Source organism: Indicator indicator, chromosome 16 (assembly GCF_027791375.1).
Source record: "Indicator indicator isolate 239-I01 chromosome 16, UM_Iind_1.1, whole genome shotgun sequence".
Classification (NCBI taxonomy): domain Eukaryota; kingdom Metazoa; phylum Chordata; class Aves; order Piciformes; family Indicatoridae; genus Indicator; species Indicator indicator.
In genome coordinates this window covers 10,163,719-10,265,776 of record NC_072025.1, presented here as the reverse complement: position 1 = coordinate 10,265,776, position 102,058 = coordinate 10,163,719, and the positions used below count along the sequence as shown (strand labels likewise).

Here is a 102,058-nt window from a genome sequence, read left to right as displayed (position 1 = left end):
CCTGAACTTTGGGAAGATCATCTCGGGATTTAGGTGCAGATTTGTCCCTGAACTTTGTGTCTCTCAGCCATCCCAAACATGTCGTTAAAACTCACCAGTAATCTCTGATCTTTCAGGGTTAGTGATCAGATGCAACTTTGCATGCCTCAGCCTTTCCCAACACACTTGGTTCACAAGTTCAGAGGCTTCAAAGATTAGCCCTTTCTCAGGAGAGTGTTAGCTGAAGCAATGGGGAGGTTTGCATTTGGCAGGCATTTTGCTATTGGGGGGTGATCCCATGACCCTGCACATCCACAGCAACCCCTGTGCTTTAAGGAGTTCAGGCAGCCTGTCCCACTTTGGTCTCTCCATGCTCCTACAGCACTGTGAAAATCAGCAGCAGGCATAAATCCATGGCTGCTATGTTGGGCTGTATGGGGTTAGGGGGTGTTTAGTGTGTTTCAGTTCAAATGAGATCAAAACAAATCACTTATTACAGTACTTCTGCAGAACACTGCTCTCCTCACCTGCAGCTACTCACCCCTAACTTTAACCATCATGTTGTGAACCATTTGGACACAGGTGGAAGGTGTTCTGCCTTGATCAGCCCAGAACTGAAGCCTGGGAGGAAGCAGGCAAGGGGCAGCTCTGCAATCTCCACCCCAGGCTGTGAGGCTATGACCATATTCACCCCACTCATACTGCTTTGCACCATCCTGCTGCCACTGCATGCAGGTCACAGTATGAACCAGGACAAGGACAACCCCTGTTCTCCCTCGGATTCTTTTGTCCATCCCTCCTCCCAGGCACAGCAAATATTTCACAAATTACTTCAGTTTCACAAGCTATTAGGATATTACCTGGCATCAACACATAAGCAGATCAACACTAATGGGATGGAAGAGGTGTTTGAGTGAAAACTCATTTGTAAAAGGGAGACATTTGAAAATTGTGTCTTCTTTAGCAGAAGGCATTTCCTTCCTAATTCTCTAGTATGTTCTTTAAGTTGCACAATTAAAGAGTTTTAAGTATTAATCTTTTGAAAGCCATACTTGACCTGGCATCATGCTCATCCTGTTACCTCCTCAGTAGATTGAGATTTTGCTATAGATCTAAATAAGGTCTCTGGTAAGACCCCACTTGTAGTATTGCATCCAGCTCTGGAGCCATCAGTACAAGAAGGGCATGAAGCAGATCCAGAGGAAGCCAAAAAAAAATGATCAGGGAGCTGCAACCCCTCAGCCTTGAGGACAGGCTGAGAGAGTGGGGGGTGTTCAGCCTGGAGAAGGCTCCAGGGAGACCTTCTTGTGACCTTTCAGTATTTAAGGGGCACTTGTAGGAAAGATGGGGACAGACTTTTTAGCAGGGCCTTCAGTTACATACAGGTTAAGGGTTGATACTTTTAAACTAAAAGAAGGGAGTTTTATAATGGAAATAAGGAAGATTTTTTTTTTTTTTTTTTTTTTTTTTTTTTACACTGAGGGTGGTGAAACACTGGCACAGGTTGCCCAGGGAGGTGATAGATGCTTCATTCCTGGAAACATTCCAGGTCAGGTTGACAGGGCTCTGAACAACCTGATCTAGTTGAAGATGTCCCTGCTCACTGCAGGGAGATTGGACTAGATGACCTTTAAAGGGCCTTGCCAACCTAAAGCATTTGATGACCTTTAGCATGGAGAATCTGCTTGTATAAATGGAGATTGCTGTATTTAAACGTCCTTACCTTCTTACTCTTCTTCTCAGGCCTTTCCTACAGTCTATGGTGTCCTACCACCACAGTATGTCACTTCTTGGTCAGCCTTTCCCAGCTTTTAACGTTCTCTTTCAAAACACAGGCGCTGAGCCTGGCTGTGGGGGCGGCGGCAGGAGCCCAGGAGAGCTGTGACAGCCAACAGTGACACCGCCCGGGCACCAGCGACATGTCTGCTGTGCACCACCTCAAGGCCCCAAGCTGCTGGAGAGGGGTACTGACAGACCTCCAGCCTGCACAGCCCTCTTCAGGCACAGCTGGCTGTAAAGCTTAGATAGTGTCGGGTTTATAGAGATATAAAACTACATGTGCAAACTGAATACATATATGCATTAGTGGTGATCTGGAGGAGGAGATCCAGGGCATGCTCAGTAAGTTTATAGATGACACCAAATTCAGGATGTATATCATCCTTTTTGAAGGTCAGGAGCCTCCACAGAGAAATCTAGGACAGGTTGGATAGATGGGCCAAGTTCAATGGGATGAGGTTCAATAAGGCCAAGAACCATGTCCTGCACTTGGATCATATCAACCCCCTGTAATGCTAGAAGCTTGGGACAGAGTGCCTGGAAAGGCAAAAGACCTGGGGTGCTCATTGACAGCCAGCAAGTGCCCAGGTGGCCAAGAAGGCTAACAGCATTCTGGCTTGTGGCAAGAAATAGTGTGGCCAGCAGGACTAGGGAAATGATCATGCCCCTGTACTCAGCACTGCTAAGGCCCCATCACTGAGTATTGTGATCAGGTTTGGGCCCCTCACTAAAAGATGCTGGAGTGTCTGCAAAGAAGGGGAATGGAGCTGGTGAAGGATCTAGAGCACAAGCTTGTAAGGAGTGGCTCAGGGAACTGGGGTTGTTTAGCCTGGAGAAAAGGAGACTCAGTGAAGACCTTACTGCTTTCTATGAGTACCTGAAAAGTGATTGTAGTATGGTGAGGGTCCATCTCTTCTTCCAATTAACAAGTAATAGGACAAGAGTAAACAGCCTCAGGCCTGGACAGCTTTAGGTTGGACAGCAGGAAAAATTTCTTCCCCCAAAGGATTGCCAAGCCGTGGAACAGGCTGCCCAGGGAAGTGGTGGAGTCACCATCCCTGCAGGTGTTTAAAAGTTGTGTAGATGTGGTGCTGAGGGACACAGTTCAGTGGTTACCTGCAGTGCTGTGTTAACAATTGGACTTGATGATCTCAAATGCATCTTCCAACCCAAACAATTCTCTGTTTATATCTATCTGTCTGCCTATATCTTATACACATAGGTATGTGCATATATATATATATATACACACACATATATGTACATGTGTATGTATATGCTATATATGTACACATATGTATATAATTTTTATATACACATGTATATGTATGTGATTACACACAGAGATATGCCTCGATATGCATATACATGTATAGAATTTATATACGTACATATATATATGTATATATTTTTATATATATGTATATATATACATATATTTATATATATATATATGTATATATATACATATATATGTATATATATGTATATATGTACATATATATATGTATACATTTATATACGTACATATATATATATATATATATATATATATATATATATATATACACACCCACACGGATCACACCTGTTCCTCCGTGCAGCTCGGGCTATTTCCCAGCAGAAGCAGGCTGTGGAGCCGGCTCCTGCCACCGCCCTGCGCCGGGACCCTGCAAGTCGCCCGAGCGGCCGCGGGGCGGCGCCTGCGTCCCGAGAAGGAACGAACCGAGGGCGGAGGGAAGGAGGAGGTGGAGGGAGGGTAATGGAGAGGTGGGGGAGCCGGGGCAGAGGGATGGGCGGTGGTGTGCGGGGAGTTGTGCTGCTGTAGAGCCTGATCCGCGGAAGGATGGATCCGGCTCACGCCGGGGCTGCTCTGCCGACACCGCTGTGTTCAAATCCTGACAATGCCCTCGCCCGGCTGCAGTTTCGGCTGCTGTGTAGGACCAAATGAAACACTCTCCTCGTTTAGCTGTTCTCCGGTGTCACCGAGAAGCGAGCTGTCACAGGTGACAGGTAGGAATGGAAGAATGAGCCTCCAGGATTAGCCCTGACGGATGCAGAACCACTGAGTGTCTGGGCAGTGTTGGTTTGCTCTTCCTGGTGTGGTGTATGTGATTTGCATCAGTCAGCGCTGCTGGCTCTGGCAGCAGGGTGAAGCCTGGCCCTGCTGTGACCAGCGCCCCAGAAAGCTTTCTGCTGTGGCTTGCAAACTCACTGGGCTCTGTTCTGCAGAACAAACCAAGAGCACCAGCTGTGTCACACCTGCACAGATAGTGCCAAGGCTCCCAGGCCAGACACCTAAAGGTCTGTGGAAAAATAACTCCCTGCAAGTGGATAAGAAGATCTTTGAAACTGCAAAAAAGAAAAGGTGTAAAACTAAGAATTTTGGAGGGGGTGGGACTACCCCAGCCTCAGCCCAACACCATGACCTGCGCTGGAGTGAAGCTGGACATCCACCTGGAGGTCTTGTGCTTTAAAGTTCATCTTCCCTTCACCTGTCATGAGAACACACATACTTTGAAGTAGAAAGTGCAGCAGAACATCAAGACTAGCCATTAGTAACCACATTTCCTACAGCCAGCCTCCAGTAATATCAGGTTTCAGCCCTTATCTCCTTCCTGTGGAGAAAGCCTAAGGACATCCCTGTGAAGCACGTCGCTTATTTTAGAAGCAGAATATCCCTGTACCCCATGTAAAATACTCATGTCCCACAGTTACCCTGTAGAACTTAAAAAAGTTGAGATCATCTGCACACCACCAAACTTTAAGAGAGTTATGGGAGGACATCTTTTCCTTACATTTTGCTTTTGGCATTGCCAAACCAGTTTCAGGATTTTCAGTCACTTGATTACTGGTGCAACTTGCACCGTATGATCACAGCGCATGACACAGCATTTGAAAGTGGGGAGCTGTGGCCCCATGTTTCCGCAGTGCTGATGGCCCGGCTTTGGCCTTTGACACAGACACTGTGCCACAGCGGTGGTGGTGGTGGGATTGCTCTGGGTAACTGCCTCTGCAGGACACTGTGGGCACAGGCAGAGCATGGATGTAACTTGGGGCTGCAGTTTGCGCATTTTACTTGGGCTTTCCTCTGCCCAGCACCAACTTGCTGCCCAGCTGCCCACAAAGCCCCTCACCCAGGAGGACTCCTGACACTGGAAAGGGCTGAGTTCTGACTTGGCTCACAGCCAAAAACATGTGGCAAGTTCTAGTGAAAGACATCTGCAATGCTACCCCATCCCAGCCACACAGCAGCACATAAAAGTGGTCTGTTGCGGGAACTGATGCTGGTAAACCATGCACTGCCTCCAGCTGGTGTCCTCCACACAGCCTCCAGGACTTGTAATAATTATTAATCATACTACTTCAAGCAGCAGGTTTGCTCCTAGGAAATACCCAGAGCCTCCCAGAGTGTCTGTCTGTTGTTTGCACTTATCCACACCATTGTCCTGTTGCAGACAGGGGCTGAGACAGAAGGATCTATCAGGCCACATGAAGCTCTTGGGATGGAAGGAGCTATCGAGACAAAACAGGAGCTGGCAGTGGGGAGATGATAGTGGGTGCCCTGCTCGCCCTGCCCCAGAGGGACAGGGTGACCCAGAAGAGGTACTGCCTGCCCAATGGGCCAGGGAGTGCAGAAGTTGTGTTGGGTTTACAGCCAGCTCCAGCCATGCCTCTGCTCAGCAAACTGGCAGTAGCCTTGGACTCTTTACTCAGGAGCAGCCCAACACAGGCTCCTTGACATCCTCAGCTTTACTGCTATCCATTCACATACGGAAGGGCTGTATCAGCCCTCAGCAGAAAGCTGTCTCAAGGCCAAGACAAGGCTGCTAAGGCAGCAAGTAGCCTGGCTGCAGTGGTCATCAAATACTTTCACAGTCCAAAGCCAAGGAGTCTGCAATGAAAAAAATAAATCCCAAAGCAGCAAATGAAGCATTGCTAAGCAATGACCAAGTGCCCCACAGGAGCTGAGCAGACCGGACATGCTGGAGACATTGTGCAGAGCTGTGCTGGTTTTGCTCTGATCAGATGAGGATGAGGCTGGTTTTGCAACTTGTGATAACAGCACTTTGCAAGCATGACGAAAATGTGTGGTAAACCCCAGGCAAACTGGAGCAGCCTGTGCACACAAACCATGCAACACAGGCTTTTAGCCTCTGGCGCTGGCGCCTGCGTTCCAGCAGTGCTGCCTCAGAGGTGACCTGCAATGCATACATCCCTGGTCTGTCAGGGGCACGGCTGCTACTCAGCAGAGGGCAACAAGCCCCAGGGGAGCATGGGGCTGAGCACAGCAAAGAGAAGAGCACCTCACTAGCTGGAGAAGGACCTTGCATGCAGCTGCCTAAAGCCTTGCAGTGGGTGAGCAACACAGTAGAAAAAAACATCCAGTAGCTTTGGCAGAGTGTCCTTACTGGCAGTGAACTGGTTTGTTGTAATAAAATCATTACAGCAGGGTATCAAACTCCTAATTTGTTACATTAGCTCGTTTTGCTCAGAAGAACGTTCAAGTATCCTTCACAGAATTATAGAATTAAAGGATCATTTTGGTTGGAAGAGACCTTTAAGAGCAGTACTGCCACTAAACCACGTCCCTCAACACCTCCACCCCTGCCCTAGGCAGCCCATTACAGGGTTTGGCAACCCTTTGGTGGATGACATTTTTCCTCCTGTCAAACCTAAACACACCCTGGTGCAGCCCAAGGCTGTTTCCTCTTGTCCACTTGTTACTTGCTACTTTCCATTTACTGCTTGGAAGAAAAGGTGGACCCTCACGTTGCTGCAGCCTCCTTTCAGGGAGTTGTGGAGAGTGATAAGGTCTCCCAAGTCTCCTTTTCTCCAGGCTAAACAAACCCAGTTCCACCTGCCACTCCTCACAAACCATGTGTGCTCTAGATCCTTCACCAGCTCCATTCCCCTTCTTTGCAGACACTCTAGCACCTCAATGTCCTTCTTGTAGTGAGGGGCCCAAAATCTAACACAGTACTCACGGTGTGACCTTACCACTGCCGAGTACAGAGGGACAATCACTTCCCTAGTCTTGCCAGCCACACTATTTCTGACATAAGCCAAGATGTTGTTGGCCCTCTTGGCCACCTGACCACCTGCTAGCTCATATTTAACTCTCTATCAACAATTTGTCCCAAGGTCCTCTTCCACTGGGCAACTTTCCAGCCACTCTGTCCCAAGTCTGTCACAATTGCCTGGGGCTGTTGTGACTCAGCTGCAGGGACCTGGCACTTGACCTTGTTGAAGCTCATCTCATTGACCTTGGCCCATTGATCCAACCTGTCTACAGATTCCTCTGTAAAGCCTCCCTGCCTTCAAGCAGGTTGACATACCTGCCTACCTCAATGTCATCTGCAAACTTACTAAGAATGACTTCAGTGCCCTCATCCAAGTCATTGATAAAGAAAACAGACCCCAATACCAAGCTCGGAGGAACACCACTTATGACCAGCCACCAACAGGACCCTTCGTATCTACTTACTTCACTCTTCAATTACACATTGTGCCTGGACTAGCTGAGGACATCCACACTTGCACAGGGAGCACCTGTGTGTCCTGCCCTTTCTCCAGCTGCTGATGGACTCATCTGAAAGAAAACTAAGACGCCAGTATTTTAAAAGAGTAAACAGGACAATGCTGTGACAAGTCACCATGACCTGAAACCTGCTCTGACCCCTCACTCCCACTGGCCAAGCCTACCAGCCGACCTTTTTATTGCAATCTGCCTGTGAAATGCTGTAGGGATGGTGTGGTTTCTTCACCTTTTGTCCCAGGCTTGGGAGCCATATCTAGCCATCAGCTGTCTTGCACCCCAGCAGGGTTAAGGCCAGGTGTATCCAGTGGAGATTTCATGTCCCCAACACAACTGACACAAACCCTGCATGTCTCCTCCATGACCCTTTTGCTTTGCAAAATCCTGAAATAGCTGCTCATCAGTGGGCTGGTGAACAAGCCCAGTTCTCTGCCTGAAAGGAACCATCTCCTACAGAGGAGCTGCTATTCCTGGCATCCCTCTTTATTTTCATCACTGCCACTCCAACCCATGCCACACACCTGGCACCACCAAGGCAAAAAAGGAAAAGGAAGATAAATTCCTGTGCCCACACAACATCTTTTTATAGCCAAAGGGATGAGGTTTTTCACTGTCTTCCCATTTTCCACTTAGGGAGTAAACAGGAAACCCAACCTGCCCTAGTAGCTAATTTGGGAGCATACAGTGTCTCTTCTCCCTGTGATGGTTTCCACTTTCTCCTGCCATGCCAAGGGTCATGGGATGGCACTGGGCCCAGTGCCCAAATACCCCAACCACACATGTCCCCAAAGTGTCCCTTGGAGGAGCTGACAGCCCTTGGCTGCTGTCAAATAGGGATGGAGACCTCACCCAGGCTGTCACAGATTGCAACCTGAGCCAGCACTATGCATGTGGGGCCAGTCAGCACCTGTACCAACAGCAGGCAAAGTGAAGGGCAAGAGCCCTCCATGTCCATATGCATCCATTCACATAACAGGAATTCCCTTAACCAGGAGGCAGGCTGAAGGCATGCTTGCAAGCAGTCTCATTCTGAAAGAGTACCTTTCTGGATGGCAAGCACTGTGTGAGGGAGGTAATGCTTTTTGTTACCTTCCTATCTCTATAGTCAAGAAAACGATCCCAAGGACAAATACAGTACGACTGAACTAACCCTCAGCCAGCACAGAGATCTAGGTTAGTTCCTGCTGGTGGTCTTGCTGTTGTTATCTTCCACATTTGCTGAGAGTTTTTGTGACTTATATCCATGTTGCTGGAGGTTGGTAAAAGAAGCAGGAGACAGTATAAAGTACTTGGCTGGACTTCTGAACTCAATGTATTCTAAAATGTAGTTGAGTACTGCTTTGTCACATGTTATAATGGTGTGCTGGTGGCTCATCACCACCATGGCTCATCAGCACTGCACCACAGCCACTTGCAGGGTGAATATTTTCACCTTACTTTGCTACTATGAATATTTTCTCACACTGTTACTGTAGGGCAGCATACCCTGACTTGCTGAGACATTGCTGCAGCCCCTGGGAAGGGCTGTGGACATCAGGCTTGGGTAGCAGAAGGACACAGGCTTAGTTCAATGTACACAGCTCCCTCATCTCAGCACATTCAAAGCATCTCTACAGCTCCTGCCACAGGCGCTGGGAGCCAGCACCTCTGAGAAGCTGAGGATGGCCTTACACCTCTGTGCACAGGCATGAATGGGTTTGTGTGCACTATCATCCATGTTGTCCAAACTCATCCTGTGCCTGTGGACCTTCACCTGGGTTCATATTTGTGTTGGTGCATAATAACTTCCCACAAAGAGGATCACAGGCTACCCCAGGAGCCAGAGCACAGCACCACCATACATTATCCTTTGTTGACTCACTTGGCTACTTGTTTGGCTACATGGCAGCCAACATCTGCTCCCCACACACCATCATCAACCAACTCCGAAATTCATAAAATCATTTTGGTTGGAAGAGGTCTTTAAGATCATCAAGGCCAGCCATTAACCCAGCACTACCACGTCACCACTAAACCATGTCCCTCAGCACTACATCTACATGTCTTTTAAATACCACCAGGGATGGTGACTCCACCCCCACCCTGAACAGCCTTTTTCAGTGCTTGACAACCCTTTCAGTGATTTTTTTCCCCTAATACTAATGTAAACCTTCCCCTGAATCCATCATCATGGAACAAAGCGAAAGGAACCTCCTACCCACACACCAGTGTTCCCATCTCCTGCCTCACACCACCCCCTCCCTTGCTACATCAGCTCCCCTGTTGCTATGCCTCAGCACTCACCACTCCAGGGGGCTCACAGATGCATGGCCCCAGGAGGGTGACTACCATAACCAAGCAATTGCTCTTACAGCAGAGCATTGCTCCTTGATGACACTGCACGAGAACATATCTTTGCCTTTAGCAAGGGAAAGGTATTGTCAGCTCCAGAGAGGAAAAGAAAAAACAAACAAAAAAAACCAGTAGTGGAGGCAATAAGTGGAACCCAACTTGTGATGAGTCTTCAGGCCCTAAAAGATGTAGCAGGTCTCTGGTGGGCTCAGGGAGACAGCTAGTGTGAAAGCAGTGAGCCCAGCAGAAGGAGCCTTTGGAGTAACACAATGACTTTAGTCATAGTCACAAGGCTCAGACAGCCAGGAGAGGGAAGTTTTCTCAACTATCAAATAGGAAAGTTGCATAACTGCTGCCCAGACCCTTCAAACATGGCCTGATTTCCCCCTCCAACATCAGGATGACTTCCCCTTACATCAGTTTCCAGCTGCATCTGTGGCACAAAGCAAACCGGGCGACTGCGGTCTCCATCCACAGAGAGGGTTGGGTAGTTGCGGAAGGAAAGTGCCGACAGCAGCACAGCCTACTGCCTCCAGAGAGTCCCACATTCTAACCAGGGTGCAAAACCAACTCAAAAACATGCAAGGCTAATCACAGCAGACAGCTGGGAAGCTCCTTCATTGAGAGATCCCACCCTGGGAACCAAAGGGCTGAGCCTGGGGGATGCAAGCACTCTGCCCAGACATCTCCTGACATGAGCCTGGGCAAAGTGCTGTGCCATACCCTCTGCCAGGCCTCTGCCCTTGGGCCACCTGGGACAGCAGCAGGAAAGTTTCAAGAGGCTTTGTCAACACGACTACAATAAGGCTTTAGGTTCGGAGGTTTTTTTGATCCTTTTCCAAAACAGAGAGTGAAAGTAAGGCAAACAGAACTCAGGGGCAGGTGCAAGAGCTTGCTGCCTACAAATTGGTGTTTGTCCAGTGCAAGGACATCAATGAGAGCAGCACTGGTACCCCAGGGAGTGGGAAACAGGCTCGACACTGGTATTAAAAGGCCACCTCGGTCAGCGTTGCTCATTGCCAGGCAGTGTTGGTGTGCATGAATCACCATCCTTCCCTTTGAGTCATTAATCACTGCAAAATCAATAAAGGCCACATACGTTTTTCATGTATCAGCCATTAGTCTGACCTTGTGTCTATCTCTGTAGAGGGGAGGAAGTAAAAGCATTTCAGATCAAAGCAATCAGCACTAAATTTACCCAGCACTAGCACCCGGCGGAGCCTGCTGATTTACAGCCTCTGAGCTCATACTGAAGTTGTTTTGGTTCCTGAGAACCCTGGGCACACACCAAGCCCTCATTGTCCTCTAAGAACATGAACAGGCAGGAGGGGGCTGCTCCAAAAGGATAGTCTTAGGTATTTGTTCATTTCCTCAAATACTGGGACTGCTTTCTTGCCCAGGAGTGTCTACAGACGCTAGGGATGAGAAGATTCATCTCCTTCCTCAGGCACTCACACATGGAGCTATCACACTCAGAGCTGCTGTGTCCTCTCACAGCACCTGCCCTGGCTGCCTTCCCCTACTCAAGCCTTCCACGCTCTGCTGCAGCAGAACAAACACCATGCACAGTGAAACATACTACAAACACATCATCACCTGTAAAAGGAGACCAGAGGAACCAAAAACATTCACCAGGGATAGGGCACAGTCAACTCAGTCCTCTGCAGCCCTTGAACTGCAGGCTGAAGCCTCCTCCAGCCAGTGCCCCAGCCACAGGAGCCAGACTGCCTATATTTTTTTTCTAAATGCATTTATTTCTTTTAGGACAAAGATTCCAAGAGTCAGTAAGTGCTGTTGACCAATTACCATCACTATTGATCACTCCTGCATCCAGCTTTCTGGGTCAGGCCTGCTCTAATTTTGCTAGGGGCACGAAAAGGTCCAGTGAACCAGGAAACCATAGTGCTCAGAGGTGGCCCTGGGACACAGGTCAGTCAGGTCCAGAAGCGCCAAACTCCCTCCAAATGCCCACAGGCCAGAGGCAGGTATGCTGCAATCCTGCATGAACTACTGTTGACAGCCCAACAACCAACTCAGCAGCAAATCACAGTGCTCATAATGATCTCTGGCTAATGCTGCTGTGGAAATATTTGCCTAAGGAAAGATAGTTTGCTTTTCTGAATTAAAAAACAAACAAACAACAAAACAAAAAACAAACCCACAACAAACCACAGTCTTTGTAGTAAGTGAGATGGGAGGGTGGGTTAGGACACTGCAAAGTGAAGCTCATGCATTAGCAAGAGACATACAACTTGGACCTAAGCAGTTTCAAGACTTCTCAAAACCTAAAATCAGAAATAGCCCTGCTTACTAGAGACAGCTCTTCATTACAGATTGCTTTGGTTTCGATCTTAAATCATCTCCTGTTCATGTTTCCCCAGCTTTGAGCCTAGGAACCGTATCAGGTCCCAGTCTATCCAAAACCTCTCTTATTAATGTCACAATCCCAGCAAAGATGCAGAGGCAAGCTGGGCCTCATGGGCTAGATTTCATCCACTTCTCACTGCAGATTCATTGCTCAGCCATCCTCCCCACAGCATCCTAACACAGTCAAAACACCATTCAGCACATCGAAGGCACACAGCAGACAACCTCCCTTCGTGCCCTCCCTGTCAGGTGGGGGATCTTTTCACTGTGCCCCTTTGTCCCATCTCCCTGCCTCCCCTTGGCATCACCATGTGTTTTGACTGCAACATTCCAGTGCTCAGTACCTCTCAGCAGCAAAACCACGGTGGCCAGGCTGAACCAGGCACGCTGCACTTGCAGGCAGTGCATTCATAGCTGGGTTTGTACTGCCTGCCTCCCTTCAGTGTGACATCCACTCCTTTATCTTCCTCCTCACGCTTATGTCCAGGGCAGCTACGCAGGTCCATCCGGTGTCAATCTGATACACAATGCCACACATGCCCTTTGGCCTTGCCTGGAACATCTCCTGTCCCATCATACATTTTGGAGCCAGGGGCACAGGTGGGTTCTAGCCACATATGACCCTGCAAACCTGCAGCTCCCTCCCAGGACAGGCAGAGCTGGGAGACCAGCAAGCTTTAGCCTGGAAGGCATAAGGCTCACACACTTCCTTCCCAAAAGAGCACAGATTTTCTGAACACTGCTGGAGCTCAGCCTCCACAGACCAGCCAGCTCTGCATGCACCAGCAGCCCCAGGACAGAGCACTTTGCAGCACTTGTCGATGCTGTCACCATCCTGAAATATTCTGGGGCCTTTTGGTTTCAAAGGAAACCACAAGTGTCTTTCTGCTTTGACCTCTATTCTCACTTGCTCAGCTGTAGTGGACAGAGCCCTTGTCATTCCAAGCTCCCCTGTCGCCACCCCAAGCCTGGGCATGAAGGAACCCATCAGTGCACAGCACTGCAGAATACCAGCACTGCACACACCGGCTCAACAGTACTGGAGGTGAAGTACTGAGTAACTGGGGGATGATGCCACTGTGGTCATCCCACAGAAGATGCCCAGCCTCAGCTCTTCCCAAAAGTCTGAGTGCCTGGCAGACATGAAACCAGGAGGATCTTACGGTGATGGAATTTCAGAAAGTGTGGCCACGACCTGCTGCATTTTCCAGCTCCCTGTAGTTGCTGCCGGCCATGAGCAGACACTGTGGATCTTAGCCTGCCATTCCCAGAGTAATGCCACAGCACAGGCAGTGCACAGGTTTGCTGCATGTATGCAAACCATGGGCAGCAACCTCCTCACTCAAATTTGATAGTCAATGGTACACACCTCTCTGGCTCAGAAAATAAACAACCCTGCCCTATTGCTTTGCCTTGGTCTCTCTCCAGCATGAACTCCTACGCCACAACAAAACCTTCAGAAGTCTGAACACTCATTTTCCAACAGTCTCTGTGTGAGCACCATAATGGGTTTCTGTGGTTTTTAGGTGCTTGATTGGCATCAGCTCACAGAAGTAAACATACTCAAGCTGCACTAGCAAAATTCCCCAAAGATGATAGGGGGGATTTTGTTCAAGGATGATTCTGGTTTCGTGTTGCAGGTGGGCTTACTACAAAACCTTTGGACTAGAGTGCATCTCAGAAACCTCCTCCTGCCCAACTGATTACATTTGGATATTATTATATTTAAAAATGCTACTTTGACATTTCTAATCAAACATCAAGTTTTGAAGGATGGCATAGGGCCAGTGTTGGGCAGGTGGAGGTAGGGAGGACAAGCTGCTCCCTGCCCATGCCAGTGAGGTCACCCTGGGACCGGGAGCCACTGCCCACCCACCGTTGCCAGCACACAGCTGTGCTCACACTGGAGAAAAGAAGGATGCAACACACCAGCAACCATAGATTGTAGAATCACAGAATCATTTAGACTGGAAAAGACCTGTAAGATCATTAAATCCATGACCATTGCTCTGTCCATGCCAATGCTCTCCCCATCATGGCTGCAGCAGACACGTGCAGCCCAGCACACTGGAGTCAGTCTCCTGCCCTGTCCCAGCAGGGAGTGCAGCTCTTTGAGCAACACTAACCAAAAGAGGCAAAGGGGCTTTTTTTCCCCCCCTCCCTATGCTGCTCTTTGCTCTTTTCCTCTGCCTTTTAAAATTCCAGATGAGAAAAATAAATATTGGAAGGTTATCCTCTGTATCTCATGATCAGATCACAAGTTAGCATGTGACTTGGGAGGGAGAAATAACTCTTTCCAGCAGATGTCAACGCAGCAACCGAGCTCCGCCAACTCTGTACCTTGATGTCTGCTGCCAAAGACAATTCTTGGTGCATCCTTGAGGTGAAGAACCTCATGATTCATCAGGATCTTATTCTAATTAAAGAAAACTCAGATGACTTTCATTTTGGCTTTGCATGTTTAGCAACTCTGAATGCAATATGTATGTAAGGATAAACAGCAGCCCTCAGCCACTGTTTTGTAAACAGGCTTCAGCTCAGGAAGGGCAGGTTTGGAGGCACCCTGTAAGTCCTGTGGCTCAGGGGACTCAGCAAAAACCTCCCACTGAGCCAAGAACCGATCAAACAGCAGCCCAGGTAGCCACCCCACTGGCCAAGAGCCTGCAAAATAGCCTGTAATGTCCTTTGAAGGTTGGGGCAAACATTGGCAAGTGCAGCCATGCCACCCCAGGGAGAAGGGAAGCATCTCTCCATAGAAGAGCAGGACTGGTGGGAAAGAAGCTTGCTGCCTTCCCTTATTAAATTACATCAGCATTGCCCTTTCCCAGAGGGTGGGTGTCCAGGCAATGCCCATAGATGCCAGGAGGCCCTTCCCCACCTGAGTGCCATGTCTTGGCACAGCTCCACAAGCCAGTGGTGTGGCATCCCACTGCAGCAGTCCCACCGTGGCTCCTGTCACATGATGGGTCAGCAGCTCGTGGGAAGTCACAGCCTGAAAGCTTTAAAAAAAAAAAAAAAATTAGTTTAGCCAGCTCCTTCCCCACAGGAAATAAAAATTGGAGCTGAGCTTTAGCAATTTGGGTTTGACCAGACTTATCTTGCTTGGGGCCTGGGGTGGGTTTGTCTCGACAAGCTCCTGACCAAACTCCCAGCCACAAAACTCAGCAGGGAAAGGGCTTGGAAAAGGGCAGGAGCAGGGCAGGAGCGGGGACAAAGAAGGTTGTTGTAGCTCTCCGGGAACCCGGGCAACTCAGGACAATTCTGCATGGAGAAGTCTCTCCCAGACATTCCCAACCCCATAATGCTGGTGGGAAAAGCCAGCACAGCAAATATTCCCACAGCTGCCAACCTCGTGCCCCAGCTCAACTGGTGGCACTGATCCTGGTGCACGGTGGAAGAGGCTTTTGCCCTTCCTTTACCCGGGTTCCAGGGACAATCAGGCAACTATTTTTAAACTGGCTCTTTTCCCCTGCAGAGGCACTTGAATGGCTTTCCCCTTGCACACGGAAGCACCGGGAACGCAGACGACGTCTCTCATTGTGATGGGAAAGGTTATCGGGTACAAAACAAAAGTGAAATCATCCGCTGGCATTCCTGGGACCGAAATAGCTGCCTGCTTTCCAGCGCTGACGTTATTGCAGGGGAAGGAAGGCTCCGGATACAGGCAGCCCTGCTCCAGGGCTCACGTACCGACCCTGCAGCAAGCCAGCACCCAGGCTTGCTGTGAGCAAAAGGCACTGCTGCCATGACAGATTAAAGACAACTTGGTGGGTGACGTCCCAAAATTGCCATGGCTCCCAGGCAGCCACAGAACCTTGCATAACCATCACTCCAGTGACAGCCCAGTAAAAAAGCTCATCTGTCCCATGTTAATGTTCAGAGCTAGAGATCTCCAGGGACAGCAGGGGAGTAGGGAGAGTGGTGGCAGATGGACACTCCTAACAGGGATTCTCTTGGCAGCTTGGGGATTGTGGTGCTCAGCCTGCCCAGTCCTGGTTCCCCAGCAGCACAGATGGGGCTGCAAGAGGACATGGTGAACTGCAAAAGCAGAGCTTGTCTGTCAGCTCCATCCCCATAAGACTGAAGCTGTACGTTGCCTTGTGCCTTCGCAGCCACTCCCATCATACCCTCTGCAAGAAATGCCAGAGAAGCAGCCAGCTCCAGGGGATCCCTGCTGCTGACTGCTTCCCAGGCATCTCCCACACCTCCTGCTGTGGGAAATATGACCACTGGCCATGTTTCGATTTCTTGTCTCAAGGCAGGACTACGCCTGTGTAAATGGGAGCCCCAAGCTAGTCACCCGGGGTGGTCCCCACAGAACTTGCAGTCTCCAAAGAGAGGAGCTGGAGAGGAGGATCGCAGGAAGACTCCAGCATGCCAGACTAGTTGCTGCTTGCAGTCCTGTTTGCTATCTGCAACAGAGCCAAAAACCTGGGTAAGGGCTGCAGGGCCAGGCCAGGAGGGTTGTGGGTGCTTTGCAGATGGAGAAGGCAGACACTCAAGAGATTCCATGGAGTTTGGTGGACACGGAGCATCTGGCAGTTGGCACGCTGAGCTACAGCATCAGCCAGAATGTGGGGAGAGCACGATTTGGGGAACCCTTCAGTTCCCTCAGCACTTCCCAGCATGGAAGAATAGCTCATACACCGGGTATGTAGGCTGAAGAGGTAAACCTGCAAAGCACAGAGACTTCGTTGCCAACATACCTGACCCCCCAGATGACTGCTGGGGCGAGGGGTGACTCATGGCAGTGCTGAATCTGCAAACCAAGGAACATGAAAACTAGGGGTAAAGTTTACTTCCCCTGAACACACAGTAAAACCTTCACCAAAATTGTCCAAGGCATTTTCAAAATAAGCCAAGTGCTCCACTGTCTGCCAAACCCAGATTCTTTTCAGAGACTGAAGACTCTTCTTCATCTGAATTGCAGTAATGAACTAATACTGAATTCCTCCAGCTGCCAGCAGCTGGCTCAGACTTAATTGCACCCAGGAGCGTTTCCCAGGAGCTGCAGAGCTGCCATGTGCCCAGCGCAGCCCAGGCCTTGCAGCAGCAGCAGCCCACGGGCACTGCAAATGTGGGTTCCTGCAAACCCAAGGAGACTGGGGAAGGCAGGTCGGCGCTGTCCGTGCGGGCTCCGGCGGGGCCGCACAGCCGCCAGCGCGGGCTCCGGCTCCGGCCCGGGGGCGGCTTTCCTGGCTTTGTTGATGAGTGCGGCTTTATCGCTGTTAAAACACCGCTAGTTGCTGTGACTTTTTCCCCCCTTCTTAAATGTCACCTTGAAAAGAAAAATTCGGGAAAGGTCACTTACCAGAGGGACTGGAACAACTCCAGTCACTTGGATAAACATGTGCGGGGTCAGCTGCTGCAAGAGAGGATTTTAAACCAGTTATTTACCTGGCTGAACAAGTGCTGTGGTTCTGCAGGAGGGTGAGACTTTATGTACCTTGTGGGAAGCAACCAACCTCCTGACCACCCACTCATCATCTACTGGGATCATTAACCCTTCAGGACACCCAGATGAAGATGCTTCATTCAGGATGCCAAATTCTGTATTCTAAGGGGGCAGAAGCACCCACCAAGACCCCAGGCTTACTTCAACACCACTGGTCCAATGGTATGGAGAAGTGCTCATCAGCAGCCCTGTCAGACCCTTTCCCCAGCCACCATGTGGAGCTGCACTGCAGCCCTGTAGACCACAAGTCCCTAATAATTGCTGGAAGCAACAGGCAGAGACCTTGTAGGGAACAGTGGTGTGCCTACATAGATGTATGCAGAGCAGATCAAGAGTCAGCCACACTGGGTCCTGCTCTTCCTGGCAGCATGAGTGGAGACCTGCTGCACTCCTCAGCTCCTCTCAGCTGCAATAAACAAGATAACTAGGACATCCCATCGATAAACCCACCCAAAGGAATGGGATGGGGTTTTCACTACCCCTGTAAAGGTAGGGAATTGGAAGGTGAGCACTACACACTGCAACAGACATAGTGAGCTGAGCTTTGCCTTACTGCCTTCCCAAGCACGCTTCAGCATCCAGCAACCACCACACAAAAACCACCCAGCACAGAAGCCCTTCCTCTGCTGCCTCTTGGCTCCCAGTCGGTGCCTGGCCACCTTCAGCAGGTGTCTGAGCATGCCTAGCACTCCCAGCCCTCCTGCCTATGCAAGCTGGAGGCAAGTCACCCCTTGATTTGCAGGTAATCATCAAACCTGGTAACTTGTCCCTACTACTATAGACAACTCCTGCAGAACAGGGCAGGAGTTTGCCTGCTGACCCAGGGAGCAGGCAGGATTTGGAAGCTTCAAGCACAGCTGCTAGCCTTTTTGGGGCACCTGGGCAGCTTAGGTGGGGAGAAACACTGGGTTTTTTGAAGGCCTCACCAGACACCATGATATGGCACCCACCTGCCTGGCAACAGAGCTGTGGGCACCTCCAGCAGCTCAAGCTTCTCCTCTTGGTCTGACAACTACCTCAGTGTCCACAAAGCACACTTGGGAGCCTTGGCAACTACTGCTCCTTCAGCAAAATCCCCAGGCCCCAGGCACTGGTGGCAAGGAGCTGCTTGCACCAGGAGGTCAGCAGGTGCCTTGATAAGGAACAGCCCCTACAGACACAGCCTCATGATGCCCTTTAGCTCAAGCTGCTGTTGCTGCGCTTGATCTAGACAGGTCTGTTTGTCTCTCACCTGGTCTGTTTCCACTCTGCTGCTGAACGTGCTGGCTGCAGCCAAGTCAAGCATTTGACTAAAATAATAAACCTTTTTTCTCCATTTTTCTTCCACATCCCAGCCTTCATCCCCATGGCTTCTCAGCAAGGGGAACTTCAGGCTTCTGCTAAACAAAACCCACTGATTTTTGCTATTATTTATAAGTCAGCATGCTGATTTAGGACTTCCACAGAGTGTTCTATAGCTCAGTAGCATCCAAACTAGCACAGGGACCACAGACAAATCTGCTGCAAGATAGGCCTTCAAACCACCACCACCATCTGAACCTGTTTGGTTGATCAAGGTCCCCAGCCATGCACCACTCTCCATTCCTACAGCATCTTCTTAACACCTGGTGCACATCTTGCACACAATAGTACTGCAGGGGCCTGGATGAGACCATGGCCACCACAAGTGGGGAAAGCTGGAGTTACACTGCAGGGCAGTCAGGGAATGGCTTTGCAGGCTCTGTGCTTTGTGGTTATCCAGTGAATCACGTGCTGAGAGATTTCCCAGTGGCTGCCTCAGTTTCAGTGGGGAGCAGAGCACAGGTCTGCTCGTCCCTCAGCAGCCCCAGCTTAGTCTGTGGAGAGATCAAGCCAAAGTGCACGCTGAGCCAGACCAACCTATTTTGATGTCAGCACTCTTCCCACATCCAAAAGGGCACTGCCTGTGCTTAGGTTTAGCTGTGCTTGCTCCTAAGCAAGAGTGGAACACACAGTCTTGTTTGGGACTACTCAGATGCAGGAACCTGAAGGCTTATGATAACCCTGTAAGAAAACCAGTGCCAGCCAGGGACGCCTGACAGCCCCATCCAAAACAGCCAACACCACTTGAGCCTAACAACTCACATTATTGCATGCAACAGATCTCTGTGGCCTCCAACAGCCATGTGAAGAGTACCACAGTGGTGCAAGGTCAAAGGCATTAAGGTCTCTGCACAGTGGAAAACCACCACCATGAGCCTCTCAGAAGTTAAGCTCTACAGAAGGGTTGTCAGCAGCAGGGAAGAGGGCAGCTGCTGGCCCTGCCAGTAAAAACAGAAAAGAAGAAATTAGCCCACGACCACTTCCGATCGGATGTGACAATGCTGTCTGAGGGCCTCAGCAAACCCAGCCTGTGTTGCAAGTGCAGCAGGAGCCAGGAGCTCCCAAGCAAGGGGAAGTGGAGAGTCTCAGCTCCAGGGGTGCAGGATGGGGAGTCACAGAAAGCAGCCCCCACTTCTGCTCTTCCCCACAGTCAACACCAGGCCTCAAGAAGGAACCCAGGTCCCAGTTTATATATGTTGCCATGACCCCGTTAATGCTGGTGTCACATCCTGGCAGTTTTCCCAAGCAGGGGCTGGATTTCTGTAAGAAAACCAGAAAGACATCACTTCCTACAGCTAGGGAAATGGAGAGCCTCTCGCCCCTCTGTGCTGGCCAGGGGAAACAGCTTAAGGCAGCCTGCTCCCAAACACAGCAAAGCGTTCCCAAACACAGCAAAGCGTTCCCAAACACAGCAAAGCGTTCCCACACGCCCCTCAGAACAATTCATTTTTTTGTGGAATTCAGTCACTTACAAAAAAACAACTACAGAAAACCCTTCCATGGGCTTATAGCAATATTTTGCCTGTAAATAATCTAGTGAACAAGGTCACATTCCCAAGTGAAAGTGGAGCTGTGCCTGTGACCCCTTGTCCTGTCACTGGGCACCACTGAAATGACACTGGCCCCATCCCACTCTTTAGATATTGATAAGCTTTGAGAACATCCCCTTTTATTCTTCTCCAGACTAAACAGCACCAGGTCTCTCAACCTTTCCTTGTCAGAGAGATGCTCTAGTCTTTTAATTGTCTTTGTACTCTTCTGTTGGACTGTCTCCAGTAGTTCACTCTCTCCTGAACTGTGGAGCCCAGTACTCCAGATGTGGCCTCACTAGGGCAGGGTTCTCACTAGGAGAATCTCCTTTGACCTGCTAGTCACATTCTTCTCAATGCACCACAGGATACTATTGGCCTTCTTGGTCCCAAGAGCACACTGCTGGCTCATGCTGAACTTGTTGTCCACCAGGACTTCCAGGTCTTTCTCTGCAGAGCTCCTTCCTAGCAGGTCAACCCCTAACCTGTACTGTTGCATGGGGTTATTCCTCCCCAGGTGCAGGACTCTACACTTGACTTCATTGAACTTTACTAGGTTCCCCTCCACCCAACTCTCCAGGTGTCAGAGGGAAGGGTGCATTGCTGCAAAGATGGAAATACTGAGAACTCCCAGGGGAGCAGCTCCCACCCAAGCTCTTCCCATGGGCATGGCGCAAGGTGTGCTGACCCTGGCACCCTCCAATGCTCACTCTGTCCAAGCAAAAGGTGTTGAAGGCCATGCTTTTCTGGATTGCTGCTGGAGCAGGCTCTCAGTGGCAGCTCCAGCACAGCCCTGCACTGCCTGCAGCTGATAGCCAGGCTCTGGCACACATCTTCACCAAGCCAAAGGACAACTTCTCTGGGAGAGACACAAACATCATCCAGCTCTGCAGTGCCAGCTCATAGAACCATATAATTCTTCGGGTCAGAAGGAGCCTTTAAAGGTCATCTAGCCTAATTCCCCCTGCAGTAAGCATGTACATCTTCAACCAGATCAGGTTGCTCAAGAGCCCCACCCAACCTGACCTGGAACATTTCCAGGGATGAGGTATCTATCACCTCTCTGGGTAATAAGGTCTCCCTGGTGCCTTCTCTTCTCCAGGCTGAACAACTCCAATTCTCCCAGCCTGTCCTCACAACAAAGGTGTTCCAGGCTTCTGATAATTTTTGCAGCCTCCTCTGGACCTGCTCCAACAAGTTCATGTCCTTCTTGTACTGAGGGCTCCAAAGATGGACACAGCTTGGGGAGTTCACAGCCTCCCACCAGGCAGGCGACAGCAAGGGGAGTGAGAGCGCTATGGGAAACCACCCACAGTCCTGGATCGAATGCAGAGCAGATGGCAGAACAAACAGCACCAGGATTTCTGTTTCACATTATCTTTTGCCTTACTCACTCCAGAGTTTAACCTTTTCCTCCCATGGAGTAAACCTTCACTTGGAAAAAGTGACCAGGAACACTGGAAGTGTTTCAGAGCAGCAGGTGGTGTTCAGCTCTAAACATCACCACAAGACCCCAGAGGATTATTCTTGTTCTTTTTTAAAACTCAGGCTAGTTTGTGCCCTTCTTGGAAAACTTTATGTTAAATTACTGTTTTCTTTCTAGACCAGGGGAAGTGTAATGCTACTGTGACAGAGAGTTGCCCACACAAAGAGCTTTTAAGGATGAATGGTCATCCACACTATGGCTGTGAGTGTGACCTGTGCTGAGCAGCAGCTCTCCACAGGAGGGGTGCTCCTGCTGGGACTATCAGTAGGACTACTGCAGCTATACCTTCTTCAGGGCATGGGAGGGGTAGGGGAAAAAGAAAAGAAAAAGTAAGTAAAAAGATCTGAGCCCCACAAGGATTTTACAGACCTCCCACATGCTGGAAAGCTCAGGTGTTTCTGTGGAGTTCTGGGGCAAAAACCACTGACTGGCTGGGCTGTGCAGGGCCAAGTTTCACCCACAGGGCAGCACCTGTGCCACAGCCCCACACCCCCCTCATAGGGGACACTGTCTCCCAGCCCATATGGGGCTGCCTGAGGAGACAGGGTTCAGCACAGCCCAGGCAGGAATCCCATACCTCCTCAACAGAGCTCGTACCTCCTGGACCACAGCCCACATTCTGCTTGGAAATGTTACCATCCAGCCTGTGCACAAAATGCTCAAGGAAGCAGGCCACTTGCAGGCTCCCCATGTAACAAGGTTCAACGTTCAGAGCACTTCTCTGTATCAAAGCACTCACTGTGCACATGCCAGATATCAGGAAACAAGTGTTTGCCCTGTGTGTTAAGCATCATCATCTCTCAGCTGCCACTGGTCTTGTCACTGCTGTCTTACAAGGTTATTTTACACCTGACTGGTGGAATTTGTTCTTGCTCACGCATTATAATCATTAGAAAGTCATCTAACCACCACCCACCCAGTGCAGCATCAATATGACCACTCCTTCACAGCTTTGTGCTTGCACCAAAAGGCAGCATGGCCATGCTGTCAGGGGCAGGACAATACTGGGTGCATCCCAGCGTGGCCACACTTCCAGGCAGGCTGTTGGGACTTCTAGGAGTGAAAGCTCCATCTCAGGAGAAGTGCCCTCACCTCCCTGGCTGGTGAGGGCACAAAGCAGCTATGTCCAGGTAGAGGAGCAAGAGCATCCAGCCTACATGACAGAAGGTCAGGCCCTGAGTGAACTTCTGCTGGGAACTCCTATAGTGACAAGAGTTAACACTGACTCCTCACCACAGCCACATGGCTCTGTACTTTACAATGAGCCTGTTGGAAACTTGCAAAGCTTCACAATTAATGCTTAGAAATTAATTACAACACTCTAGGATTCTTGTAACAACACTAATAGTTACAAGGAAGAGGCCAAGCAGCCTGTTAGCACACTAGACAGTGCTTTGTCTCTAGTACTTTGATGAAGCTGAACACTTTTGCACTTCTATTGTTCTGTATTGCAAATCAAAAGTGCCAGCAAGAGCTCCTGGCTTTGGTGTCAGGCTGCAGAACAGGCTGCCCACAGCAGAGCTCCAGACCCAACATCTGATCCTCCCCAAAGTGCAGTGCAGCACAGACAGCTTCCTCACAGTTAAGAGTGCACCCAGCCATCACTCCCAACAGACCTTGCTGGGTATAAATCACATTTTATGAGGGGGACAAAAAAAGAGAGAGACAGTATCCAAAAGCTGTAAGCAGGGTGAGGGACTCCTGCTGTTACTCACCATGTGCTGAAACAAACAAAAGAGCAGGTTGGGTCAAACACAGGGACTCCCTCAAGTGAACTGTTGCCACAGGTCAGAATCATTAAAGGGATTAAATCCAGAGAGCACAAACTTTATGCAGTGCCTACACTGACCCTCTGCATACAAGCTCTCCTAATTTCCTGAAGCGCAGTGCCTCTTACTACATGACATGATGGATTTTAGTCACCTGGAAAACTTGCATGGTCCCCCACTGAATAAAACCAGACATTTTAATAGGTTTAATTCTTCACTATCAGAAACATGCAACACAGGCCAGCTCTGACACAAAATGGGTGAACATGCAGAAACCATGAGGTCGCCAGTTGGTATGTAACAGTTTCAGGCTGTAGTGCTAGAAACTTATCACAGGCTGGGCAGAAACAAATGTCCTGTTTGGAAGGAGTCCTGTTTGACAAAGAAAGCCAGGTCCTCTCCCTTGTCTCATTTGAATAAAACAAATAGACCAAGCCCAGGCAAAGAAAAAAATCCAACAAAATGATCTTGTTAATTCAGTACAGAGTTGATTTTTAGCCTCCTTATATTTCAATTCAAGTAAATCAGGATTTTACTTTTACTTTTGTTCTCGTTTAAGAATTTCAGCTTATGACAGGTTAACTGTTAAAAGTTTAAAGGAAACATCTTTAAGCACTCCCAAACCCAGCAGTATGTTATGAAGGAATTAATGCCTCTTTTTAAACCTGAAAGCAAGTAATTTCCCAGCTGTGCTGGCTTTCCCCACACTGCATCTTGTCATTGCAAGGACAGCACAGCTTGAATGTGGTACAGAAAGCATCCAGAGAAACAGAAGTGAAACTCGAAGTTTGCTTTCATTGTTGAAACCAGAAGTTAAATTAGGTGAATAAATGCCACACATTTGATCTCTTTTCCTTTTAGTGATTCTCAGGTGCGTGGAAGAGGAGGCTTGGATGCCCAATTAAGTCATTTGTAACAGGGCTCTCCTGTCCTAGATAGGCTTGGGTGCCACCCTACAGGTCAGACTCATATTGCACCCCCTCACAATGGCAGTACGCACGGGCAGAAAAGGATGCAGGGCCAGCACCAATTCCTTCAGCAAGATGTGCCAGACCAGACTTTTTGCATACCACAGCAAAGCAGCTCACAAACTGTCATGTAGCACCATTCTGCAACTCACGTTTTTGAGCTGTAAGAGCGTGTCATTTTTTCCAAGTCAAAAAGAAACCCACTGGCCAATTCAACACTCTTAAAAAGCCTAATGAATAGACTGCTTTTTCCCTTCATGAAGAGGCAGCTGGTCTCCTGCAAGAGCTCTGCAGCCTTTGCCCGTGGTTACAACAGATGCCCCTTCAGAAGGGAACTGCATATAGAGCAGGTGCAGCACCAGCAGATAACACTAACTGCTCCACTAAGACCACTGTAAGCTAGGAATACTGCTGTCTGCACCACTCAGCTCTGCAAAGGTCTCCATACACAGCAGAGCAGGAAAGACTCAAAGCTGATAGGAGCAGCCCGGGAATGGATACAGTTCAGCCAGCACCTTCACTCCTCTCCTCTCCTCTCGAACTCAAGACCCTGCCCAGCACCTCAAAAGCTCCCCATGATCGATGGCTTCTGCAAGCATAGGTACATTGGGGCCTCAGCAGAACTTACAGCAGTTACTGTGTATTAATTGTTAGATGGGACGAGGTCTGCTGCATCTGCCACCTGCCTGGGAAGTACACCAGCGCTGAAGATCTGAAAGCTGCTAGGAGGATTAGACACAGACTTGGACTTGAACACCACCTACCCTCCTTCTGCGTTTAAAGAAAGGAACAGCAACGTCTTGCTTTCATTTTCTGAGGCAGAAAAGAGGATGAGCAGTAGTTTTCAACTGAGATAGAGAACTCCATTGAGACAAGCTGCCAGGCTGAAACTGAAAAAAAAAAAATTGGAAAAAAATAATCAGAAGAGTCAAGCAAACATTGACTATATAAACTGCCTTTAAATTAATAGAGCTTCAGTGATTTAAGCCTTGATCTTCAATCCCACATCACCACAGCACCCATGGCAGCAGGGAGCAGCTAGAGGAACACAGCTCCAGCTGGGACAGGCAGATTACCCTGTGTGCCAGGCTCCAACAGCCCAGGCTGCGCCCAGAGCTTTCAGGGTGGCTGAGCGGAGCACCCTCACGCAGAGGCTCCCTGCAGAGACCCAAGGGGCCTGGCTCCTGGAAGCTACAGGCAGCATTCTCCTATGCTACTGAGCTGTGCTGCAGCCTCCTGACTCAGCCTTAGTCCTCCTGTATTACCCTCTGTACTTCATGGCTCTTAGGAAGCCTACCACCAGCTTCTCCCAGGCCAAGGAAAAGCAGCAGATGCTCTCCAAGCTGTACCTTGTAAAGGGTCAGGCTTACACCAAAAGCTGATGTCACTTCATTCAAGGATATTTCCAGACCATTTTCTTCTCTTTTCCAGAGCACACTGAAAAAAAACAGTGTAACATCCTCCCTGCTACTGCCTTTGTGAGGCCTGCCAGATCAGGTTACACTGGAAATCAAGATACTTGTATTTTTATCTTTGTTCTGTTTGATATTAGGACAGACATTGAGATCTACAGCAGGATTACTTCCATGCAATACTTGACCTCTGCTGAGAGCATTTCTTGCCCTGTCATTTACCATGCTTTTCAGCACACATCCCCCTAAGCATTGCACATTTTAGAAGCCACCTTTACCCCCCAGTACCAGCCAGCTCACTTCCACTGTAGCCTGAGTTTCAGGCACCACATCCTCCTCCTGGCCATCCAGGAGGACTTGAGACAGACTCCCAAGAGCATCCAGCTGCTGCAGGAGCAGGCACCATCCCTGAGTGAACTTGAGAGAGGAACCAAGCATGACAGTCCCACACCACAGGCTCTTAATCCTTTTGTCAAGAGGAGCCAAGCTGGAGTTTAGGGAACTGGAAGTCAGAGAACAAGCACACATTTGTTCAGAGCAGGCAGCATGAGGGGGAGGACTGCTAGCTCCTTCCTGCCTCTGCGGGACTTACCACTCCTGAATGTCCCTTTTTGTCCCTCACCCTGCATCTGCAGCCACCCAGCACAACAATGGTCTGTCCAGCACAGGGCTGTAGCTCCCACCACACGCCTCCCCCAGGATCCAGTGGCCTGCAGAAGAAGAAGCAGTGATGCCAGTCCAGCTGATCTTTCCCAAGGGGAAGTTCTGCCACCTGCCAGGTGCTCTTCCCAAGAAGGGACAGACAGTTGTGGGCCAACAGGTGGCCAGTGAGGGAGGCTGAACAACAGGCTTGCACCATTTAACAAGCATCAGAGCCACCGGTGCCACATAAACATCTGACTTGAGAGAGGAGCAAAAGACCTTTTTTCAGAAGGGTTAAGTCAAATACCCACAACAATCACAGTTGCTTGGTATTACTAATCCAAGAAGGCTGGACTCCAACACCTATTGCTCACTTGACATCATAAATCGTACCAGAAACTCCAGTTTCAGTGAAAAAGCATGCATGTGTGAAAGAGAGGCAGCAGCATGTCTTGGCAGAGCAGAAACAAGAGCTCTGCTGCTCTCTACAAGCAGGAACAGCTCTCAGAGGAGCCTGTCTGCAACCAGCTGTGCTGTAAACTTTGGCAAGTTTTGGCCTACAAAACCACCAGGTTATTTCCAATTGCAGCAATGAAGATGGGCCTTTTGGACAGGACTTTCCCCTTAGGCAATCTCAGCCCTTGTTCTGACTGCAGGACTCCTCTACAACAAAGACTGGTATCACGCTGCTGCACAACTCCTCATTCCAGGTCAAAGCACCAGGAAGGCAAAAACAAATCAATGCACCCAGATAATCACCGAAACACTCCTTGAGCGCCAATGGCACACACCCGAGCAAATAAGCAAAAAGCTAAGTTTTCTTTTAAAATAAAAATACTTAACATTTATTCACCTTTGAAGTCACCATAGTAAAATTGTACACGCTATGAGTAACCCAGGAACGTTATTAAAAGTTACCAGAAACATAAGGCAATTTGTACAACCACTGAAAGAAATACACAGCATGTTGAAAACAGAGTGAAACATTACTCAAACAAGACAACGCTTGATACGCACTAGAGTAACAAGAACCAGCGTTAAGTTTTAAACAAAAATAAAGATGTCATGGCTACAAGTATTATACAGTGATAAATACTTCAAAAATATATTAAGATATATGGAAATTCTCGTTTTGTCACGGAAATCCAGAGAAATTCCAGCCTCCACTGGATTTCAATATACCAATTAAGGTTTAATATTTAAATTCCTTTCCTTTCAGTAAGGAGAACCAGTACTGCAGCCATTACTCTCCTGTATCAATACTTCTTGTAGTGTAATTAAATCAGCCTTATGTTATATTAGGCCCTAATGTTTCTTGCATCACAGGCGTTAATTGCTCTAAATCAACCAATGAGTTGCCTTTCAGTAACAAGTGCTGTGTGCTGCACCTGAAGCCATAAACCATGTGAAATCATGGCCAACGTTTGCCCTTTACAGTGTTAAGGGAAGGGGGGCTCAAAGACTTGCCTCCATGTAAATTAGACACCTTGACCCCAGGGTTTAGTAGCAAGCCCACTGTAACATTTTCCTAGCATAACATCGAGCACTCAGAAGTTACAGTACATGAACCATGCTAAAGTTTAAGGTTACACCTTCAAAAAGAAAGTCCAGAGGATGTTTGGAAACAACGGATTTTGAACATGCACAAGTGGTGGTTTAGTACACATCTGTGCTGTTACTGGGTAGCAAGTGAAGCAGTTGATAGCCAAGGATTTGGTGAGACAGTTTTCCGAGCCAGTTTAAAAATATAAACTTCTTCTTAGAGGGTCTGTTCTATAGAAAATAGAGTGGAATCTGGTACATTGTCAGTTTTGAGAGTACTTTCCCATCAGCCTATCGCACCGCCAAGAGAAATGCCAATCCTGCTATTCCAAACCCCGCTGCTGCCATGATTGCATTGCTTATAGTACTGCTCTGCTCAGCCGACTGGGAGTCGTGTCTGCCGAAGAAGCGACAGAAGCCATCCTAGAAAAGCAAGAGAGAGGACGTTGAGTTGATTAGCTTACAATTAACTGGGTTTCTTTTAACAACATTTTTGAGTACAGTTTGGTTCACCCTCCCAGCATGGCAACTGTCAGCTGCGTAAGACTACGTTTTAATCATGAAAGTCTAAGCCTGCTGCCTTGGACACACAAAAACGCTTTGTGAGAGCCCCTGCACAAGGCAACTGAAAGCAGTAGCTATGAATGTTCGCTCACAAGACAATGGCAAACTTCCTATTGAGATGTTCAGCATGTCATTATGCTATTTTTGCCCTTTTTTACAAGTTTCTGATGGGAACTGCCAGCATTGTTCTCCCTCATTCAAGTTTCAGAAAGCATATGAAACGCAGGATATGGAAATTTCCACTTGAAAGACAGGAGTTCGAAGCTGGTCCCATCTTGGTGGACCTGGGACTGATTACACACTCTCTTGGAATAGACAAGCGGACACTGCTCAGAACTGACCTATGACAGAGCAAAGCTGGCAGCTGCTCTCCCAGATCCTTATTTGTGATAATCAGAAGTGGCAGCAATACAACTCCAGATGGTCATGTTTGAACTCTGCTCCGCAGATGTCTATGTAAACAAGTTATACTCTTAATTTCTTCCGGAACTTTGTTCTTTACACTCTAATTTGTGCGAACAGGCAATGCTGTTTTGCCAAGTGCATCCAACCACTACACTGTTGTGAGCAGTCAGATGGACCAGTGACCACTGGAAAACCAAGTTCATTTTGGTCTCTGGAAAAGTCAACGAGAAACCAGTGGCTGCTTCCCCCCTTTTCTATTTTTAATACTTATTTGTATTGGCATCAAATATTCCACCAGGACTGAAAATGGGAAATGTGCTGCTCTGCGGGACAGCTGACATTTTGCTCAGAAACGCAGGCAGAGCTGTGTGGACGCCTGAGAAGCTGCACTGGCAACCGGCACCTAAAGCAGCAGCAAACAGCAGCAGCCATCGCTTCTCATCACAGCGCACACGAAATCTATTGCCCACACCTTCCCGATCTGACCAGCTGCAGGACAAGCAGGAACCAGAACAGCACGTCTTGGCTGACGGGTGGCTTTGAATACATTGATGTTTTGCATTCACGTTTGGGTGAAGACCCATGTCAGCCTGGTCTCCAAAAACCCAAGACTGTGGACCAGAGGAGCGAACAAACCTTGCGTCCCCCTCACCAGCACCATTATTCCCACGCTTAGGAGGCAACAGGCTGACAAAGTGCGCCGGCAGCCCCCTCAGAGAACCAGCCTAAGCCACATCCTAGGACAGCCCTCGGTCCCCTCAACACCCAGCGCGTACCTGCCGTGTCGCTGTGAATTACCCAGAGCTCGCAGGCGGCCCGCAGCGAGACCCTCTGCGGTGGGCACAGCACCCCGTCCTTGCGACAGCATCCCCAAGGCACGGCGCCGGAGGACTGCCCTGCTCCACTGAGCGGGGAGAAGAGACAGGCCGCCCGGTACCCATCCCGGGCCGGGCTCCCACTTCCCCACCATCGGACTCCCTGGGTAGGCGCATCTGCCCCGCGCCCGTCCCCCACCCTTCCCACCCGCTGCCGCACCTTCCCCGCTCACCCATCCGCCGTGCTCCTCCAGCCACTCGCCCCGCTCCTCAGCCAGGTAGGCGGCCAGCTCGGCGGCGAGGCAGGCTGGCCCATCGCCGCAACCCCTCTCGGCCAGCGCGGCGGCCAGCGTGCCGGCGAAGACCACCAACGCCAGCAGCCGGCCCCAGTTGAGGCCGCCGTCGGCCTCCAGCTGCTCCGCCACCCGCCTCAGCAGCGCGGCCGCCTCCCGCGGCTCGGCCCGCGCCAGCGGCGCGCAGGAACGGAAGAAGGGCCGCTCTCGCCGCTCCAGCTCGGCCGCCGCCCGCCGCAGCGCCGCCGCCGTGGGGCTGGGGGGCAGCGCGGAGCCGCCGCTGCGATGCTGGAAGTAATCATCCAGCAGCAGCGCCGTCTCCTCCTTCAGCAAGCCGGGCATGGCGGCGGCCCACGGCTGCTGCGACCCCGCAGCACCAGCTGCCGCCGACTAAGAGGCGGGGCGGCCCCTCCACCCGGCCCGGCCCAGCCCAGCCCGCCCCGGGGCGGTGGGGAGCGCTCCCCTCCTCCGGGGCGGGGCCCACCGCTCTGCGAAACCCAAGCCGGAGTGGGGGGAAAAAGTCGCCGCGGGCTGGCACGTCAGCCATGGCTGCTGGGGGGCGAGTGCTGCTTCCCTGGAGGGTCCGGTCGCGTCACTGGGGAAGGCACCTATGACACAAGGCCACGGGTTGCCCTGCGCAGCCAAGTGAGACGTGGACCTACCGGGTGCCGCCTGTGAGCCATCTGGGGTCGTCTTCTGCAGTAGTAGTCCGAAGCTGTACTGTGTGCACTAGAGATTTGGCAGGTTTCCTAGGGCTATAGGACTTGTGTGTTTGCGTGGCAAATGCAGTGACATTCGCTTTTTGGTAGACACGTGGACAAAATTAGGATTAAGACCTGCATTGTGCAAAGGTTAGGCCCCGTACGCATTAAGGAGAGTGTGAGCAGCAGCTCTGGGGAGGTTCGTTCTCCCCATCTGCTATGCTCTAGTAAGGCCATGTCTGAGTAGTGCAGGTTGTTCTGGGATCCACAGTTCAATACAGAGGGTAATACTGGAGTCCAACAGAGTGCTACAAAGATGAAAAAAGGACTGCAGCATCTGTCTTACAAGGAAAGTCTGTAAGACCTGATGCTGTTTAACCTGGAGATGAGTGAGAGGAGATCTTATCAATATCTAAAGAGCAGAATTCAAGAAGACAGGGCCAGTCTCTTTTCTGGCGCCCAGTGACAAGATACAATAGCCACAAACTAGAACCCAGGAAATTCTACCTTTGTAGGTGCCAGAGCATAGAAAGAGGCTGCCTGAAGAGGAATCTCTTCTGGAGAGAGTCAAAACCTGCTTACATGTATTCCTGTACAATCTGCTTGAGAGAACCCTCTCTTGAACGTGTAAATTACATTGTGATCATGATGATTACATTAAGAACTGAGAAGTGTCTCAACAAAGATATCCTCCTGATGTGTCATCTCTGCCCACAGAGACAGCAACTGCTCAGGGGATATGGTGGACAGTGGACAGCAACGAGGGGCACTGACCCCTGCAAGCACACAGGAAAGACCCCCTGGAATATGACAAGGGTGTGGGCCAGGAAGAGCTAAAATGAATGAACCAGGAACATAAAAGCCCTGGGCTATGCCAGCTTACTGGGGGAAAACATCACTGGGGACCTCTCAGGCTGGAGGCAGCATTACAGGACGTCTCTCCTTTCCCCCCACCACCAAAGAAGGACCATGAGGTAGTAGCTATCGCTCCTGCTCTCCTTTTCTCCCTTCTCTCCCTTTCTCCCTTTTCTTTCTCTGTTTTGTTTGCTCCGTTCTCTCTCTCTAATAAATAGTCTTGTCTTGGTATACGACCTCATTTGTGTCTTAATTTCACTCAGAGGAATATTCAAAAAGAAACGCATCTCCTTCCCAACTTCCAGACCGAGACACTGCTCTAGCAGTGGTGTTGGACTAGAAGATCCCCAGAGGTCTCTTCTAACCCCTAAGAGTCTGTGATTCTGTGATTCACTACTGCTGGTGTAAACCAAAATAGCCGAGGACACCACCGTCTGAGTGGTGTCACTTGCAGAGCACCATGGACACATCTCAAATAGGCACGACTCCTGCATTCCTGCTGTACTCTTCGAGATGTTAGTACCATCAATTGCTGAACACATCATCAAAACTCCCACAAAAACCACACAGGCCCAGCACAGGTCCACCCAGCTTGTGCTTCCTCCTCAGTGATGGTTTGAAGGTGAGGTTCAGGTGGTGGCCTGGTGCAAAGCATGGCTGTGACTACGCTGTCACCAGGCAGCTCCATGCCAGCACTACTGCAGCTGCTTGGGACTGGGTCACACTCTCACCTCTCAACACACAACTGGTTCAAGATGCCCAATATGCCAGCATGGGACTGCTTGGCTTTGCTCCACCTATCTTGAGTTACATCTTTCTGTCTTCATTTTACATCCATTAGAAAATCTAAAAATAGATGTTTGGAATCAGTCCTCTTGGAATTTCTCAGATTGCTATCAAGAATTGGCCTGATGTCTTAGAGTCGTTCCTAAAGCAAACTCTTGCTTTTACATCCCCATATTTGGCTTTTGTTTTGTTTTGAAGCAGAGAAATCTAGTCTGTGTTTATGTGCTAGAGAGTAGCTGGAACAGTATCTTTACTTTTCACCAGTGCTTTCCACACATGCTTTTTTAACTAGAGTTTTCCTTGTGATTGTTAATCCTGGAGCAGGAATTTCCTATTGCATTCCTCACGGCAGGAGAGCAAGAGGGAGAGGCTGCTCTTTAGCAATATCCTTTTCCACCCTTCCTGTTTATACAGCATTTTTGTTTAACAGGACAGAGCCTTCTGACAGTGACTTTGCTCTAGTTATAGCTCCCTTGCTGTCCATATGTTTAACCTGGTTATATATAGCCTGCTTGCAGAGCCTTTCAGGACTTCATTTCCATCACCTCCTTGCCTGAGCTGTGGAGCAGGTCAGGAGGGCAGGGCCAGTGCCAGGGCTCTAATGTGACACGGCTGCTACCCTGCTGCACCCTGAACTGCATGGCTGCTCTCCAAGGCTGGGATATGCTGGGGAAGGGACAAGACAGGTTAAAACCTCTCCCTCTGGAAAGGAATAGAGGTATTTTCTGAGCCAGAAGTAGCTTGTCAGACCAAAGAGGAGATCTGGAAATGATGGGTTTTACAAAGTTTCCCTGGTCAAACTTTAGTGAGTAAGAAATACAGTGGATACTTCAGTGCTCTGTTCCTCTATCTTCATTTATCTGACAGGACATTGAGTCCATCTTGGTTCATGGATTTCACCATTACCTCAGGAACAAAGAGGTGATTTTCACAGGTGCCAAGTCCATCAAGCTCAATTTATGAGTCCACAGCCCTGAAGTGCAAGAACCATGGGATTTCTCCCTGCAAGAACAGAATTGCAAGACAGAGTCAGCCTAATTCTCACTGAAGCCAGTGACAGTTTGGACACTGATGTTGCTCAGAACAGGCTGGCTCAGCACTTTCCTCAGCCCCTTGGAAGAAAGGAAACAAAACAATGTACCTAAATTTTCTGCAGTGTCTAAACTGAGCACTTCCACCAACCACCTTCATGCTGACCACAAAAACTACACAGAAGTGGAAAGGACAACTAACCCCCAGCATGGTTCTAGTTCTCCTTTACTGACAAGACAGTAAAAGCTGAACTGCTCCACCTCAAGGTTATCTACAAATAGTGATAGCCCAAGCCCTCAACAGTTGTTTGGTGCCCAGCTTTCACTGGCATTCCACTGCAATGTAATGAAAAATCCTGCACATACCCTGCATTTTCCAGTACAGTAATGTAAGTAAAGCTGCACCTACATCCTAGGTACGGAGATGAAGATCTGGAAAAAAAGTATCATGTTAGCTGTGATCTTTCTGAGTAGGAAAACACAACATGAATTCTCAGTTCCTGAATGCAGAAGGAACTCAGATGGAATTTCAGGTACTTCCATGGACAGCTGGCTGTCAATTGCTGTGGCTCACTTTGGGAATTTCCAGAAGATATTCCAGAAGTAATTTTCTGGTAGATCTGGATTTTACCCTAGATTTTTGCAGGACAAATTATCTAAAAAATTCAATGATGGAAAAAGTAAATGTGAAGAAGCCAGAAAAAATAGCTACCACTGCAGGTACCTAACTGATGGGAAATAATGACTATATACATGTTCTTAATATGTAAAATACAATTTATTGTATTGAAGCCATTCATAAGTATCAACACAATGTTGTATGTTTGAAACAAACATCTTACTCATAAATACTATCTAGACATTAATTTTTGAACCAAATGTGTACAGTGTATTGACTCGATATTGCACAGTGAGCTCCAATGACTTTTCCATAGTGCATTCAGTCCATTACAGGGACAGTTTGCCACAAATATTGCAAAGCATAAGAGTGGACTTTTCCAAAAGAAAATAGATGAACTATTTCATTAAGGATGGGGGGCTGATACAGGTGTCACTGTCCTAGGTTTACTGCTTATGGATTCATGGAACCTAACGTTTTCATGAATGAGGAGGTTTTGGTTTAATACAGTTTTCCAAGAATTGTAAAGAAAAAAAAAATTCCCCACTTTCAAATAGAAAGAAAATATCAAACTTACAAGAACAGCCAACTCCAGTGACCAGGCTCACTCCAGTGAGCCTGTTTTCTCATTTCAATCCAAGTATAAATCATCTATTTGATCTTTTGAGAGATGCATCTCACCACTTTCATTTCAAAGGTCAGACCGTGCAAGCCCCAGCATTACTCCAGCACTTTGCTCCCAGAGTGCCTCTGCTCAGATTAGACTCAGTACCTGTCAGTACTCAGCAGAGTCTGACCCACTCCCTTCTCAATCGCTTTCAACATGTAAGAACAGATATAATTTCCTGAAGTTCTATAATGTAGCTGCACTTCAGCTATATCTGATTAAATCTTAATTCTGTCCACACCAGTGGAAGATTGCTGATAGAGTAAGAACTGTATGATTTGGCTGAACTTAAGACTGCTCTGATGTTGCAGAAGGACCTTAAAATGGGCATATACTCTCAATACACATTTAAGCTACACTGTCCAGCCAAAGTGGCATGAACTGATCAATATGCAAATAAGAATCATGATCATAGAATGACAATGACTGGCTTGGAAAAGATCTGACCATCAGTACAGCCAGTGCTTAGTGCTTAGCATGTAGTATCCCTTAGTGCTTAGCATGTAGTATTCTTTTAAGTAAAAGAAAATTCACTCACCAAGTGATACAATTAAAAATTTCTAAGAAACTACTGGTTAAGTATTACCTCATGATTATGTAAATCATGTTTATATCCCTCTTTGCAGCTTATCAGTGTGTAAATATTTAGATTCTTTCAGTTCAGGTAACAGAGATGAAAGACTTATTTCTATCTAAAAAGACAGTAGGAAAAAACAGGGATTGAAAGGATTCCTTTTCTGTACAAAAAATACATTTTTATGACAATAGCCAGTACCTTCACAGTAGCTCCTTTGCTCCTCTACTTACTACCAAGGTTCAGTCATCCATAATACTATCACAGAATACCAGTATTGTTTTTTTTTCTTCTCTTCATCACCAAAATTCAATTCACTACCACGGAATGTTTCCAAAGTCTTATGCTACATCCTGATAAAATCAGGATTTTTAATTTTTTTTTTTTTACTTTAAAAAGGAATTCAATTCATGCAAATAAATACATAATGTGCACTGATATACTCAATTCTATGATACAGGTGACTTTAGATAATTATAAAGGGACTTTTCTCTGAACTAGTTCTAATAAAAGAAGATAGTTTCAAAACAGAATTAGACACATTCCATTTTACTACTAGTTGATGTTTGCTATGTGTTCAAGCAGATCACACTACCTAGTTGTGTTAACTTGTGGGTTCAGTGTCACTCTTTTGCAGTGTAGTGAATAGTTGATTTTGAGGGGTAGCTTTTTAATGCAGTTTTTTAGTCCAGAGTGTCAGTCTTCATATGGTTCTGCATACAGAACTTCAGGTTAAGCCCAGATCTGTGGAGAGAAAGTTGAGCAATTGTTTATGATACTGACCATTTTATCAAATGTTTAATTTAAATTCGGCAATGCAGTCAGATTAGTGGTACTGAGCATCAGCAGCAGTGATATTATTTAACCCATAAATTCAAAACATAACAGTTCTGGCTAGCACTGTGCCCATGGGGACGCTTTTATTTGGATTTTATGTTCATAGGAGTTTATGTCCTCATTAGTCCCTCTAGTCACTTTTCCTGTAACAACCATCCTCCCTCACACCACCCTCTTTTTAAACAATCAAGCAAACAATGAACCACCCCAAGTGGGTGCTTCCAGTACTTACTCTCAGAGTGTGGTCCCAGGAGCCCGAGCAGAAGGCGGTCCCATCGGGAGAGACCCGCAAAGTGCTGACACGATTTTCATGTCCAAACAGAATGGACACACGGGACCCTTTCAGCACATCCCAGACATTTATGGTGTAATCGTTATAGCCTGCAAACAGCAGGCGACCTACAAAGAGAATGAGATTTTTCACAGTGAGGTCTTGAGTAGATAACACATCTTGCCTGTAGCAAAGGCCTTCTGCAGGACACACATCACCCAGGGGACCACAGCCCGGCTTTCCAGTGCCACCCTCCACAAAGCAAGCCCTGACTAGTTGTGCTCCTGTCAGATGCCCCTGCTCCATTGCTGAGCCATCCACACTAAACGCTGAACCAATTAAAACTAATGAGTTGAAAATACAGTTAAAATACAGTTAATTACATAGCATCTCTTCAGTCATCAGGGATGGGAGATGACTCTCAATCACAACAGGCTGGAAAAGCACTTCAGCAGCTAATGCACTTTGCACAGACTATACACAAGAAGTTGAATACAAATGGTTGAATGATTAGTGGGCAATTTGGTAAGTGATTCATTGCCCCCAATAGGACAGGCTGCGGTGCTTGTGACTCTGACAGAGACATTTGTCCCAGGCTGAGGGCAGTTCACCACCCACTTATCCCCAGGCAGGGTGACTGAAAGAGCTCTGCATTGGTGCAGAGGCAGGAGAGAGAAAAGTCAAGCTCCAGATCTGTAATGAAAAACGGTAGTACCCCTGTCTTCATACTGCTCTGACATACTTTTACTGTCTATTAATCATTTATTATCCTTTTAAAAACTATTTATGTAAGTGCACTTAATAGCCTAGTTACATTTCATGTTTCCTTTGAAATGTTTTTAATCATTATATTGTGAAATTCTACTCCAGCTGTAGTTAGTGGCAAGACATTTCCTGCCTTTAGTAGGGTCAGGAAAATATTTTTCATTGCTACAAGAAAGCAATAGCCAGATAGGTTATTTAGAGACTAATTATTTTTACAGAGGCAAAAAAGGCTTCCATGCATTAAAAGTTTCTTTTGGTACTTAGCATTACTTTTAGTAACAAATACTTTATCAAATTCAACTGGCAAAATTTGAGTTCCCTTTGAATCCCAACAGTAAGATAACCTCCAAAGTTCAGGTCTCACCGCTGAGAGAGAAGTCCACACTGGATGCTCCAAAAATGATGCTCTCTTTGGAATAAATTGCTACTTCTCTGTCTGCACGGAGGTCATATAAACGACACTAGGATTTAAAAAAACAACACACAGGCCTCAGCAAAGGCTGGAGTCAGTGGCTACTGCATTTCATTGAATAAAAATGGGAGTGGGAAACCACAGCCCAAGGGACATCCTGGGAAACAGCTGCTTGCTTGCCTTTTTTCTTTCTGCTATCTCTATCTGCTGTAACTGGGACTCCTCTGGAGTCTAAGAGGGGTCTAAGCAACACAAGGCTGTTTTGTATAAATTGAGTGAAGAACTTGCTTTTCCAAGCCACTTCTCTAAGCCTCCTGCCTGTCCTGCTATAGAGATGAATGGCAGGCTTCAGACTGTGGCTGCCCACTGAAAGTCCCCCCATCCTCTGGCTTCCCCACTGTAGTTTCCTACATATTAGGGCCTCCTGCTGCTTGGGGGGCTTGGGGGTGTGCTTGGAGAGACAGTATCTAAAGACAACAGTTTAGCCACAGGTGGAATCTAAGTGAGAGAGGAGTAAATCTCTTGCCCTCTTTGAGGACACAGACCACATGGCATAGAGAGTCACTTGGCACAGGGAAACCTTGATGGTCTGAGTAACACAGGATAACAAATAGCCTTCCATGAGGCCTCTCTGTATGAAAAACCTATATGAAAACAACTCAAATGAAATAATATATTTTTATACAGATCTTTGATTTTCATTTCTAATGGAAAATCCCCAATCATCTCCACAACCTGCACTTCCTGGCTTTTAACATTTGCCTGCATATTTAGGCTTGTTTAACATGGAAGTAATATATAGTCTGAGCAGACTTCATTGCCATGAAGAACAGCAGCCAGTTAGCCCTGAAATAAAAATGCATTTTTTAAACTATTTGAACTGAAAACCTTCCCCAGTAAGTTAAGTTTAAGCAAACACTGGCCAGGTAAGTCTTAGTATTAGCAAACCTTACTATTGAAAAATGGTAGGTATTCAAGCCTGCACATAAAGGAGTGTCTGTTTCATTTGCAGGATGGTGTGGAGCTGCCAGGCATGTAAATTCCAGGTCTCCCAGTGCTCCACACTGATGAATAATTCCATCAGGCTGTCCTGATAGGGAGTTTGGGTCACCATAGGTGACAATACTGCCATGTGAGCACACTTTTATGGCTTCTTTCCATACAGTCAGGATTATCTGTTCCTCAGAATCCCTAAGTATACAAATCAAGTCAAGGATACCGGTCAGTGTATCTGTCCCTAACACTGAAAACACCAAGAATGAAGCAGATGGAAACTGCTAAAAGCTCTGTCAGAAGTATGGAGACAGAATTTCCCATTCTCCTGCTCAAGTCAGGAGTGTCAGTAATAGTTAAGAGAGAAAAACCCCATCAAATAAATTAGTAAGCACAAGAGCCCAGAGCCTGTGGTATCTGGCATAAAAAGAGAGTGCTCTCATTGGAATTTAATGATGGACTATTTCTCTACCTCACTCCCTCAGCATCTCAAGTGCTCACAGTACTGCATTCGAACGTGCAGAGAGTCACTGGGCTCACCACAGAGTTGGAAGTATTAATTTATAATTGCAGCTTTGAAGACCTAAAGGCAATGTACATTCTCTCCAGAAAAGCCTTGGAAGGTCCAGTGAAGACAAAGGGAATCTTTCTGTTGAGTTTAGCTGGTACTGCAGCAGACTCAAAACACGCTCTGAGAGCGGAGTACTTTAGGAAGAGTCATGTGACAATATGTGATGTTTGAATAAACAGGAGAAACAAGGTGCCAGGTGCTTCCCAAACATCTGTTCTTGAGTTACACTTAACTGCCAGCTCGGTCCCCGCAGGGCTGTCCTACAAGCACAGCCTGGTCCCCATGGGGATCCACCAGCTGCAGCAAAATTCACCAGCCCTGCACTTCACCCAGGAGCTTGAAGACACGATGAGGTAAGTGGTATTTTGCATACAATGTGCTGACTAAAATTACCTGTTAATACATAAACTGCCCCTCTTAGCAGCTTGTTCCCAGGTAAGTAAGCTGCAGTAAGAGTTATTGTATCATCTAGAATGACTTGGATGTGGTGACTCATCTGAGTAAGTGACTCATATCTGAGTAAGTCAGGCTGACAGGGAGATGTACTTGGCCAAGGCTACCCTGGGGCTGTGCTCCAGGATGCACAGGGCTGTGGAGGCCAGCTCAGCAGGTCTGCCCACAGCTCCACGCTGAGCCCACAGCCCCTCTGCTTGCTGGGATGTGTGCATTCGTATGTGGGTTCCCCCATGCCCTTGCACTGTGCTGTTCCTTCTGACACAAGCTGCACCATTTAATACGGTTCCTCCCATGCTGTGACCAAGAACTATACAAAGCCAGATCTCTTCTACTACAACAGTTTTGATCATGAAACTTCAAAGCATAAAAAATCTGAAATTAGTATTTGGACAGTATCTCATGTAGAACAGTTTGCAGAGGTGACCTACAAAGCATTACTAGATTCTTCCTTATACCATTTTATATATATATTTAGAGAGAGAGAGAGAGAGTATAATAGAGTATATATCATATTATAACATTTTTATTTCTGCAACTTTGGTGTCACAGGCTCAGTTTAGTCACCTAAAAGCCCTCTCTGGATGTGGCCTAGTCTTTTAGGAAAATCTGACTTAGGAAGTAACAGAACTTCCCTAAATTAGGTTGTGGAATTAACATACCGTGGCATCATCTGATCCAGAGGCAAAAGCATCACCACTTGGGTAATATCTGTGCACGAGTGAAAAAAAGACCAGAACACATTACATGCTTGGATGAAGTCAGTCTTCAAAAATAGAACCAACGCATTGCTCAGGATCACAAATGTGTCCTCTCCCAGAAACATACTGACCTGACACTGTTGATATCTGAATCGTGGGTTTCAAATGACTGGATGCACTGACCGGACCGCATATCCCAGACCATGGCTTTCTTGTCACATCCCTAGGAAGACAAAAAAACAAAACAAAACAAAAACAAAAACCCAGAAACAAACAAAAACTACAGTTATGCAAATGGAGACATTCACCTCTCAGTGACTGAAACATGTCATGAAGCCCAGCAACGCTCTGAACATCACACCTCCAAGCCTGATCACTGTCTGTACTGGTATCCCCAAGCCTGCTGCAGTTGCGGTCAGGAGCAGAGTGTGCCAGGAAGACTGGGGCCTCAGCTGAGCAGCACAGAGGTGAGGCAGGCCTGGGGGTTTGTGCAGGTTCCATACTAACCAGCACTCACAGCCCTGCTGCCATACCTGTGTCTGCAGTCCCAGTGTGCCACAGAGCTGCAAAACTGACTCATTCCCTTACCACTTAACATCCCCAATGTAAAATATTAATACCCAGCATTTAAAGTTTTATAACTAATCCTTTTCATACACTGAAATAGAAAATTAAATGTGTATCAGGATGGTCTCTTGCCCAGCCTCCTACCAGAGTTAACCCCTGCCTTGCTCTGTACCCACATGCTCAATGGCATGGTTGGGATGAGAAAAAAAGCATAGTAAGCAGCATTTCATCTCATGGTTAGGCTCTAATCTGCCCTTCCAAGCTGTGCTCTGAAAAGGTCATTTAACACCTGGTGCTTGCTGTGAGGCGCTCAGCACCCTGAATCCTTTGGGCTAGGGGCTTTGCCCAAGTAGTCTGCAACATCCTCAGGGCAGGAACTATCTCCTACCTGTAGAGCCATGATAGTAATTGTGGTGACATAACAAGAACGTAGACTTTTCTTCTAAGTCTGACTTTAATAAACATGAGCCTGTTGAGGAGCAGGCCATAGGTAGGCTCAGCTCCCAGGGGCTCAGCCTCCCTGAGTCTGTGTGGGAAGCACAGGACAGGGCTGCTGCTTATGCCCATCTAGCACGTCCTGCCCAGCAGACCATGCCATGTACCTTATTTACTTCTAAGCATATATGATTACTAAATGATTACTAAATGAACAGTCTCTTCACAATTCACATCTTTCTCATTCACTTGTTAACATGAAATCCCATTTTCTTCTCACTAATGATGTCATTATTTAAAAGAGGTAATGTTTCTTTGTACCAACTTATGTTTTCTGTGCAGGGGAAACCAAACAGGACAGACAACATTTGGGATTCAGCGTATTTCCCTCTCAAGTCCCACCACAGCCCAAGTCCCAGCCTTCAATACTGTTTCCATGTGCACTGTTCTTACTGACCTCTCTGGGAGTTTGGGGGCAAGTCCCATCTGACAAGCTGGTGCTTTAACTCCCAAGGTTTTGAAGGAGAAACCAGCAACCACCTGCAGAGAGATGGGCCCCCTGAGTGCTATCCAACTCAGTCCAAGGAGCAGTGCTCAGAGAGCACTGAGCACAACAGCCTGATTGGCAGCCCTGAGCTCACCCAGGGGGGCTGGTTAAATGTAACAGCACCCAGTCTGCATGCTGATGTGTTGGCACTCTTTATTCCAGCCACAGGTTACTGTATTACGTAGGCAGCATACATAGGGAGTCTCTCTATGCCACCATACCTTCAGGTTGCACAGTTTTGGCTACACCTGCATTGACATGACTTAAGGACAGAAGTGGCATTTTGCATGTGATTAATTAAGCAAGTCCCTGTAAGCATGGACATGCCCAAGCTGCAGCATGAACACAAGTACAACATACTCTGTTAGCAGCAGCAGCATAGCTGCTTGTGATTCTTTGCCCTATAATAAGCTGAGCTGTTCCCAGGGAGAATGAATCTATCCTTTCTGGGAAGCAAGCTCAGTGACAGCAAAGCTCAGCAGGAGCAATGCACTCGATGGAATTAGCTTTCAGTCACGCTTCTGAGCAGCTGTGCTAGCAGCAGGCAAACTGGGCCAGTGTGCTGGACACTGCTCCTGCTGGGCCAGCCAGATTTGACAAAAGAGTTGTAAGAAGGTATTTTTATTGTGTAGGGATGGGACCATGACTTTAAGCACAAGTGAAATCCCCTAATCCATGGTCAGGACCCTCTGGCAAAAGGGCCACTTCCACCAGCAAGCACAGGACCATCCCTAGGCCAGTGCTGGTGGTGCTCAGAAACCAAGTACTTTCAGAAAAGTTACTGGTAGCAACCTGCCTTCACAGCAAGAGAGGTCATCTCTTGGCTCCTGCACACTCATCTTCGATGTGGGAAAGACCAGGACCACCTTGAAAAGGAGCTAAGTCCCATCCCACTCACCTTTATGCCTTGCCTGCCTCACTGCCAGGGCATGACTGCCGAGCAACGATCCTTTAGCAGCAGGACAAGATTTGCAAGATGCTTTGGGTACCTTCCCACACCAATCCTGCAGTCCCAGTGTGGTCTGTGTGTTCTACTGGGCCAGGACAGGGATTGGGTAGTGCTCAACTGACAAAGGGGCTTTAAGTGCCTCTGATACCACTGGAAGGCACAGGGGACTCAGCAACAGCTGAAGATGTGGCCACACCTCATCTCCCAGCTCCAACTTGTATGGTTTAGCCAGCATCCAAACTACCCCTTGGCTTCGGGGGAGCGGCTGAAGGACATAGCAGCACGCACATTATTTGCAGCCCCACTTCAATGCCCTGAGCAGCCAACTGGCACACCTTGTCCAGCTCCAGAGAGCTGCATGAGAAAGGAGCCATGTGTGGGAATTCATTGGCTGAGCTGGGCTCCTATCCACAGAGCTCATACCTCCACTGCTGTATGAGCCCACTGCTCTAATTCAGCCTTTCCTAGGAGAGGTGTTGTTTTGATCCCAGGCTGGATTGCTTTGGTGTGGACTGGCATTTGCTAAGTAAGCAGAATTGCAGTCAGACTGGCTGGGTGGGTTTGACCCCACAGTCAGGGGTTTAATTTGCTCCAGCTTGGAAAATGTGCTTGCAATGAGGGGATTGCACTGGGGCTTCCAACACATACTTCAGCACTCAGTAAGATCGTGAGTCTCCTGCTTTGCTGCTTTTTCTCTTCCACATTCCTTGATTTTATATTACAACAAGAAGGTCCTGCTTACCCCAGAGACAAATGTATTTCCCGTTTCAGAAGGGGCCAGGTCCAGGCACAAGACATCAGCTCCATGACCATGGAAACTCTGCAGAAGCTGCCCACTCTCAACATCCCACAGAGCACAAGTTCCATCGCCACTTGCTGTCAAGATCTACGGGATGTGGCAAGGAGAATCACAACAGAAAAATCAGCAGATGATCTTCAAATTCACAAACAACTGACATCCTACACAAGGACAGCTTTAATTTAATGAAATATGCAACAAATCAGAGACACAAAGCCAATGTGAATCTAAGCACAGTTTATGTCTTTTATTTTTAAGGAAAGAAGTTAGAGTGGATAGTTGTATTGACACATCTATACCTACAAAGTATTTCCACAGTGGTCACTTTTGTACTGTGGGGTTTGGAGAACTGATAGTAGTAAGGATCTCCTGGTGCTTCCATATCCTCCAAAAAGCAGGTGGAACCAGAGTGGCATTCCTGTCTGCCCCTGTGTGTAACTTTATCCATTCCATGCTGGAATTCAACTCACATAAAGAGAACTGCTGGAGTTAAGTATACCTGCTTAGCTCTTTACATGGTTTGTTTTTTTTTTTTTTTCTGCTTGAAATAGCCAGGTGAAACCAAATTAATTTGGCTTAAGACATGGATTTTCTGAAAGGGAAATAAGCCTGTCTAGACATTTGTTTAGTAACTCCATCACCTCTCACTTGTCTAAAACCATTTGTGCGAAAGGCCTTGAACACACACTGACTGAATGCAGCTTGCAGCTTCCCTCATCTGCTACAGCGCTTGCAGAAAGCACATGTGATCAGCACTTGTTATTGTGGCTAAATCCTGATACTCAGTTGTACAAATTTTCCCCTTGGCACCTAAAGCTGTTATGCAATCATCAGTTCTGTAGGTTGAAAGGGTCCCTGTGCACTGGTGTGGAAGGAGCCAAGGGTGAACTGAGGAGGGCTCTCAATCTTGTACACAGGTTTTTCTCATGGTCTGTGAAGAAACTCAAGGGATCACCGTGGGTAATTAGAAGTTAACAAGGAAATACTCTTCAAGAAGAAAATGAACCACACAATCATGAAACCATTCACAGAGTTGCATAAAGGCTAAACGCTGAACACATGACAGATGCTCCAAAAACTCCTCCCATAAACAGAGGTCTGCAAATCTGTAGAACAGACTGTTCCGAATCCTGCAGCAGAGAGACATTAATACTCTGAGATGATAATAGCAGAAGAAAGTCCTGACTTGTTTTTCTGGCCAGCTTTTGAGCCTAGATCAATGAACTTCTCTGTTCTGAGGAATATTTGTACTTGGCTGAGGAATGAAGACTTTCAGCTCTGAGGATTTGCTCTTGTAATAGCTTCTTAGAAAGATACGAGGGGATATAGACTCAAGTAGCTAAAGGTGTAAGGGAAGGGTCTGTTGGCAGCAAAGAGGTCCAGATCATAGCATTTTTCTGTAAGCACTGACTCAGATTTAGGATATTGCTATTGAAAACCAAATCAAACCAAACTAAAAAAATCCCCCAAAAGGCCAAACCCAGAAAGGAATTAATTTGTGATTAATCTTTGCGATTAGATGCTGGCTTGCCACAGGAGGGGCTCTGGGAGAGTATACTGGGAGTATGGCTGCCTGCCCTATGCAAAACACTTGAGATCCCAATTAACTGTTGCTATTAATACACACAGAGCACTGTCACGTGGGGAGTATTATCACACAGCAGAGCTGCAGATACCTAATTTAGGAAGTGAGGCTCCCCAGCTCTCTGCACGCTGAGACAGAGGGAAGCTCTCTCTGGCAAGTCTGCTACAGGGCTCCGAGAGCAAGGTGTGTGGGCTGCCTGGCCCTGCAGCTCAGCACGGCATGGCCCAGCCAGGAAGATGGTAAGCAATTAGCATAAGATCCTCTCTTTCAGCACCCACACAGCCCAAGAGTGGCTTTAATCAGCAACAAACCACCCCCAGATCTCTTCTCTTTCCACTGCATTGCCAGAGGGTCACCACTAAACCATGTCCCTCAGCACCATATCTACAGGTCTTTTAAATACTTCCAGGCACAGTGACTCCACCAGTACCCTGTGCAGCCTGTTCCAGGGCTTGACAACCATTTCTGTGAAGAAATTGGTCCTAATTTCCAAACTGAAGCCCTCCTGGCACAACTGGGGACATTTTCCTCTTATCCTATTGTGTGTTACTTGGGAAAACACGGGCACACCAAATTCTGCACTCCTATCCTGCCTCTAACACCTCTGAGAGAAAACCCAACTGTAGTTTAAGAGAACAGGCAAGGCAGAGCAGCAGCATTCACAGCACCTAGCAGAGGGTGCTGGGTGCTGTGGGTGCACTAGGCTAGGGAACACCTCTGCCACATGGTTGGTCTGCTCCAGGACAGATGCCACATCCCTTGGTGACACAAGTTGGGAGAGCAGAGCTATTTCGCATGTAGCTGGGAAAGCTGTTCCACAGAGTTTTTTTTTGCAGTCTGCACCCTCAGAGTTGCTGAATAATTTTAACTTTGATGCTGTTGTGTATAAGGAAAAGATAAGAAATCTGGAATTCTCTAGGATCCCCTACACAACAGTGTCCTACAGAAGCTTGGCCAAACCACTTTCTTGTGTTTGTTTCAATGATAACATTCATGATCAGTTATAAACCTATCAATCCCAAGAAAATTTAAAGTCATCAGAAAAATCTCTGAATCATTGAATATCAAGCACCTATATCCACTATAGTTGTATTTAACAATAGTAACACATTATCTTCAATGACAGTGCAGTTTGCTTTATTTAATATGGAGAAAAAAGACCTAACTTTCATTTCATAGATTTTAATCACAACACAAATAGGTATGGATGAGAGAATACTGCTTTTCTATCTCACCAGAAACATTCCACTCAATTTAGCCTGCTCTCATTATGCAGAGTAAGGTCAGGGCTAAGTAAGCCTGAGTGCATCACTTGTTTCCATGGCGATGGACTTAAACTAGCACCTCAGAGCCATTTACAGATACCATAGAATGACAAACAGCAACACACATTTGGGCATCCCATGTCTAGAAATAGAAGCAATGCGAGCTGATGTTTGCTTCAGAATTGCTCCAGTATCTGGAAGAACAGAGCAAGGTATTCCCTTCCAGCAGCTCTGCTGACACAGACAGCAATGAAAATGCTCCGTTCTGCCACTTGTTCTGCTGCAGAGCTTCACTGAGCAGAGCTTCAATTAAATTTAAAAACTAGAGAGGACAAGGGGATTATCCTGGTTCCTTTCATCATATTTCATGTTCCTAGAGAAAGAGATCTTTGAGACATTCACTACAGAGGAAGGCTGGCCTGGTCTCAGAAGATCTGCACTTATTTCCTGCTTAAACGTTCTCCCCCACTGTGTGCCTTTGTGCTCCAACACCCCTGGCTTCTAGATGAGGACAGCACCTTTCCCTCCAGGGAACACACCACTGTGTATATGGACAAACCGGCCTGGCCTTCTCCAAGCTCAAATACCTCAGTTAGTACAAACAAGAAATACTAATAATGAAAGCAAAAGCAAAGCTGGACAGACATCCAGGAACAAAGCGGGCAAACAACAGTCTCTGTTGTCTGGCATAGCAGGTACCCAGTCTAGACCCAGCCAAACTGGGTTTTTAACCATTTGTATTAGTTTGGTCTCCCAAAAGCACAAGCCAGCACAGACCCAGTGAGCAGAGAACACACAGGTACCAGTGAGCTCCCTCTGTAGAAGCGACAGGGCTCTGCAGGGGTGCAGGCATGACAGCCTGGCCATGGGCTGTGAGAAGCATGTCCTTCTGCATGGGGCAGGACAGCTTCTGTCCCCAGCAAGGGTTTTCCAGCAGCCCCTGCATGGGGCAGGACATGGCGCTGGATGCCCCAGGTGCAAGGAAGGAGTGCAGCTCATGTTAGGTGTTGCTGGATGGTGAGCAGTGGGTAGAGAATGCATTTACCTGCATGTCTGAGTTAGTGAAGCTGCAGGCAGACAAGTAGTTTGTGTGCATTGCAACTGATTTCTTCTTTGCAGCCATATTTTCATTTTTGTCAAATGTCAGAGGGTACACAGAACACTTGTTGTCCAGGCCACTAAAGAGAGCAATATAGCAATAACAGAGAGAAGAGAACTGGTTAAAACTGCAACAACAAAAGGCAAGTGGTGATAAGAAGGAAACCACCTGTCAGAGTTGTGCTGCCAAAGCCTCACAAGTACCGACTTCCCGGTATTGTGCTGCCTGGGATCTCCCTGCACAGGGAAGCCCCAGCTGCCTCACCAGGCTGGCTGCTTCACAGAGCTGGAACAGCTGCGCCTCTGTATTTTCTACCCTCATCAAGTTTATAAATGGCACCGAATGAAACCTCATGAAAGTATAAACTTAGAGGTGACATAGCAGTCACCTCGGGTTAATGTTTCACATATAGCCAAACTGCCATTTTTCTGTTGACATCCATCAATGTGAGCAATTTAAGCAACATTACTTATCTACCTTCATAAATTTGGCCTAACTCCTTTGGAAGAGATGGTACAGCAAACAGTGGGGGTGAAGACAGGGCTTTTAGAAGAGTTTGGGGAAAAGGCAATAGAAGCACTGACCTCTCTAGCTGGTGCACCCCTCCTAGACAGTTGCACCAATTAAGGTGTGTCTCCCAGGCCAGATGTGAGACTCTTTTCTAAAGGGTCTGACTTGCAACTGACCCATTTCTGCAGTTGTGGCAGATCAGCCCTGCCCTGGTTCCTGGGATCTGGCCCAGGTGCTGGGTGCACAGCACCTAACTGACAGCACCACAGAAATATAATTAGGTAGTGCAATGTGTATATGCCCTCCCTCCCTCTTTTGTAAGTGTGAAGACAGAGCTCTATTGCAATTCTTTGAATTTGAGTCAAAAATATACCATTTGAAGAGTCCCCCTCCACATAACACTTATGGAGCCTCCCTGTCTCAGTCTGCTGCTTTCTACAATTGCAAGCTGCAAAGCCTCCCTTTGTTCCCTTCTCTTGCCCCAAGCTTGCTTTCTGTCTGATCCACCCAGTCCCTTTTTAAAAGATGTTTGACATCATCTCATCTCTTTGCTTTCTTCCTTGCATAAACTGATTTTTTTTCAGACCTGAGTCCTCAGAAAACTTGGAGAAGGTTATCAACGATGGAGCTACTTCTCCCCACCCCATCTTGACAAGTTCTATTCACGTGCTGTTAATCATCAATCACTAACCTTCTCTACGTCGCAGAAGAAAGAGTGCAAAGTAAGAAGAGAGTTAAAACCTCTCTCCCTTAGAAGATACATCCAACACATACAACCAAACTGTAACAGGGAAGTTGCACACATGCAGAGTTCCTAACCCATGATATAAATGCTGAAAGAGGATCATTTTCCATGCTTACATGTCATTGCACTGAAGTCAGTGGAGATAATGTGTATGAGCCATTATGGGAACAGAAGCAGAGGCCCTGAATGTAGTCCTTATATATGCAATCAAGGCACGCAAACTTCTATCTGTCAGCATCTGAAGGCATTGGGAGACCACTACAAATCCATTTTCTCTGTTTGAGTAGCTGTGGAAACTGGAAACTTACCCACAAGCAATGGCACATCCAGACGGGGCATATGCACATGCCATCACCCAGGTACATGGCATCGTCACTGCATGTTCCTGAAACACAGCAGCTCTTTAAACTGAGATGTCACTGTCTCACTGATCAGTGTAAGCAAAGCAGTATGGAATACTAATTCTGTGGCACATTCTTAGGGTCAGTGGAAGATATAAGTGTTTCCCCCAGATACAACTCACACGTAAGGCAGAGGGGACAACCCTTAATGCAGAACCCAGCAGAGCAACAGGAGAATGGGAGTCCCTCCTGAACATGTTTCCACTTTATTCATAAGCCCCAAACTGATCACAGAGCATGCTTTGAGTCATTCAGTGCTGTAAAAGGTCCCCACTGCTGCATGTGAAAAAGGGAGTTACAAACAAGCTGGGTTTTCTCAGCTGTGTGGAGCCGAGTGAGGCAAGGCAGCCCTAGCAGGGCTTGGAGGAACAGCAGAATCATTTCCCAGGGAACACCACAGCTGAAGGACCCTGGGTAACCACACATGGCACCTGGTACAGGGTTACCCATGAAGGGCCTTTGTTTTGCGTGCCGGGCTTTGCCCTAAGCTGGGAGCTCTCCTTGTCAGTCAATAGGCTGGATCAGAGCCTCTTGCTGGAGACTGTGACACACTCCAATGCCCTAACACTGACCTAGCTCAGAAACATCTCAAAGGAGGTGGTTTGCTCTAGATGCCCTGACTTGAGCTGCTGGTGGAAGTCTCCATGTTATCTCATCATCCCACTGCCTCCTGTGACATCTGTGAGCCCTTCAGCTCTCCACCTTAATCCCACCATCATCTGACCCTGGTACAGAAATCTGGCTTTTGCTTAGCTTTCACACACCTTGTTCGTAGTGAAGGAATCCCACACGATCACTTTCCCATCCTAAAAGAAAGCACACAAACAAGAGAGAGAAAGTGAGGCCTTCCAGAGACATGGCTGTCACCCTACCTCACAGATCTGGGGAAAACTCTGCTGCTAATTTCCATCCCCTAGTCTGTTATCTCATGGAAACTTTTGTCTCCATTTTAACAACAGCACACTGGTCACAGTGAAGCACTGAGGGCACATTCTTCCCTAGTGCCAGTTATGTCTTTGATCAGTGGACCACCTCCTCAGGAAACTGCCACTGGTGAGCCCTCACTTGCCTCCTTTCAGGCATGATGTGTTTCTCCCAGCCTGTAATCGCCACCTGCAACGCTGGCTACCTCTCCCAAGTGAGATGTCAGTGGCTCAGTGTAGGGTCTTACAAATACAAGAGGTGACCTGTACTGCAAATCACTTGCTAAGTTAACAGCACTCATACGGATTATTTATGGATATGGCACTATTTATGCATCCTCCTTCCCCTGTGTTTTTCTGCTTTTCCCTTCTCACACTTGCTTAACCTTCATTATCCACGGACACAATCTGCTAAATAGCCATCACAAGCACCCTTCACAGACAGCAACATAATCACCTTGTGTTTAGCAGGCACACACATATCAGCTACTTTGCCTTATGTATGTAATGTTTATCCTTCCCCCATCAAGAAAGTGAGGTTTAGTACTGAGCAAAAATTGCTGTAGTACCTGGACTAAGTTCTTAAGAGTCAAAAATGCAAAAATGCAGTACAACTTGCCTGTTCAGCTTTCTGATCTACACACTGACATTTTAACCTCTTTGAACAAATGTGCTCTTAATTATTTACAATTCTTCTCTTTGCTGAGATCACCATGAATGGTAAAAACTCACAGTAACCGAAGGTGGCTTGCAATGCAGATTGTCTATTTTTATCCCTCAAGTGAGACCCCTGACAGATTTCATATGGGTCAGTGAACAGCTGTGAGATGCAACAAGCTCATTCACTTACCATACTGGGCTCAGGATGAACCAGGGGATCTAAAAAGTAATTATCTCATTACCTCCTCTAGCTCATGAGACTGGTCTTGAGCAGGTGTTAGGACTGTTTCTCAAAATGCCCAACTAAACGTAATTTTAGCAGGATGTTTGAGGCTTTTAAGGTTGCACCAATCATAGACTGCTTAAGAAATTTCTTTGCACAGAAATCTCTAGAAGAACTAGTATTTATTCCTTTTTCCTGATAATTTTCTCTAAACACATAAACTGAAATTGCTACTAAATATTTTATCTGTAAATAACAAGGAAATAAAAGTGGTCTCAGATAAGTTCTCTCTGTTCCACTGCAGTAGGGAGCATGGGGAAAATATTTAGGGTTTTAGCAATGATGTAGCAATGATCTGACACTTGGATTCATGCTCTCTGAACAATCAAGTTGCCACTAAACTGCTTTAAGTGCATCTGGAAAACACTTACTTTACATGCAGGTATCATCTGCAAAGAGTGGTGCACAGTACAGCCAAAGGATTCGTACCATGCCCAACAGTAACTCTGAAAAACATCTGCCCAACAGCATACCTGGGAAGAGCTCACAATCCTTCTCTTGTCTTTGCACCAGTCCATACAGAGAACTTTATTTCCATGGCCCTTCAGGGTTCTCCTGGTCTTCATCACAAATTGGCCCAGTGCCTCCACACGCTCTGCTACCTGGTGAACTGCAAACAGGTGATGGTTAGAGAGCCCTCTATCAAAGCTCTGCCCTGGCAAATCCCTGTGTTTATGACTAATGTCACTGGGAGGAATTAATCTGTGAAGTTTGAGGGCATGCTGCATGCCAGTGAACTCTGCTTCAGAGCTGGCAGGTGGTAAAACTAAGGCAGGCAATATATTAACATATACACCAGATAGAGGTAAGAATGAATTTACTCAGGGCTTGAATTCAGCAGCTGAAGCTCTTACAAACCACGACACTCAAGCATTGTAAACAGATGCTTGAAACAGATACTCTCTTTGCCCCCCTTTATTGGGAAATCCTCAGTCTGAATGAGACTTGAACATACACAGACAGCCTCTAGCCTAACACATGCCTCAAGGTACTCATCAGAACTGAAAATCACTACTGGACCTTGGAGGAAAAATCATATAAAAGAAGAGGGCAAGCACCAAATCTCCAGTGTTTCAATGGTAAAGCTCTTGTTCTGGATGTGAGACTCCCAGCTGTGAATCAGCTCTGACAGCACAGCACTGATGCAGGGTGACACAAGTACTAGCCACTGATCCTGGAGACTTCTCTGCTGTACCATCCTTTCTGGTGTCCTGGGGCTCATTAAGGGCCAGGACACAGCTCTGGGTGAGCAGGGAAGCTTGGCATCTTCATTGGAAGCGTGCTACTCAGCTTCTCAACAGTATCTACGTATTCAGCGCTTCCCTGTGTTGTGTTTGTCCACGCTGAAACCTAAGATGATCCAGCTGCTGTCAGCTTACAGGGCAATGCCTGACTCAAACTTTTTGAAATAAATGCAGAAGCTCAGATGCTTTAATGAACTGATGGAACAAATCTTAAGCTTTTCAACGCCATGCTAGAGGCAGAGTTCTACATCCTACATGACAGGTGATTGCTCTGGAAATGCATTGCTGCTCCAACCTTTGTCACTTTTCTAGAGCTGTGAGAAAGCTCATGGCCTAGGAAGAGCTGTCACAGCAAGACAGCAGGCATCCTGAACTTTGAGATCGTTCCTTGGCATAAGGTCAAGGGAGCAATTTCTGCCTAAGACAGAGACTGGCTTCTAATGGATTTGCTGGATTCTAGCTGTGCCAGAATAACATTCTTACCTGAAATCTCTGCTTGACCAGTCTCAACCAGCCAGAGGACAAGTACTGTCCACCATCCCTGACAAATGGGCCACACCACCTCTGATAGAAGATCAAAAGCAAGTTTCTGAGAAAGTACCATATAAGCCCACTGAGGAAAAGATACATTTCCCCTACTTTTGCCCATGGAAATCTGCCAAATGACCCAATCAAAAGAGACGAAAACACAGGACAGGGGATTATTACAGCATCTGGAAAGATTTGTGTCCAGAACATATCTGAAAAAAACAAACGTTTTGCAGACAAAGGACAAAGTGTTTCCATTATGTCAACACAGCCGAGACTCTGTGGAATTGGCTGGTTTAGCCTTACTGATTCTCTCAGGATGCTTATCTCCAACCACAGCCATAATAATCCTGCACTCACCCAGCACAGGTTTTACAGTCAGATAATTATTTTGAAGCATTCTTGCATTTATTTCAAGATAGCTCAAAATTATGCACTTGGGCAAGTAGATCAGGTAAAGCTACTAAGTAGCTTGAGTGGTTTTACAAAGGTCCAGATAAAACAGGCTTTTTTACTAAAACAAATTGTTTGGCCTAAACAGGAGGTGTGGGCTCAAGGCTGATACTATTGTGTCTTTGATCTTTCCTGTGCATGAAGTCATTTGGTTCTAATGGTCTCAAAATATTATGGATTGCATGGACAGAACAAACTGTTCTGTTTGTATTCTTTTATGTATTCTAGTTACACATAAAGTTTTAAGCAATAGAATTGAATCCTCAAAATGGTGTGATTGCAAATCAAATGCACGTTTGGTATTTCCTTTGTCCACATTTTTGGGAGCTGCTGTTCAAAACCAGTTGAACAAATAAGGGCAATCCTAGTTCAGCCAGCTGTTTGTTTTCGGAACCATAGAGGGAAAGTCATGATCAGAGCAAAAAAAAATTGCAAGAGATACAATTTTAGACTAGGGGGGAAAAAAGCCACACACAAAAAAAAAAAGCCACAAAAACCCCACAAACAAACAAAAAAACCCACTGAAAAAAAAAACAACCAACACAAAAACCCCACAGAAAAAACAACACCAGAAGAGATGCTTTACTCTCAAATCTCTGCAGGAATAGTTCTGGAGGCTAATTTAAGTGCAAGCAAGCTCTGATAGAGAATGAATGATATAAAATACCATGAGTGAGCATTGTTCTACAGCAGCAGCAGACTTCTCAGAAATCATGTCATGGCTGTGCAAAACAGCCTTCCAACACACGTTTACAGATTTCACGTATGACAAAAACATAAATATCCTAAGACTGTCAATGACACGTCACTGTTTCGCTGTCTCTGCAATCAGAGGTAAAACTCTCAGTGAGCAACAATGCATTTAAGAATATGTTTAAGATGTCTACTGAACAGAGGCCCACTACTTCTGATGCAGAAATTTTATTGTAGGAATATGATGATTTATGGAATGTTTCTTTAATGAGGCCATACCCATTTGTTTAATGAATCCTATTAATAGGACACTCATAAGATTGTCTTAGACAAGAAAATGTGTTTTCCCCAGGGAAAAATAAACAAAAAAACCCACAAAAAAAACTTTTAAACCTCTTCAACTTGAAATTTAAGAATATTTGCCAGTCCCTCAATCTTATCAAACACTAAGAGCTAAATCACTGGATACAGGCTGATTCCTTTTCAATGTTTATGGCATGAAAACAGAGGAGATGAACATTTTAATGATCGACTAATATTTCTGATAAAATGAGCTATGGGACTTCAGAGGAATACAGCAATTTACACGTCTTCCTCAAAAAATCCCCCTGCAATTTATTGTAGCATATTAATCATAACAATAAAATAATAAAAGTGTATTTGTATTTCAGGACAGATGAATTAATACCTATTTGAGAAGCTCCATTAAAACAGGCAGCTTATTTATTTTCCTGAGCAGGGGTGGGAAGGCAGGGCTGAAATCTGTCGTTGCTCTTACGTTAACCATAGATCTTGAAACTGCAGCTGATCAGGGTGAGCTGTGCATTGACAGCTCGAGCATTGACTCCCCCGCACCTCTGAATCAGCACTGGACCCCTGAAAGTTGTTTCCTTGGCAGAAGAGGGGGAGGAGCAGCTGGTTTGGGAACCAATGTTCCTCCTTAAGCCCCTCCATGGGATGTGTCACCATCCTTACCCTTCCGTGCCTCCCCCCACTCAAAGGCGGTGCAGTTGCGTGTGCGCAGCCCGAGCCAGGCCAGAACCCCCGCAGCCGGGGCGGTGCGGGGCGATTCGTGATACCGCACACCCTAGGAGGCTTACACCGCCTGCGCTCCCCAGCCGCTGCCTCTGTACCCCGGCGCGGCCCCATACTGCGCTGGGCTGCAGCAAGCATGGACCACCGGCTGTCGTGACACCGGGGAGCCGCTCTCCCCGCACCCCGAAGCTGGACGCCAGCCTTCCCTGGGCAGTCGGGACCGGCTGTCAGGCGCGCTGCCCTTTGGGGCGGCAGCAGCACGTTTTCCGGGCTCCCCGGCGCGGCCAGGCCCGCGGAGCCGGTGGTGCGGCGGCCTCGCCTGCTGCCCGGGGCAGCCGATGGTGCCCGCGGCCCTCCGCCCCGGCCCCACTCACGCTCCACGTCGTGCAGCTTGGCTCGCTCCTCCTCCAGCTTGCCCTTCAGGCTCTCGGCCTCATTTTTCAGCGATGCCAAGGTCTCGTTTTCGTGCAGCCCCTCGGTTGCCATCTTTGCAAAGGAAGCAGGGAGAGACGAGATGAGAGCGGGAGGGAGGAGGAGTTTGCCCGCCTGGCTCTCAGGGATGCTTCCGAGGCTCCTGCTGCCTCAGCAACGGCGCCGGAGCCGGCCCGGGCTCCCTCCCCCTCCCCATGCTGACGTCCATAGCCGGACTGGATGCTCTCGCAGCCCGGTGTGCAGCCAGCACCTGTCCTGACACCCATGAGAGCCAGCAGCCCCTGATCAGCCCTGCTGCAGAAAGGAGCACGGCAGGCTTAACATCCAGCGCCCAGCCTCCATGCTGACAGCTGAGACCAGCCTTGCCTCCTGCCGCCCTCCTACCCACAGGCTTCCACCAGCAGGTATCCACTGTACATCCCAAGCCATTTCCACAGCCCACAGACTCCATCTCCCCAGAAATACATGCAAAAAGGTGTTTCTGCATTGTACCAAACCTGTATGTACCAGAAGTTCGACAATGGGGGGGGGGGGGGGGGGGGGGGGGAGAGGCAGGGGGAAAGGGGGGTGAGAAGAAAAAAAACAACAGTCATTAGTCACCCCAACATCACTTTAAAATATAAGACTGGAAAGACAGATCCTGCCCAGACTTTGCAAATTGTAGCTTAGTGCCATCATTCCCTAATACTCCTATGGGCATGGGAAGCACTAGGAGACTTGGTCACTCAGATGGCCTTTGGCTCTGTTCCTGTGCCAGCAGGACAGATGCAGTGGGGTGAACTCTTCTCTCTACTGTTTTGAATTTCTCATTTTTCAATTTTGTGTTATCAGGGTTTCTTTTGTTTTTCTTCCTTCCCTTAAACATGCCACCTCTTTCCCTTGCACACAGATAAGCACATTAAGGTCTGTAGCCTTGCCAGCCTTTGTAAAGGTTTCCAAAACCCCAAAAAGAACGAAGAACACTCCTGTTTGGTGTTGGTGTGAGCCTGTGCACAACAGCATGACTCTGCAGGCTGAGCTCAGGTGCAGATCTGGAGTGTGTGCTGGGTGGGCACATGATGCAGCTAACACTTCCAGAGAAGAGCCACAGCACATGGCCTTACAGCTTTTTGTTCCCTGAGAGTTCCTTGGAAAATGTCCTCTTATTACAATAACTGTCCTTGAGCTACACAGAGTAACTTTGCTCATACTAACTCCCATTGTCTCCCTTTAGCCAGAAAATAGACAATCTGACAGCCATTGTTCAATCTGGAGCTGTGCCAAGATTGGAAAGGGAGATATGAAAATACATGTTTGCAGCTGTTGTTTAGACTCTGGGCACATCCTGGACATAGAGAGGATTTTGGAGAAAATAAAAGTCCTTTCCCATACTGGCCTTAGCTTCAGTGTCACTGTCCAACCAGGTTGCATGGGCAGAACTGTTGAGCTCTTCATTGTCACTGGAGGCTGAATTCAGGCCCTCATTTGGCCATGAGTTACTTCACTGGAGCATCAAATGCAGCAGTGGGATACATTCCCAATCTTCTCATTGTCCACAGAAACTGGTGTGATCTACCTCCCCTAGCCTAATGGTCATACAGACAACCCTGAACTTGATTTTGAATCCTGAACTGAAGCCCAATCTGCCAACAAGCATTGCTCACAAGAAGCCTAACAGGCTGTTAGGTAATGACACAATTCTCCTTGAAGTCTTAATCAGCTTCCACCTAGCAGCTGTTTCAATTGGTAAGAGTTTAACTTTGATAACACAAATAATAAGGAGAAAGTTGCAGGAACTGTAAATAATAAACAGCCAGTTTCCAGCAATTCCAGCTGAGTTTATCAAGTCATGCAAAAATTTACTGGATAAATAGCTTTTTATAGGCTGTTGGCCAAGAAGAACCTGAACAAAGAAGCAAATTCAAAGTCAGGAGAAGCAAGTAAACTGGGAAGGAACTGTCTTTTGTCTTGCAGTCACCACATGTAAATTTCCTCCTAAACAATGTAACACATGAGAATGTGCTGCATCAGCCAGTGAACTGTACACACTGCACCACCTACAAACAACAAATCAGTGCTCTCATCTGCATGTAAAATAGAGTTTTATAAACACAGCTAGTTAAACCTTTTAGCATTCCTGGGAGATCATTTGTTTCTGACATTCAAATACAACAAACTATTGGACCCCACTCAGTTATGATAAAGACTGGTTCTGGGGAGGAAACAGTGAAGGATGTCTTCTACAACTAATAATACACAATGCTCCAGGAATATTAAAAAATAATCCAAGTGGGACCATAATCAGGATGTCAAAAATCTTAAGTTTACAAAAGGAGTTCTAGAGACCAGCTGTTCAGTAGCCATGTAGGTTCATGACCTTAGCTTTGTATTTCCTAAAAACAATCCCACCATGATCTCTCTAAACAGCACTTCCTACCAGGAGAATGGGATATCACCAGAAATCGATGGAGTTTAGAAGGCCTCCAATACCATCCCTTCTTCATGCAAGTATTCTGGTAGAACCTGCTGGTCAGGCTAGCAAGCTTGCTCATCTCCCCCATTACCACCTTCTGTGGTGATGCACACACATGGTGACAGAAGATGCTCCAGTCCTGTGCAGCCTTCTCCAACCTTATCCTCATTGTAGCTGCTTTCAGCTCTCACCCAAGTACTGCACATTGCATACAAAACAGCACGGTCTTAGCATGAATATGGGCCACAAATAAGATCTGCCAGCACTTCACTTGTGTATCATTTTTACTGAGGCAGACTAGATGAACTGCATATCCCTGAGTCATTAGTGAATCAGTTTCATGCAGTGGTTTCACCTTTTGTTAAATTCTGTTACAGATAACGGGAAACACTCTAGATCATAGGCCAAGCAAACTTACACACATGTACCTCAGCACACAGTTTAGACAGACACATAACATTTGCACTACTGAAGAATATTGTACCCTAGAGGAAAAAACCTTGTGGCCATTTTCAAATCAAGAATCATAAAAAGTATCCTTGACTCCCAGGGCCACCTCTGTTGCAGGCTCATGGCAACACCAGGTGTCTACAGAAGTGTCTGGCACTCTGTAGGCCTAGCAATGTTCATTTGCTGTCCAGAAAAATCCAACACAACAGCCCATTAGTACATCCAACCCATTTTTTTGCAGCCTTTCCACTTTCTGGCTGATAACATCAGGAACATACCATTTCCACACATAGTGAGCAGTAGCTGAGTTGTTCTGATTTGATGTAAACAGCCCTCAGGGGCTTCTCTTTGAAGCACTTGTCACATGGACCAAATACAACTGCTAAAAAGGTCTGGTCACACATCTCTGCAGTTCAAGAGAGCTGAAAAAGAGACAGAGAAGGAGGAAAGGGTGCATGCCAGTCCAGCACAAAGCTTCCCACCACTGCTAGCTAATACAGCTTAGACTGCATATAGACATCTGTAGGCTGGATAATCTCTCTGTGACTCATCTCTCAAGCTTGCTAACTGTCTCTGTATGCAAGATAACTACATGCTTTGCAGATTATATTTTTATGAAGAGAAATACAAAGCAAAATACCTATTGTGAGGTAATGTGCACTGATTGCAGTAATTTGACATGATGTGCACTGTGCACATGGATTCACACAGAACTTACTCTTAGGTTTTACTAAACTATTGTCAGCAGACAGTAATCAGAAACGTCTGACAGCTGGATTTGTGACAAATCTCCACTGATCAATGTTTATTGTTTTTCCACTGCACTGTTAACTAGTCAATACTCTGCATTAGTTTTAATATTGAAAAGATGACCAAGGATTCAGTCAGCAGCTACAAATGTGCTGCATGAGCAGAAATTGATGCTTCAAGCACACTGAAAGCTGGGTCATTACAAACCCACTTCTGTTCTGTAGCCAGGCATCTCTAGGATCAAAGCACTGTCATCAGCAGAGAATTCAAAACTACTTGATTGTCATAAAACCAAACAAGAATAATGCTACAGTGACATTTTTCTCTGTAAATTTTTCATAGGGAAAATGGCACCTTTCACCACTTCTAAAATGAAAGCTTTTAACATTATTTAGACATGTACATAAATAACGAGTTTATGATTAACAATTAGAAGAAGCTATTGCAAGAGAGATTTAAATGGGGAAAAATAAATTCAGTAAGCTATGCACATTTTAGAATTTGTCTGGCTGGACATTACATGAAAACCAAACTGAACTTTATTCTACATGCATTCTGCTGCTTATTCTTTAGTATTTCAGTGGACTACTTGAAAAAATGTGATGTTAAACTTAGAAATCCTGCCCACACTCAGCTCAAAAGTTTTTCTGTAGTCTCCAGCAGATGCATATGTCCATCCCAAAACACATGGGAAGCAAACTGTCCTAAATAGAACTGCAGTACCTTACTATGAAATCTGCATGGAGCTTTCCATCAACAGTCAGGGAGGTTTATGTTCCATTTGATGAAAAGCAACACCCTGAAGTTTTTAATGCATTCTTTTGCAAACAATAAGCCTGAGACCACAGGCTGCCATCTTTTCAGGGAGCTATTCTGTGCTAATATTGCTCACTGCTTACAGTGACTACAGCAACAGGGCTCAGTTCTGCTACATTCTTAAAACTGGACACTTGACACTGAATAACCTGTTTTTCTGAGGTTCTTAGAACTAGCAGTTCCCACTTAAGGCAAGTCAAGTGACATACTCATAGATTGGTGTGAAACCTTAGGACACTAGGCCAACTAGACTTTGGGAGGAAAACTTTCACTTCAGAAGATGTGTAAAATTAAGGTATTGCAGGGAAAAAAAGCTACCATATTTGAATAAAATACTAATACCAGGTCTAGAAACTATACACAGAGATCTGTTAGGCTTGTAGTACATACTTTGGGCAGAACTAACCTTTGATTATGTACAAAAATTAGCTGGAGTAACACAGCATGAATCATACCTGTTATCAGTGTTTTACAGGGCAGGGGGGTTGGAACTTTAAGGATCCTTCCAACCTAAACCATTCTATGAATCTATGAATTTTACTTCAGGTTAAGATTATGACATGTTAAAAAAATTTTGCTACAGGAGAGGCCAACAGAGCTTGCGAATAATTAAAAAGCAGTATTATACCTGAGACTGACTGTGAGAATGATGGATTTGTATACTGTTTCATAAAGATACAAACCATTTAAACCAAAAAGGTCTAAAAAGATTACAATATCTTGCACTGTAGTCTGAATTTTTCAACATACTAGTTGAAGAGACAGTAGAAATTTTAAAACAGCACCATGGTGAAACGTTAAGAAATATGCTAATTACAGAGAAATTCTGTACAATGGATCTTGTTGATAAATATCCAAAATTACCCACCTTTTCAAACAGCAAGAGCCTGGAGATCCTCAGGATGCTTGAATCAGCTGTGTGGAACTGTTAATGTAGAAAGGCAACCTTCCTATTAAGTCTACTTAAAGGGTATTTAAAGCTCAGCCTCTCTTGTTGTATCACACCTCCAGTCAGTTATGTACTGATGACTATAGGTTAAAGGCTTTACTTTAACAGCCCTCTTTCAGAATACAGAATAAAGAACATAAACTATTAGGCAAAGCAGATCTTACCTGCCTGTTCTATATAACAGCAATTTTTGGATGGTTTCCAAATGTTAATGTTTAAACAGAGTGAAGAGGTGACTGATGACTGATTTTCCAACTATCAAATTGACATTCTAACAAACAGCTCTGTCAATGCCACATTTATCTCATATTCTTAATGAAATTTAAAAGTCAAACAAATTGATTAGTGCCCATGCTGGCTCTTCCTTGGATATACTTTTTACTATTCACCTGTTTTAAGACAATGAATTTTAAATCCATAGGATTAAAAATTTCTGCTTTTTTTGTACTCTTCAAAAATATTTTGAGGAAATACAGAATTTTTCAGATGTGTTTTCACAAAAGTACTGAAGGTCATATCTACTATTGAGACTCAGTAACCGAAATCATGCTCTTCGATCTTTGCTTTTGATAGACAAAAGTTCCAAGACAAAATTAAGAAAAAAGTAAGTATTAGGTCTCAGCCAAGCAGAGACTTGGACTGAAGTAAGCTGTCCTAGTCCTTTTTATTAGAATATTATGGGAACACAGGATTGAAAGGAATCACCTATGCTGCTGAGTCCTAATCCTAGAAACTGCAGGAGTCACATGTTTAAACACATCTAAAGACGCCAATTGCATCTGACACATCTCTCCATAAGCCACTTCAGTGCTTTCCCACTGCAGTAAGGATCATAATTTGACATTTTCCCATTTGAATGAAACACTTTTCTCCTTTACTATTATTCTAGGAAAGTTATCCTCAGTAATGCCTCATTCTTCACTAAAACTGCTTCTCATGGATTTAGAAGAATTACAGACAATGAACAGAATTTTGTACGAACAAAGTGGTTGAAGGCATTAATGACAGCAAAAGCAAGGTAAGTTTCTGAGAGCATAGAGCAGACACTGATCATTTTGAACTTCCTTTAAAAAAAAAAATCTATTTTGTGATGAGTATACACAGTATAAAGGGCATAATCCACACAAACCTCTCAAAGTAACCCAGCATCAGATTGCTACAAGAAGTTTCCTTCATTAAAAATGTTTTGTCCTAAATACAGACACCTCTTCTGACACTGCTGTGTGATGCAGACGTTAAGAGCAGGCTGTGACTGTACTCACATCATCCCAGGTACCAGACATACAGCTCCAGTAACTGTAGAACAAGGGCTATGTACAAATTACAGCAACAAAACTTGCTTGCTGTAAAATATTTACAGAAATCCATGAGGAGTGAAGGAAAGCTTCTCTTCTGACAGGAAGCTACACAATGATACAGCAAAGCAAACGGACCATTAAGTAAATGTTTATGGTGCAATACAAAACTGCCAGTATTCATTGATGCTCCTATAGTCCCAGGTAACTTCTTTCAAATGATCCCATCATGAAAACATAACTATTGCATCACTCAAAGCACTACAAATTGATTTTAAAGCTACTTTATTTAACAGATTGAAATACTGGTCTACCTACATGTCTGTGATAGTTTGTACAGGTTTTATTGTTATTGGACAAACCACAAAATTGTTCCTTTATGTATCTCTGTGGATATCACCATGAACATTTCACTGTACACAGTAAACACAAAGACAGCTAAATAGAAAGAATTATTCCTTCTCTATATTTACAGACTGTTCTGCAAAATTAAACAAGCAGTACTAACACTGTGCAATAAAAAAAATACATCAGATCACTTGCTATTTTCTGTAATATTCAAGTTAATTAATTAATTAGAATATTTTCAATATTTCAAAGCTTCAGTATTTGATCAATAACTACATCTAAAAGGCTGCCTAGAAAACTAGCATTATTTACCTAGGGATTTCTAAGGACAGTTATCATTGTGGTGAGGTGAATGTTGTTCCTCCAGTTGTTCTGACAGGGTCTAGTGCTAACTAAAGTTAGTTTGTTGCGTTCTGACGAGAGAGAAGGCTGAACAAAGCAAAAAGGGGACCACTTCTGCTTCTACATATCCAGCAACTGAAGTGAAATAAATAAACCAAATGTGAGGAATTCAGTTTGGTTTATCAGTAAGACCAGGCCACAGCAGCTGTATTCAGTCCTATTCAGTTTTTGAACCAGAGGAGGGAAATTGGCAAAAAAGAAAGGAAGAAAGGTGCTGTGCACATGTGCACACTCAGGGTGTGTTGTGAAATACATCGCACTAGAGATGGAACCAAACTGTGAGATGACTCCTGTTTTTCAGAAAAACAAGCTTGTCATTCAAACCTGGATCGTGACACAAATTTTTCATCTGATTTTTTGATTATAAAAGATCAATGTGAAAATCCGGACTAGTCACTGCAGAGAAAAAACTGTAATCTGTCTTCAAGAAGAGCACCCAACTCCTTCGCCTGGCTGAAGAGCTGCCTGTTGTGCCTGAGCTGCAATGCAAGCATCCAGTGAGCCAAGCCGGCATGCCCATGAAAAGACAATGTGGGTTTGTAACAGTAGTTCTCTCAGATTGATCTCAGTTCCCTTGTTTCAATGTAGGTATTTTATTATTAAAAAAAAACAAACAAACAAAACAACCACAATTGTGGAAGGACCTTCTTTTCCCTTCTACTACAGTCTTCTGAATGAACTGTTATAAAAGACTCCTTTTAAGAAATGAATGAAGGTATAATAAATGTAGAAGGGTGAAAGCTATTGTAAAATAGATCCAGTATATCAAGGCAATGAACATAATTACCTTGGGGGGGAAAAATCTCTTGTTACAGGAAGCAAAGGCAAGGAAAATTGTAAAGTAATAACATCTATCACATGGAATTCTTCCCCTCAGACTGGTGCTGACAGAGCACGAATGCAAACTTGGCACGTATAAATGCTCCTCTTGTTAGGTTTGGGCTAAAAAAATGTAGGGTTATGTGTTCAGCTGATGATATAAAGTCATCATTGTAAGAATGTAATGAAGGGAGTAAGTAAAAAGAGAAGGAAATCACAAGCTGTAATTATTCCTGCTTCTTAAGTCTTGACTCAAGAAGAAGTTTTTAACGGTTTAATTTGCTCTAAGCTGCTATACTATCCACCAGCTGGAAAAAAGAACCATGAAAGTCTGTCTGTCTTTATGTAGTCTTTGAGGAAACACCAATGCATTGGGTTTTACTAAACCCTTGTGAGAAAGCCAAGTTTGAAGCTGCTGGGGACTTGTATCATTTCCAAGGCATGTGGAGAAGGGGTGAAAGGAAATGTCACTTGAAAAAGATATTTGGTATCGAGCATCAGCTGTGGAACGTCCTCCCGATTGTTTAGCATAGTCTGAAATTGTAACAGAAAGAGCAAGAAAATATTGCATTAAGAATCAAAACAAAAGCAGCACATTGTTTGCTTCTTACTGCATATCTGGCTGTCACTCAATACTAAGAGGCTTGTTTTGATCAGTTCCAAATGACTATAAGCTGAACAACTTACTAATAATATGATGTAAAGGTCAAGTATTACTAGGTAGCAGCAAAACCTGTGCCTATGAAGGATCCTGTAACTTGAGGATGAGAGAGAGCAGTTGTAGCTCTTACCTGGACTTTCCGAACAAATGATGGAGTCACTCTTTTCTCAAAATCATCTATTGGAGTGTATGAGTTGAGGATCTTAACTATCTGTGCAAATGAGAGAAGACTATTTTAGCATGTTACAAAAAGCGGGAAGATAAAAAAAGAAGAAAACGTTAATATAACGTCTTTATTGGTGTTTAATTCTTTAAAGTTTCAGTAAAGAATTTTACAGTAAAAAAATAATTTTGCATCTGATGTATCTGATGACTGCTAGGCCTGATTTCCAGAGGCGTCAGTAGGATCAAGGAGATGCAGAAAAAGCTGAGCTGATTAAGGGAAACAACAACAAAAAAAAGCCTGTGACAAAGTGTGATGGCTTGAAACTGTCCTTTTAATTTTTCCCTTGCAAAGTTCAAGCGGAGAAAAGAGTGCAAATAAGTCACTATTGGGTATAAGAAAGCAAAATAGTGATTGTTCTAAACACTTCCATTGGATAGATAGAAATGTTTAAGAACTATTACTCAAAACAAAGTGGGCACTCTGCACTCTGCATTCTGCAGTCGGGGCAGTTGGTTGCTGGGCTGTCTGGCTGCTGTTTTCTTCTTCTCTTCTGGCTGAAGATAACACACACTGACCTTGGTGAGCTAAGTTAACAACTTTCTGCTTTAACTTACTCCCTGCTTTCTGCCAGGGGGATCTGGGAGGGAAGCCCCTGGGAGAGAGAGGCCCCTTTGGAAAGGTCCCCTTTGGGGGGAAGCAAAGGGATCTTGGTTTTCTGTTGATTGTATATATTTGTAAATGTTGTGAATTGTGTATATTTGTACATATTCATTGCATTTCATCATAGATTGTAGATTTTGCTTGTAAATACAGCTTTCATTCGCTTCCAGACTGAGCTAGCCTGGTTATTGTCAGTGTGGGGGGGTGAATTTCAGCTCGCACTGACACACAAAGTAAAGAAAATATACTGCAGAATAAAGAGATGGGATAGAACAAAGCAGACAAATACAGCACAGGAGAAGCTAAAATGCCAACAATCAGGAATAAGGAGTTTAAAGTTCAATTTAACAAGTGGTGATGTGGAATGCTGAGGAATGCTATTTTTGTCAAGTATAATGCCAATAGCCTTTTGCAGCAAATTATATTAGATAGCCAAGATTCTGCAGTTGATGCTGCTAGAAGAAAATAGATTCATTACCTGCACAGTAGAAAGAGATGTGCAGTGTTCACATATTTCCTTGGCATCTTCATCTGTGATCTTTTTAACCTGCAGGAGCCAGGCTGCTTGAGATAGAGGCTCCAAAGTTTCTTTGGCATTGCTGCTTTGAAGATTCTTGTCCTTAAGCCATTCTTCCAAGTAGCTGATATTACATCTGAGTTAAACCATAATGGGTAACATAAATGTCAGATTCCCCCCTTACAAGCAAGTTACATTAAAGACTTCTAAGGAAGGAGTGTTCCTCTAATGCAGTGTTCAAATTCATACATTTTAAGTTAAATCTATATCCATAGATGATAACAATCAATCAAACAATCAATAGTTTATTGATATGTAAGTTTAATCCCTGGTATATTTCAATTACTTTTTTAAAAAATTATTTCTTGAAGCATGGATAAAAGGAAGCAACTTATTAGTTTAGCTGTTGTTTACAGAAAATTACTAATACTTACTGGCATTGCCTATTATGGTGTAGCACTGTATGTCTTTAAAATTTTCATTTACAGCTGTGCTTGAACAGGAAATTAGAACAATCTTTGCACATCACAAAGCAGGGCTTACAGCTGATGACCTAAAGGTTAAAGCAGCTTTCTTCTAGTAATATTCCCAGATGGATCAAGATTTTACTAGTTTTCTTTCACCTCAGTCTGCAGACTGTCTAATGGAGAGCAAACGAACTGGGTCTTCTGCAAAACAGGTAGCAGCATGTTCTCTTGATGCTCTTAGGAAAACAGATGATGCCTGATATACACCCTCAAAGCCTCTGTCTCAGTGCCTTCTTGTCAACAGAGCGCAAAAAATGCAAGTCAGCTTTTGTCTGTCTGCCAGCTATGGCACACTGCACCTGTTTACTACAGTAAGAAAGAATTAAAAATACTATTTGTCACATCATGAGTGAACTAACATGGAGAGAATCCTAAACATGTCTGACTTTGAACTCCAGACTGTAATTTTCTCTGCCTTTTCCTTCATTAGTGTTTCCATGTAAAGAACAGTTTGTAATATGCTGAGAAAGTTCAGCCCAAAATGCAAAGATCTGCTTTTTTTCAGAGAGTACAAACTTCCAGCAGACTGGTGACAAAATATCTAGTGACTTAGAGATAAAGGATGTTACATAGAAGTGTCAAAAAATACATTCTCAAGCTTGTTGAAATACTGTGGGCTTTACCTTATCTGCATTCCTTTCCTACACGAGCACATGTCCTTGCGGAGGAAGAGACTATTGAGGGTGATAGCTCCAATCAGAAAGAAAAGCTGCTTCACTGCCTGCTTTAGAAGCTCAGAGTCCAAGCCATTCTGGCACATAGTGCTATAAAAATAGCTGAGCTGTTGCAGAATAGAGGTCATTGTGTAGGTATCTGTGTCATCTATACTAGAAGAACGTTTACGGAATCCTGTAGGTTTCAAGCCAGAAATTCCCTGAAGACTTTCATATTCCAGCATGCCTGGTACTGAAAATACGACAGAAAATAAACGGTAAACCCAGAACTCCTATGGCTCCTTTAATTCCATTTACTTAATTATTGAACAAAACCTACTTTCAGGACATTTTCAAAGTTAAAGGATGCAACAAAAATAAGAATCTGACAAAGGCTTCTTGAGGCTTAATAAGCCTTTTCTTTTTGTGGAATGCTGATAGGTTTCAAAGCATTATTCCACACCAGGAAATGTTATGAGGGAAAAGTCTTTCTAAACACTGTGGAGATATACCACACAGTGGAATTTATATATGCAGACAGACACATGCAGGTACACATATATATAAATCAAGAGGATAAAGAAGCCTGTCCCATCCTTTGTCTCCATGTATAAGCTTTATTCATATACTTCACAAGCCACATTTAAGGCTGTCTGGATTGCTGCTGTCTTACCAATCATAGGCTGAATGTTATTCTCCATTACAACAATGAATTGGTGATAGATACGAATGGCCAAATCACTAAGAACTTGTCTGTATTCTGAGAGATCAAAATGCTTCAAACAGTTCTCATTCTGACGTGGAGTGTTACATTTCATAAATTCCTACAAGTAAATTTTAAATATAATTACTAGAAATCACATAACAGTACAATTATAAACTGTTACTACAATGTAATGTAGGTACTGGAGTAATTTATTCCATCTCTGGCTGAACACAGTCTCAGAATGCTTTAAAGCTACCGATAACTTTTAATGGATGCTTCCAGTTCTGGGCTTCCAGTTTATGACGATATTTATGCTATTCCTGAAGCCCAATCAAGCCAAAGGAAAGACATGCACAGATTTCAATGAACTTCGGAGAAATTCCTAGATCCCTTAAACAGAAAGGGTGAGGGGCGGAAGAAAGGAAAAAAATAAGAGAGAGAGAAGAAAACAAATGGAAAAAAAATTTAAAAAGGGGGGGAAGAAAGAGTGGGGGAAAAAAGGCAAGCAGCTGAAGCAGAGTTGTTTGGACTGTGTTGTCAAACTAGAATCTGCACAATTACATTTTATTGCTGCAAAGGGATCTCATTTTCAGAATTTTACATCAGGAAAGTTCTGACTTCAGAAGTCTAGACTGAATCCTAGCCTGTGAGAAGTCTCGAATATTCATTAGAAATATAGATTAAAGCTCTGAATTCTGGATTCAGACATTTCCCTACTGTTGCAACGAAATTTTAAAAGACTGTTATTCATGAAGTGTAAATGTTTTCAGTTCTCTATTACTCTTTAGAAGTTATCTATATGACCACAGGAGGGAGCATTGCTGTTTGAACAGTACATGGTTACTGTGGTTCCAAGGCTTTATGGTACTGCTTTGCTGTAACCCTTGAAGACTACTCTTTTGTGTCCATGGAATTTCAGTTCAGTTTAGCTAAGCTTGTAAAAGCCTAGGAAAAAAAATACAGTATGAGTCTTCAATTTTAAAAGATTAAAAAGAATTTATAATGTCAGGAAAAAACTCAGCTTAAACAAGCAAGTAAAATAATGAAAAACCTGGACGTTTTGCTGTTTGGCCCCTTTCCTGAGGTTTTCTTCTGTAGCAGTAGACGTTTGAACAATCACAATTGTAAAATAGTATATATGTATATATTTATATGTATATATATTTATGTATATACACATATAAGCACACACAGAGCTGGATATGTACACATATATATACACATGCACATAGATATCCAGTTTTCTGTGTGTATATATAAGACCAGCTCACATTAAACTCATATGGAAGAGTTAAAATTAAGTAGTAGTCTCCATTTCATGTCTTTAACCTGCTTTAGGACTTCAATGTTTCCTTGATTTCACTTGGTCCATTAATTCTTTACTGTCTCATTGTGTAAGATGTCTCATAGCATTGCAGAGCTATGTGAATATCTGACTATCTAGAAGGAACACTGGTGAATAATTATCGACTTATTATCACTATTTTTAATTCCAGTTGAAGTCTCTCAAAGGTGAAATAATGAAATAATTTGATTAAATCAATCCTACCTCTTCTCCGCTGTACTGCTTCAAGCAGTTAAGAAAATAATATGTATTGGAAAGCCAAAATGACAACATCTCAAAGTCTTCTGAATGTTCCTGAAAATGATAATGGTATCATCTCATGAAATTAGTTTAGTAACTAAACTTAAGATCATTACAGAATTGGTAAAACTGTCTGTAGCAGAAAGAGCATACAGCATCTGTAACATGCTGGCTGAACAAATCATGCTGTGTTTTCAGGCTGAGCTACACATAGCAAAGATCCCTCTTTTATTTTTAAGTTTATTAACCTCTTTTTATTATTTTATTATTAACTAATTTATTATTAACTATTTTATTATTAAGTTATTAACCTCTTTTATTTTTATGTTTAAGTCTCCATATATGAGAGACTGTCTAAATAAATGAGTGTGAACCGAACGATTTTACACATTTCCGTGCGTGGCGTTGTGTACAGGAGGCCCTCCTGCAGAAAGTGCCAACACCTCTACACACAAACAAAACTGAGCTACATGGAAACATACATACATTGGTAGAGCTGTGTTTTATTTTTGTTAGCTAAGTCAACACAACTACTTCAGTGGATAAACTCTGGTATAAATTTGTTTGCAAACAAACTACAGGCATTCTCTATACAACAAATTCTACTGCATAAACCACAGTCCATTCCTGCCTGTGCTACAAAGCATGCTTGGTGGTTTATTGCATTATAAAACCATGTTAAGCTGTTCACATAGCTGAATTTGTTATGTAGATGAGAGAGCAGACTAAAAATTCTTGTTAATAACTTCATTTTGTAAACTGGCTGGCAACATAGTTTTAATTATTTGGGTACTAATGCTGCAGTACCAAAAGACATGTCAAAACCCACCCTCATTACACCAGTAAAACAGCAGTAGTGCTGCCAAGCATATTAACCTTAATTTCTGTCCCTCCAACTTTTACCAGTGCCAAAAGCACAAGTGCAATTTACTTAATTAGTTACTCATTGTAAAATAAAATACTCTAAATGATTTTGTCAACAAGCTCTTCAGATACAAATAATTTATGTTAATGCATTCTGTGTTCAGTAGAATCTTACCTGGAGGCATTACAAGGCTACTATTACAAACATCAAAAAGAATGTCACCAATGATTATTATTCTATTATAGGAATAGTAGCAAATAAAGTGTCACCACCCCCCAGATACCCTGCAGGCATCTTGTAAACCTTACATTAAAAATCAGAAAGTACAGTAAAGTCAAACCTAATTCCTACCTTAACAACTTCTTTGATACCATCAATGGTGGCATTCATAAAAGATTTCAGCATGTCAGCATCATTCAGATAATCTGCATACCTCACACACATGAATAGGATGTGGGCTGGAAGGCCAGGTATCATATTAACTACAACTCCACGTGGCTTTAGATCTGCATAAAGGAGAGTTATCAGCTTTATTATATAAAAATTAAATGATTCAATGTATCATTCTAAAAAATAGGATTAATTTCTTCAGTGAGCAGTTACTTGGTAATTGGTTTACTGATGAACTCCTTGTTTCAGAAAAGTTCTGGAACAGTATTGTTCATATAAAAGTAGTAACTGGAGACAGGTAAGAGTACTGTAGCAAATTCTAAGGTTCATCAGGGCTTGGCCAAACAGGATAACTTCAAAAAGCAATTTGCATGTAACTATACATTGGAGGCCCCACCAAATTCTGGCATTGCTTAATAACACACATTTGCCTGCAAAAATTCACAAGGCTGAAGGAGGTGAGAAGAAAAGGAAGAGGTTGTTTCCAAGCATTATTTAATAACGGTACTAATGTACATGGGAAATTTGTCAACTTTACTATTATTTGCAAGCTAAAGCAAAAAGCTGGTTTGGCAGTAAGACTGATATTGTAAAGCAACTCAGAGGAAGAGCAAAATTCCTCTACAAAAGAAACAAGTAGGTACATTTCCTTTCAGAGAAGGGAATGATATACAAAGGAAAGACAGGAGAGTAATCCATCACACCTGGCTATCAGCTCAGCACTTACAGACTTACTAGATGACCATGAAGAAAATGAATTCAAGTCCCTGGTGTGCTCTTGAGATTTGTAGCTTTATAAGTGCATAAATAATAAGAAAGATAATAGAGTCAACATTATGTAGAGTCAGACAAATTATTTTTACACAGATAAAGCACTTCCATACTTGAAATATCTGGCAGTAGAAAAAGTGCAATATAGAGCCTCCGAGAGAGTGGGATTAAGGTAACTTTGAACTCAATTGAAATACAGAACCTTGTAGTTTTTGCTGCAGTGTTCTACACTGGATATTGTCAACTATTGATACAAGATGAAGTGTTACTAAAATACCTAGGATCAGATTTTGAACAATCCTTTCTTGGTCCTCTTTTTTGTACTCCATCATTCCAACGTACTCTTTGGACAAAGCTGGCACATGAGCTTCAGCTGTCAAACACAAAAACACTGTCACTTGCAGGTAAACAGCTAAGATAATGTTCATGTTAGAACAAGCTACTGGAGAAAAGCAATTTTCTCTGCAATAAACAGAGTATGGGTCCTGTTCATAATCATGTTCCTACATTGTGGTTCCAAGCATTCTGAGTTAAAGAACATTTATATTATGTGAATAGTTTCACTGGATTCAGTGGCATGAAAGCAGTGAAGGGGAAAAGGACCTGGGGGTCCTAGTGGAAGCTTGACCATGAGCCAGCACTGTGCTCTTGTGGCCAAAAAGGCCAATGCCATTCTGGAGTGTATTAGGAGTGTGGTTAGTAGGTCAAGAGAGGTTCTCCTTCCCCGCTACTCTGCCCTGGTGAGGCTGCATCTGGAATATTGTATCCAGTTCTGGGCCCCTCAGTTCAAGAAGGACAGGGAGCTGCTTGAGAGAGTCCAGCGCAGAGCCACAAAAATGATGGAGTGGAACATCTTTCTTATGAGCAGAGGCTGAGGGAGCTGTGGGCTCTTTAGCTTGGAGAAGAGGAGACTGAGGGGTGAGCTATTTAATGTTTATAAATATGTAAAGGGGGAGTGTTAAGAGGATGGAGTCAGGCTCTTCTCAGTAATGCCCAATGACAGGATAAGGGGCAATGGGTGAAAATTGAGGCATAGGAAGTTCCATGGACACATGAGAAAAAAAATTTTCCACTGTGAGGATGACAAAACACTGGAACAGGCTGCCCAGGGGGGTTGTGGAGTCTCCTTCTGTCGAGATACTCAAAACCTGCTGGATGTGTTCCTGTGTGATCTGGTATAGGTGATCCTGCTCTGGCAGGAGGGTTGGACTGGATAAACGTTTGAGGTCCCTTCCAGCCCCTAACATTGTGTGATTCTGTGACTTCTGTTAAGACAAACAGAAACATCTCTACATTAGTCACCTCTGCAGTGTTTCTAAGAGCATTCTATGGTGAAGAATTGCTTGCTGTGTAAGAGCTTTGCGTAAACTAACTTCATATTAGGAACCATCTGCCATTTGAGGGCTAATGAGAGCTGTTACTCATCTGACATAAAAATAACATTCCATTGGCTCAGAGACACTTTGTGTGAGGGTATGCATTAACTTCCACTGACAGAACCTTATGCCTCTGACTTAATCTTTATAGTTTGGGTCCTATATGTGCCTATTATTTAGCTGGAATAAAAATTACAGGAAGAGACTTTAATGGAATTTCTGTTGATGTTTCCCCTTGCACATTTCCCTGAGGTTTTAATTTCCAGCCCCACCTCAAACCCTAACATTTTTGTTAAGTATACTTTAAATTCACATACTGAGCATTTAAAGCTATTAAGAAAAAAAATCATGTAACAATATCTTACCTTTTCCAATAGTCTTGGTAAGAGTTTTGATCTGATCCTCCAATTTTTTTATTATTCTATCTTTCATGTCTAATTTTTCTTCAAGATCCTGAAATAATCAGTCAGCAAGTTCAGAACAACTAAAATGAAAAAATGACTTCCACTGCTACTTGTCATTGCTGCAGTTGAAGAGCACTGTGATGTAGAAAGCTGGTGAGGGACTTTTTAGGATGTCAGGTAGTGATAGGACTAGGGGGAATGGAGCAAACATAGAAACAGGCAGATTCAGATTGGATGTTAGGAAGTTTGTCACCATGAGGGTGGTGAGACACTGGAACAGGTTGCCCAGGGAGGTGGTGGAAGCCTCATCCCTGGAGGTTTTTAAGGCCAGGCTAGATGGGACTCTGAGCAGCCTGATCTAGTGTGAAGTGTCCCTGCCCATGGCAGGGAGATTGAAACTAGATGATCCTTGACGTCTCTTCCAACCCTGACAATTCTATGATTTTACTTATATTTGGTAGGAGAAATTATCTTATCTTTTTACTCTCCTGTCTTTTTTCTCTCTCAATGAATTGAGAAAACGTCCTGTCCATATTGCAAAATCTTTTTTTTTTTTTTTTTTCTCTTTATCCTGCATTTCAGGTACAGTTTCTTAACTATGATTTCATTTTCTCACCATGTTTTCCATAGTAAGTCGAGTTGTCTCTTGCTTTATCTTGTTTTGAACATCATCCTGAATTTCTTCTTGCATTAGACCATTGCTCAGTCCCTCAATTCCTTGAGTTGTGACTTTCAGTCTCTCTTTCTCTTTTATGTCTACTTCATTCTGGAACTCATTAGTTCTAAAAATAGATAGATAAGAAGCTGCATCTTTTTCCCTTTTTTCATTAAAGCATAGTCACATCATATTTCTCCATTATTTATTATCTGTACACAAGGCTGTAAAGCAAATCTTACACTGCATGTGGTACTTTAAGGAGTTTAAGTGACTTTGTTACCACAGCTTAAAGCAACTACATTAAAAAAAAAAAAGAAAAAGAAAGGAAAAAAGATATTTACCGTTGTCGTGTCCTCTCTCCTTCTAGCTCATAATGCAGCCGATTAGACATCTCTGGCATTTTCCCCCAGTAATAATTAGCAACAAAGTGCAAAACAAAAGAAAAACAACAAAATCAAATGTGCTTACAATTCCTCGCTAGCATTCAGTTAATCACTTCTTACGCTCATGATTTTGCTTCATCTAATGAAAGTGAATGACATGACAGATAATGTATCAGAGAAACATCTGCCTGCTCCACATCACACAGAATATTGTGTGGGAGGAGCAATTTTGAAGGTACTAACATCTTGTTGGAAAAAAACTCTTGCCTAGGAAGATACTGAAGGTGGAAAACTCAGGATGCTCAGCAAGGTATGCTTTCCTGAATTGAGAAGCACTTCACATAGGCTAATTCAACAACAATTTACTTTTGTCTCCCCTCTAAATTTTTCAACAGTCCACAGTCCGCCTCATGAACTATGCCTTAAGTCCCAAAACATCCTTTCTTTTAATGCTTGTTGCCAAAGGCATATTCCATTACACATCCTTCGCAGTGCCCTATTGAATATCCTTGCAGGCATCCAAACCGCAGAACTTCATGACCTCAAAAAGGGTAAAGAAAAAAGATTTTAAAAAATCACAAATACCTGCATATATTTTGTTCTTTAAAAACAGAGATATAAACAATACCACACATTTGTGGTAGTGTTTCTTACGTTTTACTGGCATGAAAGTAAGTAATAAGGTGATAAAACTATTATGTAATATTGCTTCATGTAAGGAATTCGTCATATTCACTTTAAACAACTGAAAGTTTAGGGACCATCCTGGTACTTTACCTTTCAACTTCACAGCTTGTTCTTGAAGACGGTTTTCAAGATCTAATTTTTGGTTTTCAAGTTCAGAAACTTGCTGTTTAAGATCTGGGATCACCTTTTAGAGAAAAGATTTATATGTTTCAGCACTTTCCTGCTTCTCAAATGTCTAAAGGCTTTCAACTGCAAGTAGTCAAAAACAGGTGAGAGTGTGGGGGAGTACTGTTACCTGCCTGCCTGACTTGTTCAGCTTTTGTGGAGGCATCTGCTGTTGTTCACTCTTAAAAAATGAAACAGTGAGCTAACAAAATGTTTTGACTGCCCCAGTACTACCATTCTTCTGGTCCAGTTTAAAGGAAATTACACTGTGGCTTTAATTTCCCTAGCTCAAATAACACTGGAAAAAGCATCAATACATTACAAAAGAATTTTTTTTTTAAATAACATTGTAAGTTATTTTCCCTTCTATTTTCACAGGACCACAGGATATTAGGGGTTCAAAGGGACATCCGGAGAGCATTGAGTCCAACCCCTCTGCCAGAGCAGAACCACATAACCATAATCTAGTGCAGGTCATACAAGAATACATCCAGGTGGGTCTTGAAAGTTTCCAGAGAAGGAGACTCCACAACCTCTTTGGGGAGCCTGTTCCAGTGCTCCCTGAGCCTTATAGTGAAGAAGTTCGCCTCACGTAACTTTGCAAATATTTCTTTAGTTATATTTCTCTCAGCAGAAAAATCGCGTGGTATATATAGGATCCTCTGGAATACATTTCCTCGTGTTAGCTAGGTGCTCGCAGCGCTCCTAATGAGACTCTTGCAGCACTCATTATAACGAGACTCTCACACCTTGCCTGCTATTTGTTAGCTACTTGATGCGTGCTTCGCTGCCCTCTGGTGGGAAGAGCCTCGCAACGGCACAGTTCACAGGATCGCACAATTAATGTCAGGGGCTGGAAGGGACCTCGAAAGATCGTCTAGTCCGACGGCCCTGCCAGAGCAGGATCACCTAGAGCAGATCACACAGGAACGCATCCAGGCAGGTTTTGAATACCGCCAGAGAGGGAGACGCCACATACCCCCTGGGCAGCCTGTACCCTTCAGAAATCCCCCAGGCTTGGGTTTTCACTAATTAGAGAACTTGTCGATGAAGTATCTTCTTCCTCTACCTCAGTTTTTACAGCTGGACATTAGGGGGTATCCTTCTGGTGAGCTGGTGGCCTTCCAACTTCTTTCCCACTCCCAATTTAACTTGCTGAGGTGGGGCAGAGTAGGAAAAAGAGAAAGCCTTGATACTGTGCAAGCTCTGTTTACTCAAAAATTGGAAATGCAGCATCATACAGACTGCAACTGAGAAAGTTAACTCCATCCCAGACAGACCCAGTACATACTGTTGTAATACACTGTACCCACAGAACGTTACAATTTCACAAAACTGCTTTTCATTATGTCTGAAATACCATCAGAAAAAATACATGGCTTGAGCAAAAAATAGACTTTTTTTTTTTTTTAGTTATCAGAGGATGAGTTTAAATTACGTAAGTATTCAAAAAGGTATAGTGTGCTAACTTTCTGGTCACTGCCTAAACTCTGATCCATTTTTTAGTTAAAATTCTGTTTAAATAAAAAAACCTAAATAAACACTTGTTTCTTCATGACTTCCAGTAGAAAGCTGGATATCTGCATAAATTATTACACCTCTCAAAGTTCCTTGTACCATCGAGAAACTGCAAAGAACACAACCAAAATCCTTGTATGAGCTCAGCAGTAGATATCCTGGCAACATTTTGGAGTTCAAGACATCCCTAAAAATTCTGAACATTTAGCCACATACAAACATTCTAAAGACTCTCGGTGTCTCCCCAGCTGCCAAGGACAGAAGCCAAAGCCTGTGTGAGCACTATATACTTGAGTCTGTAAAAGAGTTGCCATTCTGTGATTACAATCAAATCTCAATTCAGATTTATACAAAAGCAGATTGGAAAAGCCTCGTGAAGCTGCCTCAAGAAGCTGTACACTGGAACAATAAATTTGGCTGCTCCTACCCCAGCACACAGGGGAAGAACCTGTAAGGATGTGCAATCCTAGATGACCCTATTTGTTCAACCCTTGAGATTCCAAGGACATGATCACAAGATTTCCAGGGCTTTGTGCCCTCCCGTTTGGATTTATACACATGAATTGTGTAACTAAGTAACAAAACCAAAGTTGGCTTTACTACAGGTTGATCTTACCAGGTTTTCTGAAGTTAGCCTGCTGACTTCAAGTCGAATACCATCATTTATGTCATTTTCCTCACGAAATAATTTTTGTAGATGATTAATATCTTGGCTAAGATGTTCAACTTTAAAGTTCAAACCTTCAATCTCCTTTTCATATATTTCTTTCTGAGACTGGAAATGACTTTCCATTACTCTGTCAAAAGAAGGGAGAAAGAACATGGCAGATGTAGCACAACCTTCACGGGATGGGTCAAGTTTAATACAAAGTGAAAACAAAGTATTGTGGTTAAGAGGCAGACATTCCATCACATCCCCTGTGCTTGGAGGGATTTGAAAGTTACACTTGGTATCTCAGAGGAAACACATTTCCCCCACTGACACATACACACTTATCTCACTGATTTACTAAAGTTTGTTAAACTGATTTTAAGCTGCTCAGCCAGTCACACAATGTACTTTTCATTCATTTCTTAAACAGATGTTCAGGATTTCACTGTTAAATTACTTACTCACTGATCTTTCCATTTATTGTCTAGATCACAGCTTGGAGTTACAAAAACATGGAAGAACTGAACTAACCTTGTAGCTTTCTTTAAGCCCTCATAAGCAAACCACAGTTCTCCATCCTCATTTAAGTGTTCCAAATCCTCCGTGGAGAGTCTAAAAAACAAGGCAGTATCATTAGTGTGCAGGTCAACACAATTACTCCAGTTTTTTAAAGAGACCTCAGAACAAAACTACCTGCTTCTTACATCCTCAAAATCATAACTTTCCAGAAGGTGTTTTGTAACTTCTGACATCTTTTCTGGGGGGGGAAAAAAAAAAAAAAAAAAGAGTAATTTTCACTGCACATTTCAAATTCAGTTTCAGTATAAAAATCAAACCAATCTCTTCCTAAATCTACAAGGTTCTTTCCTGGTACTCAATAAATGTATCAGATTTACTACAATAAAAGGATGAGGGACTTGGTTCTACTTCCAGAGATGAAATGTGCACTAGATAGGTATGCCACCAATATTGTTTTTTATTAAACACATCAAACTTTCAATGCAAGGTTGCATCTTTCAGTTCCAAATCTGACTAGATTTGTCATCTAGTGCAAGGTTACTAAATGCTGTAGATACAGGTTTGTTCCATAACATTGTTAGCACTGGACAAAGTGCACAGCAGAAGCACTTCTTAAGTACCTTTGCCCAAAGGGAGCCCAACTCAGCAAGTTTTTAAAGCATATTTGACAGGTTTTGGACCTAAGGCTAAAGAAAGGATGAACAAAAGCTAGAGAATGTGTTGTTTCTGTATTCTTTGGTCTCTACAAGCAACTTGGTAAATTCTAAGTGAAGTTTAAATTATTAGTATTGATTTTTAAACACAAAGAAGAAATGATTCAAATCACTTTCTTCACTTGGTAAAAATCACCTGCTGTTTAGTTTTTTTTCTCTTTGCAATTAAAGGTATGAATAGAAATAAAGCACTATGGGATGGGAAAGAGAACTGTTTTTTTTGTCCAAGCTAGCATGGAAGAAATCAATTTAAACTGGCCTGGTTCACAGTGTCCTTGGTAAGTTCTCTGAATTATCTAATACGTAGGTTACCTCTCAGTTCTCGCTTTTGTGACTGGGCCTGCCTCTCAACATCCAATTTTTGTGTCTGCAGCAGTTCGATTTCTTTTTGCAACTCAGGTATTTTCTGAATCAGACAAAAATTACAGACTGAGACAAAAGTGAATGACAAGGTCTGTGTATAAGATAAATTATAATTAAGAACAAGTTCATATGGTAAAAGCCTTGTAATGTGTTGTGGTTCTTGGGCATGTAAGCATACACGTTTGTGTCATGGAACTGACTCAGAAAAAGAATTACTTTATAAAAAAGTACTAACTTCAGGTTCACTTTACAGATTCCATTTATGAAAAATCCCTTAAGAAACTTATACTTCCTTGGATTAAGGAGAAAAAAAAAAGATTCACACATTTAAATATATAAATATTCATGCACTTATTTCTACGAGTAATAACTTAATCATATTGTGTACTACACGAAAACAATGCAGCATAGTGATGCATCAAATACAGCTTACTAACTACAACTTCTAAAAATGGGAGAAAAAAAACAGTGAAGGTAATCTATAAATAAAATGCCCACTTCTACTTGCTTTGTCTAACAAAGACTCCAAAATTAAATGTGTCATACTTTACCTGTGCTTGTTTTGTAAGTTGTCCTACTTCCATTTTCAAGCCATCCTGAATGACAACTTCTTGCTGAATTTGTTGTTCAAGCTGAGTTTTTTCTTCTTTCAGAATCTTAATTTCTCCCTTGAGCAATTCAATCTCTTTTTCATAGTCCTGCTTCTGATTTTGGAAATTTTTCTCAAGTATCCTAAAGAAGACAATGAAAAGGTGGGTTTACCTTCCCATATTCATAAAGGAAAGAGCAGGCTCTGGTTTTGTATTAATTTGAAGGACATGTTTCACTGAAGAAAACTTAAATGAACCATAATTACTTGAAAATGCTATCCTACATTCTCAGAATCAACATACGAAATGGATGATAATGGGGTGAGATGTCCCCAGATTTTCCTACATCTAATTCAGATATTGAGAATGAATTCAAGGAAAACCTGAGTTCTTTTTCCAAGAAAAGGCCAGTTCTCTAACTCTTTGACAGACTTCCTGAGCATCACACATGCTGGAAGGCAACATGCATGCTGGAAGGCAACAACTATTTATTGCTAAATAATAGGATTTTTAATACTAAAGGGGAAAAAAATTAATGTTTTTCCCTTTATGTTGTTAACCAAATGTCCTTCACAAACAAGGAATGCCTTTCCTTCAGGCTGAATTTTTCAATTACATCCTTTTAACATTCACTTCACAGGAACTCTGACTGGTATGGCCACCAGCTGCTCTTCCATTCCTGACTGACCTCTGAGGATATCTCCAAAGAAATCATTATGATCAGGGTTGCCTTTCAGTTCTCAGAAAGACACATGAAAAGACAGGAAAGTGGTAAAGTAAGAACAGTCTCATATCTACAGTAATATTCCCTGCATGTGACTGACCCACAAACTGCTTTACCCCAACTGTATATGAAGCACTTCAGTACTAGCATTAATATTCAAGAACACTGACAGATTCCTAAGTGATGAGAGCATTTATAGCAGAAGAAAGGCAGAGAAAGAGAAAAAATAATTTCAAAGCAATAAATTCAGATTCCATACATTCTCTGATTTTCTTCCTTTTGTACATCATTGAAGAGTTGCTTCGTTAGGTCATCCATTTTCTCTGTCAATGCAATTATGTGCATTATTAAAACAGTATGACCACAGTGAGAAAGAATCTTTTACATATTGGAAGGCTGAAATTACTTTCTCAAGTGCCAAAAAATTATCACAGTAAATTTTACAAGTAACGCTATAGAATAAAAAGGTTCTGAAACACCAAAGTGTTATTAGTCTAAAGTATAGCTGATCTCATGTGCTGCCTGTGCCCTTTGAAATTAAGACTCTTAAAAGCAGTACATTAAAATGAACCAAGGACAAAGCAACACTTGGAAGGAATGCATGTGCATGAGACAGGAAACATAACAGGAGGACAGCTTTTACTACTGAAAGAATGGATTTAATTTATTAAATTACACAGATTTGCACTACACATTCTAAGCAAGAGAAGCTCAGAATCAACTTGTAATTTACTGTAAATTTATCACTTATATTGCTTTTATTAGAATAAAATTAATTTACCTTTGCTCAAAAAATGACTATATAACTTTCTCCCACTATAACTCCTTTAAAACTCCTTTTACTTACTGTACCTTTCATCTCCTCAGTTTTCTCTTGGAGCTTTATTTCTAAGGTCTCTTTCTGTTCTTGTAATTCTTTATTCCTATTCTCAAGTTTTAAGATTTTCTGTACACACAAAAAGTAAGCAAAACATACACATCACAAAGGGGATAAAACAGGTCATAGAAGGTCTTACATTTTAACATGCATATATGGATTCCTTTCCTTCTCCACTAACCTCCCCAATCCCAGACGTGAAGTTGCTTAGTAACAGCTCCAATCATACATTTGATAAATCCAGTAACAAAAAATGAGCAAAATTAACCTGAACTAAAAGCACCCAGATGACAATTCAAGCATACCTGTTCACTGTCTTCTTTGTATTTTTTCCCTTTCTCTTCATATGCTCTCTTTTGAGCGGTTAACCTTTCAAGATCTAACTCAAGTTTCTGAATCATATCCATGTCATTCATATGAGTTGAAGCCAGGCTGGTCAATCGTTCCAGCAAACCATGATTTTCTCTACTCTATAAAGAACAAGACAGGTTAAAAGAAGTCAGAAAAATGCATACTAGAAACAGTTTAATAGAATCTGAAAGAAGCACCTGACATATTTCTGCTCATCATCCTGAATCAATCATGATTATTTAAACCAAGGATTATTTCCATCAGTTAGATAAAAGCCACCATTTTAAAGATGATTTGATTGGTATGGCTCTCAAAACCAAGCTGCAAAATAAACATAATATGGAATTCCCTAAAATTACTGAATGTGTTGCACCAGAGCAGTATCTCACACGTCCATCCTTCATCCTAATACAAGTAATCCCATCAGAGATGGAATGGACTACTTAAGAAACAGGAAAAAAAGAAAAGAAAAAAAAAAGTTTTCATTGGCATAACAAATCCAAAAGCATAAGGAAGCCCCAGATCAGTGTTCCTCCTTTGTGAGTCGATCACATTCCCTTATGTATTTTCCTCTCGTCAAGTAAAGCATGGATATTGTAATTCACGTAAGTCTCTAGTCAACATCTGATCTCTGAATAAAACAGGTGTGATAAAAAAAAAAAACAAGTACAAATCATAAACTGACTGGTGTCCCTCCTCACCTGTTCTTCCATCTTTTTCTGCAGCTGCTGCACTCTGTATGACAGCTGAATATTCAGTACAAACCGCCGAATATTCTGAAATCTGCGCCTGGCAAGCCATGCACGAGCGTATTTCTGAAGGATCACAGCCTTGTGTTCTTCAAGCATCTTTAAAATAAAATATTAAGAGCTGTCTGTAATTATCTATGGCTCAGTCAGAATTAATTACCACATTCTGTGAACGTGCATACACTAGTACTGACAATGACAGAGCAATCAAAATACTGAACACTCAGACTGCAGACACATTTGAGCCACTGTAGTAACCACACAGAAGGACCTGCATCAAGTATAAACCAGCCAGAGGTCTTGGTAGCTCAGAGATTAGATCTAAGCTTCTGTGTGTCAGAAGTTTTACAGTAACAACATAAAAACAGAGTAGACGTGCAAAAGGTAAAATATTAGGGATTGTTTTGCTTGTCTCCACTTTTTTTATAGGGCAATAGCTGTTTCTGGCTACTGAAATAAGATCTGTGATAGACTGTACCTTCCGGTATTTTTTCCTTGCTAGAAATCCTCTGGTATAAGCTTGAATTGTTACAGCAGCCACATGGATGAGCTGGCAAAGTCTACGGACCAGGAAACCCCGACAGTATTTCTGAATAATTATAGCTGCCCATGTTTGCTTCAGAGCTCTTGCGGTTACAGCTTGCCTTAATTCAAAAGACAACAATGTTTACTTACATCACATTAGATTTCTCATGTTCATTCCCTCAGTCACTCAAATCACACACAAAATAACCACAGAAGAGGCTGAAAATAGGCACCCCCTATCTAAAAGGTTGAGGTTGTGGAGTCTCCTTCTTTGGAGACTTTCAAAACCTGCCCTGGATGCATTCCTGTGCAGAATACCCTAGGCAATCCTGCTTTTGGCAGGTGGATGGATTAGACTCAATGGTCTCTGGAGGTCCCTTCCAACCTCTAACATTCTGTGATTCTGTAAAAACAGCTTTTTCTCCAATCAAAGCAAAAGAGATTAATTTATCCACAATCTTTGAATCTGTTCCACATGCGATTTTTCTGAGAGTCTCTTTCTGAAGATTGCAAGTTCTACGGGGAGTCATCTTCCCCTCAGTCTGCTCTGTGAATAACTGGTGCAGTTTCTGTGCTGCATACTTCCCTCCTCCTCACAGTGATTTGTAGTTGTATTTATAAACCCTTGTAAACTGCTCTTCCTTTCTGCTACCCTATTGTTTCTTTGGCTCTGAAGGTAAGCAGTAAGCCCAGAGTGACAACTGCCTCACATACCCTTAGCTAAAGTCTGAGCATACAAGGAGAAAGGCCTCTCAGGAGTCTGTCAGACCAAGTGTGAAAGCTGCTAGAGTGCTTTCTTTGTATCAGCTAAGTAACATAATTACAACCAAGAGGAAATAGAAATACAATCTGAATTGCTTTTTCATGCAAGTTACACTTCCAGATTAGTGTTGGGCACCGGTCTGACCTTCTGCATCCCTTCAGGCACACCCTAACAGCAGACTCATTTATCAGCCACAAGTACCGTACAGTCCGCTGCCCCCGCAAGTACTGCTGGATGGTGACAGCTGCTTGCTTTACACGGAGAAACCTCCTGCGCTGCAGCCAGCCTCGGATGCTCTTCTGGATCGTGATGCATGCGTGCCTCAGTTTATCTGACCGGAGCTTTTCTAAGTAAGCAACCTGTCCTGCTCTAAAGAAAATTTTTGTTCTCCCAAACTGATACTGGTTACAGTCCTGAAAAACAGGAAATATTAGGTATATTTTTCACTTATTATTGTAGAGCAGACATTCTCTTCCTTTCATAAATTGTCGCTGTAGGCAAGCTCTTCTGAAATGACATGTTCTTGCTAAATAAGAATATCCTCCTGTGTATGGGAGGGAAAATCTACTTAGCAGGAAAGAACCAGAGAATTACATCTGAAAATCACATCCTACTCAAATTGAAGGGAGGATTTGGACTTATCATCAAGGCCTTGAAAGGAACCTCTTCATCCCCTCCTACAAGTCCAATTCCTTGAAATCAACGCTACCTTCTGGTACACGTCTGGCCTTGAATCAATGAGCTGCGTGAATAAAAACGCAGGGGAGAAGCTGCTTTTAAGCTCAGGCTCCCACTCTTGGCCTGTGCTGGAGCTATGCTGCAACTACACCCGTGTTTGGTCTTTCTCATCCTGGTTTGATCTCAGTCCTGATATGTGAACTTGAATCATTGACTTGTCTTGGACCAGCCTCACCACTACAGGCTTGTCTAAAAAAATAGGAGCAACATGCAAAATAGTATATTTTTAGAACAGTTTTCCAATGTGCTGTACTCCATGTATCTTTCAAATGTATACCATTTACTGTTCACTAGTTTAAAAATACAGGTTAGAATATCTTCCAAGTGAGGACATTAAGCACAGAGATGTTACATCACGTGTCTGCTGCCACGTGGCTGTGTCATAACACTGTTACTGACTCACAAGCCTGTGTGCATCATACTAAATCAGGAAAGATAGTAAAAACGTAAATATCTTTCCTGTTTGAGGAGTGAGATACTACTTTTATTAAGAGTCAAAGCTCTAACACATAAAGGGTCAGTGCATACAAACTGACCTGGATTAGCCGCTGCAAAACAATCTTGCAAATCTGTTTCTTATCATTTATGGAGAGCTCCTGCTGTGTCATGAGAATGCTGTAACGGCTGAAAAACTCGATGTAAGTCCACCTGGAAAATTAAAAGTTAGCAAATACATTTAGTGCAAGAGACACCTAAGAAATTTTTGATATACAGAGGTCCACTGCTATCCCTACCTGGATGGGTAGCTCTGTGCACTAATTCGAATAGTTTCCAAAACACCACAAGCTCGCAGTTGCTGAGCAACTCTTTTCGAATCAAACCTAAAAAAGCAGAGATACATTTTACATTTTGGATGGGTTTGGCATGCTATAACAATTAGAACTATTCTACTAGCTGGATTTCTATTTCTGCCATAGGACACAGGGCTCCCTGCTTTTTATATGGTGTCTTACTTGGGTTGTCATTGTTTAAATATGTGATAGGGAGTATCTGGGTTTTCTTTTTCTTCCTCAAAACAAAGAGTATTTAGTTCTTTTACAAAATGACAAGTTTCTTTTCAATATTACCTGTGACAGTACCTATCAACAAGTGGCAAAGAATCGTGCTACATTCAGCACAAAACGTACACAGAAAATCCCTTCAGCAGTCTACTGGGCAGAAACTCTAAGTAGTCTTTAGCACACTGATAATGAATAAACCAGGATTTGCTCGTGAATATCCGAGTTCAAGATTATCAATACAAGGCACGGAAAGACCTTTTCTGATTCTGCACCAGACCTGATATGCTCAGAGTACTACACTACAGTGTTGATCCAGCACTAGCCAAGAGACCTGGCCTGGCTGTCAGCTTCTTTCACAACTTACAGTACACTCTCCCAGTATAATTTAAACATGGTTTCATATTATCCAAGCTATTCCCCCTCACTCCCCCTCACAGCTATTACACAGAATAATGTCTCACTGCAGTGACAGTGTAACAGTGTTTTGCATTGAGAGATTCTGTCTGGCTTCAAGAAAATGAGCTAAGACACTTTAAAAAAAAAATTTAGAATCAAAGTTTGCCTCTTCCCTCATTCCAGCTATAATACAAGCTTTTATTTTATTTGTTGGTATACTACCTTTCAGCTGAAAGCTAAAACTGCTTTCCAGCAGCTGAAAACTAGAGTACTTCCACATTTCTGCCCATAAACCAGACCAATAGCTGGATCAAGGTTAACTCCTGCCTACAAGTTAGTGGTTATCAAGCTGGCCATAGGAATTACACAAATTATCTGGCATATATAATTGTATTATAAGATTAAAATGACATCAAATTGTTGGGAAATGTGAAGGCTATGTTCAACATAACTCATACCTTTTTGGACTTCTAAAGACCTTCTAAATATTTATGTGGGCAAAAGGGAAGCTGACAAAGAAAATGGCAATGGCTATTACCCCCTAAATATAAATCCATGCTAATCCATATTGTACAAGAGCAAACACACCTATACAACCAATCCATCAGCTGCAATCAAAGGTGAGGAACCTTTTCCCTAAAAATGTTTACATCAAATGCACAAACAGTAATATCCAACCCATAAAATATAAGGATAATAAAGAGGGGGTTTTTTAGGCATCAAAAGTGATTATGGAATGATTGTATTCTTGTAAGAAGATGATATTTATTTTTTACCTTATCTATCTTGAAAGGAGAAGTATGTTCTGTGTGGGAACAATAGGAATTTAGCTTGCTGACATGTAGCTACTGTGCAACAGAAAAATACTCTGAATTTTAAAGGTATTGCAACAGCTCAAGACCACTAACATACTTACTCAAAAGGCAATTTCTCATCATTTGGCTTTATGCATCGTACATAATGAGGGGTGGTTGCGTTGAGTGTCGCCATAAGTAAAGACAAAGAACTCCGGAACTAGAAAACACCAGACATAACACTTTGCTAATGAAACATTAACATCCAATTAAAAGGTCAGACCTTGAGGTTTTACATTATTTGTTAGGTTTTGGCTGGATACTAGGAGATTTTCTTAGGGTTTAGATCTTAAACACAGGAAATTCAACAGTCCTGCTCTAGTTAAGAGTTTCCTACACACAGATTAAACACAACTCCTTATACCCAGACCTGGAGCACTGCACTGTGGCTGGCTCTTGCTGTTCTGAACCATACCCCGTGAATGGTCACAGAATACAACAATGTAGTCTCAGAATGCCCAGTCCACCCTCCTCAAAGTCTGAATATTACAGAGGAGCACATTTATGCAGTACCTTACTGCCAACAGTCAGCCGGAGCTGTTTGTTAGGTGCCTTGAGAACAGGTCTTGCAGATTTGATGTTTATAGTCGAACTGAAAGGTGAAATGGACACTGGATTGTCTTGAAAAAAATTTGCACACAGATGAAACTAAAAGTATGGTGAAAGAATCACAGTTAAATACTGTGTAACTGTAATAACATTTAAATAAAAACTACATTTCCCATTTACATAAAATGCATCTTAATGCCAGGTACTGCAGCACATGGAACTGGATCTTTGAGCCACAAATAAGAAACAACTGAAGAAACAGTTGCAACAGTTCTGAGTCTGTTGTGAATGTGCTGCCCAGGGAGGTGGTGGAGTCACCATCCCTGGAGGTGTTCAAGAGGTGATTGGATGTGGCACTTGGTGCCATGGTTTAGATAGTCATGAGGTTTAGGGTGACAGGTTGGACTCGATGATCTTTGAGGTCTCTTCCAGCCTTCTTGATTCTATGATATTCTATGATATTCTATGAAGCACTTAAGTATTTCACAGACAAAACTCAATGACTGTTAAGTAGGCCTGCAAAAGCTCATTATGAGCAAACATGGACACAAATACAGAATTAGAAGTAAGACCTCTTAAGGTTGTATTTTCACAATATTTAAATTAAACTAAGAATATGGGGGGTTGTCAGATTAAGTTAATAGTAATCCTGAAGTCTCAAGATAGTAGACTTGAAAGAGACTGGGCTTTCAGGCAGATGGCAAGTGGCAGGCAAATACAAGATGTGATGTTTTCCCTTCCCTGGTATTCTCTTAATCTCTTTTGAAGAATAAACAAAGGCAGCTGTTAATGATAAACTACCCATCAATGACTATGGGGAAGGAAAAGAAAACAAACAAACAAACCAAACAACCAAACCAAACCAATCAAACAAACAAAAAACCACCCCAGAAGCGCTTTTTTTCAGTTACAAGGATTCCAAAATGGAGATACTAAGAAAATAAACAACTAACATAACTAGCAAAGTAAATGCACATGTATGAAAAAGTTGAATACTGTGTTTTCCATCCTGTATGTTATTCTTGTATGTTATTCTACACACTTGTAGAATATTAATAAAAACTAAGATTAAACTAATTAATTCAACCTATTAAAAAAGTAGTAATTACTGATTGCTCACAAACCTTGCTTTCTTTCAAGATTTCGATCAATACTTCATGTACTGTATCTCTGTTTTTTTCCAGAAATCCTTCACATTTATATTCTACCTGTGCCAAAGGTGGAATCATTAGCTTTTCAGGAATGCATGAACAATTAGCAAAACAGTGCTTTTTACTCTCTGAACTGTGGTGACCAACAGCTCTTTATTAGTCTCAAACATGATGGCTTAAACTCTTGATTTTTCCCAATTTCATTACAGTAAGCATAGAGACACACATACATCCTACAAATTTTAAAGCAGGATAAACTGTCATAATCCACTAGCAAATATAGTTTCCTTCCATCTTCATCAGGCATTTCTTTATTGCTCTCCTCATTATTCTGATATTTCAAATCAAAATACTAAAAAAAAAGGAAAAAAAAAAAGAAAGACTATTCCATTTGAATTGTAAATAACTGAGAGCAAAATGGTTTATAGACTACAACCTTAAATATTGTATTTATACATTGCACTATTTCTGCCTCTTTATCTTCATGATTTATTTTTATACTCTCAAATTATCGTAAGCATCTCTTATATTTCAATGGCATGTTACAGACAGTACTACAAATAAATAACTATTACTAGCTATTGAAAATTAATATTATAGATGTTCAAAACAAGCATGGTTACTATTTCCTCAGTTTCCTAAGTCTGTTTCTTTTCTGAATGAGCTACTGCTGGAAACAGGGTGAAATAATACTGAGTTATTTACACTCTACCTTATCAGCAAAGTGTTGAATGATGAAAGACGTGTTTGACATCCTTGGCTTTTCGAAGAGTGTGTTCTTATTGATGAAATTGTTATACAGCTTTTGAAGCCAGTTTTCATCTGTTCCATGAGGTAACTGTAAAAATGATAGGGGCAATTTCCTCAACAAAACTCTCTTGGACTCTTAAAAACAATGAGACTGTTTATTGTAAATACTCTCTGAATAAAGCATCTTTGGTGAGTTATGATGCCTGGTAATAACCAGCTTTTGTCCTTTTAGACTAGCCAGTGGCTCCTTGTGGCAAAGAACGTTAAGAAAGGTCGTATCAATCCACAAATCTGCTGAATAGTTAATTCTCTGATGAACCCAGAATCATTTTGTCCCAAGAGGATGCTACCCACCATCATAGACAATCTCACCCCTGAGAATGCCAATAAACAGAATAACAGATAAAATAATGATTAAGGAATATTCCCTAATTTCTCCTGTATTACTCCATGGTTTGCCTTCTGGGAAGTACAGCTTGCCAATATCACCAAAACACCTTTTAGAGACCATTCTAACAGGGTTCACTTCCCCCTGCCCTGTTCTCACTGAGAAAGCTATTTTGATACATTTGGGAGCCTAAGGGAAATATGTATGTCTAACATACACACAAAAAAAAATTAAACAGATTCACAAATTGCTACATTTGAGACAGAGCACAGAGATAAAAAGAAGCGAGGTTAAAGAAGAGAAAGCACAGACGTTGATTAGGTGCATTCACAAAAGTTTATAAAAAGGGAAAGGAACATTGGCTTTTTGGAGCAAACTTAATGATTTATGGAATAACTGAATTGTATAAATATTGGTGAAAATTTAGGCCAAATTCCCGCAGGGAGCAATAATACCACCATCATTAGATCAAGCTGTCGTTCAAACTCAAATTCAGGAAGCACCCAATGATTGGGACACCCCAAAGCACCTCTGCTTAACCTGTTCTAGTACTGCACTATACTCAGAATGAAGAGAACTAGTTGCTGGGTTAGCTTCCAGGAAAGAAGCTAGTTTTAGGTTCTTAAGAGAAAAAATAGACTTAAGTGGCTTACAACTAAAATGAACCAAATAGAGGGCAAATACCAACGGTCCTTTCATGAGAAAATTGTTCTACTTCCCATTTAAAAGGACAAAACATGGATTACAAGCCTAAATTGTAAAGATCTATAATAGCTCATTTATGAACTCCAAATAGAAGAATTTTTAAATTACCAAGCACTCTTCATCCAGAAGTTCTAAAATTCCCATTTTAGCTTCAATAAGGTCAATGACAGGCTGGTTGTCATAGAAGTCTATTAAAGTCCATGGGATATCTTCCTTCATATATTCTTCTTGTTCAAGTTTAAAGACATGCTAGGCATATGAAAATATCAAAAATGTTAAAGTTACAATTAAGGAAGAAGAGAAATACAATATGTACACCTGTGTGGATCACAGGAAGTTTTGCCTAAACATAAGGAAAAACTTTTTCACTGTGAGGGTGACAGAACACTGGAACAGGCTTGCCCAGAGAGGCTGTGGAGTCTCCTTCTCTGGAGACATTCAAAACCTGCCTGGACGTGTTTCTGTGTGACCTCCTCTAGGTGATCCTGCTCTGGCAGGAGGGTTGAACTCGATGATCTTTCGAGGTCCCTTCCAACTCCTAAAGTTCTGTGATTCTGTGACACCAAATATTTACGTATTTTGTAGTATACTACATGCCTGTCTTCCAAGAAAGCAAACTCAGAAATGTTCATTTACAAGTGTGTGCATGTATAAATAAAATATTTTCGTCTTTTTCTGGATAGTCATTACCTAGAAATAGCCTTTAGTCAACTATGAATAGCATTTGCTAATATGCATTATAGACAACCTCAAAACTGAAGCAAAGTAAGACAAAGAATTGTAACAAATGAAACAACATACCAGATTAAATTGCTGCTGCAGTTTTTCATTAGCATAATTGATGCAAAACTGTTCAAAACTGTTCACATCGAATGTTTCAAAGCTGAAACACAAGTCAAATACAAAAAGATAATCCCTTGAGATGTAGGTACAAATGGCAGTATCCTTGTAAGACACTATTCTAATATTTCTCAGAAAATTAAACAGCCATATGACTAAAGATGCTAAGGCATTTTAAAACTTCCCTAGAAGTTAATGTTACCAGACATAAGAGATTTTTAAAAATTCCAGAATTAAATCTCAAAGAATCATATTAAAAGTTACATTTAAACCTCAAAACCCACCAATGTTTATAATTGCTGAGCATTTTCACTACTCTGGATGCTAAAGAACTTACATGACCATGACCTTCTATTGAAACAAATCCCTCCAAATTCATTAGAAGCACAAATTGAAAAGTGCCTCTTAATGACTCCAAAGAAAAGGCACAACTTACAAGTACATTTGTTTCCAGAGATATTCTTACCCATAAATGTCCAAAACACCAATAAAAGTATGTTGCTTGCCAGGGAACTGCAAGGCTTGGTTAATTTTTTCCACAATAAAGTCAAATAAATGAGAATAGATCTTCTTTGCCAAGGCATCCCTTGCATTAACAGACTGAGCTCTTGTCATTGGCTTTACTACAGTCTCCGAGGTAGTGATAATCTTTCGGTGGCACAACCATTGTGCCATTTTGTCACACTTTAACTCCAGAAGTTCACAGAATATAGTGAGATGTTTATCTTCCAGCTTCAAAGAAAACAAAAAAATACTCTTATATTACACCTAACAGTTTAGCTGCTGCTTAGACAGTAAAATCGTGGCATCACTGACAACAAACTGACTTTTATTTTTAGATAAGACAAGGGGCTCTGTTCACTTCTTGGCTTGGCTAAGCACCAAGAAGAGCTCAAGCAAACAATACTGGACACAGCTACTGAGATAGGAGAAAAAAAAACTTAACTGGATGAGATGCTTAGGATTAACACACTGAAAGAAAAAGTTGCGTTCTGTTTAGGTGTCCTTACTTTATAGACTTGCATAGTCTGCTGGGACACACTGAGCAGCTTTGACAGTGCTGCTTCCTGTATCCTACACATAGTCCCATGTGGCTTTTCCAACAGCTGTGAATCAAATGGGGCTCTCTTAGCCATGTTTTGCCTTTTGTTCAGACTTTCTGAACTTGGCCGTGAAACAGGATTCACATAAACACTCACTGTGATTCTATACAGATGAAGATGGAGAAATCTCTCAAGTTTGGTACAGCAGATTTAATGACAGTTTAAACTCCAGTTAGAAAACAAAACTACTGCTAAAAGACTTCTAGCATAGAATGCAAAGGAAAATGTTGGTATGTGAATGAGTTACTTCCTTACACTGATGGATGCTCTTTCATCTCCAACAGCAGTTATTTTCACGTTGCCTAAGTGCAGGATTGCTGCCAGCATTTTAAAAACATCCATCTGAAAATCCCCCTTCAGACCTAAAAAATCAATTCTTGGTTATTTAAAATACTCACAAACAGTACAACTAATTAAACAGCACAGTGCATAGCAAAGAACTGTAGAGCATCTCTGCATACTACTATGCAAAGCCTTGGTTCTGCCTGCTTTCCACCTGTCTGATCTGAGGAGAGATTAGGCATAAACCCCCATGCCTTCCCAAGTGCCAGCTCAAGTCTGAATTGGTTTTCATATAAGCCAGATAGGAGCAAAGAAGAAAGCAGCTTCCAAATCTAGTTCTGTCACAGCATATTAGCTTGAGAGTTTCCAACTAAAACAGTTCTATCATTCTATGAGTCTAAGACTCCAGCCTCAGTGATTCTGACCCCAAACAATGAACACCAATTGCTAACAGCCACTTGCTCTTGCCTAGTACTTTTAAAACAGATCAACAGGGCAATGCATAAGGTATGAAATAATTTATTTTGGTAATTACTTCTAATGTTTTAGACATTTCAGAAACAATCCACCTTTGCCCATTTCAGGGACAAAAAAAAAAATTACAAAGCAATCTAAATTTTAAATCTACTGCAAACGTATCTCCAAGAATTTACCAAGTAAGGCAAATGTCTTCTGAGTCTCCACCATATTTGCTCTGTCATCAACTCCTTCTATTACTGTGCTGCCACCCATTCTTGTGTAGTTAAATTCGTCTGCACTTCCTATAAATAAGAAGCAAAACTTGTAACGATAGAAAATTAAGGACAGGGGAGAGCCACTTGTTAAAGACTCTTGTAACACCAGAAGATTAAAGATGCTGTCAGAGAAGAGCTCTTCAGCAATGAGTTGGAGGTCCTCTTTTTCTGAGGGGAATCCATCTGCCTCACTCAGTTAAGCTGACACAAATTACTATTTATAATGCCTAGCAATCTTAATAGTTGATCTAATAGAGCAACAGGAATGAGATGGAGTAAATATATACCCAAGGTCTGCTTCGCCAGGTGGCATTAAAGCTTCTCTGTAGATAAATGAATTAAGCCCCTGAACTGCCATTATTGCCTCTGTCACTACAGAAAGTATTAGAATAAGATTTTCAAAGACACTTATGTACTTGATCATGCACTATTCAGGTTACTAAGGATTTGCTACTACGTTCAATAAAAGGAGGATTAATAGCTAAGTGATTTAAAAATGCATGTCCCATTGTAAGCCTGTGAGATTTATGCTACTGAACACTTAGCATCCTAGCACTTAAAAAGCCAGTCTTCAAAATACTGCACTGAAAAAATGAAGAGTAGGTGTTTTCTTGAGACTTACCTAATTTAAGATGCTTAAATGCAGGTTGCATAGCAGATGCACACAACTGATAAAATATATGGTAGTTTCTCTCATTCTCTGACTGTAAATTAAAGCAAAGTCCACCATTACAGAAGGAAAACACACACACACACACAAACATTCAATATTCAACACTACTATAAAGAGAGAGTTACAATTCTGCAGCAATACAATTTAGCAAAGAAATTGCCCAGTATTAAAATGCTACATCTGAGACTTCAACAGGAGCTCTCAAAGTGATCAAATATACTTTGCTTCCATTACCCATATGTTGAGTTCTTTCCCTAAGACTAATAATTTCTCCAGCTTAAAAAACCATCTACTATTCAGAACTGACAAACACTGTGATGAACAACTGTGTAGGAGTGCCAGCTGAAACCCTTCCCCATGGTAACTCAGAAAACTCTACTATTTCCAAACTATCCTTCATGCAGGAGATACAGGGAAGCATTTTCCCAAGTACCCAGAAAGTTACAATAAAACTAAAAACTTTGTAAAAAGTTTATAAAGTTAAATGCCTCCTTTAGTAGATTATCACAGTTATGCTCTGACACTGTGATGAGTCACATGCCACAAGTCTGGCCTTATAAATTTTCAGCTATTTTTAACCAAGACTCTCACTGCCTGACTACATATGCTGCTCTTTTCCAGATAAAATTGGCATGTGTTAATACTGTGACTGAAAAGCCACAGATTTCTCAAATACTCCTTTGCACTTATCTCAGGGAATTGTCCCCCAGGTACATCCGCCACTTAACACAAGGCAGAACTTGGAAGGAATTAGTGTCTTAAAATAAGTTAGATTAGCTCCTATTAAAAAAAAATAACCCAAATGCTGATTAGACATACCATTCAGAACTTCACATAATATGTTCTATATGAAACTACTAAAGCATAGTACATGAGTAGTTATACTGACATTGTTTTTTTCTTTGTTTTACCAACCTGAAAGACAACTCTGGATTTCTCAAGCAGGTATGTTCTCATGTTAGCTCCAATGATTTGGTAATTTTGATCAAAGCTGATTTCAGTGTATTTTCCAAACCGACTGCTATTATCATTCCGTGTGGTTTTTGCATTGCCAACAGCCTACAAAATTTATTAACCCTTTAGAATCTGATTTAGTTGCATTTTTAACAAAAATAATTTCATCAAAACATGACTCAACTACAGGTTCCTAAAATCAAAGGTGCTCACAAACCAATCTCATCATTGAGCTGTGAGATTTAAATCTGGAGGCCCAAATTTGAAGATAAGCCTGAAGTCAAATAGTAAAACACTACATAAATTGAGAATTAAAGAAACTAGGTTTTCCTACCAAAACAGGTTTCTATTCCAATTAATAAAAAACCCGATTTGATTGATACTGTTTTCTGATCACCTAATGAACATGATGTGGTCACATAAAACTCTGGAGCAAACTAGTCCCTCCAAATGGCCACTGGTAAATTAGGCAGAACCCAAGTGTTCCTGAAGCTGACTACACCAGTAGCATTCAGAAGTTAAACCTCTAATTTAGATATCAAACTCAGGTAGCTCTCACTGTTCTTTCCTTGACTAGTACAAACTTGACAGATTCTCCCTGAACCTTACCTCAGTTATTGGGTTGGAAGCCAGCACTTTATCCTCCACATGTGCATTGCTGCTTGACTTACTCACAGTGGCGAAGTATCTCATAGTGTATCTTGCAGACACAGTCTTTCCAGCTCCTGATTCTCCACTGACTATAATAGACTGATTTTTGTTATTTCTGAAACCAAATAATCAGACAGCTTAAATCAGACGTGTCTAAAATGCATGTACAAATCTGAAAATTTATACACAAAGCAAATGTATGAAAACACAGCTGTGGTCAACCCTCCCACCAGTTCCATCTTTCAGTTGTTCTTCTCTTACTCCTCTTTGGCTGTAACCTCTTAGGACGATGTAATTGCTATTCACACAGCTAAGACAGTGTTTTGCCCTCCATCAAGCATGAAAATAGTTAACAGTTCTAAAAATTCTCATCTGGTTACAGAATTACTCCTCCTCTACCCTTCAGAGGTATACTTAATAGCCAGTGGCACATACAAGGCTAAATGAAATGACAACTAACATTAACTGCCACTAGACTTCAAGTGTTATTTGTGGATATGAAACAACATACTGGACCTTGCCATTTGCTTGTATGCCTCTTCTGCCACAGCAAATATATGTGGATCCATGTCCCCCATGTTTTGCCCACTATATGCATGGATAATAGCGTCTCCATATATTGGCAACTGTTTATAGGGGTTTATTGCAACCAAAATTATTCCTAAAAGCAAGAATACAAAACAAAACCAAAACATAGGTTATTTGAATGAAATGTCGGTTTTCAACAACACAGGTTAAACTGATACAAAGTAGCAGTATTTTCTAAACTAGGCAGGAGATCCCGATCAACAGACAATTCTACACTGGTACAAAAACAAGTTAACACTGCACCAGCAACATGCTTGTGTGGCCAAGAAGGCCAATGCCATTCTGGGGGTGTATAAGAAGGGGTGGGGTTAGTAGACTGAGAGAGGTTCTCCTCCCCCTCTACTCTGCCCTGGTGAGGCAGTGTGGCCTGGTGTGTCCAGTTCTGGGCCCCTCAGTTCAGGAAGGTCCTCAGGGAACTGCTTGAAAGAGTCCAGCGCAGAGCTGCAAAAATGATTAAGGGAGTGGAACATCTTATGAGGAAGGTCAAAGGAGATGTGTCTCTTTAGCTTGGAGAAGAGGAGCCTAAGGGGTGACCTCATTAATGTTTATAACAAGCTACTGGAGAAAAGCAATTTTCTCTGCAATAAACAGAGTATGGGTCCTGTTCATAATCATGTTCCTACATTGTGGTTCCAAGCATTCTGAGTTAAAGAACATTTATATTATGTGAATAGTTTCACTGGATTCAGTGGCATGAAAGCAGTGAAGGGGAAAAGGACCTGGGGGTCCTAGTGGAAGCTTGACCATGAGCCAGCACTGTGCTCTTGTGGCCAAAAAGGCCAATGCCATTCTGGAGTGTATTAGGAGTGTGGTTAGTAGGTCAAGAGAGGTTCTCCTTCCCCGCTACTCTGCCCTGGTGAGGCTGCATCTGGAATATTGTATCCAGTTCTGGGCCCCTCAGTTCAAGAAGGACAGGGAGCTGCTTGAGAGAGTCCAGCGCAGAGCCACAAAAATGATGGAGTGGAACATCTTTCTTATGAGCAGAGGCTGAGGGAGCTGTGGGCTCTTTAGCTTGGAGAAGAGGAGACTGAGGGGTGAGCTATTTAATGTTTATAAATATGTAAAGGGGGAGTGTTAAGAGGATGGAGTCAGGCTCTTCTCAGTAATGCCCAATGACAGGATAAGGGGCAATGGGTGAAAATTGAGGCATAGGAAGTTCCATGGACACGTGAGAAAAAAAAATTTTCCACTGTGAGGATGACAAAACACTGGAACAGGCTGCCCAGGGGGGTTGTGGAGTCTCCCTCTGTGGAGATATTCAAAACCTGCTGGATGTGTTCCTGTGTGATCTGGTATAGGTGATCCTGCTCTGGCAGGGGGGTTGGACTAGATGATCTTTTGAGGTTCCTTCTAGCCCCTAACATTCTGTGATTCTGTAACTTGAATGACATACAACATTGCTCACATCATACAGCAAACTAATCCAGTATTTTAAGATTCTACTTTTTTTCAACCTTGTATTTTCTTTTGCTTACCACTATAGGTGTAGATAAGTTTTGACTCCACAAAACGAACTTTAAGATTGTGTAGAACAGCTGGGTCATGGAGATAACTAAGTGCAGTGAGATCATTTTCACCAACAAGGATGTCAGGATTTCGTAGGGGTGGCAAAGAAGCTGGATCAACAGGGTAATTCAGTTCCTGTCAACAAAATTTACTTGAAATATCATTAAATGCATTATGTTTGCATAAACACAAATTGTTCTGCCTCTACACAGAGTTACAGGGTTGCTGGAGCCCTGTCTGATCTTGTATTTCATCGGTTTTATGGATCCCACGGAACTTAGGGGATATTGATGAAAAAGGTAGACCAGCTAGAACCGAACAAAACGCCTGGTCAGAACTTAAGCTGCCTCCAAAAATCTCCTTATTCACAACCACTCCATTTCCTTTACACAGTTTAAAACCCATTTCCATTTCTTGCAGCAAATCCATTTAACCATACATTTAATAATTGTATTTGCAGACTAGGAACACAGAAACACAGAAATTGTTTTCAAAATACTGAATCTGTAAAGAACTCAGATACTAACATTAAGAGATCTTACAAAAAGCAGCAACTAAAGGGGAAAAAAAAGCAACAGCCAGCTCTGTGAGTGATAACTATGCCTGCCTTGCATTTGTGATTTGCTTCAGCTTGAGTTTCAACTGCTTATTTTAACACCAAAGTGTTCTTCAAGGTTCTAAACTGATGTTATACACATTTTAGAACTGTACTCTTCATGTTTTTAGGTGACAGTTTTTTACTGTACAAATTTCAATACTCTGCAGAGTTAGCAGAGAAGAAAATACAGTCAAGTCATTTAGATCACATAATGGGGAGTCTTATGTTTCTACATAAAGGTATCTCAGCAAACTCTGCAATAAACAAGGCTTTATCTACTTACAGTTCCATCTTCTAATTGCACAAGGAGAAAACGGTCTCCAGCTTTGTAGTTTTTTGTGATTTCTGCAGACTTCCAAACTTCTTCGTTATCAGGGATCCAAACCCTATTGTACTACAACAGAAAAACAAAGTAATAGTTAGCTTAGCTAGTACTGTAACACCAGACTAGCATAATCCCCACCCCCCCCCAGTTTCCAAACGTCAAGCACAACCTAAAAGCTGAACTGGATGCCAGGACTTTTATACAGCATGGGGTATTTTTGTGTTTCAGTTATTCTGCATAAAAGGAAAAAAAAAAAAAAGAAAAAAGAAAAAAAGAGTAGACTCATTAATCTCAGAAATGCCTGTTCTGCTCCTGTTTAGTGCAAAGACTCCAGCATGCAGAAAGGTGAACAAGGGCCAGACTGTTGCCAGGCTCTTCAAACCCTCTAACGCCAAACAAAAAGAATAAAATACACTTAAGGCAGAGCCCTGATTTCTAGAAGATTTCAAACGAGCAAATACTAGAGAAAGCATCTTGTTTACCAGAATTTAGACCATCAGTCCCTGAATTCAAGTATAGGATAATGAACTTAGAAAGCATTTTGCCACAGGCACAAATGTATACATAAGTTAGCTTTGTTTTAATGGGAGTGAAATGCAATCTCCAGACGTCTTCCCCTGTTCTAGGCAAACTTCAGACTACTGGCAGGTTTCTCTCCTCATAAGCTAATAGTTGCCTTAGCTGAAGTCAGTCCCAACAAGGTACTTCAGCCCTACCTTAAGAAGAAATCCCCGTGTCTAGAAGTATGTCTTTCCAATGGAAGCAGATGAACTATAATTTTTTTTTAGGTATTTGAAGAACCAAGAAAGAATTAGCTCTTGCCTTCTGTAGCATAAATGTTTGAATGTGAATTAACACTCTTCGAGCCATCTTCTCTTATGCCAAAGTTAAAATGCTGAAGCATTAGCAAAGTTTTTAAATGCTCTGCCCTAGAAGCTATAGGAAACAGCATTCCTTAATAAGACATAACACAGCTGGCAACTTCAGTAAGTCAGGAATTTCTTCATTAATGTGGACTATGTCCTTCTCACCCTGTCAGGGTTTAACAAAGCAGCAGAATCCCTGAAAGCCTCTCTAATGCATCCACTATGCATTAACAGACAGTTTTTATAACACTGAAATATTTTTTTCATTCAGGGATTTGCAGGTCGAGACCACTTCTATATATCACCATCTTCCTTAAACCCTGGTGTAAAATATTTTCTACACTGTATAGTATGCATGTCAAATAGAAATGAAGACTACATCAAAGATTACATTCAGGTGAACACGAGGAAGGACAGCAATAGCAGAAAAAAGCCTGAAAATCATCAGTGCATGCTAGTACTGAGTTTCTTATGGGCCATCCCTCCTTTAGTTTGTGCTGAAGTAACTTACACTAGAGAGCACACAACCACTCAGCGCCTACTTGCACAAGCAACCATGGCATATAATCATCTTCTAATGTCTTTCTGTTTTGATACCCAGAACCCTTCTTCTACCCTAGCTATATTCTGGTCAGTGTAAATCAACTGTGTGTAAATAAACCCATGAGAACTGCTGCAGCTGCTTGCTTGAATAATTAACATTAGTCAAGGATTTCATGAAGTGTTAGCATACTCACAGACCTTGGAGACTCACGCATCTCCTCATTCTGGTGTTGCAACTGCTGGTTTTTACACAAATGACTTTTTTTCCTAATTTGAAGGAAGCCTTGGAAGCTCCAGCAGATCCTCAGAACATCCGGGTCTCCACCCTGAGAACCTCACCGAACACACTACCAATGGTGGGTACCTACACAGGTCCCTACAAAACACACTGTACCTCAGCAGTAGTGCTTTCAACTCTAACCCTTAAGGGTCAAGGCCAAAAAATTCAGGGTAAGAGGGACTTTCACAGAAACATTCTGCAGCTTAGCCTGGGTTGCTCAGTGTCCTCTCCAGCTGAGTTTTCAGTATCTCTAAGGATGAAGACTGACTTTTCTGGTCAACCATACACCAACCTGGCATGCATGTCAGCTGATGAACATTAATTAAAACCTCAGAGATATTTTCATGATACCTTTTTTGCTGATACTTTCAGCATGATGGCATTTTTTCATGCAATATCCAAAATCACAAAGACCATTTCTAAACACCACCAAACCATGAGAATGACAATGTTTTCATCTATCTGACCAAAGGGAGAAAAACCTAACTTCACAAGTATCTATTTAAATAGCAAATGATAGACATGACTAAACAAAGCCAGTTTTATTTTTGCCTTTCCCACATATCTCTGAGTGTAAATTGACTTTTGCATCATTCCTACACTATGCTGACTTCTTGGCATACAAAAATTATCTATTCAGACCTGCTAAACTGAGTTCTTTATTCGCTTTATTCCGAGTCAAGAGTATCACCACTGAATAGCCTCAGGGCACATAGTGTGTTCCCACATAAGAACTTGAGCTGTACTAAGTCACGGACTAAATAAAGGAAGGAAAACGCAGGTGATCAAAGTACTGATTCTTCAGAAAAGGTCTCTGCAGTTCCAGGAGCCTCCATTGGCAAACGTACTCAGCCTACTGAAGTTCACTCTCTCCAAACCCTGCCTTACAAGTAAACAGAGCAGAGTTTGCTCATTTTCGTATCAAGTTACACCCACGGTCTTTCCTCCCCTTCACCTGACCAACATTATTCCCGATTTATAAGCCCCCGTTTGTTCTTTCAGTTGCCCCGAGTGTGGTACCAACACAACTAAATGAACAAATACTGCAGCACCAGGCTAAGTAAGAGTTCATTATGGCAGCTGGTTTTGCAATTAAAGAGATATAAGCTTACAAATTAGTAATACATTCATGTTATTTTTGGTATTCGAAGCTAAGTAAACAAATAACATGTCACAACACTCTGGTGACTACAGGAAAAGTGGGGGAAATTTTGCGAAAAATACAGCAGCTGCATTAGGGAGGAAGAATCTTTGTTCTAGTGCCAAGTTGGGCCAAACACACTCACCAGTTGCCTAACAAAAAGTGCCTGTGCACCCTAACTAAGTGCACAGGGAAGTGCTGCTAAACTTTAGAACTGCCTAATCCCTGGCCAGCACACGTCAGAAACGAACAGCTGAAGACCAAAAGACTCAACAAGTATTTCTCTCAGAAAGAAGTATTTCCAGATGCTGCCCTAGGATTTTACAGCTGCTTTGGTGTGCTCTAGCTCACTCAGCTGCGGCGGCAGGTGAAGCGCCCTTAAGCAAAGGGGACACCTGCCCTCCTGCCTCAGGTCCAAACCAGCAAAGCGTGTCAGGAACACCAGCACCTCAGCGTCCTACCGCAGTAAAAGCACAAGCCCGCTGCGGAGAGCTAGGCGTTACCCGCCGGGCTTGATCGCCCCTGCCCTCCGCCTCCCCGTCCCGGGGCGGCGTGGACCCCTCGGCGGGCGAGGGAGAAGGCGGCCCCGCTTCCCCTCAGGCCAGCCCCCACCGTGACGGTCCGCTGCTCCCCGAGGTGCCCCCGCCTCGCTCACCTGGGTGTAGAGCTCGGCCAGCGCCATAGGGGCACAACGACGGTCGCTCTGTGCGGCCCACGGGGAGAGACGTGGTGCGGCAGGTTCCGCAAGGAGCAGGTGTCCGAGGAGCCGCGGTCCGCCCCCGGCCACCGCCCCCGAGGCGTGGGGAGGTGGCTCGGCCCGGATCCCGGGCCTGTCCCACCTGGGCACTGCCCTTCACCGTGGTGGAGGGAGGCGGTTCCCCGCCGCTGGCACAGCGAAGGCGCTACGCTGGCCTCAATGCCCCGCAGCACCCAGTTTAAAGCATTCACCACTGTATGGGGCTTTCCATGCGGAGAGCTTGCACGCTGGCTGCTAACTTTGACGAGTAAATAAGTGTAGTGGAGATGAGGCTCAGTCCC

At 43.5% G+C, this 102,058-nt stretch overlaps 3 protein-coding genes across 4 annotated transcripts; all 3 read right to left on the bottom strand.

Moving 5' to 3' along the window:
• Positions 1–27,419: 27,419 nt before the first annotated feature.
• BCL2L10 (BCL2 like 10) lies at positions 27,420–30,558 on the bottom strand. The gene is made up of 2 exons (XM_054387892.1): positions 30,157–30,558; positions 27,420–28,562 (listed from the first exon to the last, which is right to left on the bottom strand). Exons 1-2 carry the CDS (start codon positions 30,556–30,558, stop codon positions 28,431–28,433), a joined length of 534 nt encoding a protein of 177 aa, XP_054243867.1. The 3' UTR covers positions 27,420–28,430.
• Positions 30,559–34,386: 3,828 nt separating this feature from the next.
• GNB5 (G protein subunit beta 5) lies at positions 34,387–58,911 on the bottom strand. Of its 2 annotated transcripts, XM_054388229.1 has the most exons (12): positions 58,786–58,911; positions 55,548–55,659; positions 51,694–51,830; positions 50,119–50,160; positions 49,262–49,338; positions 47,645–47,777; positions 43,693–43,836; positions 40,584–40,675; positions 40,414–40,462; positions 37,687–37,783; positions 36,519–36,685; positions 34,387–36,193 (listed from the first exon to the last, which is right to left on the bottom strand). In XM_054388229.1, exons 1-12 carry the CDS (start codon positions 58,909–58,911, stop codon positions 36,182–36,184), a joined length of 1,188 nt encoding a protein of 395 aa, XP_054244204.1. In that variant the 3' UTR covers positions 34,387–36,181. The 2 variants fall into 2 exon arrangements, with proteins under 2 accessions (XP_054244204.1, XP_054244205.1); XM_054388230.1 differs by lacking the exon at positions 58,786–58,911 and having other exon boundaries at positions 55,548–55,729.
• Positions 58,912–64,267: 5,356 nt separating this feature from the next.
• MYO5C (myosin VC) lies at positions 64,268–101,702 on the bottom strand. Its single transcript, XM_054388220.1, has 41 exons — positions 101,676–101,702; positions 98,149–98,259; positions 97,237–97,402; positions 95,690–95,834; positions 95,132–95,288; positions 94,484–94,627; positions 93,518–93,599; positions 92,815–92,922; positions 92,135–92,241; positions 91,243–91,508; positions 90,738–90,819; positions 90,045–90,185; positions 88,806–88,931; positions 88,067–88,150; positions 86,907–87,041; positions 86,456–86,553; positions 84,877–84,963; positions 84,679–84,790; positions 83,606–83,817; positions 82,595–82,760; positions 82,069–82,215; positions 81,322–81,486; positions 80,992–81,085; positions 80,399–80,462; positions 79,377–79,557; positions 78,775–78,868; positions 77,924–77,987; positions 77,762–77,842; positions 77,195–77,375; positions 74,988–75,079; positions 74,167–74,232; positions 73,784–73,949; positions 73,129–73,216; positions 71,665–71,760; positions 70,578–70,732; positions 69,326–69,415; positions 67,744–67,894; positions 67,041–67,323; positions 65,852–66,026; positions 64,678–64,758; positions 64,268–64,420 (listed from the first exon to the last, which is right to left on the bottom strand). The coding sequence occupies exons 1-41, from the start codon at positions 101,700–101,702 to the stop codon at positions 64,268–64,270; spliced, it is 5,223 nt and encodes a 1,740-aa protein (XP_054244195.1).
• Positions 101,703–102,058: the final 356 nt, after the last annotated feature.

Bases quoted from the DNA above. Each gene is read 5' to 3' on its own strand.
- MYO5C (XM_054388220.1), bottom strand. From the start codon at position 101,702: ATGGCGCTGGCCGAGCTCTACACCCAG. The intron at 67,324-67,743 runs GTAAGACAGCAG...TCGTATTTTCAG, and splicing joins TAACATTCAGCCTATGATTG to TACCAGGCATGCTGGAATAT. The intron at 64,421-64,677 runs GTAAGAGCTACA...TTACAATTTCAG, and splicing joins CATTTGTTCGGAAAGTCCAG to ACTATGCTAAACAATCGGGA.
- BCL2L10 (XM_054387892.1), bottom strand. From the start codon at position 30,558: ATGCCCGGCTTGCTGAAGGAGGAGACGGCGCTGCTGCTGGATGATTAC. The intron at 28,563-30,156 runs GTGAGCGGGGAA...TTGCTTTTCTAG, and splicing joins TGGAGGAGCACGGCGGATGG to GATGGCTTCTGTCGCTTCTT.
- GNB5 (XM_054388229.1), bottom strand. From the start codon at position 58,911: ATGTGTGACCAGACCTTTTTAGCAGTTGTATTTGGTCCATGTGACAAG. The intron at 47,778-49,261 runs GTAAGTTTCCAG...TGCTCTCTTTAG, and splicing joins GGATGTGCCATTGCTTGTGG to TGGCCTGGACAACAAGTGTT. The intron at 40,463-40,583 runs GTCAGTATGTTT...ACTCGTGCACAG, and splicing joins TCAGATATCAACAGTGTCAG to ATATTACCCAAGTGGTGATG.